This window comes from Colossoma macropomum, unplaced genomic scaffold, assembly GCF_904425465.1.
Source record: "Colossoma macropomum unplaced genomic scaffold, Colossoma_macropomum, whole genome shotgun sequence".
NCBI classification, from domain to species: domain Eukaryota; kingdom Metazoa; phylum Chordata; class Actinopteri; order Characiformes; family Serrasalmidae; genus Colossoma; species Colossoma macropomum.
In genome coordinates, this window is record NW_023494785.1 from 9,729,362 (window position 1) to 9,873,540 (window position 144,179).

Below are 144,179 nucleotides of genomic sequence, written 5' to 3' on the forward strand. Positions count from 1 at the left end.
CTTCAGCGTGTAATAGTTCAAATTTGTGATGCTCTTTGGCTATGACTTATGGGTTTGATCTCAGCTGATACCACTGTGCAAGGCCTGTACCCCCAGGTTGTTCCAGACTTTTTTTGATGTATCTGTTCCATTTTTCTTTCAGCTCAGAGTTTAGATAATAGTGTGTGTGGAAAAACTAGGATACTGTGACAGAATCATTTTCTGGTACCACATTAAATATTTTCAGTACTTTTACAGTAGAAATGCAGCACTTAATAGGCATAAAGGTAAAACGATATTTCACTTTTTCACTACACTGTCAGAAAAAAGACACTATGCAGGTACCTTTTTGTTCATCAGGGTACAAATGATGTAAGTATGCCTTCAAAGATACAACAGTGCTCAGAAGGGTCAACTGTGTACTTTAATTTTTCCCCAGGGTAAATGTATGTATTTGTACCTTTTCATAACCTAATGTTTTAAAACAGAACAAGAAAATAAAAAGCCTGGAGACGAGACAGGGGTGAATGGAGTCAACACAACTTAAACAATATAACTGTAATGGAATCCCTGACTAAAGGTGCTGAAGACCCCAGTGACAAGAGAGGTTCTGCCCTGTGACAGTTTAGTACCTGAGAGAGAGAAAGAGTAAATTTTGTATCCACACCAAAAATACTATTTAGTGCAAATATAGAGAGAAACAAACATGTCAGTGTCAGATGCTGTAATGGCAAAACGCAAGGCTGTTTGGCTCTTGGAGTTTGCATGTTCTCCCTGTGTCTGTGTGGGTTTCCTCTGGGTGCTCCGGTTTCCTGCCACAGTCCAAACATGCAGTCAGGCCAAACGGAGATGCTAAATTGCCCCTAAGTGTGAATGTCTGTGTGTCTGCCCTGTAATGGACCTTCACCTGTCCAGGGTGTTTCCTGCCTTCTGCCCAGGGAGTGCTGGGATAGGCTCCAACAACCCCCGCAACCCAGGAGGATAAGTGGCTTAGATAATGAGTATGTGTGTGTGTGTGTGTGTGTGTGTGTGTGGCCGTTTGAGGTGACATGCTGGTCAGTCTTACCCCAACATTTTTTAAGGGGATCAATTCTAAATTCTTGATCCGACATGACCCACACTGTGGTTGTGTTTCGACTAGTTGTGCACCAGTCCGAATAGCTGTCATAACTCTCATGAAGTTCCTCTAAATAAATTGTTGTTGTAGCATCAATGAGTGTGTTGTGTTACAGGCTGAGGACAAAAACTCCAATAACATTCTTTCAAAATTTAGTCTTATAAAATAACAGTATAACGTACCACGTTGTAATGTACTGTCCCTCCAGAGGGTAGCTGGCGTCCTCTGTTATGTGTTTGTGCCAGTCCTGCACTCAGAGAGACAGGTCTACATCAGTGAGTATAAGTAGCAGACATCAGACTCACTTGTTAATTATAAATGGACATCATATGGAAAGGTTGAAAATAAAGTTGACTTGCTGAATCACTATAAATGGGGAGATGAGAATCAAGTTTATTTGGGCAATTAGTGCAGTTGGGTAGAAGAGGATAAACCTGACTTTAATCAGTGTAGATGGGTGAAATATGTTTTGCCTAAGACTAAAGTTTTTAAAATGTCAGATTTTGCCTCCAACATTTTGGCTCTTTATATTACACTTTATTTAAAGAAACAATTTACACAGGCTAACAACACTCAAAGAATGCTTTGCATGATTAAAATGTCCTTTGCAGTGTGATGTGGTTCTTAAAATTGATGGGGAACATGCAGTAGATGGTTCTGTACAGAATATTTTGAAAAGGGTTCTATATAGCACCAAAAAGAGTTCTTCTATTATTACAATGTCAAGCCTGTAACAATAGAAGAACCCTTTTTGGTGCTATATAGAACCCTTTTCAAAAAGATTCTATATAGAACCATCTATTGCACGTTCCCCATTAATCTGAAGAACACTTTCACAATGCAAACAACCCTTTAACCATGCAAAGTGTTCTTTGAGTGTTCATGGTTCTATATGGAACCTTATTCTTTACTGAAGAACCCATGAAGAATCATAATTTTTAAGTGTTTATATTTAATTGAAAATAGTACAAGGACAACGTGAAGTGTTGAAACTGAAAATTGTTATTACTAAAATTTTTCATTACTCTGTCAGCGTTTGGGAACAGAGGAGACCAATTGCTGTAGTTTTGAAAGTGAAATGTTTCCCATTCTTGCTTAATACAGCATTTCAGCTGCTCAACAGTTCGGGGGTCTCCTTTGTCGTATATTTTATGTCATAATGCAGCAAATGTTTCCAATGTGTGACAGGTCTGGACTGCAGGCAGGCCAGTTTAGCAACCAGACTCTCTTTCTACAGACGTACGCTGTTGTAATACGTGCAGAATGTGGTTTGGCATCGTCTTGCCGAGATAAGCAAGGCCTTTCCTGAAAAAGATGTCTAGCTGTCAGCATGTGTTGCTCTAAAACCTGTATATATCGTTCAGCATTAATGGTGCCTTCACAGATGTGTATGGAGTCAAGAAAGGGTCAAAAAGATTTTGAGCTTGTAAAACGATATTCACAAATGTACAGAGATTTGTAGTTGTGTTTAAGAAACTACATACACATAAAATCCAGATATTCACAAATGTACTTAAATTTGTAGTTGTGTTTGAGCAACTATGTACACATAAATCAAATTCACAAATGCGTAAAAATATTTTGGATATATAGGAAGGATTTTTGAATGTGTAAAAAAGATTGGCATTTCTAAATGAAATGTTGTGAAATGATTTACATTGTGCGAGACCATAAAACCACATGAAAAGTTTGAAGTTCCAAGTGTGACAGTGCAAATCCACAAACACTCCCTTTCTGTTTGTGTGAAGCTCTTTTTTACAAGTATGGATTTTTGACCCTGTTTTGACGGCAAATTGATGGACCAATAGGAAGGCTTGAACTGGTCCAATCAGAAACCAAGTTTGACTTAGCCAATTACAACCCTGACTGTTTGCTGTCACTCAAAAGTTTGGTAAGCTGTTGGTACCCATCTCTAATGGCGCTTCGACAAAGGGCATATGTGGACATACTGTAGCCGATTCTAGCAGTATGTGTACATGTTAGGTAATAGAACAAAGAACTATGGACATTTGACTTTGCAGTCAGTTATGTTAATATAATAATACTGTCATGCGGGGACGGCGGGGAGAGGAAAACTGCAAGTGAGTGGGGGCGGCGCGCGAATGCTGAACACCGCTGACGGACGCGAGTGACGGCAGGAGGAGGACGTCAATGACAAGAGGCACGGAGGCGGAAAGCGACTCCTGAGCTCAGCTGCCCAGGTCGAACAAAAGGCAAATTAAAGTGGCCTCACTGTGGACCGGACTGCAGAGTGAAATGTCCATAGTTCTTTGTTCTATTACCTAACATGTACACACACTGCTAGAATCAGATACCAATACATTTTGTAAATAAATCGTAAATAAATCGTCAAATAATCACCAGTGGGCTGTGAAGCACCCTGTGGTCCACGGGCCTGTAGTACGTGGAAGCAGTAGTTCATAGTGGGCCAGTAACGTCACGTTAAGTAATAAAAACATAAGTTGAAAAAAGATTAACGTTCTAATTAAGAATTGAAGAGTCGAACATTTTCAAATTATAACCAACATATGTACAAATAAATACATTGCATTTCAGCTAAATAAACACCTTCAGTTTGAGACAATGGAGCCACGGGCGCATGATGCAGACTGTTGGCCAGCTAGAGATGGGGAGGTTTCTCAGAGTGCTTTCACACCCACCTATGGTGTGGACGTTTTCTTAAGTTTGCTCCATTATGGCATCTGTGAATACTCCACCCTGGATACTCAGGTCTGCAAACGACAGATGAACTGTGGACCAACAAAACCACAGGTCTCAGTCAGCTTCCAAGTGAATCCTGGCTCAATTAACTGCTGGTGGGAACGCATTTAATGAAATGAAATGATTAATCAATTGAGCTTTCTTTCCTCTTCTTCTAGCACCATGCTGGCGCTGTACTGTCAGCATAATCTGCCTGAGATGCTTATATATCGTTTCTGCAGGACAAGCTGCTGTAAAATAAAATAATAATGAAGATATGCGTTTGATTTTTGGCTCATGTATTTTTGGCCAAGCATCAGCGACCTCAGTTGTTAAACTCAAATTGGTAAACCAATCCTAAAGAAGCATCACGTAAGGTTTATTGTTATGGTTGATTGACCTCAGGCGATACTAATCCAAAAGTAGCAAGAACCCCTGGGGCTACATGAGGGTTCAGTCTCAAAACATTGTGCACCGTTTTGCTACGGTTTCCATATTGAACGACATGTTTCATTGAAATAGTGTGAAACGGTGTGCAACAGGCTTTGAGGTACATTTTCTCTTGTTTGATGGGTGTGTCAGAGGTGTTACCCAATCAGCATTGACATGGATATAAACCCCATCATATTAAAAAGCCTGTGCACTTAGTGGATTCTAATAAAGTCCTCTACAAAGGCAGCTGCTGCAGCTTGGTGTACATCACTACTGAATACATTAGAAGACGTTTGTCTTAAATATTTCATTGTAAAGCTTTTTAATAGAATACACTAGAGGGATGCCAAGATTGGCCTTCTAAGCTGCTATAGTTGCAATACTTGAGTAAAACAACAGAGTATTTAATGCACCACAGTTTCCATTTAAATAAACATTTTACTATGTTTTGTCGGGGCTGAACACAGACCAGGTCTATGGGAAATATATATCACTGAAAGCACACAGCTTTCCAGCTTTCTCTGGTCTTGAGGTGGGTTTGCATAGTTTGTCTATTTAAAGGTTTCTGCATAACGAGGACAAAACAGTAATTAAGCTGACCAAGACACTCAACATTGCCGTGCAAAGTCACACTGTCTGATAATTAGTCAAACTAGCATAGACTACCAAGTATGATAGGCTGACTAGACTTCCCTGTTTTTGGTGGCCTGTCCCTGGAAATGTCTCTGTTTTTAATTGTGAATGAAAAACACACCACAAAGTCCTAAAGGCTGAGTTATGCTGCATTTAAGCCTGCATAATATGTCTAATACTGATACGTGCCACAGGTGAGTATAAAAGGTTTCTTCGTCACCTCTTCCGTCCTCATTCGTGCGACACTGGATGCAGCAAGTATAATCCATCCTCAATAATCAGACACACATTCAGCTCTATCTCCGCATTGTTCACCACCATCGCTGTAATATTTTATCTGACGAGTTTCATCAACGTTAACACAGAAGGTAATAAGGGGGGACGGTAGAGATAAGAGGGGAAGTCGTGGGCTGGAGGTTAGGGAACCAGCCCTGTGACCGGAAGGTTGCTGATTCAATCCCCTCGGCTGACAGTCCATGACTGAAGTGCCCTTGAGCAAGGCACCTAACCCCCAATTGCTCCCCGGGAGACGTGGATAGAGCTGCCCACCGCCCTGGGCAAGTGTGCTCCCGCCCCATAGTGTGTGTGTTCACTAGTGTGCATGTATGTGGGTGTTTCACTGCACAGATGGGTTAAATGTGGAGGTCTAATTCCACAGTGTGCAAACACAGTTGTCTGATGGTTCTCAATTCAATTCAATTCTACAGTGCCTGGGATTTTTAAAATGCTGCTAGCTAGAAAAAAAAAACTCTCAACTCAAAGCACCATTTTCATTTTGGGTGAATGCAACATCACTATGCTAGCTAGTTATAGTAAACTATGCTGCCTGTCACTGCATAAAACAATAGAAACAGACGGTTAAAACAGAAGTTAAAACACTATCAGCGGACAGACTTTCCTATAATGACTTTGACCCCATAAAAAACGCTGAACTAACGTTACAAACCCACCCACTCAGCCCCCGGCTCGACCTGCTAAAGTCTCACTCTAATAAAAATGTAGCTAAAGTTGGCAGCGCTGCTTTTAAAATCAAATCAGACTCAACGGATCAGCGCGAGCCAGATCCAACTGTCATTTACAATTCATATTTTAACCGACGCTCAACTGACCCAGGGGCCAAAATTAACTCCAGCTCATGGTTAATGTGTGGCGACTTATTAAAGATTAGCTGCTAACGTTAGCTAATTAGCTAACCTAGCTAAGTTGTAACTTGTCAGTCAAGGCTCAATACATTAAGTAGTAAATATTCGTCATTTTGTTTTAGTTGCGGGCAGATTGGCGTCAAAGCAAACAAAGTGGTTATTCTGTGATTTAAACGTCTGTGTTAACGGCTAAATGTATTACTGTTACCTACTAGTTTTAGGACTGTGTGTGTGTCCCATCTTGACCCCATAGCTGCTGCTGCTGCTTTTACTAATTTGCTGTGTAGGCGTTGTTGTCATTGTGGATTTAAGACCTGTGGTTTTAAGCAATATGGTATGTGCCGAGTAAAGTGCATGTTATACGGCCCCACAAGGGGCGTAAAGTATCAACGTTAGATGTCTGGCAAAAACACAGGGGTGCTTGGCTTTATATGACAGAGTTATTGTTTTTGCATATCTCCCCAACTTGAATGTAGATCACTGACCTAGGGCTGCTTTTTGTGTGTGTCATATATGCCGTCAACGTTATAGAACAGAAAAAAACAAGCTTTATGGAAACAGTTAAATGTGGAACCTTTTGAATGAGAGGTTATTGAAAACAAAACAAAACAAAAAAAAAACACACACAACAGATAAATAGCGGTTATACAACCTATGAACCTGTGTACCGCCCATACATAGCCAGTTTACGAAAAGAAAGTCATCGTGGAACGAAATGAATCGTTGAAACGGCCGTTCCGTTCACTAAAAGAATGAATCGGTTCGGTAAACTGAATCAGTTCATTAAACTCCCTGTCAGTGCGGTACGCTGGAGCCCCTGTAGCATCTGTAGAGCCGCAAAACCACAGCTTTAGCACCACACTTTCGTCTCCCTGCGCTTCTGTTTAAGAACTAGGCACTTTCAGCACCACAAACTTCCCATAGTTCATGATCACTTGGGCTAAATCTCAAACGGCTCCATGCTCACTTTGTAGGGCACTACGCAAGTCTTCCTGACAACGGCACCCAAACAGTACATAATATGTCTAACAAAGAGCCATTTGAGATTCAGTTACATGCGCACAATTCCCTACAGGATACACACTGCGATGTTTTTGTGTAGAAGTTCAAATTTCATTGATTGTCATTGATTCATAACTCACTCAGTGCACTATGTAGGGACTAAGGAGCCACTTGGGACACAGCCGTAGTGTATAAGCGTTCTTAAAAACGTTACGCACTGCCTTCCCTGCAATAAAACGCAACATACGGCAGCTACTCAGCTTCTTGACCGTTAGCTGCCTGTGGGTGGAGTTACCTTCTATGGGTTCATGGGATATGTAGTTCTCCCGAAGAACGTCCAAAGTCGTATCAGTTGCTTACTTGCACGTTTCACGTTTTTGTGTGTCAGGGCGTGTCTTGCGTGACTCCAACTTAAATTACAGCTACAGTCCGAGTTTGTGGAGAGGAAAGCGTACGAGAAAGTAGCTTTTCATTTCTTTCAGTGCCTCCTTTGGGCGGGACTACGCATCGTGTCAGTGTCAGGATGCTCCCAACCCTCTCCTAAGCAGACACCGTACTGTTGCAACATGTCGGTAGAGACGTGCGGTAAACTCCTCTCGCGTTTCACCAGAATACGACCCTGCCTCCTTCCAGTTACGATCGACTGCTCGTATGCGAGAAGGTCTTTCACGTCCGACCTAAAAGGTAACCCTGTCATGACACCAGTAACGTGCTGTAGGCTGATTTCCCCCAGTGTGCCTGATGATACATGTGCTGAACATTTGCAGAATGCTCTGTTCTGTAATGACTATGTGACCAAAGTGGTTTTTAGTGGAATTAAACTGTGTAGTTGGTCAGCCGTGTTTCTTATTGCATTGGAAGTAGCAGCAGCAGCTCAACACAAAACAGTATCCTGATGCTTTTTGTAGGCTGTATAAATAGTTTATGAGATTGTGTTTGTTAATCATCCACATAGTGTTTTGTCATATAAGGCAGGGCTGCCTGTTTGTGCCGTTTGTGAAGTTAATGAAAGTCCAAAGAGCAAAATAAGGACACTAGTAAACAGAGAGACTGGAATTATTCATTAACAGATGAATATGTATTTCTTTTCACCTCTGTGCATGTTTAGGTAGGCAGCAGATACGACCACTAGATGGCGTCAAAGTCTTAGACCTGACCAGGTAAGCTTGGGGATCAAAATCCAATTAGCAGGCCAATATTAAAACCGACAGGGCACTGGTCACCAACGCTCTTCCTGGAGAGCTCCTTTCCTGCAGAGTTATGTTCCAACCTGCATCTAACGTGCTGCCCGTCCATTCACCCAACACCAATGCGTCTGATCCAACCAATCAAAAATGTGTGAAGAAGTTAGATGGAGCAGGTGTTGAAGATTGTGGCTGGAACTAGATTTCACAGGAAGATAGATCTCCAGGACCTGAGTTGATGACACAGTTATAGGCTGAGGGAGCAGTGTGTATATTGGGATTGGATAGGAAATATTAGAGATGATGATCTGAATACGTTTGGGTCAAATGCAGAGTACTGGCTGGTCCCTTTGCCACGATGATCCTGGGAGATTTGGGTGCTGAGGTGATCAAAGTGGAGCGACCAGGTGAGTTTACGTGAAAGCAGCACGGGACAACGATCAGACCCTCATCAGCACCTCCGTATCTCACTGAGAGTAAAGACATATTTATTTTATTTAAAACTGTATTGTTTAACTGAATACTGTTAAACAAAAGTACATGATATTTATTATCTCTTTGAAAATGTCATTTTCACTTTAATGATAAAGAGAAGAGATGGAAGAATTGGCGGATGGGAGAGTCTCGTCTTTATCTGTAAAAGAGCCTTAGTAGCTATAAAATACTGGTATTCTGATATATGAAGGTGTCATGCATAGATGATCATTGACATACAGTTTAAACTGTATGTGATACTGTTGTTAGCCACTGGAAGGAAGCACTGTGCAAAAAATAGTCATATCATTTTTCATGCTTAAGGATACTGTGATGAATTGGTATGGAGACTGTTAGTGTTTATACTGTAAGAGTGTAAAATTAACTATATAAAATATTGATTAGAAGTTTGAACATAGTAGACTGAGACATTTCAGTGTGACATTCCTCTGAAAGACATTCTGCTAAAAGGTGTCGTCTTTGTGTGTATGGCAGGGCCTGGAGATGACACAAGAGCATGGGGGCCTCCATTTGTGGGTAAAGAGAGTGCTTATTTCCTCAGTGTGAACAGGAATAAAAAGGTAATTGGTCTACAGTTTAATACTATCACGGTTAATGTCATATGAAGTGGGTCTACAGACTCCAGTTAAGTATAATTCTTGATTAAGTCAACAATTCGTAGTTAAGTGTTGTTTAATTATTACTTCGTTGAGTTTGGGAAACGGCTCAGCATGGCTGGAGTAGAGCACTACCCGACACTCCCACGTTAGCAGTACGTAATGTACAGCTGATTGATGGAAAAGAGAGACACTGCTGTGTATTTGTAGAGTAATGTAGGGTAATTTACTCACACCCACTGGCCACTTCATTACTCCATGTCTACACTGTTTGTCCATTTTATCAGCTCCACTCACCATATAGGTGCACTTTGTAGTTCTACAATTACAGACTGTAGTCCGTCTGTTTCTCTGCATACTTTGTTAGTCCTCTTTCACCCTGTTCTTCAATGGTCAGGACTCCCATAGGACCACCACAGAGCAGGGATTATTTGGTTGGTGGATCATTCTCAGCACTACAGTGACATGTGGTGGTATTTTGCGCTGGTGCGAGTGGATTAGACAGTACCTTGCATCACTGCTGGACAGAGAATAGTCTGCCAGCCAAAAATATCCAACCAACAGCATCATGTGGGAAGCGTCATGTGAAGGGCGGGAGGATCACCAGCACAAACTGGGCAGCAACAGATGATCTACTGTCTCTGGCTTTACATCTACAAGGTGGACCATCAAGGTAGGAGTGTCTAATAGAGTGGACAGTGGTCCTGTGGGGCGCCTGACCATTGAAGAACAAGTGTAAAAATGGGATAACAGAGTATGCAGAGAAACAGATGGACTACAGTCTGTAATTGCAGAACTACAAAGTGCACCTATCTGATAAGTGGAGCTGATAAACAGACAAAGTGAGTAGATACAAGGAGGTGTACTTAATGAATTGGCTGGTCTCATTGTTGGCACATTGTGTATGAGGTTTTGGTCCTTTGTAAGTTATTGTATTTATTTTAGCTAGTGATACTCAAAGACACAGACAGCACATACTACTAAAATGTCAACAGCACCAACAGTTTACTGACTCTCACAGCAACCGCAGCTCTATAGCAGCACTGCTGTTCTGAAGGTGTGTTCAGAAAGCAGTGGAAGACTAGTTTCAGCTTGAAAAACCGAGCATTTAAAAACAACCGAATAAACTACAGGATTAACCATGACGACATAGCTTTGATTAGTTAGCCTGCTGAATTATGTGTCCGTGACACAGAATATCCAGCTGGCTTTACTGAAAGTTTTAGGCAGCATGGTAAACATGATGTGAAAGACGCCTTATTCTTAATATATATGTTTTCAAAACTTGACCTGCGTATTTTCAGTCCGTACTCTGTGTGGAAAGGCCTTACCACACAATTCACCCATGTGCAAATGTATTGACGTATCATGTGGCGACCCAGCATAAACATGTCTGTGACCCATAGTGTAAGAAACACTGTACTGCATAATACTTTATGGCGTGCAAAATCTAGCTTAACTGTGATACTGTATATCCACATGGCAGTAAATTTTGCATTTGTCTTTTCGGTTTATATCACCATTGACGCAGTGTTTTTGGCACTGGTTGTGTGGCTCATTGGTTAGCTTACTGTCAAATTCACACCATTTAATAGTCAGCAGTAAAATCGCACTAGGCCTTTTACTTGTGATTTATGATGCATTTCTTCCAGAGCATTGCTGTTAATCTCAAGGATCCAAGTGGAGCCAAACTTGTAACGGAGGTAAATGTTTAACACTGCTAATGTTGATTCAACCAGTATTTATCCTAAAATGTTTTATGTTGCAAAGTTGTTTATGCACGAACGCATACACGCTCTCTCACTTTGTCTTTACTGTCTTTCTGCATCTGTCAGCTTGCCAGATGTTGTGATATTCTGGTGGAGAATTATCTTCCTGGGAAGCTGGAAGAGATGGGATTGGGCTATAAGCATCTGAGTGAAGTAGCCCCTCAACTTATCTACTGTTCCATCACAGGTACCTCAATTTTTTCTGTTGTTTTCTTTTTCAAACAAACAAAAAAAAAACAATACTTTTGTTTCAGCACAGCATATTGGAGGCTTTTTTAATCTGTTGCTGAAGAGCAACTAGTTTTGGCTTCATAGAAATGTGCAATTCGCCACTACTTTTTTAAGAGCCTATTGGCTTACATAAACACAGAAACACTGAGGTGGGGTGTAGATTGGGCATGCTTTTTGGCTTGCACATTTGAAAGAACAAGAGAGTCCAGTAAAAGGGATGATATCCAGCCAATTACTTTAAAGTCTTTATTAGGAAAATGTACAGATTTAGTAAGAATTGTTCTCATTGTTGTTATGAACACATCCATGATGTTCTAATTTTGGTTTTACTGGAAGCCGTCTGTGTTGACGTTCTGAATACATTCTGGGCTTGTGAAGAGTCTGATTTGAGTTTAGTGTCTGCTTTCTTCTACCTGTAAAAGAGGCGAGCCTTTATTTGAAAATTGCTTTGTCACCACACAGATTTGTAGCGGATGGGTTTTGTCACCATAATGACTGCCAGAAGATTGGTTTTATGTATCGGGCACCCATAAATCCAGGGTCAAGTCATGCTTGATAAGCAAAGAGAGATCATGTTTTCTGTGCACGCACCTCAAATCGCACATTCCAAGAGTAGATGCAAAATGGTACTCTTCTGAAATAGCCTGGACCCATAGCACCGCAAAATGATTTTTCCATTCAGAAATCATGTGAAACACATTGGGCCTCATTCACCAACCATTCTTGAAGACATTTCTTCTTAAGAATTGTTGGTGAATGAGACCCCGTGTTATTTTTTCCCTGAGATTTTGATTCATTGCAGAAATTCCTATTAGAGTCATCAAACGCACAATCAATGCAATGAGAAAATGAGTAACTCTTTTGAATGACAGCATTTCACATTTAGTAGCTGCTGTTGAGGTCAGTTTAAGTCTTTGGCGTGTACATGTGGGAGGGAAATTCTAAACACCTTAGTGTAAATGGAGGAAGGTGCCAGAGATCTGCTTATGTAGTCATCATAATTTTTTATTATTATTCCCTGCATGTGAAATATCACATTGCTTTCTTTGCATCAAAGGAGTGCTTTCATATAAATCTGCCAAAAACATCACATTATAATTTCTTATGCAGTGGTTGCTAGCAAGGATAGGCAGGATTTGTGTTGGGATAGGATGAGAAACACGCTTACTCATAAACAGTTCATTGAGAATTAAGTCATCTAGTTGCTGGTCAGTTCACTCTGCTGGTGTGTTTGAATAGGAGAACACTAAAAAAGTAACCAGTGCTGGGGCCGAGTGTGAATGCTTTGAGATGGGTGGTGTTCAGTCCTGCCAGTTTGACAGAGTGACCTAAACACAAAGTCAGTGTTCAGGTGATGGCTAAAAATGGTAGTTACAAATAAGGATGGACTCTGTGGCAAAAATGACATCACTATAGAAACAAGTTGGAGCAGAAAAAAAAATGTCAGCAGAGCAGTAACATATTTAAAAAGGCTATGAATAACACACCAAGTATGCAGTACAGTTCTATATTTGCATACAGTAATGGTATAACGGGCTTGCCACCAATCAGCTATTTGTTAATTGGTAGTTAAGGATTTCACTAAACACTGATTGTTGTTGTTTGCAGGTTGGTAAATGGTCTGAATCTCTCTTTTTTATGATACAAGCAGTAGGGTGTCCTAGAAATACTGATGATATCTGTGACGTGCACAGAAAGGGGCAATACATAAAAAAATTAAGAATTTAATAATTGCAGAAAAACAATATACATAGTGAGTGAGTGTGTGTGTGTGTGTGTGTGTAGACATTTAGTGAACTATCAATGAGAACTATCTTTAAAAACAAATAAGAAGACCATGAGAGAGTTGACACTGGAATCACATTGTGATTGGATCTCCCGTGGTGAGTGGTGCATACAAATAATTATTCTGTTTTATTTCATTTTTTGCCTCTCTTCATGTGAAGGTCACAATTACAGCCAAATTCTCGAGTCCTCCCTCCATAAAAAAGCCTGGAGGTGGAGCCCATGAGACCTCATTAAATTGTGGATGGTGGACAGTTAAATTAAAGTGATTTACAGCGCTCATCTTGCACTGTTTAATTTTTCTCCTTGGGGGAAATTTTTCACTCTTGGCCTTCGTGTGAGACTGAAACCCAGGCGAAATAGTGAGACGAGATCGATGCCTCATCCAGCAATGAACTCAATACCCTAATGAGCCCAATAACCAAGTGCACAGTCTTTTTTAATAGAAAATATGATATTATGCAAGATATTATGTGCATATCTGTCAATGACCACTATCAGTCATTACTCGGTAATCTAAATGGCTTAATAGCTGGTTTTATGAACAAGTGATGACTAGTATAAGTGTAGCCATTAGTGACAGGCTCATCATATTTTTAGTCAATAGCATTGTCAACAGTTTCAAAGAATAGTTTGGAACTAGTTGAATGTTGGCAAGGACTGAAAAGTACATTTACTAAAAGGGGCAAAATCTAAGCTAACTCTGGACTCCAGTTTATAAATGCAAAGTTAGCCCAGGGGAGGCCATAGTGCTGTGTTTGTATTGTTTTTTGCTTGTTTGTTTGGGTGGTTTAGTGCTTTGTAGATTTCCTAGGCTGTTGTTCGCTCTTGAATCAGCACTGTTCATTTGCTCTTTATGTTTTGGGGTTGAATATTTTTAGGTCAGAACTGCTGATTCTGAGAAATATGACAGGTATGTCCCCTATTAGCTATATTTAAGAATATATTGCACTAATGCAGCACAACCACAATGGGGACTGAATTGTAATAAAGACTTTTCTTTCTGTGAGTTGAGGAAAATAAATTCACCAGAATGAATTGAGTTTTGAAAGTGATAGATCTGTTTTCCATTGAAGTAAATGTTGAGGATTGGCTTGGGCAACAGTTTTCAGAATCACAGATAGATGCTTAATAAATTTTGCAGTGGATTTTATAGTTGTTTATATTAAAAAGAGATAGCAAAATTTCATAGTTTGAAAGAATAATTTCCTATATTTAAGGTTAGTCGTGTCACTTAAGTGTGACACAACATTTAAAAACATTTATTAAGAACAGTCTTATTATCAGAATCAAGCTTTATTGGCCAGGTATGCTTACGCATAAAAGGAATTAGGTTTTGGTTACAGGAGCTCACAGTACACAGTATCCGATTTTACAGTAGTAAATAAAATAAGAATAAAAATATAAAATAAGAATAGAATAAAATAAAATGTGCATCCTACCACACACTTGGACCATCACACACACACAGCCATGCCTTTAATGTGCTGAAATTCATAATTTTAGCACATTAAAGATATTACAGTGTGTCTTTGCATTTCTGTAATAGCAAACACGCCCCACCCCCTTCAAATTTTTGCAGTGCCAGATGGATGTGAGTTAAAAGCAAAGTTATATGGTCTTCATAATCAGATCAGTCCATTTCTGTCATTACATTTCTACCAAAATCTGTTTATAAAGGAGTTGTAAAGGCATCATTAAGGCATTTGTGTGTTAAGGCTGCTTTTTCAAACTTTTAAAAGTCAAATTTTTATTTCTGAAGTCGTTCTGCGAGTCTACGTCTTAAACTGACAGTGGAACTGAGGCATAGCCAGGCCCCAGGTAGAGGAAATATGCTCATTAACCTCTCCCTTAAGAAAACATCACTTGCAGTCTCCTGTCTTACTGCTTGAGTTAGTAGCATTTTAATTAGTGGTTTATTTGGAGCCCCGAATCAGGAGTGGAAGAATCCATTCATTCATGGCTGGTTGACGTGTTGCATATACAGCTTTAGTGAAATTGTTAATTCAGTCCTCACTCTCATGTTATTTGTATCAAACAGCTTCCACATCGCAATGTCTTCATATGATTAACTGTCAGCCCTTTGTTGATTGCTTTAGTCCAAAGGGGGCAAGACAGCGATCTGGTTTGGAGTGAACTATTTTTATTCAGGTCCAGTATTGGGTGCTGAATACCCATCTACTGATTGCTTATGTAACCATCCCAAGTCCCTGTGGAGATCTTAAACATGTGACTAGACAGGCAACGTGCGGAACCATCGTTTGGAGTGGAGGCATAATTTGCTTGGTGCACTGGAGACTTGGGTCATGAGCAAAGGGGATTAATCAGACATTGACATCACTGTTTTCAGCTCTCAAACTGCAGTCCTCATTCTGAGTTCTTTCATGGTTGGTGGAAGGCTCAACCAAAGTGTGCCCTGGGGCTTTGAATTAGTGAACCTGTTGTCCTTATGTGGTGGCTTCTTCAAGTACTGCTTTTTCCTGCTGCTCTTGGGGTCAAAGGATTAAGTGTGCCAGTTACTTCACCATCGTGTTCCTCATATCTCATCACATTCTGTACATAAATAATGTGTCTGGTATGAGGCTGAAACAGTTAGTGCTTCCCATGTGAAGACATAGGTACTGGGAAAGCAAAGTAACAGAGATTCAAAGTAGGGATGGTGTGGCAGTGGAGAGGTGGCCCACTGAGCACTCCCTCACATCCAAGTGCAGGTGCTCATCTCTTTGATCAAAGACAGCGGCAGCGAATCAATAGACGAACACTGAGCGCTGGTAAGAGTGGCTCTCTCCAGCATGGTGGGAGAGAGATCCTGGTCCACAGACACAGACCAAAGGGACCTTTTAAGATATCCTATAAGTATGAACATGAGGCACTACAGTCGCAGCTGGACAGACATGGGCAAAGATACTTATTGCTGCTGCGTGGATGAATAGGACTGCCACTGACCAGCCGAGGCTGAAACCCCAGTCTGGAACCTGAGGTGCCTTGTACAGTGGCTGCTGGATTACGAGAGTTCCGCTTCCTTGAGCCCACCCACTATCTCCTGGCCCTTGGTGACTCTGGCTCTCTTTCTCTCCCTCTGTTAAAAGTGGAACATGGCACAGCACATGACTTCTTCCCCTCCTGCCCGGACTTGGTTTCTCTCTCTCCTTTTCCTTCCGAGCCCTCCCAGTGCTCTGTTGGATATGCCGGGTTTGCCAGGATCCTGCCCTTCCTGCCTTGTCTTTGGCCCGCACTTGTTCTGGTGCCCAGTCACTTCACTTATGGTCCCAAACCAGGTTCGTAGGGGTGGGGAGGTCAGCCTGAAGAGGTGGTGCCCGTGACAGAGGGTGAGGACTTCTCCTGGCCAGAATGGCTACAGGAGCTTGACTCCTGGACACCACTAGGTGTTTCAGAAAGTACACCAGGGATGCGACCTGTGTAGAAAGCGCCACAGGGTGCTCTACAGAACACCCCTGAGCCACTTCTTGGGTCAACAGTGCCACTGGGTGCTCCAGAGAGCACACCAGAGCCGTCAACTGGGACGGCAGTGCTGCTGGGTGCTTCGGAGAGCACGCCAGAGTCACTGCCTTGGTCGGCAGTGCCACTATGTCCTCTGGAAAACACAACAGAGGCGCTGTTTGTGTTGAGTGCTCTGGAGAGCACACCAGAGCCGCCACCTTCACCAACAGCGCCACTGGGTGCTCCAGAGAGCACACCAGAGCTGCCACCTCATGCTGTAATGAGCTCTTGTCTGTGTTGACAACGCCGCCAAATACTCCAGAGACCACAACAGAGCTGTCGCCTATATCAACAGGGCCATCTGCCGCTTCGGAGTGGGCCAAGGATCTTCCAGCTGTGGCAATGCCATCAACCAAAAGTGCTACCGATATGTACATAAATGTTCTCAATGCTGCTGTTTTGTTTTCTTTTCTTTCCAGAATGTGCACCATTTAAGTCTTGTATAATTTACTTACACAGTCAAATAATGGTTTTGATCTCGTAGTATTTTTTTAGTTGCCCAAGTGTTCTTGGTCTGCTGTGGATTGGTTAAGAGCTCATTATAGCGTGAGGCACACACCACCAGCTCTGCTGAACACTGAACACACCCCACTAAATGTGTGAAGCTGTGTTGAGCGTGCTGTGTGTGAGACAGAGGGGAGATGCCACAACTGTTGGTTTCCCTCCTCTGGATGTTTGAGGTCTCCATGGCCCATGGGGACTAAAACCCCCTTATTCACAGAAGCAACCATGCCCCTTGTTTTTCATTTTATTATTCAGGCTTAATTTCTTTACAGCAAATTAAAGAGGCTCAAATGGCGTCTGAGAATGCATGTTATTGTCAACACGTGTCTTTCGTTAGGCGGGCCTTCACTCTCAAATACACTGAGGTTTGGGTTAGGATTCCTTTTACGTTGTGTCAGAGTTGCCATAGCAGAACCTGGACCGCTTTTGATGAACACTGGCAAGAATTTCTGTTATTGCTTATGCTTTTTGACACAACTGTAATGTTTTTAGTCTGGTTCTGTTGTAGGCTATAAGGGCTATAAGGTGCTATAAGAACTAAATGGTTTTTATGAAGTAGTAGCATTTTTGTCTTATTGCTGTTAAATGTTGTTAATTTCAGTTACTGTGTAAGTGTTGACTGGGTAGTTAAAGAGCCTGTTAGGCACTGCATCTTATATCTCAGATTTCAGACGTAGTACAGAGTCCGGTGTTATATTGATTAATATTTGTAGTATAATGGTCATGATAGGTGCAGTGGTGGTAGTACTCCAGCTGTGGTATTGCTAGCTGTTATATTGTTTGTGATGGTGAACGGTTAAGATGGATTTGATAAAATATAACAACAAAATGATAGAGCTTAACCCAAGGTATGCAAAATGAGGGATGAACTGATTAGCAGACTAACGGGGAGATTCCACTGATTTTGGCAGTTTTCTACATAATTCAGTTGCTGAGATGTAAACAAACAAGTAAACAGACACGTACCGATACTGATTTCTTTACAGTGGTGGTAATCGGAGCTAGGTCTGTCACAATTATTATATAATTGCCTGTTTGCAATTATTTAAGCTGATCAGTTATTTTCCACAGTTGTTAACTTTCACAATCATATGTTTATGTCACAACAAACAGAATGTAAAATACGTGCATTTTCATCTGTTGAGTTGAGGCAAACGTAAATTACAACAAAACAGAAATTGCATTAATTGTGATGTCAGGTTTCATGAAAACAAAAGGTCTGCCTTCTGGCTTGGTGCTGTAACACCTTTAGAGGGCAGCAGTGAGCTTGAGCTGTGTCTGTCATCACTTGGGAGCATCAGAGTATCTACACCTAGGAAGCAAGATAACTAATCAGCCAATTTAGCCGCTTTAGGCTTGTGCTTATATAGTACTAATAGTTTATTCGTAACCATTTCATGTAATTGGTTTCTGTGAGGTAATTTTTAGAGACATTGAGTGATTCAGATGTCTGGTTCCCATCACCACGTGAACACACACTCTGTATGTTTCTCTACAATGGACCACACTATTGTTGCTACTGACTATGTTTTTCCCTTTAGTTCATCTGTAATATAACTTCATTTAGCATTGCTCAGTAAAACCTTGACCTGAGCTGACTGACACATTAATCCAGGTTTGGTCTTACATACTCTCACATGGCTGTTGTTACCTTTACGTCTAAAGCACATGTGTCAGGCTCCAGTCCTCACAGGACGAAACACTGCAGATTTCAGCACACTGCCTCATTAGACAAACCTGCTTCAGCTGAATAGCAAGGCCTTCATGAACTGAATTCAGAGCATCAGATGAGGGTAAAGGCTAATCTCCACAGTATTTTAGGCCGGAAGGTCCCCAGTTTGACGTGCCTGGTCTAAAGTGTCCCCTGTGTTTCTCAGATTGACCTCTCTGAACACTTTTTGTCAGAACTGCCCAGAAAGAAATCAAAGATTAGGGAAGGATTCCTGGAAGACAAACTGCTTTGCTTGTAGTCTATGAGAGTTTATTTTGCTTTGGCAGCCATGGCTTCGGCCTGAGCATTTGTTCTCAGTGCCTGTACTGTGGGCAGCATGAATAGGAGCAGCTCTTTTTCCTTCTGCTGTGTTTAACTTAACTAGCACAGTTTGGGTGGTATGTTTTCAGTCTTTTCTTCAGTGGAGATGATTGGATTCTGGAGGTGCTCGGATTTCATCTGTTTTAATCATAGTAGTTAATTAGTATCGTTTGAATCTCAATGATTGATTAATAATCATTAATTTATTTTATTAACCCAGGAGTATAGTTTTGATGGCTTATAAAAAGTCATATTTTCATTATATTTTCAAGTTAAGTCACAGAATATTGACAGTGAATCCTAACTGACTTTGTGGCGTTCTACTCTAAAACACGCAGCCTAAAATAATCAGCAACGCTAGACCACGCTTTGTATGTAATTGGAAATTTATAAAACAACACAGGCTCAGATTCTTCGAAAGAGCTAGTTAAATTATACCTAGCAAAATGGTGATGGAAGACAAAGGGGGAGAAAAAATAAACAAAAAGTGACCACACACAATGGTTTAACCAGGGCCACTCAGAATAAACCCATACTCTAGCCAGGGCAATAAATACAGGCCTAGAACCTTTATCTCTAGATCCGATCTTGCAGAACCTACAAGGACTGCTAAAGGAATTCAGCTGGATCAAGATCATTCGACGTATCGCTCTGTGGAGTAGCTGCATTTTAGCTGGCTTAGTTTTCCTCAGTTTATTTCTTATTCTGTGTGCAAGTCCAGGTCAAATACACAGAGGTTGTCCAGGAGGGTTGAAGAGAGATCTATGTGCTCACATGAATGAGAGACTTATGCAAGCAACGTGTGTGTGTGTGTGTGTGTGTGTGTGTGTGTGTGTGTGTGTGTGTGTGTGCGTGTGCCTATTTTTCAGGCTATGGTCAGACAGGACCCCAGTCACACAAGCCTGGCTATGACTCTATAGCATCTGCTGTATCTGGGATGATGCACATCACAGGCCCTGAGGTGAGAGGGGCTAATTGTGTGCCACCCGAATCTATCTAATAGCAATGGACTGAAAAAGTCAAATTTACATGGTCAGCCACATTTGCAGATAACACATGCACTGGAGCTATGAGGCTAATGTGGGTGACAAGTAGTGGAAGCCTATGGCCTAAAATTCACATCATACAAACTCTATGCCTTAATCGTCACTCTTATCTCAAACCGCATCCAGTTGTTTAGTAGTGACAAATACGCTTGATTGTGTGGTGTCTGATGCCGAATGTCATGCTTTTTCCTTTCAAAGTGAACAAAGGTACAAACATAATTCAGGCTTCAAGATGATTGCTACAATTCTTTATAGCTATACATCATACTTTTGTCCATTTTTAGTTGAGTTGGGACCACTTTTATCAGACCACCGGAAGTTTAAGTGGAATTTAGTTATTTGTTGTTTTTTTTTTGTTTTTTTTTTCATTTTGCAAAATAATTTTGAGGTTCTGTTCAGCTATGAACGACAACCATGAGCTCTGATGTGAAAGATTAGATCTGTTGTTTTTAATAACAAGATATCATGATTTTTGATTTGCACAAAAGTCTGATTTGTGAAGCTTGGTCTGTGTTAGCTGTTTGGTCTGTATATGACATTGTCATTAAATGCACAACTGACGCTGTAGGATGGGGATCCAGTTAGGCCTGGTGTTGCTATGACAGATCTGGCTACTGGCCTGTATGCTCAGGGAGCTGTGATGGCAGGCCTTCTGCAGAGACAGAAGACTGGACGAGGCCTTCACATCGACTGCAACCTGCTCTCATCTCAGGTGAGTCTTCACACCTCTGTCATGAGTGACATCAGGAGATTAGCCAATGGATCGTCAAGCCTGAAATAAATAAATTAATTTGATTACTCATTACTTCTGTATTGACTTTGTTCAAGTTCTCCAGAGTAATAAACTAAACTCCATGTATTTGAACTAAATATACTGAACTAAGCTTTAGAGAAACCTGAAATGCAGAGTTATATTTGAAAAATCCCATTCCACCAGCGCCATTACTGCCGTATATGGGTGCTATATGGTATTGGAAGCCTCTGAAAATGTAGAGCATATAAAAGAACTATTCAACTTCGTTAGAGTAAGAGGGAACCCAAGTCCAAGTCTTGGGGTGTTTTTTTTTATTTTTTTGTAAAATTAAGCCTTTACACTGTATGAGGTTTCCATAGTTGGGAAGAATCTTACAAGCTCTGAACATGCATGACCCATTTGTTTGAAACAAAACTTTAAATAAATAAACTCTCCATAACTGAATACACTAAAAATGTATCTGGTTGTGTGTTTTTGTTGTTTATGTAATACAATTGATGCTGTACTTGGTAGAGGTGTGAAGTACAGTAAAATGTAATAAATTTCTACATCATAAAATGTTTTTAGACACATAGAATAAGTCAGAATTTAAAACAAGAAAGAAATGAGAAAAGAATTAAATTATATCTCATCACTATTTAAAAAATGTAGTTTAGATATGGAACAGGTCATTTGGAGCCTGTAAGAGTTATGTGAAGTTATAAATTAAATTTTAAAAATTTAAATGGATAAAATGTCTGGAAAATCTCATTTTAACTGTTAGAGTATTCCACTCCAAGATGATTCTCAGAAACTGTGCTGGTCTGCAAGTCAACATAGCAATGCAGACAAGAATCTCGCCTAGCTAGTAACTAGCGACAAGACAAAGAGAGAGCTTTAAGACGTATATCGATGAAGATGGAGACGTATGGGCAGGTTTACTGATTTGTTTAATCTGCACCAAGAAACTGTCAGACACTAAAAAATCGAGAAGCTAAAGTCAACTTATCTTTCGCCAGCCTCTTGTTCAGACTTGTTCCTGTTCCACCTTAAATGGTGCAGCAGTTGCATTCTGGCGCCTAAGGGACCATTTAAGGTGGACCGGGAAAATTAGAACAAGAAGCTGGCAAATGAGAAGCTGACTTTAGCTTCTTGACTTTTTAGTGTTTGACAGTTTCTTGTTGCAAATTAAACAAATCAGTAAACCAGCTGGAGACTTAAGACTTCGGACTTAAGACTCGTAAAAAGTCGAACGTTGAGAGACATTTTAAAAGAAATTGTTCCACTTTTGTGGAAAAGTTTCCTGCCAGAGATGTGAGAAAAGTGGCTTTCACTGAGCTAAAGCTTAAAGCAGAGCAAAGTAAGTCTGTGTTTTTGTTTATAATTTTTAGTCTATACTAGGACCTTAGGTAGCGCATATTAAGACACATTTTCAGCCAAGATGGGTAAAATGTTACTTTAGTAAAATGGACATAAAATGTTGTGGCTCCCAAAAGTGGTTTAATTTTTGTTGAAAGGACAAAAAGCTCTTCTTAACATTTGGGTTGCCGACCCCTGGGATAGACAAACCAAAAGTGGAAATGCACACCTTGAGGACTTTGTTCTTTCTGTCTGTCTAAGCACCACAAGCAGACAGCTCAGGCGCCAACACTGTAACTGTAACGCCACAGAAATCAATAGAGTGTGAAGCGCCACACAGTTTACATATCCACAGGCAGAAGTGGTCGTCACTTGACAGTATGTTGTTGTGATTTTGGGGAATAGTTTACTTTAAAGCAAGGTTTCATTAGGCGCCATGGCAATGTATGAGTCAGAAGGATGACACTGTTGCTGTTGGTGAATATTTTATGTTCTGCTCGTGCCTTTCACACATTGTAAACAGAGCACATACAGTTCACCTCTGCTGGAGACGAGTCTTCCACTTTGGTTTGAGAAAGTAGAAAATCATTGGCTGAACTACTGGGGTATGTAGCCTTTCTGTGTGCGGCTTACCGCAGCCAATAGGATTCCTTATTCACTGTTTTTTATTATCTCCTCTGTTTTTTGATTGTGAGGTGCTGAAAATGCATTTTTATGCAAGAGTTCATAGATTTAGCCTGAAATTTCAGACTTTTCCCATTAGGTTTTCTTACATTTTCATCAGACTGTCAAAACAAATTAAGTTAATGTTTTGTTTTTTTTTGGTAATATTTTTCAGTTATTGTTTTATACACTTCTTGCAGTGGCTCATGAAATGTTGTTGTAGGACTGCTAGGATTTTTAATAATATTTATACCCCATGTTGTGTCCCTTACTTGTTTAGTGGTGTGAAATGTATTATTATTATTATTATGTGGCCCACCATAATCTTTGTAATTAAATGACACTTGCAATGTCAGATCTGCTACTGGACAACAACCAAATGAACAAAACAGGAAAATGTAAGACAGACTGACGGGCTCAGGAAAAATAAATAAATATATAATCAGATTTCAAAGCTGACCAAGGCTGACCGCAGCATTGTTTGAAAAAGCACTGAGGATGACTGAGTTCTCATGAAATCAGTTGTTAAGACTGAGGTCAGATGATTCCGTCTGAGATCTAATGATGAAGTTTGCATTAAAGGTAGTGGTAAGGTGGAACCTTTAAGGTACTTGATTATTTTCTTTAGAGATCCAGTTTAGGCTAATTTGCAGAATTGATATCTTTTGAAAGGATTTGAACAATTGCAGTGTCCTGAAATGAAGCCGACTGGAATGCCACCATTCCCCAAATCTGCGTGGCTTTGTTTATTGTTTCCATATAGAAATATATTCTGCATCCACTAAACACAGACATTTATGCACACACAGAAGCATACTTCTTCATCTTCAGAACAATAGAAATCCCTTTGCTCCACCAAACATCTGATTGCATTTAAGTTTGAAGAAATGGGCAAAGAAAATGTCAAAGTACTGCAAAAAAAATTACAAATGTTGTTTAATCTCAGTTTGGATAGAGATATCCATAACACACAAAACCTAGGCTTTCTTCTTTCCTTCTAAATACACTGTAATTTTTTCCAGTAATTTAGATTGAACTGAATCCAGTTTTCTAACATAATAAAGACGGTATGGCATTTACTTACACTCAAGCACTTAGAAAAATAATAATAGAAGAATAATAATCTGTTTATTCCCAGGACTCCAGTAACAATAATCTGTTTCTGTTATGCACAATATTTAACTTAACATTTATTGGAGCCTTTTCATTTTTCATGCACTTGAAAATCTTAGTCAAGACTTTTGGGGAATTTGGGGTAGATTTTTGTGTGCAGTGTAATTACGATAAACAAGATGATTAGATAAAGTTTTTCCTGCTTCTTTTAGAGAGCCTTCAAACCTGGATCAGTGCTGTACAGCTCTCCTCTGCAATGTGAAATATGCTTTTATGAAATACACCTTTTATCCAGGAACTGATTTTGGTCTTTGTTATATTGTATTTTATCTGTTGGTTTAGTTTATTTTATCAGTGCTGATAATTTGAGTAGAAAGTAGTTGAGTAGTGATTTGCACACATCTCGCTTTTACTGTTGAACTCATTGTAACTGGGGCCTTAAGAGGTAATATTGTCATATTGTGAGATAATAACGCTAGTCTTAACAAATGTGTAGAGGAATGGTAAATAAGGAAAATCTAATTTAAATAAATAGGGAAAATGACTTTAATTACTAAACGTCTTTCTTTAATATGACCACTCTGCCCATAGCTGTTTATAGTCATTGTTTAATAGGAATATGGAAAGAAAGTGCAAATATTTACTCTTGAACTGAATTTAGCTTGTTTATCAACTCTGAATCCACTCGATAGAAGCTAATTACGTTAGTACATTTGAATAAAATCTGCCTTTTGAAAATGTTGCCGGATACTGAGGATTGTACATCGGTCGTGTCTCTGATGTCAAGCCCCTCTAGATTCTTTAAAAAAAATGAATGTGCTGAAAAGTTTGTGTTTACTGTTTTCCATGTTCTTGTCGCATTACTGACACGATGCCACTGAACCATTGCATAGAATTACCCAGTGAGAGCCCTCGTCCCTTGGATGATACAAGTTCAAATGAAGGATGTGGTTTCAGCAAACAATTCCCATAATGCGATTGTTTGTAGCCCTTCTTTTGTGGTTTGTATGAATCTTTCTTGGACTCTTTTTTCTCCCCTTCCCTTGCTGTTCATGAGTTTTTAATTGTCTGCCCCACTTTTTTTTTTGCTTTGTCTGGATCAGTGTGCTTGATTTTGAAGCTGGGTGCTTTGAGGGTTGGTACCATGGAGAGAAACCTCTTATATCTGTCTGTTTATTCATTCTATTGGGTTTAGAAAAGCTCAAGGGGAAGCGTGGGATGCATCAGTTTAATCTGTGGTCCCGCAGGGCTATGGAATCACGCCTGCTGTGGTAAGACCCCTGAGTAGCCCAGGATAAGTGACTTGTCCCGTATATCCAGCATCCCCCTTTTCCTGCCCCTTGTTCCACATTCCATGCTGCTCCTTGTGACCAGAGTTATCTAACGCTCTTTCCATTTTACGGTGGCCCAGTGCGGTCATCAGCATGACAGATACAGATAACAGATACGAAAATGGAGTGAGATGAGACAGCGTTCATAACTAGAACATCTTTCTTTCATTTAAAAATATTACTGTTTTTTGACAGCTGTGTTTGCTAATACAGTCTGGCGTAATGGATTGATTGGAGAAATCACTGAAAGCAACTATGTGGAAGTTGTTTTCTTGAGAGTTTCTATAATATGATCCTTAAACACTATGGGGAACTATTAGTGAACATGATTGATAATTACTTTTTTGCATTAGAGGCCTGTTTAGTTGTGATAACTGAGATGCTACGATGTTGGGAGGGACTGGTCACATAAGTAGGACAATAATAAAAAAAACAAAACAAAAACGATCCTTGAATTTGAGCAAATTTGTTTATTTTTCTGGTGGATTTGTTCTTTTCCTGGTACAGAAAGCTGCTCAGATAGTTTTGCTCAGATGTAATGCCAAGTGCAAGCCCAGAGCTCAGAGGAGAAGAACAATATCCGTGATTTGCCACTTTAATTCAAAGTTGTGTTTTAACCGGTCCAAAAAACATGTGTGTAGCAGATTCGTTAAACAGTGGTATCATCATGACGCTCTGCAGTTTCAGATAGACGCCTCATAAAATTTAATTCCCTCTAAACTGAACTAGACAGGGTGATTACTGCACAAAAAGAGCTGTGAATGTAATGTGAATGGATGGGCTCCTGACTTTTTGGGAGTCCCCTTGTGAGGTATGGGGTATTATGGACGTCTGGACGGTTGTCTTGATGTAGTCAGAGTGAAAAGGGTGTGAACTGTTTTCACTTTGCCTGGAAAAAGGACACTCTGTATATCCACATAACTGCTCCCATTGGGAGCAACGTTGGATGAAATTAAAAGCAGTTGCGGATCAATTCTAGTCTATTTGAAATGAAAATATAATGAATATGGACGTTGCCTTGCAGCTTAACAGTAACAAAGGTAATGCGATCTGAAAGTAATCTTTTGGTTGGTTCAAACCAAAGTGAAAAATGTGTATTTCATTGCATAACATTTGCATAATTTTTTCTCACTTGAGATTTTTCTTGAAAATATATTTGACATAGACCTTTTAACTGAGATACATTATTTGGCCTTCACAGCCTCCTACTGATACAGGTATTGACTTGTGTTATAAGGAAGCTTTTAAGTATCCAGATCTTTGTCATCACTTCTTATTGGACAATATAATAATAATAACTAACTGTTTCTCACAAAACCAATGAAAATTAAAAAAATAAAAATATAAGCAGCATTCTTTAAGCACAGAGATGGACAGGATGATCAACAAAACTTTGATTGTTAGGTGGCCACTGGAAAAGAGCAGCTGTGATGTGATGAAATGGCTTTAATACAAGGCTCTGAGCCAGACAGGCTAGCTAGTGGAGGTCTGGCTGGCCTTGAGAAAGAGCTGGAGATGGGCCGTGTTACTGGATACTCCATCGTCCCTTGCACTTTGTCAAATCATCACAAACCTGCTTTAATCTGTGCAAGTTTTCCGTTTTGCTTTCAGTATTCGCGTCCACAGCTTTAAAGAGCTTCAGTTCACATTGCAAAATATTATTTCAGCTGCCTAGGCTCTCTCTTGCTCTCGCCTGGGCATCATAAAAATCCTACTGTGCTAAAAAGTACCTTTTTTCTATAACCAGACATTTACAAGTTAGTAAATTAAACATGCCTTCATTTCTCTGTGCTGGAGAGGTCAGCGTGTAGTAATTTCCTGAGTACTGAGGTGCTTGTTGTAAGTTTGGATACAAAAAAGATAGATATTACTCTGGATTCCAAGTGTAGCAGCTTTTAATACCTCAGCTACATGAAACTGCTGTGTCAGCCATGTGAGAGTTCCCTGAAATCACAGAACAGCAGGGTGTAATGAGCCTACTGACGGATGCAGATGTTTAAATCTCTCTCTCTCTCTCTCTCTCTCTCTCTCTCTCTCTTTCTCATTCTCATTCTCAGGTGGCATGCCTCACTCATATAGCTGCAAACTACCTCAATGCAGGAAAAGAAGCCAGAAGATGGGGCACTGCCCATGAAAGTATAGTCCCCTATCAGGTATGAGAAAAATGTGTATGCTTTCTACAGCAGGAGTAGCTGCTCAAAAATGTTATCAATTACAAATTACTAGTTACATCTTTTAAACTGTACTGGGATTAATTTAATTATCACTTCCTAGAAAACATAATCTTGCTACTTGATACAGAGACATCTGTATCCACTATAAAGTACAAGGGAAAACCCAATAGTCCTTTTAATACTTTATTTGGAAATAAAGAGCCAATCACAGTAAACGTTATTCAAATAACATGTTGCCGGCTATGTCTGCCTTTGCTCTGAGCACACAGACACCTTTGCTTTATTAAAATTATGAGTGGCTAAAGCTGTTTGAAAAATAGAAACTAGCCAGTAAAAGCAGCTGCTATAAATAAAATCTTACAAAGTGGTTCCTTAATCAGCACAAGGATCCTTATCCGTCAGTTTCATATTTCCATGATGAGATGCGTCGGCAGATTTGTTGGATTTATGCCAGCGCTGCTCTCATGTTGTGCCGGTCCCATTCACACAGTCGAAGTGTGCAGTCAGCTGTCCCTGGTAGCACATGTGCACGAATTACTTACAAAGACAGGCACAGATATACACAAACTGTATGTTTGAAATGCATCACATGTAAATAAAGATGTTTAGGGAAAACTAATCACATTACTGTAATGCGTTACTTTGTACCAAATTACCCCTCCGCTGGTCTTCAGCTGCTCAGATTAAAGAAAAAGCTGTGTTATCCTTTTTATATTATGTCATCATATCCTAACTAATAAGAATAATACACCAAAAAGTCTCCCAGTCAGACTCTGTAAGCTTATGGTGAAATGTGAGTAAGCTGTCTTTAGAGCTCAGAACTGCGAGGGGAAAAAAAATCTGTGTGGAGCAAAACCACGTTCTAGTTATATTAACCCAAGATGAATGGTGATATGAGGTCAGATTTACAACTGTAAAATCATATGTTTTAGTAGGGCTGACCCAAACAGCATTTTACAACCTTAAAATGATCTTTAAAATACTCTGTTTCTGAAAGAGTACTCAAATACCTATTCTCAAAACAGAGCAGTTTTATGATTAACACCTTTTCACAGTAGCCATAAAATGAAGTTTCCTCTTGTTTTGGAGTTGATCAGTTGAGCTATTCATTTTCCCCCTCCAGTAACATTGATATCTTGATGGAAATATGTATGATTTAGAGAAATATGTTAACAAGCAAGTCAACATTTAGAAAATGTTTTCTTGTGTTTACATGTTATTTATAATGGCAGTTGTACCCAGCTGTTTAATGTGAAGACATTTGCAGTTGTGTTCTCCATTCTGTCTCAGCCTGGCTGTCTTTGTAAAAAGGTGTGAACTGTTTTCACAGCAGGGGGTTCTTGGCCCTCACCTTTCACCCATTATTGCTTGCTAGCGGCTCAACACAGAGTCATAACAATTCACAGTAGTGAGGGTGATAGACAGGCAGAGTAGAGGTCAGTCATTGCCAAGCTACAGAGAACAAAACAGAGGATTGAGGAGCTTTTGGAGCTGAAGGCCCATCTGAACATGAGGAGAACCACCCTACTTGGCTGGGGCAGCCTGTCCTCTTGGAACCAGTACCGAGCTCAGAGGATACATTGTGTAACAAGAAAAAAATGGTTTCCCGTCTCAGTCATTTGTTGAGACGTCTCGGTCACATCTCAGCTACTGCACTGAGTCTTCCTAGTGGCTTGGTCCAAACATGAAACTGAATACATTGCCCTCCAATGTATTGCTATCTCGAGTGCCTGTGAAACAGGGAGTGTGAGGTGATGAGGGCGTGTGGTGAAATGTAAAATTTATAGCTAGAGTCTGACTTGTTTTGATTTCCTTGTCTGTTTTGAAAGAGGTCAGAAAAGATGGATCCCTTTATCTCCTATGTTTGTGCAAAGTCATGAGCGTTGGCTCTTCTGGCAACTCTAGTATTATAGCATTGTGAATTGTGTGGAGTTATTAAGTTAACTCCTTCTCAGATCGATAAGAACCCTAGCATTGACCTGTTGTGGAAATGACTGTGAAAAGATGCACATACCTAATGAATGGCTCTTCTTCAGTCCTTTTGGCTTAGCATTTCAATGACCCTTTTATTTGAAGCTTAATCATTGATCACTCGTAGGAGAATGTCTATGAAAATGTTCTGATGGGGTTCACGTACAGCACAGAGGCTTGCTGAAGAACACATTGATAGTCCCCTGAAGAAAATAGTAGCATTAATCTATCTTCTCTCTGAGATTGACTAGGCCTTTGCTGCTTATGTAAGGCTACAGTGGATTCATACAAGGCCCACATTGCTACTCATGCTCAAAAACGATATTAATTCCATACATCTTCATCCTCTGATGGTTCATACTTACGTATTTATTATACTGCAACTTAATCATCATCCTAGAAGATGTATTACCTGTCTGCTTTCACCTTTCTACAGAAGCCTGGCTTTTACTGTGTGAAATATTTAGCAGCACAGAGTAACGTCCTCAGTAGTCATCATTTCTGTTATGAACCTTCAGACAGATGAAGTTGTTTGCCTGTATTACCTTTCAGCAGTAAAGCTGATGTCATATTCGTTTGACCAGTTTAGCTTTTCTCATCAATCCAGGACTTTTTTTTTTGTGAGAAACATTTTTCAAAAATTAGCCCTTAAAATTGTGCCATCTATTCTGTGTACATTTCTCAGTCATAACCTTTTACATTATGTGTGATTTCACATTAGCACTAAATCAGCATGAATGTGATTCCTCAGTGATTCGTCCAGCAACATGCACTTTATGTGCTTGTTGACTTCTTGCTGGCTGCTTTGGTTGTCCTGCATTGCCTGGAGCGTTAACTTTCGAATAAGCAGAAACCCTCAGGCGGAGCGGGGATGACAGAATTACAGCGAGCTGCATGCGTAAGTCTCTCATCTTGGCTGTTTGAGCTGGCGGAGGCTGGAGCTTTAGCAGCCTTAGCAGGAGCGTATAAAGACAGTGGGTTGCTGCGCCATTTTCTCCAGCTGTTCTCTCCCTTTGTTAAGTTTTGAACAGTGCAGGATCACTAGGTACCATTTATAAACAGAAACTGTTAATAGTTCTTGAAATGTATGTTCCTAACATGAGTCCTTTTTTGTAGTTCATAATAGTGTGGAATAGTGTGTTCTGGGGGTGTTTTCCTCTGTTCAGCACCATTACGCAGTTGATACGCAGCACACGAAATGAAACAAACACCCAGTTAACACCACGGATATGTTGGAGCGACAATTTTGACACACCCGTGAAAATAGAGGTTGTAGTATTTTATCCTAGTGTGAGTTTATTGTTTCATCAATGTCTCTGAAGTGTTAATATAAAGAAATGTAGTCTTTTTTCTCAACTCATGACAACTGAACATTTTAACATCCCTTTTGTTGAGGAAGAAATATAACATCCTAACTGTTGAACCTGGAGATTAGTTTAGCTGTCAGATATGAATGTGGGAACTAAATCGAATAAAATGCTAAACTTTCCCTTTGTTGGACAGCCTAATCTGCCAGGTGGCGATATATAGAGATTTTTTACATTTTTCTTGCTGTACCATTAATCATAGTGCGTTATATGGGAATTGCTGTGTAGTGAGTTTGTTGGGATGTTATTTTTCAGGATGATATTTTGTTTTTCACTATATTGTTTTGCTGTAGCTTGCACATTTTGGATTGCACAGTAAAATGTTTCATGCTGCATTGTTTTTACATTTTTAAACATGCAATAATATATTTTTAACTTTTGCTTCTTACAATATTTTCTTCCAGCTTTAGTCATTATATCTGTATTTATTTCTTAACTTATATCTGTGTTTATTTATCTATATCAAGATTGCAGTTTTTTCAGTTTATTTATGTAAAATTTCTTGCCCGAAGTGCAAAGTTTTTAATTAACATTACACCAATTGCTGTGTTAATGTGCATTTTTTTAACCATTCTTTTCTTTTCACCACCCTTTTATTTAAGCAGATCTGGTTGCATTCAGTGTTAATACCTTAACAGACACTAGAGGTCAGGTCAAGCACTGCATTTGAGTTGGACACTGCATTGTTCTTGCTATATGATCCACTTGTTCTTTTCTGTTTTAAGGGCCCATTTTGCCTTAAGGATTAGGCACTGTTACAGAACTTGTTAAAATGTTGTCCTATTTCTTTAGACTGATTACCTTGTAGGCAACTTTCCACACCATCAGTAACATGCTAGCCCCCAGGCATGATTTGACACTGCTGTAGTATTTTAAGGTCTTGCCATGTGGTCCTGTTTTGTCCACAAGACTCCTTTCTGTCCTGTGTTACACGAGGGTTTTGTCTGCTGTGTTCTAACACGGCAAGGAGGCTCAAAGCCATCACTCATAAGAGTAGCTGCAGTGCTGAGAGCCCATTCATGTTTGCGCCCACTATTGTGTCCCTACAGCCTCTGTTTGGGTGAAAGGGCAGCGGCGGTTTGGGTGATGGCTATAGGCATTGCCTGGGTTCCACCATTAGAGCAGAAGCATGCTGGTTAACCAGGACTTTAATGTAGAGGTCAGACTGCTGCTTCAGGTCCCGTGGCCATGGTCGCTGTGGGACCTCTTACTGGAGTGTACTGGTGGCCTCAAGGAGAGTTCATGCCATTCTAGAACTTTCAGTGACTCGTCAGGGACCTAAAGGCTTATATGCCCTCATCTGTGCTCAACACAAAGCACATGGGAAGACAAAAGACAAAAGGGTTTATGTGAAATCAATGAACAATGAAAAATGATAAATGCATGTGTTTTATAGTATAGTCAGATTAACCAGATGGCCACTGAAGTCTCAGACATCAGAGAGTCATTTTCCCTCTGTTGACAGGGCTGCCAAACATACCACAAATAGGTGTAAACATTTATATTTGTATTTCTTATAGTTCTTACACAACACTTAGCACATAAGAAAATGATCCCAATTTTCAAAAGTTGTATTTATTTCTATTAATGATCTCACCCAATTGGCAGACTTCCTTAAGCCATTTATTTGTAGATTTCTTATGTGGAAGTGCCAATCTTAGATCAGATTGCTCTGTTTATGGTGATCTTAAGCACAAAAAAAAACAGTTTCTGGGTCATACTTTATCCTCAAAGATGCTTTGTGATTATCAGCCCAGACGTAACTTGAGGCTAACCCTGTGCAGTGGTGCTGGGTTCAGTTACTTTAGCGGTGGGGTCTCGTGGTGGGTAAGCGGAAAAGATTCCGTTGTACACTTGCCAGAAAATTTGCTCTCGTGGTTTCCTCTCAGACTCCTTTGAGCTTTTTGACGGAAAAAAAATACAGACCGAAACACGCTATGTTCAGCCATCTCTTCTCCCCTAGTTCCACTCCAGACCACTAAACTGACTGACAGTGGTCCAACTGCACATGTAACCACCAAGATCAGCCCAACATTTTAGAAGTGTGAGAGACTCGGATGTAATGCATCATGGCAATCTCAGACTTCTGGAAGACCTCAGCATTGTGGGAACGTTTTTGCATCAGTAACCTGAAAGGAGGGATGGAATGAAAAGTGTAGGCATTTTAGATACTTTACCATGATTAGGTGTGAGAGATAGTCCATTAAATATCCCCCCCTTTTTTCCATTGGCATTTAGTGAGCACTGCTTGATTCATGGTCCCTCATACAAGCATGGGACATTGTTGCAAAGGTAGGAGTTGGAAAATGTATATTTATACTGATTGTGTAGCAATAAGTAAAATTGAATAAATGTGATTTCTTCAAAAATCATCACTTGATCAAATGTTCTCGTCATAACATTCTTTAAATGTTCTTTAATTATTAATAGGGTTTGTGCTTCCTGACTCTCAAACAGTCCTGTTTGAGACACAACAAACAACACTGTCCTGTTCATCAATTTTGGCAGGAGAGTTGGACACTTAGGACTTAGAATCACATACATGAACTATAATTGTATTACTGATCATCATTTGATGTGCTCCATGGAGCCATGAACAGCTGTTAAAGAGACAATAAAGCATAATCTTACGTATGGCTTTATATTGTTTGTTCATTCACTCATTCACTACTCTAAATTAGGCTCAGTGACCTGTACTTAGATAGAGCTGAGTATCCATATTAAACTCTCTCAACCTTTCCATTGTTCACTGTTCAGCCAGATAACAGCACACGTTTTCCAGCCTGGGCCTACAGCCAGCCTGCTGCCCTCCACTGGCATGTGTCATGTTATAGGTCTTGTAGATGAAATGGAAATGAAAGGGCTACAGAACCCCTATCCCTTTGTCCAGTCTGAGACCATTATTCAGCTGTGTTTACCAGTCAGGGTCAGTTCAAGGCTGGAGCAACATGCCAGTATTTGTTAAAAACTCCAAATTAACTTTGATTAGATTTCATTCAGATAGGAGCTCAACTAGAGTGGGTTAATTGTTCTGCCTGTCAGAGATGCTCTTTGGAAAAAGTAGCAGTGAAGTTCAGGCAGAAATTCTTTTCTGTGCTTCTGGCCAGAATGAAAACAACAGCATGAAGCTCAGCTAAGAGAATTTGGGCAGAACAGATAAACTAATAAGAGGATGTGTGCGTGTGTAGTTTGTTACTTGTCATAAGCTTTCATCAATATTGCCTGCAAATTTAATTATATTATTAGATATAACCATATATATGACAACCAGGTAACATGCCTGCTGTTTTATAATATTTCCATTGGTTGATATGTAGGAATCACTCATGAGATTTATTGTTATGTGTTAGTGATGAGGCTAAATGCATTTATTCTTGATGGCAAAATACATAAATTAATTAATACATACAGTACTCTGAAAAAGTCAAAAACCATCCTTTTATTACATTCTTTTATTTCCCAGACAGAACTGCTGTTAAGTACAAGTTAGGCTTTTTCAGTGTCAAGAAAAAAACAGATAAACATATATTTAACAGAAAATTACATATAAGCCATATCAAAATAATTCATAATGATATTATGAAAGTTTACAGTATTTAATGTGTCCATGCTTTACCTTAATTACAGCTTGTGTTCTTTTTTGGAAGACTTGCCTTCAGTTATTTGAAGAAGTATGCAGGGATATTTTTGAACATCTCAAAAGTTCAGTCTTAGAAGTTGGTTGCATTTTTTGCCTTTCGCTATTCATGGAATCCCAAACACATTCAGGGTTGTCAAGATCTGGTCTCTGGGGTGGCCAGTCTATTGTTTTGAAAACAACAGCTGTGTCTGTGTTAGATTAACAAATGTTCTTATTTTTTTGTCTATTACATTTTTTCAGTAAATCTAATCTAACAGCTACACATCCGTTTAGACTCAATGTTGAGTTGTCTTCTCACAGTGGAAGTGGAAGCTTTAAGTACTGTTTATCCGATGGTGATAGATTCAGTGGTCTACTAGGTCTTGCACAGTTGTTAGGAGCCCTCAAATAACTATTTAAAGTTTTGGAAACACTTGTTTTTTCCTTTGTCTTTCCTTTTGCTTATACAGGTGGATTATCATACATTTAAGCTCCTCAGAAACATCTGCTGAAAAATAAATAACTTGTACTTAATGACTGGTTTGAGTGATAGTTAAATAAATGAAAGGTGGTCTCGGATTTTTGCACAGTGCTGTATAAAAAGCGTAAGTTTCAGGTTTTGTTTTAGGATCCTCTTGATAAAGCGTCTTTGTGGTTTTGCTTTTCTGTGCCTCTTTACACTTTAAAAGAACTCCTGCTTTAAAATATATGTGCAGAGGTTGATGTAAACTCTTTGGATAGTGTGACTTACTCTCAGCAGCCAGCCTCACTGAGCAAGTGCACCCAGCTTTAAAAGGCAGTTGGAAACCATGCTGCACTTTTGCTCCTAGCCGCAGGCTACTTTACATGAACTTGGAGGCGGCCTGGGATGAGAGCGATTGAGGTGTAGTCTTACTCCGCAGGTCAGTCAGGATCCACGCTGTGCCGGGATCTAAGCGCGTGTGAGCGAGTTCAATTGTTGTGGAACACAAGGCTTTCCCTCCCTGCTGCTCCCGGGCATCGGTGCCCGGCTGTGTTGCCTCATGGCCCGTGCTTCATTCCTTCGTTTGAAATCATTTAATCTGATGGGTTACATTTTGTCAAAACACTGTCTCATTAACTGTGGTGTGTGCACTTTGTTCCCCACTCACCCTTTTGTACTGCCTGTGGGGGCGCCGGCATAAACACACACACTCACACAGACAGACATAGAAAGGGACTTTTCCTAAGTGAGGTTAGAGCCATGAATGCAGGCTTTGTTCAAAGATATGCCACTATGGCCAAGAGACAGTTCTTAATGTCTTAATTCACCCATGTAAATAGAAGAGTGAATGTTTATAGATTCACTTTGAGGAGGTGGGGATAGGTTTTTGCTCTTTTAGTATGTTCTGAGCAGGGATTTCTCTTTGAAAAAAATCTGAGCCAAACCAGGAAAATCAAATGACAGGAGGAGTCATTTTCATTGACAGGCTGGGCTCTAAAAGGTCGATATTTTAACATTGTTTGCCTGCTTAGAAAGTTTGCGGTTTTAAGTACCTAAACGAGTTGTAATCCATTTTTACATTTCCAATTTTCTGATTTTATCCTGTAGAAATAAACCTGCTGTTTTTTGTTACTGTGCTTATTTGACTGATATTTCTTGTGAAGTCCCTCAAGGTTCAGTTTTAGGGCCTTTGCTTTTCTCTTTGTACATGCTACCTCTAGGTGATGTCATTAAGAAACATAATAATACAAATTTTCATAGCTATACTGACATCCAGTCATACATTTCCATTCCCTCTCATGATCAAGACTCTGTAGACAGACTAACCAGCTTTTTGTCAGATATTTCTCAGTGGATGTCGCAAATTTTTCCGCAATTAAATAACGAGAAAACAGAAATACTGTTCAATGGTGCAGAAACTCAGAGAAAGCTGCTTTATGAGAAACTTGTTTTTTTCACTTCATATACCAAACCTGGGTGTGATCTTAGACTTTGAGCTCTGTTTTATCCCCCATGTAAACACAGTCACTAAAGTAGCTTATTATCGTTTGAGAAATGTCGCTAAAGTTCGGCCTTTTCTCTCTCAGAGCAATGCAGAGAAACTAGTTCATGCATTTGTTACAAGCAGACTTGATTACTGTAATGCTCTTCTTACTGACTAAACAATCCATCCTCTACAACTAGCACAAAATGCAGCAGCACAGATCCTAACAAAAACAAAAAAGAGAAATCATATCGGTTGTGTTCTGAAAGAACTGCACTGGTTACCTGTATCATTCAGGATAGATTTTAAAGTTCTGCTACTAGTTTTTAAGGCTCTAAATGACCTTAAAGCACCGTTTATATTACAGAGTGTCTGTTTATGTCCCAACACGTGATCTTAGATCTGCAGACACTGACCTTCTGCAAACACCTTCTGTAAAATACAGAAAACACAGAGAGGCCTAGCTCAGTTATTGTGCTTCTAAACTGTGGAACTCAATCCCACCTTTTATTGGAGAGTCAATCTCAGTGCTTGCTGTTAAGAAGCATCCAATCTCTTTAACTTGGAGCTGCCACCTACATGAAAAGTTCTATATCGATAAAATTATTGTTACTATTATATATGTAAGTAATCTCTGTTCTGAGTACCTGCCTTGTTCTAAAAGCAGTCCAGACTGAAATGTGCAGAACTAACCGTTAAGTTTGGACTGAAATCCTCAGGGACATTGATAACAATACTTTAGCCACTGCTTTCAGATTCTTGGATCCTTTGGAAGGCTGCAATGATGCATTTGCTTCTCAAGTGTAAATATTTTCCCCCACTATAGACTTTTTGCAGACTTCAGTCTGACTGGGCAATATTTAAAATAAAACTGGTGTTGGTTGAATAGGCAGTCATATTTTACTGTTTTCGTAGTTTGAACATTAAAAAGCATGAAATCAAAACAGGCTGTGTTTGCAGCTTAATTCAGTTTCCAGTTATAGACTGGACTGAAGAGTGAATAGTACATTTTGATTCAACAGTGTTTACATAGTACATCAAACTGTTTTATTTCATCAAACCAAGGAATTTTGTTTTTCCATGATAAGAATCCTTTGAAATTTGTACTGTAGTTTGTTGTGTATACCACCTCTCTGCCTGTTCATCCAAGCCAGGTAATGGATTACAAGCTCAAGCGTATCTTCGTGCTGCTGCATTCAGCCACATTCAAGGGGAGCCCAAACCTTATAACAGGAGGCAATGGGTTTGATTTAATATACAGTTTTATTTGTTTAAACCTGGAAAATAAACAGCTTGTGCACAGCTGCTCCAAAGCATTTCTATTGGTAATGCTTTTCTATGGAGATTGTACAAGCTGTGTGTGTGCAGTTGAATGCAGTTGTCAACAATTGTTGCACCTTAATGTATATGAATACACTAATTAGAAGAGATGTCTGGATACTTTTGGACATAGTTCCCAGTTCCCTGCCTGTTTAGAAAAATGTGGTTGGTTCATAAAACTATCCAGTGAAATGTGATGACATTTCTTATTGGAAAAATGCTTAAATGAAAAAAAGGTTTTCACAATGTTCTGCTTCTGTATTGTTACAGGGCTTCAAAACAAAAGATGGCTACCTTGTCGTGGCTTCTGGAAATAACCAGCAATTTTTTAAAGTGTGCAAAGTAAGCACGACCCCTTGCGTCTTTCAAATCTTATAATAAAAATATATGCCTGTTTATGCAAGCCTTTGTTTATTTCAAGTCTCAACATTAAATATCTATTTTTCATTATTACTCCTTTACATTTCTGACTACATCCCTCTCTGTTTACTGTGTCCACATCAAGGTTCTGGGCATGAATGACTTGGCAGAAAATCCAAATTACAAAACCAACACGTTACGAGTGCAGCACCGCAAAGAGCTGTTGCATCTTCTATCTGAGAGGTAAGCTGACTCTGTTAGTAATTGCAGAAATGACAACCGCACAGTGGCCCAGAGAATACTGATGACCACAGGCATTCCTCCTGTCGAGTCCGGCCAGGAACATAGTGAAACCCAGAAAGTGGCCAGATGTTCCGCCTCTCTCCTTTCGGAGCACTGGTGATCCTCATTAGGCTGTATCTGTGTTTCCTCTCAGAGGTCAGAGTGTCAGAGCTGGGGAAGTAGGCTGATGTTCCAGACACAGGCATGTCATCAGCTATAAGATTCAGCTCGTGTTGAATAACCTGCAGCGCTGGCCTCTCTGCAGACCGCTACAGCAGAGCAGGCTGCGCACTCAAAGCAGCACAGAGCTGGACAGTAACTAAATGACTAAAAGCCTGGCTTTGCAACCAGGCATCAGGTTTTTTTGATTGCCAAAAATTACTATGTAGTTGCCATTTTTAAAGCCAAAATGGCACACTGGGGTAATTAAGAAATTATGCGGGTGCCATTTAGTCCTTGTAACCATTAAAAAAGTGCTAACCCACCTGAGTGTCTTATGTTTTACAAGGCTTCTTTGCTGACAGTGGCTTAAATGAGTAATGGGGTTGAATTAACAGGGTTGAGTTCTTAGTATTAGCAAATGCACGAAAGGTTATTAACTAACTTCCATGTTGATAGCATGAGGATGTTAAAGGAGACATATTTTACATATATCTTTTTTATTTTACTTTATATTTAATTTAATTTAATTTAATGTAGCTCCCTGTGCTCTTTGAAAGACAACTTTAGACAGCTTTTGAAAGCCAAGCATGCATTACACAGCAATGTTTAATGCAGAAACTCAACTTGCTTTGAAAGAACTTTTTGTTTACATGTTAGCCTTGCTGAAATAATGCCAATTTCCACTACCCTGCTGAGAGGGATTTACCTGTGATGTTAGCCTTAAGCTAACGGTGGTGGTATTTTACAGCAGCTCTCTAGATTAATTGCAGACAGTCTTTACTTTGGATGTTGTAGTTTGGATGTTGACTCCTTCAGTAAAGATTTAAACTCAAAAGCCTGTCTCTGAATATTATTGGAACCTGTTAGCTTATCTAAATGCCCAGCTTACTTTAATAAGGACAAAATATCGTTCTGTTCAGTTCAGCCACAGAGAGCCTGTTAAAATCAACAGAAAGAGTCTGAATCAGTCACTGATTCACTTGTTCATCAGAGACATCCGTGTGTGAAACGACATAGGTGATGGTGAAAGGGAGCTTTTGAGAGCTGAGTGGGCAAGGTTATTTGAGTGAGAAAGGGACAAGCTGTAGAATGCCATGCCTTCTCTTAAAGGAATATACACCAAATTGACAGCAATTTCCCATTTCACAGTTGTTTGTATGGTAGATACAATGACAGTTTTTTTTTATTTGTTTCAATTAATAACTTAAATTCTTAATTTCTATGATTTAGGTACCAGGATTTTTCAAATCAAAGGAATTTTCAAAGTTGCCTCATTAGTCAATATCATGTTAGCACTGAAAATAAAGAAAAAAAAGAGAAAATTGTTTTCTTCTTTCCATGATCTTTCAGGAATTCAGATAATGCATATTGACTTATGTAATGTATTAATTAATGTATTTCCATAACAGGCTTTGCACTTTTCATAACCTATAATGGATGACTCATTAAAAGGAATGTTTCAAGCTTGTGGATGTTAAATGGATTCACACATTAATGCAAAAATTATACAGTTTAAAAAATAATTTAATGGTTACATTTTAAACTAAAGTGTAGTTGTAGTGGGCTGGGATAGGAAAAACAGGGGAACGCAGTGTTAAGTGCTGAGATTTTGTTAATGTTTTGAGTTACTCATCTAAAATGTGCACATTCACCGTTCAGCCATTACATTAAAATAACCTCCTTGTTTCTACGCTCATTGTCCATTTTGTCAGCTCCACTTACTATATAGGTGCACTTTGTAGTTCTACAATTACAGACTGCAGTCCATCTGATTCTCTGCATCCACAGGACAACCACAGAGCAGGTATTATTTGGGTGGTGAATCATTCTCAGCACTGCAGTGACACTGACGTGGTGGTGGTGTGTTGGTGTGTGCTGCGCTGGTACAAGTGGATCAGACACAGTGCTGAATTGGGCTAACAAATTATGGAGAGCAAAGGATGGACTACTATGGTGCTCTTGTATTTGTGAGACATCAGCCACCACTGTTTTTTTCTGAGCCTGTGGTTCTAAATTATGTTTTTCTTTGAATTTCTTTGGTTTTTGTTTTGTCGCTGACGAACATGTATATATGGTTTGCAATATAATTTCCTGTTTTCCCAAATATACCAGAATATTCCTCTTCCCCATTCTAGATCAGAATGATGCATTGACATATATCAGTATATCTTTCAGTGTATATCTTTAAGTGTGTGTGTTGTTGGTTGTGTGGGTGGGTGGGTGAGTGTGGGCGCACAACCATTTGAGCATGTGGCTTGGGTGACTGTGTGTACGATGCCAGCGCTGCAGGGCTGAAATGCACTGGTACTGAATGCGCCAGGGCCACATATGCATCGCATTTTGGGGCATGTTGTTGTGTCTATGCCTTTCTCATTTTCTGTTGTTTTGAAAAGCATGTCATTAGTGGGCTGTCTGTTCTCTGTTCCCCCAGGTTCCTGGAAGAGTCCACTGCTGAGTGGCTTAGACGGTTTGAAGGCACTGGAGTTCCCTGCGGCCCCATCAACACTATCCAGCAGGTGTTCTCTGACCCACAGGTCAGCCTATCCGCTCTCATACTCAAACCCCATAGAGAGTGGCGCTGTCACTCACACTCTGTTCATAACCAAACAGAACAAAGATCCTTACAAAAAAACAATGTCAGTAATTATGTTGTAGTACACTGTACTGTGCAAAATTACAGATAATATTTTTTTATTATTATTCAAACATTCAACATTCAAACAAAGAAAAACACTAATAGGGCTTAATACGTTAAATGCAATTGTATATCTTTGTGTTAGCTTAACCACTCACATCCATTCTTACCAGTGCAACACATACTAACATGCCTCCATCACGTCAGTGCCACTGCAATGCACAGAATGTTCCACCACCCAAATAATACCTGCTTTGTGGTGGTCCTGTGGGGGTGATGAACATTGAAGAACAGGGTAAAAGGGGCTTACAAATGATGCACAGAAACAGATGGACTACAATCTGTAATCATTGAACTACGAAGTGCACCTGTATGGTAAGTGAAGCTAATAAAATGGACAATGAGTGTAGAAACAAGGAGGTGCACTTAATGAAATGGCCAGACAGTGTATTTGTATTTACTTTCCCACACCCAGTTCAGGTAATCAGTACTTTACTAAGTAAAATCAGGTTTGCTGGTGATTGAATTTAGTGAATTAATTAAATGGTTGGGGTAAATCAAAAAGAAAAGCAACCAAACTTGTGTTCTTTTCATCATATAACAACATATCAATTACTTTTCTTGTTACTGTTTAGTATATTGACACTTATTTGTGTTTATTCCAATGTTGCAGAACATTGTACTACCCATACTACCCAGATAAACACTTTTGAAGAATTTTCTGACCTAATATTTTTGCACAGTACTTTATTCACTTTGAACATTTTTGAGTTTCTCACAAATGTAGCGCAGTGATCACTGTAAAATATCAGAGTGAGTGTCACTTTGAACTTTTAATACGTATAATAGCCACAATCTTAACCCTGCGGTCTTTTGGGAAACTGAGCAGACATTAAAAGAGTGTCTACTGCCACTTTCCATTATTGCAGTGGTCAGTGAGGCAGGGGTAGTGGAAGTAAGAGGGGCCAGGTTGATCGTTTTCACTCACATTAGTTGTTAATAGAATCAAAACAATGAAATGTTACTGGGTATACATTGCCCCAGGGGATGTAATTGGGCACCACTGGAATGTGAACCTGTTCACATTAACCAGAGATATAGAGGTTCCTAACACAAAATGATAATTTAATAGAAAACACATGTTGGTAAGGAAAGTGAATTTGCTGGTTTCGTTGCAGTTGTTGTGAGGACTCACTGGCGTGTTGGGACGCACTCCCAAAGCTGAGAGATAAAAATGATGGGGTGGACTCTTCGGCTTATTTTTGTCTTTGTGCCTGTAACAGCTAACTAAAGGTTATCCTATAGCACTTCCACATTCAGCTTCTTTCATTTAGGATGCATACGCACATAACTGCTGCTGCAGGTGTGAATGAATGCTATATTATTACTGGTAAATGGCAAAAGAAAGTATAGTGAAATGTGGAATACACAGAATATTGGAAAAATCGGGCCCAACTGAAATGAAAATTTTGTCACAGATACCAATACCAGTTTTAAGGAGCAAAAGTCCCGATAACCGCTAATATTGATCAATATAACATAATATTCTTACTGACTAATAGTGTTTGTCATTTGTCAGCTGTGAATTATAAAATAAGAATGTGAGTGTGGAGCATTTTTAGTGTCGTTATGGTGTGTTGGTCTTATTTTCAATCAGTTCTCGGCACATTAAGTCCTTTTTGATGTTTACTGTTTAATGAAGATGGTACGTTGTCCTTTCAGTGTGCTAAAGCTTAGGTTTGGGTACATTTTACATGTTTTAACCATGACAGTATTTTGTGTTCAAGTTTATTAGTTCAGCTTGTATTGCTATGAGAAGTGGGAACAACTTGTGATTCCCAGTATGCACTGTAAACAGAAAACAAAAAGAAAAAGTTTTAACTGAAAATTTTCAGTCCTCGTATTTCAACTGAATGTCAGATACAGATTTTTCTTCAGTTAACTTACTATAACAAGTTCAAACACAAAATTCCAGATATTGTCCAGAATGATGAAGCATTGAGATATAGGTCCAGTGGATGGTTCGTCGAGAGAACGCATGCAGACATGACACTATTGATGCAAGTGTTCTTTTTTTATAACTACTTTTTTTATTTTTTATTTTTTTGCCCTTCCTTATCGATTTTTATACACTTCCATTTAGCATCTTGAACACTGCTCATATGTTCTCATATATACTGTAATCCATAGTCTGGTTGTAACACAGTATGTTGTTCCTTGTAACCCAGCTCAAGAATAGCAGTAACCAACTAAATCTTTTTAAAATACACAAAATTAAATCCTCTAGCAGTATTAAATTGAGCTCTCAGTGCACACATTTGGCACGGTTATATCCTCTCACCTGGGTGACTCGGCTATGAGTCTGAATTTTGAATATTTGAATAGTCATGGAAGAAAAAAAAAGTAAATTAGAATTGTGGATAAGCAAATGATCTTCTTGAGTGTCCAGGACAGGGCAAGTGACCTGCGACTTTCTGGATGGGAAGAATTACTTAGTGTCTAGTGATTCTTGTCAAATCGTGCATGTGTGATTCTCACATGTACAGAGGGAACATTCTGCTGTTCCATGAGCAGTACTGCTGTTTATGCTAAATGTGCTTGAAATATCATAGGTATCATAGGTAGGTTGTGAGTTTTTTAAATATTAAATTATTGGTTCTCTGGGGTACCACACGGGGTTATGAGATCATTAGAACGTTAATAAAAAATGTATTTGATTACTGAGGGAATCAGGCCAGATTCAAAAAGTAAGAATTAGCATAGGATCCTGCACTGATGTAACATCAAGCAGGACTACAGTGTTGGTGGATGTGCAAGGTCCAGTAGCTCAAATAGAAAGAAAAATCAATTTCATACTTTAGGGACAGACCTCCTATGACTTAGACCTGGCTATGGCAGTATAACTAGAACCAGATGCTATCCATGCCATGAAATCTCACTGAGATATGCAAACAGTATGTTAAAAACCAAAATGGTGTTTTTGTTTATTTATTTGTTTGTTGTTCTTTACAATTACAAGCAACCTCTGGACTTCCACCTCACTGGACTTACATTATGCCATACACCACAGTCTGTGTCTGTATGGAGTGATGTATCACTAGAAGCACTCCGTGGAATTCTGGCCCTTGCCAATAATGTCTACATCTGGTCATGTCTGTAGGAGTCCGATTCGGTCTTTCACCCCCCACGCCAACACACTCAAGGAAGGAAAGCTCTGTGGAGAGATCAGCAAATCAACACTAGCTGCAAAGACAGGGGGGGAAATTAGCCAGTGGACATGAAGAGTTGACAGTCCAGAGGATGGACCACACCAGTGGCAGACAGAAAACCAGATGGAGAACATGAGTGAGAGGAGATGGGGGGGTTAAGAGGTGAAAAAGAGAGAGTGAGATGGAAAGACAGTGGACGAGAGGAGCAAGGTGAAGACAAACGAGGAAAGCAGACAACTCTATTCAGGGCAGAAATGAAGGTTCAGGTCATGTTTTCCTAGAAAGCAGAGTATTTGTCTGGCTTGATGAACTGACCCACTACATTATCATAATGGACACTTGTCTTTCCCCGTGCACTGACCTGAAAAGGAAACTTACCCAATAAATCTTGAACTGTGGCCATTTTTTCCAGGTACTTCCTCTTCAACTGGATGGTCAGTAAGTTCAGCCTTTTGAAATCTCTACTATACGTCAGCTTTTTAGACAGCCTATAACTCAAGGTGCTTCCTTTCTGTCTCCTTTACATCTTCTCCCTTTAAAGGCAGAGATGATTAAGTATCTTCCTTGAACTTAAGTATTATTCAAGAATTTTTGTGTCACATCAGGTGTTTTGGCTCATTTTAGAACCCCAAACAATACTATAAATTATGTGTGGCAATGTGAACCTGCATGTTCAGATGAGGGCAGCTTCTTTAGATACTTGCGGTATTTCAGTCAGGGACCAGAGTAGAAGGCTGTTTCACTTTTAACAGATGCACACAGAGTGGCCAAATGCCTCTGATAGGATTTCATACCTCGAACATCTACGATATATGAACATTGGGTTTCACTGTATTTTTCTTCAGTGACTCTAGTATGTCTGATACTGTGCACAGGTCATGTCGGCCTTTATTGTCTTCCTACATGAATAACCTGTTTCTGGTAAAAGGGCAGGTGTAGGTAACAGTTATATGAACTATCATCTTTGCAAAGTCAGAAAAACTCTGAACCATCATTATGCTCTCCTAAAGTTTGCTTTTGAGCATCTAGAGCACCAGTGGGGAACTGAGGCCTGGAGTCCAACACCGTCTGATGGTTTTCTTGCTCTAGCACACCAGCTAAACCTGGTAATTAGGAATCAGGTGTGCTTGAGTAGGAACATCACCAAACTGCAAGAATCTGGCCATCCAGGAGTGGGGTCCCAACCCCTGATGTAGACGAAAGTTGCCTGGAATTGAGCACAAGGAATTTCAACACTGGTTTTCTGAACTTCATCTCTTTGAGGCCTGTTTGGACTTGGTCAAATACTTTTAGCTTGATCTGGTGCCCAGTTCAACTAAGTTGCTTATGTGTTTGTAGAAACCCAAAGCCATGTCTTCTTCTTCTTACACACCCCTCACGCTATGATGACCAAAAAGGATTCAGTTTTGAATCTGTGAAATAAACCTTAACATTGCTTCATGAAAGCTGCTCCCAAGAATGATTTCCAGTGACGCTCGCTCATATTGCAATTACATTTTCCTGTGTGTTTGGCATGCGCAGTGTATCACATTGCTTATACATCTCCATAAATCATAGTGGTGACAGCGAGGTTATGTTTTGGTCTGGTGCTGCAGTTGGTGTTTCCTGGCCTCTGAATCGTCGATCAGTGTCTTGACTTCACAAAGCCAGTGGCTGTTCACAAATGAGCAGGTTATCGTCTATCTCTGCGCCAAGCTGCACACCTGGATCCGGTCCTCAGAAATATTAATATTAATGTTGATGTTTCCAATGCACTGTTGCACAGATGTTGGACTTGAATGAAATAGCTAGCAGATGTGAAAATGGATGAATGTTAGGTATTCTCACGGACAAAAAGAAGGTCCATATTCCTTTCCAGAGCTTCCAGTAGTCGATAACTAGATGCCTATTACTGCAATGTGTATGAGAGAGAGAGAGAGAAAGAGAGCTTACACAGGGATCTTTGTTTGCTCAGATTATTCAAGTCAGTTTTATTTCAATGTAGGTCTGTTTACAGCTGACTTTTTACAGCTGACAGTAGCCAAGTTTTCGTCCAGCCATCAAATTAAATTCAAGCTAGGAACTGAAATGTCACAAAAAGTTAGCCAGACAAAATTGCATCCATCACTTTTGTACAAGACCATAAAACTCTCTACATCATACTCATTATTAAAAATATTTCTGAGAAATATAGGCAAAATGTACAAAGAACTTTTAAAGTTAAGCAGCTTCTCATTGTTTAATTTAATGGCTATATTTTACATCATACATATTTAGTTTTATTATTTTTTATCTTTTTATGTATTTTTATTATTAATGTTTCACTTTTTATACTCACCCGATCTGAGTCTTCATTTATTAAATTGGCTTTTATTATTTGATATGTTCTTACACATTACCAATCCCTTGCTCTGTATTAACTCGGCAACATTGTAAATGAGGGGCACCCTCAATGTTCTCCGAGATTAAATAAAGGTTGATTGATTGATTGATTGATTGATATTTTACATCATAAAAGTGTAAAGACACAACTCTCTGACAAACTTGCGTTATTTATTTGGTATATGCATTTATATCTTAATTCTTTTTATTCCGTTTGCCAAAACATGCACAAAAAATGTGGATGGAAACCTAGCTTTTGTCCCAAATCAGCAATCCAGAAATCCAGGGCAGTTCTCTTCAAGAGCAAGCAGAGAGTGAGAGAAGAGTGAGAAGAAACTTTGAGAGAAACCGAGACTCAAAAGGGGAATCCTTTCTGCCCTGGACCTTAAAGGATAATAGAATAATAATACAAATACAGGTATATACTGTCAGCAACATAATTATTGATAAAGATGAGTAATAAAGGTGATAAAAACCTGTCTTTGTGGTTATTTAGCTCAGTCTCCCACTGAAAATATCCGAGTGGTCTCCAGCCCTGTTCCTGGAGAGCTGCCTTCCTGCAGTGTCTAGTTCCAACCACAATCTACCACATCTTCTCCAGATAATTAACTTTTTCTGAAGTCCCTGATTGGTTGGATTGGATGTATTAGTGTTGGAGGGAGGGGCAGCATGTTACATGCAGGTTGGAACTGAACTCTGCAGGAGCATAGCTCTCCAAGACCAGGGTTGGAGACCGCTGATCTAAAGCATATCTAGAGTAAAATCTAACTTTTATTTGAAGTAAGTTTAGCCTAAGACAACAAAAACCTTTATCAAGAAGTAATGTATCATGATGAATGGCACCCCTGTTGATGCTTATGAGCAAAACTAAATCAGGAACTTCAGTAGTCATCTGTGACTTCCTGATAGTAGACTATCATCTAGGGAAGATTAGAAAATACACAAGCTCAAGCTATGTGCTTGAAAATGCCCATGTCCTTGGGGCAATAATTAAGCAGTTTAAAATAAAGTGATCTGTAGCAAGTCTGTCTGGAGGAGGAAGCAAGTGTATTCTGCCCACATGCACAATGAGAAGGATGAGCAGAAAGACAAAAATTTGTGCTGGAGATTTGCAGAAGTCTCCAAAAACTACAATTAGACACCACCTCTATGCCAACAAACTATGTGAAAATGGGTTCTGTGGTTAGATGAGACAAAAATTGAGCCTTTTGGCATAAAAAGAAGGATGGTCATACATAAAAGTTGAGCATGGGGCAAGATCTATGATGTGATCTATGATGGGGCTGTTTCCAAAGGCCATGAGAACCTAATTGGGATACATGGCATCATGAACTCCATGAAGTACCAGTAGATTTTAAATGAAAACTGGTCACCTGTGCCCAAAAACAAAACTAGTGGTTGGATCCTCCAGCAGGACAGTGATAGAAAAGGTACATCCAAGTCCACACCAAAATAGAACAGAATCAGGCTTTTGACATGGCCTTGCCAGCCCCCTGACCTAAACCCCATTGAAAACCTGTGGGTTTAGGTAAAGTGGACAGATCAAGAGTGAGGACCTAGGACCCTGGAGGATCTAGGGAGGTTCTGTACTAAGCAGTACTCTCAGATCTCTTGCTCTCTGTTCTCCAGTCTCATCAAACGTTATAGGAGAAGACTATTTGCTGTTATTTTGGCAAAAGGATGTTTCACAAATTAATAAATGCTGGTGACACAAGTAGTTTTGTTAAATAATATACACATTTTTTGATGAGGGTTTTTGTAGAGTAAATTTAATTCAGTTAAAGGTTAATGTTTATATATATATATATATATATATATATATATATATATATATATATATATATTTTCAAAGTGAAACAGACTTTTTCATTACCTTTTTACTCATGTTTACCAAGGGTGCCAATAACTATGGAGCTGACTGTTATAATATTATAATAATAAAAAAATTAATCCTGTCATTTGGACCCTCAGTAAAAGCAATGGTCCCAGCTGCTTTTATCTTGAATCTTCTATTAATGCCTCAGCTTATCTTTTCCAATTAATCACTTTTTGTTGCTTGATCTCATTTCCATAACACAGTGGCTATTATATGCCTAAACTAACATTTTTCATTTAAAACAGTTTTGCTTACCTTTACATTTGCCTTGGTGCACATGCAGCAAACTGACATGAATAACCTTTTATAAATAACCTGCATGAAAGGGCGTTGCTTTTTGCCAGCAAACATAATTTCTAAGGCAAGCGATTTTCAGCACTTTGAATGATTGCCAAAGGTCTTAAAGCCTGTAAGTTTTCTCCCGTACTCTCGTCTTTAGCCAACAAGAGAGGAGCCTTTAGACATATCCAGCTGCACACAATAACAGATAATTACTGACCTTGGTGGTGTCTCACGGCAGACTTTTCCACCAACCGTTTACAAGCAAAGGGATGTTTCCGGGCCCCGCGGACCTTCAAATGCACCCAAATGAGCCAACAGCCAAGCAGCCGAGTTTAAACAGATGTTGCAGGCACCGCTGACTTCCACAGGTTGCAATACTCTTTTTATTCTCTTTAGTTCAGGCCTGGTTTTGACCCCAGTGATGGCTTCATCTATGTCCAGTAAGGGATTGTTTTTCGGTGCAGTATCTGCATGCCCAACCTTCAGTGAAATTTTCCATCTCTGCCTTTTTATATGCTCATTTTCGTTTGCACAGATTATCTTCTTGTAAAAAAGAAAAAACAGGTCATGCTTGTTGATGTTGATTTTACTACTTGCTCCCTGCTTCTGTTCGCATTGAGTTTAACTGGGCAACATATTATGTTCTTTGTGAATTCTTTTGCTGTTCTTTTGCATTGGACCCTCCTGACATGTGAATGTGTAGTCGTGTCACTGAGTGTGGACGTGACTTATGGTGATATATTGTGAGGGCTAGCTACAGTATTAATTTGTTGGCCAAAGATATTGGGCCCAGATCCATTTTTGTGGTCTTGAGCTCCTGTGAAAACGATAATCCCATTTTTTGGAACTGGATTAGTTCACTTGTCATACGTTTCTTTGGATCCCAGTCTTCAGGACACCAAGCCTCCCCTCTCCACACTACCCTCACACATTTACACTCATTCAGACCCATAGTGACTCTGACAGCTGGAAACTGTGAAAGATCTTGATGGGCTGCCGGGCTTTTCTGTCTGTGTCATCGTCAATAACAGAGAATTATGAGTAGGATTACAGAAGAGAGATGCAGAGGAGAGAAGGGTGACAAATCGATCAGAATCATTGATTGATGGTTGTAATGATGTGCGGCAGGTTTTCTCATCAGTTCTGCGTGGAAATATTCAGTGTTCAGCTGACTCTTCTAATCCCTATCATATTTCTCTTTACACAAACAAAATAAGCTATAGCTAAATGATAATAGAAGAAGGTCGTTCTGGTTCAAGAGCTTTACGGTGGATACATTTCAGAAAAATAACCTGAATGACTTTCCGCCTCTGGGTGTTAGTTTTCCGAGGTTGTGGTTGTTCTTGGACTAAGCGGTACACTTCGGGGAATGTGGCACAAACATAAAGCAACGAGAGGCTACATGTGAGTGTTAGAGAAGGGTCTGGTGTGAATTAGCGTGGAATTCCCAAATAACCGATTTTCCCAAGGACCGAATCCAAAATCTACCTGACCATAATGCTGTTGTATTGAGTTACTTTCTGTGAACTGGCTTATAGATAAGATTTCTCAATACTTAACATGTGGGATTAGGACTGATAAGAATGTGTGAATCTGCTGAAGTCACTTGCGTAAGGTATCATTAATGGGGTTTTGTTATATGCTTTAGTTGTATGTTGTGTCAGATAATTTTTGACTTGACGTATAAAAGCGTTGGAGTCTCATTATTTGAAATATTGCATAAATATCAGTTGTATGTACTTTAAGATCTTAAATCAGTTTTAATCGATGCGCCATCCCTCTCTAACCTTTTAATCCCTCCATTTTCTCTACATTCTCTTTTCTCCATCCATGTGTTCCTCTGGTGAGTCACCATACTGACTGCGTGACAGCAGGCACTTGGGGCTTTTGCTCTGACTGTCTGGGGAAGGAGCTCTTCAGCACTTCCTGGAGAGGAAAAGAGAGGATGAGGGAATGAAAAGAACGAAGAGGAAAATCGTGAAGGGGTGATTTCTCTCGTGAACACTTCAGCAGGACCCGCCCAGTGGTCATAGTCAATTAGCCTGAGCAGCTGCTGGATGGAATCAGCTGATGTAAAAGTGATACATAAGGTTTTGGTTGTCAGGCTCTGCTATGTGGAGCCCGAAAGACCAACGTCTTTTGTAGGCTTGACCCAAACAGCGTATACAGCCTTCGAAAACTTGTTGGTATTTTGGAATGAGTATTCAAATGCTTGTTTTCAAAATCACACTAAAAATAATAATATCTGAGATGTTTTTATTTGTTTTTCTGAAGGAATAGGTATGCTTCCATTTTTTTGCCTAACACACTTCTTACTGCAGTCAAAAGATGAGGCCTTTCCCCCCAGACACGTTTGTTACACGACAGGTGTTTTCTTCACTTTGTGCGAATGTGTGAAGCAAACGTTTTGCAGAAATCCAGTCAAATCATACACTGTCACAGTCTATAGCACCCACTGTAGAAGCTTTGTAGACATTTATCCTGCATTTATTTTACCTTCAACTAAGTATCCATAACATTCATCTTAATTTTCCCTAAACCTTAACACTAACTTTAACTTTAGCCTCGAACTTAAACCTAACTCTCACCCTGGTCCTATTCCTAACCCTGGTACTAATCCTAACCCTAAAACTGTTGAGAATCAACATTGTGTTAACAATTTGAACATCTATAGATGATCTTAGGACAAGGGGCTGGCCAAATAAAGTGGGATCAAAATAATAATTTACTAAAATGATGATCTAATTGGCCTAGCAGTTGCAGAGTAGCTCCTGTGCTGTATTAGTAGTGTAAACCTTTCCAGTGTGTCACATGGAAAGCAGTGTAGTTTGTTGTGTTCAAAAACTGTGGATGCCTGGAATCAATCTATGATGCGTTCAACCAAACCAGCTATGATTCATGCATTTTTAACATTTTCCATGTACTGACAATAACAGTTGTATCTGACATAGTTCCGCCTAGAGTCTTGAAGGCCACTACTAATGTTTAAACAGACACATTCAACATCTCACTGGCACAGGCCGTTGTCCCACTCAGGTCCAGAAAGCTCCACCATAATAGCAATCCCCAAAAAACCTGGGGTGCCCTGCCTGAATGACTATTGGCCCCTAGCCCTCACCGCAGTTGCCATGAAATGCCTGGAGAAACTGGTACTGGGGTACATAAACAAGAACATCCCTGACTCTCTGGACCCTCTACAGTTTCTGGACCCTCTACAGTTTGCGTATCACCCAAATAGGTTAGTGGATAATGCAGTGTCTCATGGACTATCACCCATGTTGCTCCTAGACTGCTGTTTGGCAATAAACACCATCAGGCCAACTAAGCTTGTGACAACACTTAAAGGTTTAGGCCTGCTGAACTTGATATGCAACTAAATTAAAATTTTCTAACAGATAGACCATTGGTAATGAAAGTGGGCAAAAGAACCTCAGCAGTACTAACACTGAGCACTGGTACACCACAGGGCTGTTGTGTAAGTCCCAGACTCTTTTCACTCTATGCTCATGACTGTCAGTCTGCCGACAACAACAGCTACGCTGGGTCTCATTTCAAATAGTGACGAGTCCTCATGCTGGCGTCTTGTGAGCTACCTGAGAGCATATGACCAGGACAGTGACTTCATCATCACTGAGTGTGTTGACATGCACTTAATAATCTGATCATAAAAGGATTTCTGTAGTTATCAGATTTTTCAGGTGGTCATGGTAACAGCATACTCCAATTTCTTAGATCGGAGTAAGGCCTAGAAATCCTATCAAGAAATCTGATAGAGAGCTGGATTTTAACTGAGTAATCAGATTTCTCAGCGTGTGTATCCTCATGTAGATCATATTTTCTTCTAAAGTATTATTTTAAACAGCTGCTTGATGTTTAAAATAATAAAGCTGCAACATGACGATGAGTTTTACATTATGTTAACGTCATGTCCTCTTCTGTGAGTTTTTTTGGCTGGTTGCAAAGCAGAAATCTGATTACTGCCTGACTGCTGTAGACTGGAAGTTTTTCCCATTTCAAGACGTGTCCAAGACAAAATAACTTATCCTGGACGTCTGGAGGAGCACAAGTCCTCTCCACTCAATTCACATTATTGACACAGAAATAGAACAGGTCAAAAATTTAAGCTTTCTGGAACTACAAATGACCAACAAACTTAGCTGGAGAACAAATACCAGCAACCTTGTGAATAAAGCACAACATTTATACTTTTGGTGTCTTAAAAAGAACAGACTCCACAGTAGAGTGCTCACTAGCTTTTACAGAGGAACCATGAAGAGCATTGTGACTTGTGGGGTCACTGTGTTTCATTAACACCACACAAAAAGACTGACAAGCCCTTGAGAGAATAGTTAAGATGGTCCAGAGTATCATCAGAGTAGAACTCTCGACTGTGGAGACACTGGACGCAGAGTGCTCTAGGAACAGAGCCCACGCTATCATCGTTGATCCCTCACATCCGGGTCATAATCTGTTCACCTGGCACAACGCCAAATACGATCTCAGATGTCGCTGACCCTGAGAGCATGATGACACGAAAGAACAGACTTGCTAACAGTTTCTATCCCAGGACAGTTTGCTTGATTTCTAAGGACATGCAAAGAAACTATGTCACAGACTCTAAGCCTCACAGACCAACCACTCACAATCACATACAAAACCATAAACACTCGCTAATACATTATATTCACACGAGCACAAACTGAACCTTGTATGTAGTTTTTCCTCCGTAGACACATAATGTGTAATGAAGTCTTTGTGTAATGTCTGTCCATCCAAGTTCTGTAAATCTTGTCTATCATAAACATATTCGCTCCCTGTTAAAGTGCAATATTTATTTGTATATTCATGGGCTCTGGTGTAATGTCACCACCTACCTCATTCATTTTCTACTAAATTGTTTAATATATAATTACCTATTTATTACATTTACTACATTTCATCATAACCGAGAGACAATACTCTCTTCTGCATCACTGTATTTTATACTGTATTTTGCGCTCTTTATAGTTGTGTACTTTAACGTTTAACTGAGAACTGTATAAGAATTCCACTACACCTGTAGTGTAAATGGCAATAAAGTCATCTTCAAATCTTAAATCTTGAAATCTAAAGGCTTTTCCTGATGAAATGTAGCTTAGGCTAATTTTTTCATGGCTTAAATAAAGACAAAGTTTGAATGCTAAATAGGAAAACAAATACCATTGTAACAATCCAGTAGTGGAGTATTGAAATTATTTGGGCCGGCCCAAGTCATAAACAATTCCTATCTCCTCTGCATAGACTGTAAGACATAATGACATTCCACTCAACTTTTTAGTCAGTTTCAAAAGATTAAACTTTTTTTTTCCAGTGATGCACAACTCCTCCACAATTTTTGATTGTTGTCGTCTGTAGTACATTCAAATCATAAAGGGCTTCATACGTATTAAATGAGATTTTGTCATTTATGTTAGAACAAACTGCGTGGGTTTCCTCCGGGTACTCCGGTTTCCTCCCACAGTCCAAAAACATGCAGTCAGGCTGGTTGGACTTGCTAAATTGCCCCTAGGTGTGATTGTGTATGTCTGTCTGTCTGCCCTGCGATGGACTGGCGACCTGTCCAGGGTGTATCCTGCCTTCCGCCCAATGACAGCTGGGATAGGCTCCAGCACCCCACCGCGACGCAGAAGGATAAGCGGTTTAGATGATGTATGTATGTATGTATGTTAGAACAAAAGAAACACTATATTGTGTAGTTGTGTAGCCCTCCAGGATGGGAGCTGTGCACCCCTGATCTCGTCTCAGCATGCTAAAATTTTTATTTCAGGTTTTGTTTTAAATTATATGAGCACAGTGGGTGTCTACAGTGCTCTGGGAGAGGTACAGTGAACATTAAATGGCTATAAATGTGAGATCACATCATGACCCTGAAGTGCCAACTGATATCACAAACACCAGTGCGGTAGTTAAAGGGTCATTGAAAGTGGGCCCATTGCGGCACACTATTGGCTCTCAGTAACTCTTCCCAGGCCTGTGTGTTTATTTCCTCTCTGAAGGAAACACTCAAACTTGGGAGATGGGTTGAAAGCAACTGCTGATATATTGTGATGGCTACACAATATGGAATAATTTATGCCCCCCTCCTTGGGGGAGGACATTTATGTGTCCAGGTGGCCCCCAAACCTTCCCCGCATCCCATACGGAGGGAATGAGGGTGGAGGAAACGGTGAAACTGTGATCTGGAAGTCGACTTTGTGTGTCTTCGTAGTGCCATAAATGTCAGTGCGTGTCCAGCATGCGCTAACCCCTGAGTGCGGTTTCCTCTCTGACCACAGGACCTTTGGACGTGTCCGTTCTCTTTCTAATGATTTTGAGGGTTCCTGTCTAGTCCGTTATGTGTCCTCCAGCCTTTGCTTCACAACCTCTCACGACCCAACCCCACTCCACCCCCGCCGCCCTTACAGAGTAGATGAAGGCCCTGTTTTAATGATCCTGGGTGCTGGCGCTGACTAGCACAGCTGTACATGGCTGCTTCATGATGAGCTACAGGTGGAGACCTTCAGCAGCCGGTCTCTCTCTCTCTTTCTTTCTCTCTCTCAGTATTTCTGGCAGTGCAAAAGCCCACCCGATCATCCTGTTTCTCATTCAGATACTTTATTAACGAAGAGGGGTTGTGTGGACGTGCTTTTTCAGAAAGGACGGGGGGGAAGAAAGACTTACCTTGTTCTTCTGAAGATACGGGAGTGGAAGGGGGTGATTTATGAATTTCTTTCTTCTTCCCTGTCCCACATGGCACCATAAAGAGCAGAGAAGAGGGGGCTGTCACACTGCTCTGTAGCATCCAGGGACAAGTAGGTGAGTTGTGGGTACAGCACCTTCAGCTTAATGGAAAAACTCAGTGACCCTTCTGCAAAGCATTCATTCGTACAACAGCAAGGTGCTATGATGTAAAAAAGCCTCAGTTTCTCTATTCCTCTGATCATTTCTCACATGAAGACATCTGTAACCATTATAATATCACTGTCAGAACCAGAAACAGGGTGTGAATAATTACAACATTGATTCAGCAAGTTTAAATGTAGCATAAGACAGTGGCTTTGCAAGCTTAATGATAACCAGACTGCATGTCATAAACCTTAAAAAATCGACTATGTTGCCCCAGCAGGGCTTAAGATACCTCATGCTGACAAATTGTAGGTGTTTTTTATGTTGTTGTTTTTATGCCATGAGAAATGAGAAAGGTATCCGAGAAATCCAGCACTTTCATCCCTTCGGGGATTTGTGGTTCTAAGCAGTTCAGAAGTTCAGAAACACTGCTCAGATTGCAATCTATTTTCTCACTACTCTCAGACATTGACTTTTCCCTGTAATCCTTCAGTACCTTTGAAGCCCGTAACTCATGTTGACAGTGACATTGAGTTAAACTTTTTTTTAGAGGGAATGAAGATGGTAGTCTTTTCCCAAAGGAGCTCTGCCTTTGCTGTCATTTGATGCATACTGTGACTCATCCACATCTTATACGGATCTCAGCGTAGCACGCCCATCCACGTTTGCCTCTCTGCCATATGGATGGATGTGCTGAGTGTTTTTGAGCTTGGCTGTTTACAGCCCATGAACACGCAATCCAGTTTGGCTTGGGTGTTCATGGGAGTTGTCCTTGAATGACCTTCAGTCGATGCTGCCCCGCCACTGCATTTTTATTTCTCATGACTGTTTCCCAGGGCACCTGGGAAACATTTGCATCCGTCGACAAACATCTGCTGAAGCCTTTCTCTTTTCATCCTCATAACTTGTCTCTCTCTCTCTCTCTCTCTCTCTCTCTCTCGCTCGCTCTCTCTTTCTGTCTCTCTTGCTCTCTCTGTTTCTCTTGCACTCTCTCTCTCTCTCTCTCTCTCTCTCTCTCTCTTTTCTCTCTCTCTCTCTCTCTTTCTCTCTCTCTTTGTTCTCATGTAGCTTTGCAATTTTCACATCAAAAGAGCCAGAGCTCTTTGTGGGAATGTTTCAGAGATGTCGTGTTTGACCTGTCATCACCATCACATCCCCTTCTGAGTGTCACTTTGGCATTTTGTCTAGAGTTTTTATCTGGTTCATTTAAATGCATCTCATAGTAAGTAGTACTGACACATGTTTGCTCTTGTGAACTGGTGTTGTTATTGGCTATTGTTTGAAGTTCTTTGATACCATTACTAATATCATGACATGACTTTGATATTGATAACAGAACAACACTTTTTTGATACAATCTTTGAGTAAGAGCTTAATATAAATTTAATATTGTACAATAGAACTTACAGTCATACGCAAAAGTTTGGGCACCTTTGGTCAACTTGCACGTTTTGTTGATTTTCTGAGTGATTTTCTACAGAGGATACGTTGCACATATTAATGCACATTTACTGTTTATTTGCTGAATTTAACATATTTGGGGGAAAAAGCAATAAAACATAAAATGTAGACCGTGCAAAAGTTATGGCACATTTTGCATTTTCTGTTTTATGTTTTCTGGTATGTTAAACTCTACAAATAAGATGAATTTTGCACTAAATTTAGCATCTAAATTTAGCATTTACCATCTGTCCTTTTAAATGCTTACAATAAACAAAACATGATTTAAGCCCTAAAGTTTTAATATGGCACTTTTTCATGCATGCACAGATGTTACAGTTGGGAAACCCATAGCGCTAGCTCATTACCTACCCAGTGCTTAACTGTTTCATCCTCATTAGAAGCAAATGTGTTGTGTGTTTGGCCAAGGAAGGGAATGAAGGGAACAAATCTGTCCCTTTGTTTTCAGTATATTTTATGTTATGTGTATTATGTATGCAAAGTATGTAAGCTGTATGTCCAAAAATATCCACACACCCCTTCTAAATAGCAAATTCAGCTACTTTAAGGTGCGCTCATTGCTGACGCAGGTTTTCAATTGCACACTCAGCTTATATCTTTGTAGAAAAGCATTTCCAGTAGAACGGGATGCTCTGGAGCAGCAGCATGTGAGGGTAAGGTCACCATGTGTAATGTCAGTCTTCAGCTAGAGGGGTATTATCATTAATCAGCTCTAGCTGTAATATGGTCTCAAAAGAGGAATCTCATTTTCAAATTTTTGGGGGTATTGGTCCAGTTGGACCATTACAAAAAGTTGCAGGTTAAAAAAAGGTACATTTAAAGCCTGTGAAATCAGCCTTTCCCAACCATAAGCTCCTCAGAGTAGTCGTAGTGTGAGCAGTGGAATGTTTGTGCACATGAGATGTAAACCAATATCTGATTGGATCATTTTGTCTTACAGAAAAGGACACCCATATATATTTCTAGAAAAAAGTATTTAAAAAGCCGTATTTGTGTTGCTTGCTAGGGTAACAAGCCCATCAAAGCTAGCAAAAAAGGAGACAGGCTCTTGAAGTGGATTTACTTCGATTCATCTCACGGGCTGTTGAAATGGATTTACTTCAATTTATCTCTGTGTCAGTTTCCTTAGAGCTATCATGGTGGCATTTCCAGTGTAATTTTTTACCCTTCAGATGTGGGGAGATGCAGTCTCACCTTCTGTCCATAGAGGTCTCCTTTGCACTGGAATCCAGCCTGATTTGAGTTGGAGAGCGCCTGTCGCTTTAGTGCAGATCCTGTTGTGAACTTCAGAGGAAAACTGAAAATATCGATATTATTTTTTTCTTAAAAAAGTACTTTTTTTAAAAATGTACTTTAACTAAAAGGTCAGACCTGTTACAATATGTGAATAGAAAGTGATGAATTTGAAGCCTAATAAAAACTGATTGTGTTGTGCCAGTGTACTAAATAAAGCCAAGCAGCCACAAAACCTCTGGACACCAGTGTTAACACACTGTTGATTTTCAGTGAGGAAGAAAGACCCCCCACGTTTCTGAATCCAGGCAGTGAGGTGAAGCATGTGAGCTTGGCTTGTGGCTCAGCAGTGGCCTGTTGGTCAGTCTCTGGCCAGTTTCTGGACACTACCCTCTGAGAGGCCATTGTTAACCAATTATGTGCAATCAAACTCAATGAGCTTGCACTTATGCAGTTTGACCTGCGGCACAGAGATTTTGAGATTCCAGACACATGAGCCTAGAACGTTATACTACAGTGGAAGAATGAAAATTACTTTGTCATTTTTGGTGGCTGCAACTACCTTAAAGATACTGTTTGTAATGTTTCGTAAGAGTTTGAGCCTTTGAAAGTATCAGCGTGGAAAAGTGAGAGGGATTAATGATCAAAGTATTTTGTATAGAGCCTGTGGTCCACTGACTCCAAAAAGCCTATTTAAGAATTTTGATATTTCATTAGCTATTGCTTCAGGTGTGCTTGGTGTCCACTTCCAGTTCTTGTAAGGCCTCTATGTATCATGAGTTCATTGAATAGTAACTTGTATTTTGAAAAGGATATATTGAACATGAATGCAGTGAAGAATAGAGCTAGGCAGTATAGCAGTATTCACTGTTAACTTTCATACTCATTAAGAATGTGAAGATTTATAAATATGCACATTTATGCAAACTGTAAATGTCCCATTTACTGCTGCTTTCCTCCAACTACCCTGCATGCAGTGCTTTTTACCATAGGTGAATGGGCAAGGGAAAGTTTGGAGATTCAGCAGTCAACAAGTGCTACACCTTGAACTGAACATCAATTACTAAGTGTTGAATGGTGTTAAGTGGAGTAAACATGCTAAGGAGCTGGCTATGATAGTGCTGGCTATGATAGTGCTGGCTTAGGAGGCTGATAACTTAGCCCAGCACAGCAGAGGTTAGATTCTGCCTTTCTGTCACTGCAAAACTACTCACTTGACTTCACTCACTCAGATCCAAAATCGAGCCTTTGTTGTGGTGTTTGAAACCGTTTAGCCTTCTCACCAAACTAACGCTAGCCTTTACTGCTAACAAGGACAGTTTAGTGGAGCAAGAGTAACTTAGCATGTTTGCTTCCTCAGATTTCACTCTTTGTGCTCCAAATGTTTCAGTGGAGCATTTTGCTGAAATCAAACCTGTGCTATATGCTAACCCACCACTACCTGTTGCATGGACAGTACTTTGCAAGTTTAGCCGGAATTCCACCATATTTGACGGTGTATTAGATCAGTGTGGACTCCTTCGCAAGTCTAAATATCACATTCTTTTATCGATTTATTGGACCATGATTGGTTCATACCATGAATCACTTTTTTATGGAAGTACTGTGAAACCCTAAGTTTTCAAATGGAAAAAATGTAAACTTTGGGGTAACACATTTGACACAAATACCAACGTACATCCAAAATAACTTAACAATTTAAAAAACACTTTTTGTTTGCAGGGGCTGTTTAAAGGAAACTGACCAACTGCATGTTTCGTTACGAAGATAGCATACTTAGTGCTGTTCAGCTGGACTGATTGCAGTGTAGTATGTGGAATGTTTTCAAAATGTGGCACTAGTCAGACTTTTTTTTCCTGCTCCAGTTTATCAAACCCCAGAGAAATAAACTATTGTGATGCATATAATGTACAACATGTGTCTTGAAGTAATATGATGTTATATTTTTTGTCATATTGCCCACCCCTAATGAAGAATCCAAAATTGTAGATAATTTTACTACATTCCTCATGAATGATGGAGACTGCCTCTTCAGATGAGTTAATGAGCTAACACAAGAGCTACCCAGTGCAGTTTTTGCTGATGTGTGCACATGTTCGTTTATCGAGGTAACACTGAGAACAGAGAAATGTCTTTTAATAGTTTCTGGACCTATCTAAATAGTTCCCATCAAGCCGAGAAGCCGCTGAATAACCTGGTACTGACAGATTCTGGTACTGATGACTATAATATGTACAAACTTGCTGAACCAGATAAGCTGCTGCATGCTTACATGTGCACATCACAAGTTTATCTACATTCTATTGTTCATTTCTGTTTTTAACTGTTTTGCAGAAAAAATTAACTTTACTTCAGTTGTTAAATATGTTTTTATTACTAGTTATATTAATTTAAATACTTATTTGATATTGGAAATAAACAAAATTGATTTTCATAAGCATCTGATATGGTATACCTGTGACTGTTAAAGCTAGGCCTTGGTCTTAACATGAGGAAAAAATACCTCTCTGATAATTTTCACTCCTGTTAGCATCTCTAGGGGATTCCAGTAGTTTGTTAGTGTCAAGCTAACAGCAATTCACTTTAACCTTTTTTTTTGTCTGTTCTAGATAAAACAGATATTTGAAGCTTATAAAAGACATTCCATGTTTTACTTAAAGTCTGGGACCGATATATTAGCATGTACTTTATTGCAGTTTCACAATGACTCTTTCAGTAGAGTCCTGATATAGAGCTGCCGCTGTTTCCATTTCAGACCCACTGAGTAGGCTGCCGCTCGTATTCACAATCAGTAACATATCTGTGACTTCCAGAAGGCTTAGATTTGTGTTCTTGTCACAAAATTGGTCCCTCCTGTTGGAAATCAAAACATGATTGATTGATTCCTCTGTCACCTCATAATTGTAGTGATGGTTAATCTAACATGTTAGGGCTTTTCTTCAGGGCTTGAAGTCCTAACCAATAGGGGAGCACATTTAGCTGTATATACCTAGATACCACAGAGAAAAGCAGTTCAACTGGCCAATTTTCTGCTGGTCATTTGAAGTATTAAACATTTTGTTTCCATCCTAAATTTAAGAATGAAACAACAGTAGCTGTAACACTTGCAGAGTTTAAATACAAGCATGATTCTATTGAATAACAGTAAACTAAAAATTATAGGCATAGGTTTTTTAGTTCCCAGAAAGTTTAATTCAAAAGCATAAATAAAACGGCAAATTTTACGTAAAAGAACTAACTTTCGGTTTTTGGCTGACTGTGTCCTGAATTGCAGTTTCATAGGTCATAAGTCATTTCTGTACATCACGAACAAAAAGATTTATTGAACACATGGGCTGGTATAAAAGCATAAGCAGAGCTAGATCTAAGTTTAGATGAGTTGAGTCAAAGCCTCATCACAGAGCAGGCATTTCAGAGCTGTCCTGATACATGCATGTCTCACTGCCTCTTCCATGTCCTCAGTTCTAGACTGCTCCACAGTCCCCTGTCCCAAATGTTTGTGGTCTGAGGGATGAATCTTACACGAGCTCCAGGCACTTAAAAGCTGGTCACGTGTTCCGGCAGCCTCTCATGGGAAGAGGGCAGAGACTGTTATGAGAGACTTGGTCCAGTTCCCTTCTCACAGACCCTGTCAATGTCGATGCCCTCTCATTGGGCAGAACATCTGAAATGACATTAAGTGACTAGACAGTGCAGGACAATTCTCTCTGCTTCTTCATATGAGAACACAAGAATTTCATAGAAGTGGGGGAAGAAAGCTTTTTTCTCCTCTGACATTTTCCACAAACTATTGCAAAATTGACGAATTTCCAGTACTGATCTTATCATATAATGTATGAGTAAGTATACAACTGGAAAGACAAATTTGCTGGAACCTGGGAAATCATTCTATGGCAGTAGCACATTTTACCAAGGCTCTAGAGATGTAGAGCACTGAGGCTGAAAACAATGACTTCCCCAAATGACCTATAGACTCCTCTTCTTTTATAGGAAAGGAAAAGAAGGGTCATTTTTCAGTCTGAGAACAGAAGCCTTACTGTCAGACTCTTCCTTGTCAACAGAACCTTACCATGGTGTCTTGTGGATAGTGTTAGCGGTTGAATCCCTGCTCTAGACCATGTGTGTAGAGTTTGCAATAGCGTAGTGGTCAAGAAATGAGTCCAGAGTGGTTCACCCCATGGGTTACCATGTAAACAAAAATGCTCCTTGACAAACGGATTGCAGAGACCAGTTTGTACCAGCAAAGATGAGCAGAGGCAGCTTCAAATGGCTGTTTACTTAAAATGGAGTCCCAGCACGTTCATGCTCTAATTATCAAATTGAGTAATCTAGCTTCATGCTTTGGTGGACACATGCTATTTGTAGGCCTAGTCTTTGCAGTTTGCTTCACCAGACCAGCATCCATTGTGCCAGTAAACCAACTCCGTTCAACAGATTTCTGACTGGCTGGTGCCCCCCCACACTCTGTGGGATGAGTCATTTAAACCTCGGCCCACTCTGGGATTTTGTGAGCTGCGCTTGGCTCTCAGATTACTCATTTGAGCCTTAGCAAAGTTCACATTCAGGAATAGAAATCTTTAATATCTTGAAGGTAAAATAGAATGTGCTTTCCCTATTAACACCACAAGGTCTTGAGTGATGATAGTAAAAGTCTTTTTATGGTGTGCTCTTTAACATCACTAATTAGGATTGAGTTTTTGAAACAGAAATCCCTGCAGACATTGCTTATGCTACCTAAGGGATTCCATTGTCTCCTATAATATACATTGTCTACTCTTGTTTTAAAATACTAACAACACAATATGTTTTAATACATTTTTGTTCATTAATTTATTCATTCGGTGGTACCACTTTTATTTATTCATAATAATTAGTCATAGTATTGTGACCACCTTTCATTTGTGGACTTTCCAAAGCAGCCATTAAGCACTGGTTATGTATTTTTCAGTGCCAGGGGAAAAAAGGTAGAAAATAGAAACAGAAAATTACATTGAAGTCTCAATAACTACATATATTATAACATTTTTCAGTATTTAGTGTGTTCACTCTACCTTTTATTACAGCGTCCATTCTTTTCAGGAGACTCGCTTTGAGTTTTTCGAAGAAATCTGCATGGAAATTTTTCCACACCTTGAAAGTTCAGTCTTAGTTGGTTGCATTTTCTGCCTCTTATAATCCATGTACACATGATGTTGAGGTCTGCGCTCTGGGGTGACCAGTCCATTGTTTTGAGAAAACAAGCAGCTTTGTTCTCTAATTTTGTTTGTTTGCAAATTTATTTCTTTTTCATCTTTTTCTCAGTAGCGTCCTTCCAGAGACATAGTGATGAGTTGTCTCACGGTGGACAGGATGGACAGAAACACCTCTGGATTTTTTTATGTCTGAATGAAGAGCAGAGCTTAATTTGCTCCTATATTTCAATGGTGAAAATTGTAAGTACTAAATCTAATGTTTATCTGGCAGTGACAGTTTTGGTGGTCTGCCAGGTCTTGCACAATGGTTAGGAGTCTCATTTTCTCTGTATTTTTTAATGATTTTTTGGTTCTCCAGTTTTGGGAACTCCCCTTTCAAATGCAAGTGAATTATTTTATATCTAATCTCAGAAAAAATATCTCTTGAAAAATGAATAACTTATATACTCAGTGGGCATTTTGACTGGAAATAAATGAATGGTGGTCTCTGACTGTTGTACAGTGCTGTGTATGCTACCTACAGATCTGAAAATGTAATGTATTTGATTGAACAGTAGAGCTTTTGGTTACTAAAGTATAGTGTCAGATATATATGTGACCCCTGAAGTTGAAACTTAAGAAGGCCTGATTTTGATTCTGCAGTGTATTAATCAAGGAATGCCAGCAAAGGTTCATGTGTGTACTTTGTCTAGCTCCTTTGACATATTCATATTTTCATTTCAGTAAGGTGGCGGCCATACTGTGTCCAGCGTATCATGAGAATAAATGATTCAACAGCTCATATATGGACTTTCAAAGTGTTAGTCTAAGTTCATGCTGGGGGCATCGTAGCCTTTGTGCTGTGCTGCAGATGTGGGTCGTGGTTGCCAGATCCCGCGCTCACAGCTCAGCCGCCCGGGCTCATGGGTCGCTCTCTGATCTTGGAGATTAGTGAAACCTCAGTCGTTTTCCAGTGTATCACCAATTGGACCGAATGTATAAACCCCAGCGTATCACCACACGGTTTCATTTAGAACTGATGTAGTTACGAGCAATTAGCCGTTTCCTATCTGGGCTTCTCTCAAAAGCAGGTCTCCCCCACACACTTCAGAGTCAAAAGAGAGCCAGGCATAGGAATGTTTAAGTAAGCTGGTTGCTTTGCATTTTGATGACATATGATGCGAACGCCGCAGTCTTTCTGCAGCAAGTATGGATTCAAACTTTGCTCCAAGGGGCATGCAGGTAAAAAATTAAATTCTGCATTACACATACTAAAGAGAAACAAAGCCAGTGGAATAAGTCACTCATCATTCTTGAACTTGCATAGGAGCCTAAGTCTAAACTCCACACAACTGTGCAGTTTGGCACCTCAGATAATATTTTTAGTAACGTTTAATAAGTTTTGGTCACACTACACAATTTTCTCTATCACATGACACCAGAATAACATTTCCTGCTCTTACCACTCTGCTTTTCAGGTATCATGCCATTCCTGGAAATCTAAATATCTGTAATAATTCCTTTCATAACAAAACCTCAAGTGTGTTCTTAAACTGCTTATTCAATATCCAGCAGGTTAGAGAGAGGTAGCTCATTCATTCCAGAAAAGTGCTCTTGCATTGAACAGGGGCCAGTCAGTGAAAACTCCAGGAGTGCCTCCCAGCAAGAAGTGGCCTCAAAGAGAGCATTAATCTGTATCTGGGTCAGCCTCCTGTCCTTAGCTCACCTCTATGATCTGCTACACATTCACATTCCCTGTCGTCAATCTCTCAAACAGCCTGCCGACCTTGTCTAAGAGCCAGTGGAGAGAATGTCTTTGTGTGTGCCTGTGTGTGTGTGAGCTCCTTGCTGTAGACTTTAGTGCTGGTATAACTTAATTTGTGCTTCAGAAGATTCTGAGGTTGTAGTTATTTATAGCAATGCATATATTTAGAGTGTAGAATTTGTGGGCATATATGATAACTAATTATTATTGTGGCTAATACTGATATCAGTAACTGATGCTTATTTATGTAGGTTTTTTTCTCTTTTTTTAATGTTGAAACAATTTACACTATAATCAATAGATGAAGTGCAGTAAGTGTAAAACAGATTATTCAGAGCTATTTACAATAAAAGTAAAAAAGGAACATTGAGTGTAATGTTAGGCACAAGGACAACAAGCAGTGGTGTTACTGCCAAGTTGGAGAATAGAACCCTGGGGCTGTGGTGTAGGGTGGTAGAGTATTCAATTACTTGTTAAAATGACTGTATGATTCCAATATCAGACCAAAATGATTGTTTTTTTGTTTTTTTTAATTTTAAAAAAGGCTCACACTATAATCAACAGATAATTTATTTTTCCCACTTATCAGCACATAATGTATCACTCACTAATATACTGTGAACCACTGTTGGTGTCTTAAAGAACCTTTCAAGCATGGCTCCATTTTTGTAAATGAGATATTCGAGTGTGAAGAACCTTTTTAACAATTTAAAGAACCTCCATGTAATGTTGAGATTTTATACCAGTTAACAGGTCTTCTTAGAACTATGCATTTAAGCCAAGAACCATTTCAGGACCATTTCTTCCATGAGTTTACAAGAAAAAGAAGTCACAGTATGATGTAGTCCAAACTGTTGAATGCATGTGAAGTGAGAAATTAAATCTACCCTTTGAAGCAAAACAGCAGACATGAGTTGTTCTGTCCTCTTTTTTGACCACAGAAGGGCGTGAGATGGCTACAGTAGTAAGAAGTGGTCTTTTGTATTGGCCATTGTGTCTGTAGGCACAGTGAGGGTGATTCTAACAGGGATTGATTTTATGTGGCTGTGTTTTCATTTAGCTCAAGACTTCTTTTTGCTGGAAACAGCATGCAGCAACCTGCTGAACTGCAAATTATTATTTCCAAAGGAAACACCTAGAGTGCTGCCTAAGAGAAATCATTAAACAGTGGTCACATTGTGAAGTTAAAAAGCCTGAGATGAGTTAGAGTTATTCATACTGTTGCTAGTGATTTCCCTTTATAAACCTATGAGCTCATCATCTTTGTTGAGGTATTCAGAAAGCAGTATTTAGGCTGAATTATTAATATAGTCTGACATCATCATGATTCAAGCGTTTTGTGTGTGGATGCCTAAAATAAGTGAAGTCTGTAGTCAGTATGATCTCTTCGGTTGAGCCAGATGACACCTTCAGAGTCCACTGATGGGGGGGAAGTGATGTGATACGGAGAGGAGAATGGTGGCTTGTAATTGGCTGTGTGAACGGAACTCTACCCACAGTAATTAGAGGCCGCACTGACTTTCAGCCAACTGATGAGGAGGCGTGTCTTCGCCTGTGGTCTCTCTCATACACACACAAACACACGCTAGGATTTTGAAGACACATGGCGTTGGCCTCTAACCCCTAGACACGCACACAAACACACACGCACCCGCTCGCCCACTCTCAAAAGGCCGGCGTGGGAGTGTGGTTAGAGTGGGGACAGTGGTTGGATGCAAAGATGTCCATGCCTGGAATACCAGCACATTTTCCTGTCAGAATGAAGACTCCAGTGCCTTTGGTGGAATCATGGTTAAAGAAGAGGGGAAACGAAGAAATTACCACACACATTTTGGCTTTAAAGCTGACCTCTAAAGCCACTTAAGTGGATTGAGCTAAAAGACCAGAAGATCCTCTCTACAAGGACTATGTGTCAGTGAATCAATTACCTCCACCCAACTTCCTAGCATTGCTTGTTTTCTGCTCCTAGTTACATTCCACTTCTGTTCCATAACTGTCTGGTTCTGTCTTTTCCCTTCCCATCTTTATCTCACTGTGACTTCTTGCTTTTCCGTCCCAGACTCCCCTTCTTCTTTCTGCCAACCATATGGCTGAATGGAAGCCCACCTGTGTAAACACCAGGTAGATCCTGTCTGTGCTATGGCCTCTTGGACACGACTGCCCATTTTTGTTTTCTTGGGCACGTTGAGTTGAGGAAGTTCAGCTTGACGAAGGAGTTTCCCTCCCCTTACCCCAGGCAATGTGTTTTTGTTTCATTTCATCTTCTCCAAAATTCACTTGCTCCAAGCACTATTGTTGCTTATCTGCTTCATGACTTTTTTGGAGTTTTGGAGAAAGACGATTAGGACTTTTTGATCTTAGTGGTTTTATAAAGGATGTACCATAAATCACTGTTCTTTATTCCCAGTTGTGGTTCTACAGTATCACACAGTTTAGTACTGTTTCCAACACACCTGATTCAAGCCACCATCTCTTCATGAAGGCTAAACGTAAAACCATCAGCTGGCTCTCCAAGACTGGAGTCAAAGCCAGCAGTGGACTTCAAACCAAAAAGACATTCTGAAGCAAAATGATAAAAAAATAGCGTCACTAGACCTGTGCCCGGTGATGGTTAATCTGGTTACCATGGTAACAGCCCACAGTGACAGTAAAAACTCAGTTACTGCCAGTTTAAAAACGTTGTGCATTTCTTGATTTAGTTTGTGCAAATTATATAAATACAACAATATTTCTACATAACTGAACTTTTAATCATTGGGTGGTGTGTTGTCCTACATGAATAGCAAATTTATTGTACCTAACATAAGAGCTAACATAAGACCTAAGAGGTGCTCTAGAAATGCAACTGCACTGGTTAAACATGCTCTGCGCTACAGGCAGATATCATGCCTATAAAAGCCACCTCTATGGTAAAGTGTACATTTTAGGACATTCTCAAACCATAACATCAGGTTTGAGTACATTAAGTGGAAAGAGTGAAACATGTCTCAGCTCTCATTCATCAGGCAAAATAGATCATTTCAAACAGCCCCAGGTGAAATGCCTTCAGAGACAACAGTAAAAAGGGCTAAGCTAAACTCTCAGATGGTGAAGTTTACATGACATTTGCCAATTAATTCTTTCTGACTTGAGTAATTACCATTTTGCAGCCAAATGAAAGATGACAATATACTACATCCACAACTTCTACTGAAATGTGCTTTATTATGCTGTTTTACTTGACAAACATGTAAGGCTCAACCTACATAGTGTCACTGTGTTTTCTTCTGCATCTGCTTCAGGGTAAAGGACCATCGGAAAATTTCATGACGAAACAGTAAAGCACAGAAAGGAATGCCGTCCACCAACCCAGTTTAACTGTTTACCGCAGTTATTTTCCACACAGTACTTGAAGAAGAGGACTCACAGTGGTTTGAGTTTGTATGTGCGCCTGCTGCTAAACAGAACTCCTAATCATCATATTGTTTGTTCTGAGACCTTCACTTGAGTGTTATTGGTCCACATGTCACCTGGTACCTGCATCTCTGCAGAAAATGTGCCTCTAGTGGTGATGGGTACCTGAAAGATGTACACTGCATTCTTTTCAGGATACTTAATGACAGTGTGTTTGGTGGTAGTTCGATTAAGGTGTACTGCATGCTGAAGAGAACACTGGTGTAGAAAGACTTCCTTTCTGTAAGTCATCTAAATTCAGTCTGTACTGCAGTACATCAAGTCCAAGCTGCTCCAACCCCCTGAGGTCTGTCCACGTTCAGTCTTTTATCAAGAATGACATTAATAAATGATGGCCTCTTCTTTTACATCTATCAGCCTTGACTGACAGATAATAATAGACGGTAATAGGTTTAATACCCTCCTCTTACACAGTGGGAATACATTTAAAGCGAATTTGTCTCACTCTCTATAGAAGGAAATGCATGCATCATTGACTACAGTGTCAAATCTCATTTTGTGTATAATGGCACAGATCCATCCACACATGTTTGCTTAACGTGTCAGATTGTAGATGACTGATTTCACAAAGCCTCATATAACCTGCGACTAAAGAGATTAGTTGTTCCAACTTTCTCCTTGGTCTTAACTCAGCAGATGCCTTAAATGATGATGGATCATTAACCATCTGGAGGGCAGCAGTAGTATCAGATGATGTTTTGACAGTCATTATTCAACAGTAGCTTTCACATCCCCCCACACACCTTTTCTTGTCCATTTTGTCTTAGCCTGATGCCTCTACACTGATGTTTCTTCAGGCAGCAATCTCCCGGTCAACCATATGGACCGTGCGCTGCTCCAAAACACACACCTAGTAGTCAGCTTGGACTGCAGTTGCCCCTTTCCTTAGGTCATCCTCTGCTAACCATAATAGTAAAGCTGTGAAGTACTCGATCCCTGTCCCACAAGAGCATGGTCGGACTTCCCGGATGCTTCACACCCATGCACGTCCTGCCGAGGTCACAGCTTGAGTCCCTAAGCTGCTAACACCATTGCTGTTTTTGAAACAAGAATCGGGAGGAATGTGTCTAGTGAATGGGAAATTTTAACCGCAGAGTCAAAGTTCAGCCACGGCTCGAGGACTTAATATACACCTGAACCACACAAGACCTGCAGGTCATCGTAGAAATCTAATGGGAAGTATCACTTGCTGTCATTGGAAAGTGGATATGTTTTGTAGCCTCTCTAAATGTAATACATCAGCCAAAGCTCTTTAGTATGAAGTCTTGCTTGAGAAAGAAAAAAAAAACATCATGTTTTGTGTACAGTGGAAAAAGGATGGAAGATTTCTTCTGTATTTTACATCTAAACCAAGTGTGCATTTCATGTAGCTGTTCCTGCTTGTGGAACATGTCACACTTTTTTAAACAGTGCAGCCATTTTTTCTGTGAAATACCATGTAGGATGCTCTCTATTACAATCAGTCCAAGACTTTATATTGTACTTAAAAGTAAGCCTTGGTGACTTGATGGTGCTGCCTTATACATGTGTTAGAGTATTCCAGTATTGCCCTGTTCGTAATTCATGATCAAACATAAATCAACACATTTGTTTACCAGAGATCCTTTTTTTGGTTTTACACCATGGCAAACAAAAGCATGTTTATTTGCTTACCTCAGCTTCACTGTGTCAGTCAGTCATGAGATGAACTCACATTAAAATTCATACATGTATGTTCTGCTCATGTGTTCCATTATTCATGACAGCTCCCCAGTTTCACCCACCTTCATTATCTTGCGTGGAGAGCCACAGTTTATCCTTCAGCATAGATGAATAGAAGGCCTGGGCCCAGGCCCTTGATGTACAAAAGAGAGAGTTATGCAATGACCCACAGGTGATTGGGCTTGCTCCTCCCTACTAGCCTGCACCACACGCTCCCTGATGAGGCCAGCACCCAGCCCGGGTGGTGTCTAAGCTGGAGGAATGAGCAGAAATCAAAGGAAACTCAATGAGTGCGCCTGCAAGGCTGCAAAGTACTTATCCGCTATCCACTTTCATCTAAGGCAGCGTTTTGAAGACCTTAGTGTGACCTCTGCACAAGAGTGGGCACTGGCCCTTTTTGGAAGAGGAAGTGCTGAGAGAGTAAAAAATACCAGCATTTGGTGTACCCCCTACTTCTTTCCACTTAATGCACATATATTGAACACTGATATTTTGCCTTTGTGCATTTTTCATTCCAATTCTTCTTAAGAGTCTAGAATTACTACTGTTGGTTGTCTGGGTGGCCATGGTATGGGTGAGTTGAACATCTGTGAAGGCATCATTAAACACAGAAGAAGTAAACACATTTTAGACCAGAATATGCTGCCTTCTAGACATCATCTTTTTCAGGGATGTCCATGCTTATTTCAGCGTGACACCAAGCCACGTTCTGCACGTTAATACAGTATGGCTGCATAATCTGAGAGTGAGCGCTAGATTGGCCTGCCTGCAGTCCAGACTCCATTTGAAAGCGTGGAACATTATGAAGCGTAAAATGTGACATCAAAGGCCCCATACGGTTGGACAGCTGAAGGGTTGTATAACAGCAAAATGGCAAAGAAATTCTGCTTTCAGAAGAGATCAGTTGGTGTCTTCGGTCCCCAAACGTGTTATTAAAAAGAAAGGTGATGTAACAGAGGGTAAACATGTTCCTGTCCCAACTGTTTCAAAACATTTTGCAGGCATTACATTTGGGTTAAGCATATATTTACATCAAATATAGTGTTTTTGTACTGTTTCAAACTTCATACAGGTTGAGCAGAATTTAATAATCATCTGTTTTAAATAGCATTCCACATACCCTCCAAACATTTCTGGAATTGAGATTTGTACTTAACAAGAAAAAGAAGCCAGTTTGGCTTTGGTGTGGCATAGAAAAATTAAAGGGTTGGGGTGGAGTATCAACAGTGGAAAGACTGACCACGAGAGAAGAGAGAGCTGGAGGATGAGGTGTCTAAGCCTAAGCCCTAAGAACATGACATTCTCATCATTGTATTGTGTCTTTTTGATTAAATGTTCCCTTTTCCTTCCATCAAAGAAAAGACTAGATGGCCTGGCAACCATAGAGGCAAAAAAATACCCCGTGATTTGGATGCTGGACATGAAACTCACACATCCCATGCTCCTGCAGCTTTTGTGGAAAGCAAGACTGTGAACAGATGCGTTCATGACACATTGTATTCATACGGTTGCAATTAGGTGCAACAGGAGCTTAAGTAGGCCATCTGCAAGAAATATAATAAGACTGGTTTAGACAAGCATTTGTTTCAAATTTAAGCTTGGATTACAGTGTAATCACAGTTGTAAACTATTGTAAATGTGATTCATTTGTGTTCATTAAGGTGACATTTGTGAGGGAAAGAAATTAGGCGGAGTCTTGAGATTAAGTGAAACAGCGTTTTAGCCCATAATTTACTTCGAATGTTCAACTGAAGATGAATTTGTGTCAGCTTAAAACTAAAGGTGTTATTTATGGCCATGTCAGCGTGTAAATTTATTCACCAGGTTCAGCACAGAAATAAATTCATAACATAACCATTTTTTTTAAAAAATGCAAGGCCTTTCCTTTTCCATTTTAACCAGTTAATCACCTCTACATTTTTGCATTTTATGTTTAGCTTGACAGTTATCCAGTGCTTTGAACACCGATATGGAAACACCGCTTTGCTGCGTTGACTCAATGAATAAAAGCTGTGTATAATATGTCTGATCTGGAATGTGAGAGAGCGCATCTGTGTTGCATTAGACTTTCATTACTGTAACTCATAGTTTTAAAACTGCTCTTAAATCGGCTAAGCTCAATACAGTCTAGTGTAATCTATGTTTAACTTCACCCTTCACCAAAACCTGTTATTATTTTATGGACCAATATTTAAAGTCCTGATCAAAATCAGTGAAATGAGTAGGAGCTACTGTGTGTCTGCCAATGGCATGCTGTATACCGCCAATTTTCTCAGTGATCAAACCTCAAGTTACTATCACTTACATCTTATATATATATATATATATATATATATATATATATACATATACATCTCCAAAGGATTATAGACATCTGCTCTTCCAAAGTTTCTTCTGAAATCAAGAGAATTAATAGAAAGTTTGTCCCCCCTTGGCTGCAGTAACAGTCTTTACTCTTCTGGGAAGGCTAGATGTTGGAATATTGTGAGAATTTGATAGTGTGCATGATGACAGGTTGCTGTTTCCTGCTTTGACCTGCCTTTAGGCCACACTCCTCACTTTTGCCTGTACCACGAGGATTAAGATTAATGACGGGATAAAAAGTTCCACTGCATGTTTCATTGTTATACCACTAAATACTCGTTTTGTTCTCCTTCTGTGAAGGTTGAGGTTTTCCCTAGAAGAGACGCCACACATTTCACAAGACATAATCATATGCTAGATTAGTGTAGTTAAATGCTGTCTGCTTTTGTTTGGAAACTATCCATTGTGTTTAATCAAGAGCTGTTAGACACTGTTTGCTTAGGTTCATGTCAAAAATCCACTGGATTAACAAGAATATGCTCATTGTTTTTGAATTGCTGTATGTTACTGCTGAGTATTTTACATTTGAAAGTAAGAAGCAGAATGCCACGATCTGAATCCCCTCAACTTTTTTCTGAATTTCTGACTCAGTTATTCATTTGGGATTAATTTCCAACTCACAGCGTGGATTTCAGCCCTGGCAAGTGAATGGTCAAACAGAGCAGTGCTCCACTGTGTTCTCTCTTTTTACTTCTTGTTCCAGACTTTCCACACCACATCCTTCATGTTAGAATTCATACTTTTGATCTGAAGTTTGTTTTCTAGACCTCTTTCACTCATGAGTCACACGGTCATCTGGGTTCCATTATCCTGTCACATTTACAGTACTTGCAGTGTTGGATGCACATGTACCCTCCCAGATGCCACTGCGTGTTTGTTGGTATTCATGGCTTACTATCTAACAGCTTCCTCAGAAACATTCTGTAGGTTATGTAATGCCACTTAGGATAAGGGTTAAAGATTTAATATGTGCATCATGGAACTGTGTTTGTGTATTCAATGAAATGGCACTGAATCATACAGTCTGAGAAGTACCATGAATTACTGAAATCCTTGGCTGTCTGCTGACAGCAATGGACCTAAAGGCTTCTTGTAATAGTTCCAGCCTCTGTAATATATGTGAGCGTTCTAATGCATTTGACTTGGTCTTGGTGCCCAGGCACTGAATTAACTGCCACAAAAAGCAATAGAAAAAACATATAATAAATTTTGATGCACCAAAAATACCACATGTATGTAGTTTAAATTAAAGCCATCGATCAATGTGGAGGCCTTATTAATGTCCCCAGCCCTCTTCTTCCACCTACAGAGCTACATAGCTTGCCAGCTACTGCGCCTTGGTATGGAAAAGGGAACGGCAGTCAGGACGGAACTTGCTGGATGGAAGGCGGCCTCAAAGGCAGCCATTAAAAAGTGCAAGAAACACAAATAAACATGGCTTTTACTGCACTGTGCACTGAGGCCCAGAGTGCAATCTGGTTTTTAAGCTGTTCGGCAAGACACATATGGCTGTGCTGTTACTGTGCCAGTCGCTCGCTGGCATTCAGGCTTTTATTGCTCTCCAGAACAAGAGGTTAACACACAGTCAGAGGCTCCGGGCTGTAGTTTTGCTATCCACATGTCTCGCTGAAGTTTTATACAGTCTGACTTTGTGGTCATAGTGATTATGCTTGATTGTTCAATGCTGTTCACCAGAAAGTCGGAAGCTGCTGGCACATTTAATATTAGGCTATGATTATGTTTGATTTATTAGGCCCTTCCCTCATTCCTTCTTGCTATATTACTTAATTAAGCCACTGCTTTTGGTGTTTATTTGAGGTTACAGAAGCACTTTAGACACCTTTTGAATTGTTCCCATAAACCGTTTCCAAATGTCTCACAGTATTAATACCTTACTCTAAGCAGACAGACTGTGCTGAGGCCTTGTGTTCAGCAGTTAGTGGAGGGTTCTCCCTTTAATTGAATACTCTTAAGCATGAGGGATCTTTTACTTCTTTCCAGACGTTTATCTCTTCATTAAGAAATGTTTTTGAATCCCACTACTTTGCCCCTTATTTAAGCTTTCTATCTTTTTTTATTTCAGTCTGTCCTTTCAAACGTCTTCTAAAAACAGGCATAAAGTGATGGACACCTGAGGCAATGTCCAAGCCTTTCACCTGGTGCAGGTCAGCATGCTCTCCGTTCTGACGCAAATTGACGAATAATTTGTAAAGGTAGAGATATCACTCACCCAGTCCTTACATCCAGAAGAAGAAAGTAAGAAAGAAGCAAAGCGTCATAGCCTTTTCCTACGTGAAGTGATTGCTGTATGGACATGGTGTTGATCTGCCTTTGGGAGCATTTTCCACCATTTATCTTCAACCCAGACACACAGTTCTGTCTGTTGCATGAATAATTTCTGTCTTTAATCAATGTCCGAGGCTGCTTCTGTGCAAACTCTTTCGCTACGTTGCCAGTTTTTTTCATATCTGTTTTAATGACAAGTGATGATCAGTGTGTCAGTGATTTTTTTTCTGCAAGATTTATAGCCACAATTCTGTTCAGTAATTACCAAACGCACAAAGCATTTCTAATAAATGCACTGCTCTTGAGACACAGTGACCTTGTCTGACTTGTCAAACATTACCCTCATGTTGTTTATGAACAGACATACAGAGAACGGTCAGAAGTGTGTAAGTGTTGTAGCATATGGTCGATAAAGCCTTGTTGAAAGCCTGAGAGGTTTGGCATGGTTTGTGTGTTGGTTAGACGGCCTCTGAGGGTCAGTCTGAGGCTCGATCCCTCTTCAGCATGGAGCTTTGGAGACCCCTCTGTTTTTCTTTCCTGAAAAACATTGAGCCAGTGGATCTTTCACTAGGGTCTCTCCTGTTGCGGAAGACACATTGTTACGTCTGACCTGCTCTCTCCTGTTTGCTATCTGGGTCTGTCCTCTCTCACCCCATATTTCTCCATCATCTTTATGTTCATTTCTTTCTCTCGCTCATGTCTGACAACGTCTGAATTCCTGTTTTTTTTTGTTTTTTTTTCCCCAAAAGCCCTCAGTCCTCTCTCTCAAGCTCTATTACACAGCCAGTAGAGATCATTCATTTAAAAAATCATTTTAAGTCTAGGCCTGGGGTCAGTCTGGGCAAAACCAACCCCAAGTTCTACCCACTTTCTTACTCCTGTTCATATTATGAGTGTTTGTTTGTTTGTTTGATTTTCTTGCTAGTGTTTTGTAGTTGTTGTTATTATGTATGTTTCTTCTGTAAAATAACCAGTTTGAGAAAAATGTGATGTACAGGACTGCGCAAAAGTCAAAGATGATTTTTATTTAATTATTTTCAGTCAAAAACACAATTATGGACAGAAAAGTCCACAGGTGTTTCTGTCCATCCTTCCACATTGAGAAGACAACTGAATGATAGAAGTCCAAAAAGATGTGTAGCTGTCAAGAAGCTGTTATTGAAAAATGTAAAAAAAAGACAAAAAAGAAGAAATTTAGCAACTCAAATAAAGAAGCTGCTGGTGTTCTCAGAACAGTGGACTGACCACCCAAGAGTCCAAACCTCACCATCACTGAATGAGGTTGGGATTTCTTGGATAGTGAGAAGCATGAAATGCAACCTGTTTCAAAAAGGCCATTACACACCAAACGTGGCAAGTATGAACAAAAAAATGTGAAATATTCCGATGCGATTTTTCCGCATTAAAACCATACACACCAGATGTGACACTTTTTTTGGCTAAGCTTTGTCACCCTGAAATAAAACAAGATAGAACATCTATCAAAAAGCCCTTTGCTTTTCACCCAACGGGCCAACTGTGGCATTGTGCAGGATGCTTTCCATTTTGGAAGTGCAAAAGGAGAACATGAGGTTTCTCCCCCTCGTTCAGCAGCTTAAACATTATAAACTCTTTATTACGCAACTCGGATCTCCATAACTCAGTTTGGAGATGCATCCATCCACACAAGACGATGCACAAAGCAACTGGGCTGAATGACATCCTTTGCTCCTCACAGAATGGGCCAACTTTGACACTGAGCAGGCTTCTCTCAATTTTGTAAAAGGAAAGTAGCGTAAAGAACCTCACTGCTTCATTCGTAAGCTGAAACTTTCAGTTTGAGCCCTGTTTGAGATACTTATGGAGATTCAGATACTTTTGATTTTTGAGAAAAAGTTCTAGTTGCGGGTGCACAGCCAGTTTATCACCTTGGTTGTCACAATGTCAACACTTTACTGTCCTCTGAATAAAGTGCCCCAAAAAATTACTTTTAGCATGTAAAGGCCTTGGGACTGAACATTGAAAGTGTGGAAAAATATCTCTGCAAATTTTTGTGTATAACTGAAAAAAAGTCTCCTGAAAAGAATGGAAACTGTAATAAAGGCAAACTTTAGCTGTAAAAGGAGAAGCAGTAAATAAATTTAGTGGTTAATTGTTCTGTGTGGTTTTGTTTTTCTGCTGCAGAATAATGAAAAACCAAGTGGCTGTTTTGACTGGAAATTAAATGAAGGGTGGTCTCTGACTTTTGCACAGTACTGCAAATTAAACATATTATTATTGTTATTATTATTGTTGTTGTTGTTGTTGTGGTCATTATTATTAGTAGTAGTTGTTATTGTAATTAAAGAATAAGAAATACCAGATATCTATGCTGTACATTGTTTACTGGAGAAAATAGATGGCCAGTGGGCAGTCGCCCAAGGCTTTCTGGCCTGGAGCCCAATGGACTGGTCAAGCATAATTATTCTAGTAGTCCAAAGATTCATGCATTTCAAAACTTCATGTAAGTTGTCTCTGTAACTCTTGTTTATCTCCACTTGACCCTGTGACTTTGATAAACGTAAATGAAAGGGAAAGCAAAAGATAGGAGTGCTGTTGTAGCCTGGTCAAGAACAGCGTTGCCCATTCCCCATGAGTCCACTCATCTGGATAGCTTCTAGCGATGCTCTGTATGTGTCACACAACCATACAGCCTCTCCTTTACACACTGAAGTGACAAGCTCTCTGTGCCATGTTCCTGGAACTATGTTTTACTTAAGTCAGGATAAACATAGAGTCACAGTGTGGATGAGGGGGAGAGAGAGAGAGAGGATGAGAGAGAGAGGATGGGTCTGCATGTCTCGTTACATAACTGTCTGGCTTCAAACCACTGACATGTGCATGTATAGTGCTGATGGCACTAATGCTTTCTGACAGACTAGATAGAGAAGACTTGGAATCTTTCGGGAGCAGTAAAGGGCCTTTGAAGGGCAAAAAAGGGGAAAAAAATGTTCTTTAACTAAAACCTTTCTTAAGTTGATCTGATTGGATCTTATTTCTCCTGGTCCTCATCCACGTGTGTTTATGAATTGTCAGAACAATTTAACACGCTTAGAAGTCTGTGTTTATTACAGTTGTTTTGCTGTACTTTTTTGTACTGTATTTTTTACATAGCTACATAATGAATTACATTCTCAATTGATATACATTCTACATGGGGAGATTGGAGTCTGCGCTCCTAGGATGGATTTTTGTTGTCAAGAAATGAAAAAGAAACTTTTTTTTCTCTCTCTACAAAACAAGACTATGCAAAACACTAACTTAAATCAGTTGCATTATCTAATGCATTCTCTGCTACTTAGAAAAACAAATTTGATATTTTTTGACAAAATTTCTCTGCTGACCAACAAATGAAAAGTAATGTAAAACTGTTGCAACTTTTAGGGCTTAAAGGGTGACTATACTGCAGTGTTTGTTCTTGTGAGCCAGGTTAATGGTGCAAGTGCTCCAATGGAAGATAGTGTTCCTCACTTCCATTGCTGGAGATCTTTGAACAGTTTAGTAATTTCCCTTTTCCTCCATACTTGAAGCTGAGGCTCATGAAGTTCTTGATAATTAGCTGTTGATGTTGTAATAAATTTTCCTTCCTCCAAGATTGGGAGGGAAATCTAGTCTAGGAGGAAAAAACATGTAATGTCTTGCTCTTCAGATTTGACGTGGCAAGGAAATGTATTGCTTGCGTCAGCTAAACTTCTATAAAAAGCTCGTTTCACAAGGTCAGAGTGACTTGAAGAAGCACAAGTGCTTTTTAAGGACTTATGATACAGAATGTTACCCATCATTAGCTCTGGTGTTGAAAAAAGCTGTCGTCATTATGTCATTTTGACCCTGTTTTCTTTGGCTAGAATCAGAGCAGGACTTAAGATAGAGAGGTTATGTGGCATTCATGAAAAGGTGTTTTATACTCACTGCATACTACAGCAGCATCAAGGCGAAAATATTGAATGAGTAGTCTAATATTTCTTTCATTCATTTCCATTAACTCTTTACTCATTTGTTTCATCTGTCCTCAGGTTGCTCATAATGGTCTTATTTTGGAGATGGACCACCTGACATCAGGAAGGATCGCGGTGCCAGGTTTGTGAATACTATATAATTGTTAACGGAATCCTATATGCCAGCTCATTTTGACTGGTTTAAACCCAGTTCTTTTTATCCCCCTTTGGTCAGTTAAAGTAAATAACTGGGAGTACACTGTGTTCTGTTGGTCATTTAGCTTTTGAATGCTGAAATTCCTTCAACCTCTTTAGAAGTCGTTCTTCTAACTCCCTATATAACCTCCCAGTCACCCATGAACTTCTTGCTTCAAAGGGTTGTTGTCATCCTTTGTTTTGTTCCATCGAATGTGTGATGTATTACCTCTTTCTGTCTTTCATGTCCAGAACAATAGAATATTATTTTATTTTTCTGTGAAAGTGAACCAGTTTCCCTATTAGCAAGGAAGTCAACCCCAGGATTTCTTGATTTTGGCAGTCCCAGTGAGACAGTTATGTGAGCATACCCTTTTCATTCCAAACATTCACATATGCAAAAGAAGCATTTATTGGTCTGTGGTTTTTCTACCATCTATGTCTCTAACAACTGTCCTCTGACTTTACAAAGAATGCTGACTGTAAAGGGAATATTTTTCTGAGACATACTGTGCAGAAAATGTACTTCTTGAGTTCGTATTGACAGCGGTTGATGATGGTTATAGATGCAACATGTTTAGCAGATGGATAAATTGTCCATTTCTTTGGCTTATGGTCTGGGTTGGAAGGTGTAGGCCGGCAAGTGAATTTGACCCAGCGGCACAAATGGATATCATAGCAGGCAGGAAACAAAGGAAAGATATACTACGTCCTACTTCTTTGGGCTGGAGATATACACTCTTAAAAAAGGGTTCTTGAGTAAAGATTTTGCACAATTGAAGGATTCTTTGCATTGTGAAAGGGTTCTTTAGATTGAAGGAGAATGTGCTGTAGATGGGTCTATATAGTATCTTTTTGAAAAGGGTTCCATATAGCACCAAAAAGAGTTATGATATTGTTATGATACAAGCTTGTAACAATAACAGAACCCTTTTTGGTGCTATATAGAACCCTTTTCAAGAAGGTTCTGTGTATAACCATCTACAGCAGTTCTCAATCTTTTCTACCCCAAGGCCCACCTGTGTATAACTACAAAGCGTAGCAGCCCACAGGAAAACTAAAACTTTTTTAAATACAACATTTTTCTTCAATGCTGACACTGAAAACTTGAAAATTAGGACCTAAAAAAGATCAGATCAGCCACTTTGGTTGTCACTAGGTTTGCAAAATATGCAGGTATGTTCAAAAACAATAAACACTTTAAAAAATATAAAAAGTAACATGATTGTGTGATGTTAAAAAGGGGAAGAAGAATAAAAAGAATATAAATGTACAAGGTAGATGTGGACTGTGATTTGGAGCTGCAGTCCATCATGTTTTAACTGAAAATACTCCACTGGCTGCCCAAAAGAGTAATTGTTTGGTCTCAAGATATCTCTAGTTTTGAGAGTTTTTGTGGTTCCTTTGAAACCACACACCATTTACTGGTCTTTTGGATTAGCGTTGTCACAATCAACAATCATGATAAATCTTACTTGATATCTGCTTCATGATGCAAAGAGCCCTTTAATCATGCAAAGAGTTCTTTAAATGTTAATAATTCTATATAGAACTATTTTTTTTTACTTAAAAAACCCTTAAAGAACCATCTTTTTAAGTATTGTACTGTTCCTGAACTTGTTCATGCCCTGAAAGTCATCCAGTTTCAACCATTTCCTGAGGAATCACTTTGTTGAGTGTTCCAGCGTAAGGCTTTCATGCTTTGTCTCTTCAGACAGGTGGCTTTACGAACAGCACAGATTGAGTGGAAGTTTTGTACCCTGCAAACACACAAACATGGACTACTTACGGAGATGCCATTGGCTGAACTGTGCTAATGGTCTGTGTGACTAAACAGCAAACATTGACAGGAAAAAGCTCTAATTGTTTGCCATGGTTAGTGGCTTCATTCCTTAAAAAACGCTTTTCCTTGCTTCCAGAGCTCCATGGAAGCATTTAGTTCTGTAGTTGGGCTTCATTCCTAAGCAGTACTCCCTCGCTTTCTCTGACTCTTTGCCCTTTTTCTATACCAAAATAGCCTTTAGAGTTGTTTAATGAAGAGTGGTCCAACGAATTCCAAATGCTTCCAGAACTGTGAGGCAAATGCATTGTGCGTCAACAAGTCTCTAGAGTGATATCCTGAACAATCAATCAGGCTCTTTGATGGCTCTGATTCTGCTGTTTACCATTTCGTAAGTTTGCACATTGTTGTTGCTATCCAGGCTGGATCCAGAGTGATTGTGAAGAATGGCCCACAAAGCAGGGGGCAAAAACCACAACAAACACCTTTTTCCATCCCAGAGGCGCTGACCCATCAACTCACCAACATATACATCACACTCCAGTACCTACCCAGAGCCTCTAATCTTCCAAAGCTATTTGTATAGGAGCAAACAGCCAATCAGGCCTCCTTTCCCCTTCATTGCGGCCTAAGTGCAGCAGAAGTTCAGGCCTGTTGCACATGTGGGCAGTGTGTTGTTTTTCAAGCATACTACAGAAAGGACCCAAAAAAGCATGCCTCTCTTCACTTGAAAGCTTGCCCAAAGTAATTGGTTTGCTGTTTTTTTTTTTCTTGTCAGTTTTTGTCTCATGAGCAAGACAGTCTGAATTGCATTCATTCTTTCTCAGCAAAAAACGTGCACTCCCAAAGAACACTTTCATTGTCTTTTTTAGAAGGCAGAACCAAGTAATGGAATCCCAACAAAAGCAACAAAAGAGCAAAATTGGCCATTAGCTGCCTGAGAGAATGCACTTGTTAACATTATGTAATGAGTGTCAGGGTGCAGACTCTGTGGATTAATAAGAGAAAAAACTGTTCGTCCAGGACAATCTGACAGCTAAATATCAGATTACGTAATCATTTGGACTGTTGTACCCATTTTCCAAAAGCGGAATCACTAATTACATTAGAATGGACATAATAATAGAGCCAGATAAACTATTGCTAGAGGATCTCCAATATAGAAAGAAACACTGAGGATACCTGTTAAGCACAGTGCAGATTTCTTTCTTTTTTTCTGTCTGCGGTAGGGAAATGCCATGAAAAAAACGCCCTCGGAAGATGTTTTTGTGCCATTGATTGCGAGAAGCTTCCTCATTAGTGAGCATGCAGAACAGTTTATTGTGAGGCATTTCCCAAAATAAACCCCTTTATTTTAACTAAAGGGCCTTGGCAGAGCCACCTTGTTAGCTGGGTTTGCGGCTCCCTATGAAGTCTACTGCAGCTAAGGTGAGGGTGCCATGACCACACCGGGTTTATTGTTTGGTGTTTGTGCGCTGTTATGTTTTTACAACAGTTTCGTGACGCAGTTTAACAGTGGGTTTGATTTTCACCGGTGGCTTTCCTCAAATTTCCTTTATACCCTGAATGTTCTTGATGGTTTGTTTTTGTTTGTTACTATTTTCTTGCTAAATTTACCAAAACAGATGCTAATTAATTGCCTGTAGTTCTCAACATTTGGACATCTTGCAAAATGGGCAGGGATGGAGCAGGACTGGTTTTCAGACTAGACAAGCTCACCTCAACTTGTAACTGTATTTTCTCCGCTAACATCTGGCCCTGTCTCATCAGCATCACTGACTCTCTTCCACAAGTGCGCTAACAAACGAGCAACAATACAAACAGAAAATAAAGAATAAAAAAAAAACTATTGGATGCATGAAGTAGACCTATGTTACTGGCATACAAAAAGGCAGCAGAGTGGGTTATATACATGCCTGGGATACTTGGAGCATAACTGAAAACACACACACACACACACACACAAGCACACAAAGACATGATATTGCTTTTTTCAATAAATAAGTAAACAATCTATTCATTTTTCTGAAGTAGATGACTTATTACTAATTGCTTAATGATCAGAGAAATATTTTTAGATGACCACTGTTTTCAAATCAAGTTGACTTCTTTTCTCTAAAATCTGGTCATTTTCATCTCAACATTCATTCTGCATTGCCTACTCTTACTTATTTGCTATAGTAAGTTACCTAAGCTGCCTAGCTAGTGATCAAATTAAAACTGAACAGAGATTTTTTTTTTTACGTGAAATGTGACAATCAATACAGTTATTGCTGAACTCATTTGTATTATACATATTTCACACTGACCGCGACCCAGAAGTATAAGCGGTTTAGATGATGTATGTATGTATGTATATATTTCACACTGACCGCGACCCAGAAGGATAAGCGGTTTAGATGATGTATGTATGTATGTATGTGTATATTTCACACTGCCCAGCTACTCAGAATATATTTCACTGAGCATCTCACTGCATTCTCCTCAAGTGTATTTGTATTCTTGCCAGTGCATTTTTAGGTTTACATGTTACCAGCTACTTTTAAATGACAATGAAACTAGTCTACAATTACATGTTAAAACCTAATCTGGTGGTATTGTTCAGGGCTGTGTAAATGGTGTTTGAGGGAAAGCTTTAATGGGGCCTGAAATCTTTGTATGCACTCAATTATGCAAACTCCAACCTGACCGACAGCGCCAAGTTTGAGTCTGAACTTGACCCAAGGCTGTCAGAATTTCATCTACACTAGAGTAGGCCAAGTAAAACTTCACATTTCTGATAATTGGACCTGCTAAGTTAGTGCAGCAACAAAGACAGCCATTGATAAACCAGTTTCACATATGAATAGCCTAATTATCAACTATTCAAAAGTAAGTTTAAATTCGACCTTAATACATTTTTTAAATAGTCAGTGCCTTCAAACATCACGAAAGTTTTGTTTCGGGGAAAAGAAAAATTACATGTGTTATTTTTCATGCTGGCACTCCAGCATCCCAAATGAAAAATTGTTAAGGTAATGAAACTAGTGAGGAGGAATAACATAGGAATAGGAAATAAAGATAAATGCAGGCTAAAATCCAACAATGGTAGGGGAGACGGGCTGTGAGGCTGTATCTAAACCCGATCAAACCCAACATGAATAGTTTCATCAGATTTTGACAATATTTCAAGCATTAGTTTGAGGTAGTATTAAATGTACCACAGTTAACTTTTACATACAATTACAATGTATGTGATGTGCTAATAAAAAATAAAGCAGTGGTTAGTGAATTTTGTTTGACCTGTATTACATTTAAAACAGTACAGAAACATTATATTTGATGTTTTACCTCATAATCCATATTCGCTTTTTTTGTTTGTTTGTTCGACCCCAGAAAAGTCGTTTCAGGGTGTTGACATGGCTTCCGCTGTGCATGGTACAGTCTTAACTCGCATTTGTGGATGCAGTGATGAACAGTGGTTATTAACAATAGTTTGTTGAAGTGTTCCCAAGCCTGTGTGGTGATCCATCACAGAAACATGCTGGTTTTCAATGCAGTGCCGTCTGAGGGATGAAAGGTTGCGGGCATTCACTTGTAGTTTTCAGCCTTGCCCTTTACGCACAGAGACGTCTCTGGATTTCCTGAATCTTTTGATCTTTACCTAAAATCCGTGCAGTTGCTCTTTAAAGAACGTTCTTAATCTGTTGGATTACTGTTGAGCGCTCGATCCATACTTGTTCATAAAATACTAGGCCTTTCGTCCAATAGATGCTCCATTTATACGCAAATAAAACTGCTTCACCTGTTTGAGACATTTATTGAACATTTCACAGCATTGCTAGTTTTTTAATTTGTTCAGTCTCAACTTTTTTACAGGCTTCAATTTAAGAATACAAAAAGCAGTAAAGCTGAGAAGGTAAAGCATTAAATATCTTGTTTATTTTCATTTAAATGAAGATCAAAGTGGGTTTTTATTTGCATTTCTGCCCTATCTGAGAGTGCGCCATCACTCATCAACTTTTTTGATCTCAGGTTTGTATTTTTTTATTTATAGGAGTCAATTTAGTTGTGTATCGCAATATTAAAGATAGAAGGTAAACATAATTTACTATGATTTAGCAGAAAATGAGCTTTAGGGAAAGGTGCTGTCATCTATAACCAAGATGCATCAGATACAAAGTACTTCCATTTAATTATAAGTCATAGAAAGAGCAGCCAACTCCTTTTTGACAGCAGCACTATCTCAGAGGTGGACTGAGGGAACCATTCCTATGGGAAATTTCACTAGGTAGGGGGAGGGTCGTGAGGTGGCGAGAAAGGCTGTGGGCGGAGGACAGCACAGCTAACGTCAGACAGCCAGAAGCCGTTGGCGTTCTCCCCTGTCGCACATCAGGATGTCATGTGAATTGACAGGTGATTTTTTTTTTCATTCAGAAACATACAGGAAAGAAGCCGGGCTTGTCAGCGCGGTTCATATTCTCATCAGGTATTCAGCATTTGAAGTGTCACCACTGTGCCGGTTTCGCTCACTGTACGTCACATGGGTCTGCCTGTGATAAAACAAGTGGGTAGTTGAAAATAGAGTAGGTGTGCACTGAGAGAAGAGATTTAACGAAACCTGATTGTCTTTTTTTAAGCGATCTACTTTCTCACTTACGTAACTTTAGTCCTCATAAGGATTGTAAACAAGCTGAGTAACACAACTTATTTATAAATCTATGGAGTCAGTGAGGCACATCTTCAAAGAGGAATACAATTGCTGTGGAAGATTATTACTTGTGTTGAAATATAAGAAGAGGCTAACTGTAGACTAGGAGAGAACTATGAGAAATTGAGCTGAAGTCCTGGACCTTCTGCTTGAGCTAGAAGGCCCGTTACCCCTTTGATGAACAAAAACAGCACTGAGAGAACAGGAAGGAGTTGGGATGCAAAAAACATCATCACGGTTAAAGAAAGGTAGGGATGGAAATTTGTGGGATGAGATTGGAATGATGAGGAGCCTCAGGCACGGACCCCCTATCAAACCAGTTATATCATAACTCCATTAATCTGTTGTCTTCATGATCAAATCATGTGTACACTACAGGATGAAGTACAAATTTCAACTTCGTTAAAATCTCAAAATTTCCCATGATAATAAATGCAAGAAGTGTCTGTCATGTGACTTTGCCAAAATGGAGCCTGAACAGCTTGCTGTTGTGGTACCTGCATTCATTTATTAATGACCTACCCAACTCTCTTCTCTTTCCCAACCCACTTGTGATCATTTTCAGGCATCAAATTAAACCAGCATTCATGCTTTAGCCAGAGCTGTACTAGTTTCCTTCCATTTTCCAGATCTTTACAGAAAGCAAGTGGCCTTTAGCATCATTGTCACAGTGCTTATTATGGTTACTCCCACCTTGAATTTCCTCTTGCATTCTCACTGTCTGTTGCCTACTGTTGTACTTCTTACTTGCTGTATGTGAGCATACATGACAAGATTCATCACCAGTAATTTCAAACATGCTGGACAGTATGAAGTGCCTGCAACAGCTTGCAAACTGGGAAAACCTCATATCTGAACTGCTTACACTTAATAATTGGTCATGACGTGCAAGAGCAGCGATTTGTTGTTGAGGGAGTGATTGTCGCAGCTCCACAAGATTTATCTGAGTCTGAGACTTAAGAACTGTTTGAGCAGGATTACTTTTCCATGTGGAGGTGGGATAATGCCAGTTTACCACAGGATGTACCTTGAAAACTTATTTATGATCACTTTCACATGGGATAAAAAATCTCTGGTAAACACTGGTAAAAATTATATTGCCTTACCTCTTGTAAAGCAAATCCTGTCCGATGGTTGAATTAAGAGACTGAATAAGCTTTCTGAAGATCAGGGGAAGCATCATAAAGTGAGATGTGATACAAGTAGGTGTATAACCTACACTGTTAAAAATAAAGGTTCTGTGCTGGTACATTTTTCATTCATCAAGGTACAGTCAATGTAAATGTCCCCTCAAAGGTACGACAGTGGTTTTAAGGTCCAGTTGTGTACCTTAAATAAGTTTTTCCAGGTGAAAAGTACGGATTTGTACCTTTTCATAATCTAATGTTTTGAAACAGAACAATAAAATAAAAGCCTGGAGATGAGACGGGGTGTGTGGAGTCAGATTATGGTACAGTTATGTTCCCTGACTAAAGGTACTGAGATGTACCCTTAAGGGTACCACCCCAGTGACAAGAGGGGGACTGGCCCAGTGATGGTTTTCTGAGAGTGTAATTCAGATGTCAGATTTGTCCAAGAAGAGAAGAGGTCAGGGATGTTCCTGTCATGTAATCTTTACATTTGCCATAGATTGTCTGCATAGTGAGAAATTTGTGCCTGAGCCTAATTGAGCTTCAGGATTCGTTAAACATGTTTGATGACTGTATGAGAGGCTGGGTAAATTATTACCATTAAATGAAATATGTGAGACTGTTAATTGAAAAGGATTAGTATGTTTAAATGCTAATAGGAGAAGATGCAGTTACAACATGTGTTACAGTTACCAGTAGGAAGGGTGGTTGTCCATGCACTGATGATTTTGCTGTCAGCCCTCTCGATCACAACTATAATGACTTGTAATGAGCACCAACAATCAGTATACTCTCAGAAATAAAGGTACTAAACTGTCACATCACTGGGTGATATTCTCAGATCCTCTGTTATCCACAAAGGGCCAGTGTGGGTGCAAGTTTTCATTCAAGCAAAGCAAGATCTCACATGATGAGTTGTTTGAAGACCAGAACCAGCCAATTAAAGAAGTAGAATCAGGAGAAATGAAAACCTGCAGCCACGCTGGCTGTTGCGGATAAGATTGGACACCCTTGCTTTAGGGTATGTGTTTAGTACCTTTAGTTAGGGAACATAATTGTACCATGCTCCATTGCAATTTTAAGTTGCATTGACTCCATGTACTCTGTCTTAACTACAGGCTTATTTATTTTTTCTGGTACCACTTTGAAATAAGACTTTATAAAGGCTTTATGAATGGTTTAAAAACAGTTTCTTAATAGTTATTTGTTAGGTCATAAACACTTCATTAATCACCAATAGGCATTTATAACCTATTAACAAAAAAGGCAAAAGTGAGCTGTTATATCTGATGAGTATGAATATGTTGTGAAGCTGACAGGTTTAATGCTAGCTAATGAAGACAAAGTAAGTTCAGAGGTTTAGCTGTATGAAGGAAAGTGGGTTCACTATTAGGCAGACAAAAGGTCACTGTTGCCCTTTTTATTTATGTGTTGCAAATGCTTATTAATGATTTTAAGCTCCTTTAAGACCTAATTAATAACCATTAATAAACTTATTTTAAGCCATTCATGAACCTTTATAAGGGTAGTCTTATTTTAAAGTGGTGCAATTTTTCTTTTTTGAAAACATGAAAGGTACCTTTCAACTGGTTAAAGTAAATGTAGTGTACCTTGAAAACTTATTTAAGGTACAGAATTAGCCATTGTTAGCTGATTAACCATTGTTTTGGGGTACATTTACGTTGTTTGTGACTTAGTGAAGAAAAATGTACCAGGACACTACCCTTTTTCTGACAGTGTCGGTAAGAAATCAGTGTATTTCGAAGAGTACCTTGCAGACAGTATGGCTGCAGGTTATGGCTGCTGTGAGTGCTACAATAAGGAATGTATGTTTCAAGACAGAATACCGAAGCTTTCCATTCATGTAGCTCATTGCTGCTGCCCGAAAGGCAAACACCACCTCTTGCTGTTGTGATAAGGCTAAAAGGTAATGGATATGCCTCTTTCCTTGAGGAAGACTTATGAATGAACCCCTCAAACACAGAGACTCTGAGTTCACATCTTAATGAAGAGAATCTCTTGGTATCTCCAGAGGTCAGGTAACATAGGCCGCCCATCCTGAAAAGCTCCTGCTATGCAGCCGCTCCAGTGCTGTAGGGAGCACTCTCGAATCAAATGCCTGTGAATCTCTTTCCCTCCATTTTGATTCTCCCTCCGGCTATTTTCATTTTAGGAGAATTTAGGTCATCCCACATCTACTTCTCACAGGAAATCTATTAGTCATGATACGGGGTCTCAGACATACGATGATGCGGTGTTGTCTAGCTTTTAATTTGTGATTCTTCAGTTACTTTTTGTTTTTCTTCAATGCTCTGGGTATTTCATGGTTAAACTGACAATTGTACGTTGAATGATTTGGCAGGGATCGTTTCAGATTAAGTCATTCAAGACGTAAAACATCCTTTTTTTTCCCTTTGTGCTATACTGAGGGCTACAGAATTCTGTTTTGACTTTCAATGGAGCGTTTTTCTTCATGAGGTTTTGGACAGTTAAAGGGGTGTTAGTGTTAGTTTGGACTTTACTCTTGTGGAAATGTTTGATTTCCCTTATTCCTCATTTGGCACATGGTTCTGGAGCCATTATACACAAAACATGGACTTGAATGAATGGAGTTCTGTTTCAACCTTTATAAAAGAGCATCAGAAGTGACTCACCGTTTCCAGATCATGAATGAATTCATCTGGTTCTAATTTTTACATCCTCGCCACCTACACAAATACTTTACTTTGGAACCTGGTGCAAAAAAATAACACACTGTAGCTTTAATCTTGTAATACAAAATTAAACTGATGTGCCGAACAGTACCGTTTAATTGACTTTTTGAAAGCCCCCGATCTTTTCTTCTCTCTCTTTTTCTCTCTCTCTCTCTTTCTCTCTTCCCCTGTTATGCCTCAGTGCCGCCTTTGATCCATTTCCGCACTTGTCTTTCTCGTACTCTTCATCTCTTGCTCACTCGCGCCCATTAAAGATGCAGTGAGCAGTTAAAAAGAGACAGGGTGGCTGATTAAAGAGACTGAGAGGGGCGACTTGTTGCGTGGGCTCAAAGCACCTCTGATGAAGATGTTCACCCTGGACTGACGGCTCTAGTCATCGCTGGAGGCTGTGGGGAGATCGCGGTGAAGCCTCACACACGCTCCCCTCCCCTTCTCCTGTCCCTCTGCTGTTTGATCCCGGGAAGCGAGCCAGTGGAGAGAGGAAAAAGACATCCAGTGTACAATATCTTAAAATGCTGTTATAGTTGAAAGTATACTAAAGGTATAGTGGAGAATCTTGCATTTAGTCCTTCAAATGTATACAAAACATTCGTTTTTTGAATAATAAAGGACTTTTTTAGAAAGGCAAATTGGAGTGCATTAGAGAATTATTGGCTCAGGCTAAGTCGAAAAAAAGATCTTTTAACACCTAGTAAAACAATTATATAACAATCATATCATTATTTTAAAACAGGCAATGACTGCAAAGCATACATGTGAAAAATGTGATCCACAATGCAATAATTAAAAATGTAAAACAACCAAGGATGAAATGAACTTGGAACAAATTGCAACAGTCATTTTTCACTGATCATGGTAGAGGCAAAGCATTTCTTAGCTGAAAACTTACAGCCAGCAAATTTCCAAAACTATGACAAGGCACCACCTCCTTGCCAACCACCTATTTGGAAGGTTTGGCCGAAGAAAAGCTTTTCTTTGATTAAACCTCAAAAGTAAGTGCCCGGAATTTGCGCAACTTAACATTGGGACTTTGATTGCAGTTGGGTTCCATGATAAGATGAGACCAAAATAGAGCTTTTTGGCCACAAACAGTGAAGGTGGGTTTGGCGCAAAAAGAAATATGGTCATGCAGAAAATACCCTAATCCCTACGGTGAAGTATTTTGATGGTTATGTGCGGTTGTGGGGCTGTTTTGTTTCCAAAAGCCATGGTTTGCTGAGACACATGATATCATGGACTCTCTGAACTTCCAGGGCATTGTAGAGCAACATCTATTCGCCTTTGTCATGAGTTTAAAACTGGGTCGGTGTTGGATCTTCCAATTGGACAATAATCCAAAACATTCCTCCAGATACAAGCAAAATAACTCACTGAGAGCAGAATCAAGCTTTTGCAATAGCCATCCCAGCCTCCTGACCTAAGCCCAACTCAAACCCTGTGGACTGAGTGCGAGATTCACCTGAGGATCAGGACTGAGAGGGGTGTGGTGATACTCTACATCCAGTATTAACATACTTCTGACCTATGAGTAAGTCTTTTGCGGCTTTTTTTGGACACATTTTGTCCACATGATGTGTGGAAAACACAGTGTACCTGGAATAAAGCAAAATGCCCTTCTCTTCTTGATTCATAAGCATTTGAGGGAGGCCATGCAAAACATGGGAGCATTGAGCAAAAATAAAGAGAGATGAACTCATACAGCTGACTACATATTTCGCCAAAGTTTTTACTGAAGTTTGAGAAGCTTGTAGTGGCCAATTTTGCATGGATTCCTCTCCGCCTTTTAAAACGAGGCTCAAATTTCTGTTGGGGTCTTCAAAACATGTTGCTGAGAGAATTCTGTCAACAACAGCAGCAGAAGTAGTGACTAGACAAAGGCACGGGCCTTGAACACGTGCTGAAAGTATATTTACCTACAGAATAACATTATTTCATCTCCCCAGATCAAATGTACAGGTGTGAGAAGATGCAGCACAAAATAAGCACACAAAGTATCTCAATGTTGTTTCTCCAGTTCTGTTTTCTTAGAGTAAAATGTTTTGGTGGAAAGGAACTTCTTTTAGTAATGTTGCTTCTTTCTCTTCATCATTGAATTTTCATTTTCTGTTTGCTCTCAACCTTGTTGATGTCTCCATTATTTTACTGCTCTTTGTAAATTCTTTTCCCCGTGAAGGCACAGTTTGCATGATAAGCCGCAGTCATAGCACATCGAGACACATTTTGCACTGTGCACTCATACATACATCTGGCCTTCCTTGCTGGTATGTTAGCACAGGTACTAACTACATATCTTTTTCAGAAAAAAAGAACAATTTATTTTTTGTAGTCATCACAATATTAGCTAATTTTATTCAATGGAAATCATATAAAATAATATGGTAATGCTATTTTGAGTGGTCCTTTGTAGATGGTTAATAAACTCTTAACAGAGTATCAGTAACACCTCAACAGCATAGCAGTGAAGTAGCAGTAGTGAAGCATCTGAACACAGGTAGATATCTTGAAGATGTACTGTTGATACATTACTTACATTAACTAGATGTATTGTGGATATGTTACATGAAGTGGACTTCATATATGGTATGGTACACATAACCAAAACCTAACCTTACCCAAATCCTAATCCTCACCTTAATCTCAACCCAAAATCTAATCCAGTTTACCTCCACTTACAGAATGGTGTCAGCAGCATATCTATAACAGCTTGCTGATGATGTTGAAATGGACTGTGTTATATCTGTTGTATGTTCAGTGACCTCTCAGCTTACAACTACAGAGATGAACTTGGACACTGCACATAAAGTGAAAAACAACTGAATTCAGCAGATTCTAAAACAAATTTTATTTATGTAGTTAATTAAAAGTCTATTGCTAAATACTCTACTTAATCTACTGCTTGTATATCATTGATGTGTTGTTGTTGTTACTGAGAATCTGTTTAGTGTTTATTTCCTCTAAAAAGGACCGCTCAAAATAAAGTGTGACCAATAATATACTTTTATAATTATTTTTAAATAAAATAAATAATAGCTTTTAATGAACTGTGAAGTAAATTTTCTCCAGCATGTCACCCTCTTCATATTCCCGGGTGCTAGTACTTATTGAAGGCACAGTAAATTTCTCTTTACTTTAGAAATCTCTGTTTCCTTGATTTGGATGAAAAGATTCTGATCCCTCATCCACACTGATTTTGCCTTTTTCATGTCTTCCTCTGAATGCTTTTGCCTTCCTGGCCTTGTCAGAACACTTCAATTTCTTTCTCTTAGTCTCTTTTAATGCCAACGATGCAGAACCGGAGATGAGCCTCGCAGTTAGCTGTGTACTTCTTCACACCAGCCAACAAATAAAATGGTGGGAGGGATTGTTTCCTAGAAATCTTTTCCTGGAAATAGTTTCTTCATAGCTTTCTGTAAAATCCGTGTGCGTTTTTGCTGGTCTTCAGCTTTGAGAATGGCCCGCCGAAGCCCAAAACCTCCAAGTATGAATTCTTCTGATGGAAACTTTCTCTCTCTCTCACTTCAGAAGCCTCATAAAGCCAGATTTTGTTAGAGGCATGGTTTGTCCTGGGTCAACCTCTACTTTATGCTGTGTTGAATGTTGTCCATATTGATGCCTGAGCCAAGCACCACCCAGGGGTTCCAGTTTGAGAGCCGTCAGGATTTGCCATCAGGATTTTGTCAAGATTTGGTTGGCAGTCAGAGGATGGGACAAGTGTGTGAAAGCTGTGCACTGTGTATTAGGCAATGGAAATGATGGTAACCTCCACCAGATCAAGTCATTACTGATACTTACCCACACTACCGGAAAGAATCCAGCATTGGTGTTCCTCATGCCACAGGGAATTGCTATGGAAACACCGGAAAACTACACTCATGGCGTTTCCACTCAGGAAAGGGTTGAATGTGCTTCCTGGTTGGATGCTAATATTTACATGCAATCAGAGGCCCACAGATCACTGGTTTCCATATCGCTCATAAAATGTCAAGGGCTGTTTAGCCCAGCTAATGAACGTCCATTTTAGAATATCAGAGTGGTTGATCATTATACACTTCCAAGAGGAGACACAGCATGACCTCTTCAAGTTCTGATTCAAGGTATGACAGCTAGGACAACTTTTCCTTCAAAAAATGTGTTTGCCATGACTATGGTTTGGTTGTCCTGCCCTTTGTCCCCCCTATATGCCAATATAAAGGACCTCTGTAGCTTTAGGTTTGGCCTTACGGTGTAGAAGAGAGCACCAAATAACAGTGGACGAATCTAGCACTGAGTTGGTGGAGAGGACAGAGAGGGCTTTGTTACGGAAGAAGGAAAGGAAACCCTTGAACCATGCCTGCGGAGGAGAGAGGAGTGTCTCCCTCCCTCGCCAGGCTATGGGCTGAGGAGAAGCAGATGTTAGCGCTGGAGACAATGAAGAGCCCGTGGCGCTGTGAGCAGAAGCAGAGGACCGAGGAGCAGGGGAAGAGTGAGGGAGGGAGAAAATGGAGGATGTGGTTAAGGCATCGCTCCTAACTGCTGAGGCTGCGAAACCGCACACACGCACACAATCATGTTCGAGTTCTGCGGCTCCCTCCCTTTTCTGTCTTATACTTTAATGGCTGTCTCGTCCTCATCTGCATCACCCAGCTGCCTCTGGTTTTGTTGAAGCCATCTTCACTCCCCTTTTTTCTCAGTAGTTTGTTTTTTTGGTACCACTTTCGATACCTTTATAAAGGGTTTATGAATGGTTTAAAATAAGTTAATTAACAGTTATTATTTAGGTCATTCAAAATTAATAAGCAGTTATAACACATGAACAAAAAGGTGAGCTGTTATATCTGATGAGTATGAATATGTGAAGAAGCTGATAGTTTAATGCTGACTGATGGGGAAGACAAAGGAAAATCAGTTCAAGATCAAAATCTGAGGTTTAATGGTATAAATGAATGTGGGTTCACTATTAGACAAACATCAGACCACTGTTGAGTTTATAAATGGTTATTAATTACATCATAAACCACCTTATAATTATCAATAAGCAGTTATAACACTTAAAAGGGCTACTGATTGCCTAATAGTGAACCCACATTCATTTATACTGTTAAAGTTCAGATTTTGATGCCTACTGATCTTAATCCATCAGTCAGCATTAAACTGACAGCTTCATCACGCATTCATATACATCAGATGTATGAGCTCACCTTTTTATTAATGTTATAACTGCTTATAAATGATTTATAAAGTGTTTATGATCTAGGTATGAACCATTAATAAACACATTTTAAACCATTCATGAACGCTTTATAAGGGTAGTCTTATTCTAAAGTGGTACCTTTTTTTATATATTAAACTTGTACCCTAATTTTTAGTGTAGCATTTCACCATTTCACTAGTATTTATTCATAGTCCTAGTTGGTCATGGTCATAGTTTATTGTATGGGCTCTCTGTGTGTATTACTGAGCATCTGCTTGGCCCTGAAATATTATCAAATGTCTTATGTTACCCATGTTAGAATAAATCACTGTCATGGCCTACGTCTTATCCATGGTACGGCTGTTTTACTGGTATTTTAGTATGAGATTACTAACGGTACTGATGGAACTACAAATTTCCTGTGCATAATTCCAGATTCCAGCTGGTTGCTCTGTAGAGCAGGGCTGGATTTCAAACCAAGATATTAACCTTATGTGGGGCTTTAGGCCTATAGAACCTGACTCTACTTCAGTACGCTTAGCCCTTATTAAACATCTTGATTTATTTGCACATTCCCTTGCCTGACTGAGAATGTTTGAATCAACGCTACCAGTAATTTCATCTTCCTGGCATCCACCCCCATTTAGCAATGAATGGCAGCGTCTTATGCCAGGCCAAAACGTATGTTTCCCTGCATCACATGAGAAGCACAATCAATCAAAAGGAACATCAGGAAACAGTTATAAATGGCATGACCGCTTCAGAGACAGAGAGATGTGGCTCCTTCTCTTTGGATGCTTCTTTAACCCAAGTTTTCCTCTAGTTCCTGTCTGTTCCTTGTCTCACTTCATGTGTTTGAAACAGTACTTTCCAGTGGGCCATTAATAACAAGCGACAGGCCTCAGCTCTGGTCAACATAGTCCATCAATATTTTGAAAATCTTGTGTCTTTATGTAGAAAAGCATTAAATATGGAGATCAAACATATGTTTAGGGTGCCATTACGAGGCTGTGGCAGTTCACAGGGAGTATGACCTCTAGGTGCATAGGAGAAGATATGCTCAAAGCACTGAGACAGGAACTGCTCAGTTCTGCATATTGAAACAGTACGTGGGTGGGTGCCCACCTTTTATTGCTTGAACTGATTTTTGAATGTCAGACGTCCCTTTGCTTTTTGCATCTGTCTTTGCTATTTTGTAGTCAGAGCTGTGGAAGAGGATTGGTAATTCATTTCAGCAAAAGTAATTGGACTTTGAAAAGACGGGACTGAAATACATGTAGATATGCTAATGCCGCTAATGATCACAGTAACTTTTTTCAAGGAAGTGAGTCATACAGTGTAACTACCTAACTGTCATCTGTTTTTATCATCGGCTTTATAGTTGGCATTTTTCTTTATTATAAAATTTGAGCACAATTTCATTACAGTAAAATAATGATCCAAACTGATGGCTTTGTAAATGATCTTTAATGAATAGCACTCATAAAATAGCAGGTCAGAAACCCATGTGTCAGTACTTATAAATTAAATTGTATAACATTAGATAGTGTGTATAGTATAGTGTGTTATGCTTCTTTAGTTGCTGTATTTTGTATTTAGTTACTTTTTTTAGTAATATGATATGAGCTTTTTTCTTCAGAACAGCTTCTCTCTTCAAATGGTATACACATCTCAAACTATTTCTTGTTGGGTATTAGATAATTCTAATAATTGCTGTGTGTTTTTCCTCGTCTTTGTACATCTCTGCTGATTTTAACTCAGTTATGTCATCTTTGTCTGGTGAACATGCCTGTGGTGAGCAGACACATGGTTTATGGTGTTTGTTGGACAAGTAGTTGTGAGTGTAAATGAGTGAGATGGATGGATGGATGGATGGATGGATGGATGGATGGAGAGATAATAGATACTGTAATGATCCCGAAGGAAATCCAGCAGCCCGTGAATACAAAAATCCTATCTACAGGCATATATACAAATAGAAATATACAAAAATCTGCAATAAGATCTATAACCTGAGATGAAAAAGGCAGTGCAATAATGACTGTACAAGGAGGCGCAGGTAACGGCAAATAATGACAATACTGAATAAATATGTGCATATATTGGTACTAAAATAAAGTGTCAAGGTGTGGAGTGTCCAGATTTGCAAGATGCGCAATAAGGTGTGCAGAAAGTGCAATATGTGCAGTAAGGTGTCCTTATGTACAGATTGATAAAATAAACCTATGATTTAGCATGAACCTTAATGGTTAAATCATTGAAATCTGGCTTTTAAGTGATGTGCATTAGCTAGCTATGCTACATTAGTTACCATAGTTAGAAGAGCAGGTTTTGTTCCACATTAGACAAGCACTTCTGTACAGCCGTAAGTACGATGGATAGTTTTGTTCTCATGCTCCTCATCTGGCTCTTTCAACAACAGTCTCTGCAGCACAGTGACAGCAGGAATCACATCGCTCACCCGTGGAGTTTATGTCTTATTGAAGTTTTTGATTGGCTGATTGAGCCAAGCAGTATTTTTCTCTGGTCACACTATAGGTTTGAACAGGTTTGAACATCATGTATGGACAAAGCCTATGATTTATATGCTTATGCTGGGTGAAACATTCAGTCCGACTCCCAGGCCATGTGAAATGCAGCTCTAAAGACAGCTTTGTCTATGAACAAATTCCAAAATAACACACTGCACGCCAGGTACTGAGCGAATACCCTGAGAAACTGAGCTACAGCAGTTCGGATAACCACACTGTGCACTGAAATATGCATGGTAGGACAATACAGTCTCTACAGCCTGTTTTACAAAGACACTTTAAAAAAAATCAATGTATTCATGTTTATACCTCCTAATTCTGTTCAGTCAAACATCTGGCATACAGTCAGCATGTACGGACGTTGGTTGTAAGAGTCAACTCTTTGCCTTTGTTTAGCTAGTCTATGTGTCCACCTGCATTAAGGACACATGTAGCTAAAATCATACTGGTGGAAATATGCCAAGGCAGAATGTTTAAAGTGATCGACGACTTTGTCTCTGACCTCCACAGTGTCAGTAACACTTTGCAGTGCGAGCAGATTCTCATTCACTGCCAGCTTGAGTTGTTGGTTTATTAGCATGACAGCATATTCTCGGCTTACATCACATGGTATTAGGTGGTATCGCATGTTGGTGTCAGCCCATTTTTATGAGGTTGTGTACGAGTAAATGAGGACAGTATCAGGCCAATACTACCCATTAACAGTATCGATATCGATGCACCCCTAGTATCTACCAAATCTTCACAGTATCTGCCAATTTTCACAGTAGTATCTACTCAGTTTTTCACAGGCCAACCCAAAAATGTGGTCATTCCATTTTCATTTCAAAACCAGTATTGAAAAACAGGAAAATGGGTCAGTTCTCGTTTTTAATTCTGTTATTGTAAGTGGCAAAATCAAGAAATAGCTTTGCTTTACAGTTCCACAAATATAAAAAATAATAAAATTAATAAAACAAAAAAGCAGAAGTAAAATAAAGGGTCGTATTTTATTTATTCAAACTGAAAAATTTCCTAGCACTTCAACTGAAAATAAACAAGTAGAGTGCACGTATGGTTGCAGAAGCTCAGAAATCAGGCAGTCACGGTTAAAAAAATGATGAAGACAGGAAAGATTGGGCACGAGCATTAAGAAGAAAGGCCTAGTCCTGACATTTTGGGAGACTATATGACATTTTTATAGGTGTTTGTATATTTGATGTATGTTGTCTAAGGTGTTTATTTTGTTTCAAGTGATAAGAAATTGCTTTGATAAATGTCAGCTTATAAATAAATATAAATAAAAATGTTGCATAGTTTTTAATAAAATATTTAAAGTACTTTTCTCCAGGTGTCTATAATACTTTCATACAGGTGTCTAAAGTATCATTTTTAAGGACATTGCAGCAGGTCATTTTAACACTGTCTTTTGTTATGAGTGAGTTTAGCTAATAGTTTTGGCTGAAACAGTTTATTCTAAACATTTTTAGGTTTTTTTTTAAGTATTCTGTTTGTGAATCCTTTTATGATTCTTCTCTTTTAGTCACTGCTCCTCATTCTTGACTTCTCCCAGCTGATGCTAGATCTGTCCTGAGTTTACAATGAATGTATTAATTTAAAGGGGAACCCCACCGATTTTGCGAAATTACTTAATCATTCAATGGTTTAGATGTAAACAAAATCATTCAAAGTGGTTCGGTGTGAAATGCGCCTTTCTAGAGAAATTTACAGAGTCAGAATTGTTCACCATTGTAGTTCCAGGAACCAGACGTCTGAAGGATTTAATGGCTCTAAAAGCCACATCCCATTAAGTTATTACACAAAATAGTTATAAATGCATTGCTTGATACCTGAGACATTGTTTTGTGATAGCCTTGTTATAAATTTTTGGCCTATTTTTAATATAAACTATTACTCCAGGATTACTTATGTGATTCCACTCAAAACCACATTCTCAACTGAGATCAATGCGCGTGAGCTAACATGCTTTTGTAGTTACTAGCCTCTCGGGCATGCGCATTCACTGAACAGATAACAACACCAAGCTACACTGGAACTACGGAAAGCGAAAAGGTTCCAAAAATGTTTGTACGCCAGCTGTGTTTACCCAATCGGCAACAAACGGAACAAAAGGTATTTATCAGTATGATTGTTTATTGTGTACTCAAATTGAAAGTAATATTTATCATGGAATCTCAATTATGCCGTGTTATCTTGGCTGAGTTGATATTAGGGATTGAGTCAAAGGGAACATGAATTTTAAGGAGGAATTGAATTGGATACGACACCCGCCGACGCCGAAGCAGAAGAACCCAGGGCAAATGGAAATTCACGGTGTCAACAACAAACTACTTGCTACTCTGTTCACCAGATTATGGGGTAGGACAGCAAGGTGTAACTGTGATCTATCGCAGCTCCTCTGATGAATAACGTTACTCACATAAGCTCTGAGCTTTACTGACACCGTGTGATGCAACGCAGGCAAACCAAACAACACAGAAAGCATGCAGAGCGGAGAGGTACATGCAGGGCGTTGTAAGGAAAAAATATTACACAGAAAACATATTTTTTCGAATTCAACACTATTTTACCATTATCAATGTGACATGTGAATGTAAGTTCACTGGTCATTTTGGATAGCAGATAAAATGGTGATATTTGTAGTGTAGATATATGGATGTCTGGTTCCTAGAACTACAGTTGAACGATTTCGACTCGGTAAATTTCTCTTGAAAGGCCCATTTCACACCAAACCATCCTGAATGATTTTGTTTACATCTAAACAGTTGAATGATTCAGTAAATTTGTCCCCTTTAAGGAAGGGAACACGCTGACGTAGTGGACGAAGACTGAGAAACACTGTTTTAGAGGGCTATTTATTCAATACATATCTAATATCTTCTTTGGTTGTTCCAACATTTCCTTCACTGCCGTATGTTGTATCTTAGCTAAAATAACAAAGCTCTCTTTAAAGTGACCTCTCCAGTTGCTGATTTACAGAGACTAGCTGACCAATTATTAATCTACTTGTATAACTACTATTATGGGTTGACCTTTGCAGGAACATTTTTATCAATTTGGTGATTATTTGTTCACACAGGTCCAGCTGTCCGGTTCAACAGTTTTGAATTTGACAAGCCCACTCCACCCCCTGTGATTGGTCAGCACACAGTTGAAGTTCTGAGGGACATCCTGGGATACAGCGATGAAGTCATCAACAATCTTCTGGCTTCAGGGACTGTCTTTCAAAATGCAGTGCACTAACGTAGCCAAGACATGGCAGAGTCCAGTCCCAAAATATGACCAAGGGGCCTCCTCTCACCTGATAAACCTTTTAAAATACACACACACTAACATGGCACTTTGAGAGAAATACTGTGCTGCCTCCCACATCCAGTGGTAATGTTTTTGTAATTAATCTGTTGAATATCCCTCCGAGACTAAGCCGCAAATGTAACAGTAACGACATAATGACGCATGCGGGTTAGGCTCAAGGGTCGTAGGCTGCCAGTTGGCAGGTCCCGTGAAGGGCTGTCTGGATTTCCGACCCTCTGTCACATCACCTCAGATAATTCTCACTCTTTGATTGATCAGTAATGCACACAGACTTACCGCCAGATAAGGTTTCAGATCTTTCAAGTCTTTAGGCCCAGTAATGGGAATAAGGAAAAGCCATTTCTGAGCTCTTCAGACAGCCCCTTAAACTTTCAAGTTCAGTTTCCATCACCGTATTGGCTCACATCTTTATTGGATGCAGATACTAGTGGGGAAATACCCTACAGAAGACCATCACTAATCATGTGCTTTCTGTTAGCATCAGAACTATTCCATTTCTTACTTAATCTACACTGTCAGTTGCGCAGAAAACATGTTCTTTCATAATTCTGCAGTATTGCCAGTGGCCTCAAATACTTTCAAAAGGGATTTTAATTCACATGTTTCAAAACAAATATCAAACTTCCAACTGATAAACTGATGCCTGAGATAGAAATATTACTAAACTAAGGTCTTCAAGTACATCTCAGACACACCCAGACCAACTAAACATAGTACGTATAATAAGGTCTGTTGATTTTGCTGTGATTGCTGGCCCAAGAGGATAAGATTGCAATTTTGTGGGTCCATCGTACAACTTGAACACCAGCAGTAAGAATGTTATGGTAAGAAAGAATTTATGTAAGAAGTGTCAGCAAAATAAAATCACACTGTCTTAACTTTGCTCTCTTGGTGCAACCAGATGTTTATGAGCGTTGCTTGACTCCACCTCACTATGAATCGATGAATATGTACAGGTGCAAGGTCCAAGGTCACAGCTCAGTCTGATCTGAGAGTTTCCGAGTCTGCAGTAGCCCACAGTGGAGTTCTTCAGCCCCTCAGTGGAATACGCGTTGTTTCGGATGTCGGTAATTGCCAGATTTTTCATGTCTGATTTCCTCCCGTCTGCTCTGCACATATGACTTGATGTCAAACACAGACTAGGTCATGGCAGGACAGCGTCACGAGCTTGACCGCAACAGAGGATACGCAACTGCTTTTGATTGTTTATTAGTGGAAAAAAGTCTATCAGGTTCATTCAGCCCACGCCTGTCATCTGATTTTATTACACACTCAGCGTGATTGGTTGTAGCAGGTTGTTTTTATAGAGAGAATAGTCTTGTTCGGATTTAAAGCCGAATGCTTTGAGGGTCTGAGTCTTGCTTTGGACACTCCGTGAGAAGCAGTCCCGCTCAGTTCCGAGTTAAAGGGAGTTTTCCTGAATGAGTCATCTGTTTATATGGTTCCAGTTCATTTCACTGGAGACATTTTTAAATAAGTCTCCTGGATGAAGCAAAGCTCAAATCATAATCTGCTGTCAGACATGTTTTTCTAGCCTTAAGGTCCTTTACATTTGTTAAATTGGGCAGTTAAAGCGTGCAGGTGTTAAGTCTGTGACCTGTTGCTGCCCCAGAAATATATTGTGATTCAGATTTAAGATGCTGGCACACATTGCAGGATCTAATTTACTAAATGTGACAAAATGATGAAAAAAGATGAAATATTCTATCAAGCCTTTATAACAGTATAGAAAGTGCTTTTGGAAAAACAAAGCAAGGCATATGGACCTATACCATCTTGAGACATCTTGAGAGATTTAGCATTAGTAACGTGGGTAAACTTACCAAGAGACAGCACACACCAGCGCCTGATGGTTTTGTTTCTGTGCCTGTTTCAGTGGAGCCAATGATGCAGACGACTTTCTGGGTCTGCGTCTGCCTTCAGCTGCTCTCTCATGAGAGCGCTGGCAAAAAAACACTTCGAAATAAACAAATCAATCTGACAGTGAAGTATGTGTCCTGCCAGCTGGTTTTACATGCAAGTTTATTACTCCCATGGAAGTAGTTAGGAGGTGTGAGTGACTTTGATAACTGCTCCTAATCAGCTGCTCGGGAGACACTTGTTTATGTTTACAGGTCCTCGCTTGCTTGTTTTCTGCGAGGGTCTTCAGGATGCACGGATATGGAGTCCTGGGAGAGCACTGGGAAGTGCTTTCCTGTTTTCACTTTGGGTTCCGCTGACACGTTCGGAGAAGGAAACGGGTTATCCAGCCCGGCCAGCTGCACTTGACATTAGCCCCCTCCCTGCGTCCCACGCTGCATCTCTCCGGCTCCAGCCAATGGGAGGTGACCCGTACCACCGTCACTTCCAGTTGCACGTGTGTACGCCGTTGCCGTGGCAACTGAGAGTTTCCGGAGGAACGACGGATGAAGCGAGGAGATGAAATAAGCAGAGCTGGAGTGAACCCCTCAGTTTCTGAGAGGGAGAGAGAGAGAGTGAAGCAGGCTAGAGGCAGAGGTGGGATGGGAAAGCCATCTGCGTGGCTGCTGGAGGGGCTGTGTTAGTCTTTGGGTTTTCCTCCTCAGCGTGCTGTACACAGGGAGAGATGAGAGCTTTCCAGTTAACGCTCAGACTCCAAGCCTGTACTAACTGGGCCTAGGAGGCCTAAAGAACCCTCTGTGAACAGTGAACTTTTATTGTGCATCTCTAACGCACAGGGATCATAGCTCCTATAAAGCACTTCCTCTAGTTGAGGGTGGCAGCAGTCATCATCTACAGTACTGTGCAAATGTCATAGAACACCCTTTCTTTTATTCAATTTCTACTCAAAACAGCCATTAAGTAAAAGTTATTTCTTTGTGGGCAACTTGCTTTCAGTTTTTGTCCACAGAGATATTTTTCCACACTTCCACTTCTTAGAAGTTGGTTGCATTTTCTGATTCCTACAATCCAAGTACTCCCAAGCACATTCAGTGATATTGAGGTCTGGGTTCTGGAGTGGTCAGTCCATTGCTCCAAGAACACCAGCGGCTTCTTTGTTTGATTTGTGATTTTTTTTATTTGTTTTTTCCAAAAGTTGGGATAGGCTCCAGCACCCCCGCAACCCAGAAGAATAAGTGGTTTAGAAAGTGTATGTGTGTATTTGTTTTTTCCCTTTTTTCAGTAACAGATTCTTGCATTTACACATCCTTTCAGACCCATAGCATTGAGTTGTCTTCTCACTGGAAGGATGGACACCAATGGATTTTTCAGATCTGAAGCAAGAGTGCAGCTTAATTTCCTCCTCAAGCTTTAAGAACTGTTTTGTGCCAGTTTTTGCGGTCTTGCTCAGTTGTTTTTTTCTCTATATATTTAAATTCTTTTTTGACCTTCAGTTTTGGAAACTCACTGACCGACATAACGTTCCAGTGAAACTCATGTTTCAAGCTCTGAACATCCTACAGCAACCTCTTTAACCCAAACCTAAACTTGCGTCTACCTGAATTGTAGTTTACTGCACCATGTCAGCTGAATATTCCAAAGTATCACAGAATCTTTGTTTGACATTTTCTGGCAGCTGTATACAGTTGCATAAATTTAGGTTATGTAAAAGGTCCAGCACTTACTCAGCTGGGGGAGTTTTGCCATTTGGACCGACTCGTACCACAAACCACATGGCCACTATACAGTGTTTATCATGACAAATGGAAAAGTCAAGGCAGAGGTTGTGCCCTCGTTTTCTCAAATCAGTAACATCCCGACTTTCTGTAGGGCGAGTTAAATGGCCAAGTGCAGCAAGCTCCCTAAGTAAGGTAAATAACAACGTGGCCTAAAGCTGATTTATCCCGAATCTGTGGTTGTCATTCAAGTCCTGAATCGCTCCATGCGCAGGTGTTCCTGGTCTAGAGTGACAGATGCTACGGTGAAAAGAAGTGCAGTTTCAAAGAGTTTGAGCCACTTATGAGTGCTCACTTCTTGTGGGCTTGGGCCTGAGAGGTTATAACCCAAGTGTCCAAGAAGGAGATTCAGCTGTATGTGAGTGTGTAATTTAAGAGGAGCGTGTAGGAGTGCTGAGAGGAAATGGTTACAGCCCTGACGGCACCAAAGCCTGATGACAATCTCACACGCACGGCAGAAGCCACCCGAAAACCACTGGGGTGTCTTCTCCAGTGAGCAAAGACAGGTGTGAACTGTCTGCATGGAGATCTGCACAAAAAATGTGTGTTGGCCTCTCGCTGCAGTGACCTGGATGTGTTTGATATTGAAAGGGCTCTAGCAAGTGTAACTTCATGTCAACTGATGGGTGAGGTGCGCTAATCATTACAGACAGATCCACAGCTGTTGCAGAGTACTGTTTTGGATCTGCCTCAAACAGTGAAGAGGATCATCGCTTCTGTCTACAATTTAGATGTCAAAAGAGCGTGTTTGGATTGATTTACTCCACTGAACAGCAAGATTTAATACAGTGCAGAAAGGAAGCACTAAATGAAATATTTGTTTTTAAAAGCCTATTTTCATTATCATTTGGGAAAAATTAGAGCATTATGATGTTACAAGAAAAAATCAATCTCATCTATAATAAATGCGCATTTTGAGATTTAGTTGTTCTTTTTCTGTCAGGATTTGAACTTTGATGGCTCTTTGAAATGTCTTATTGAGAAGTTCTGACACTTGGATGTTACTGGTCCATTGTAAGGGATTAACTGTGCTCTACAGTGATGTCAAATGCAGAGGTGAAGCCAGAGGGGTGGGTGGTGTGAAATCTGAATGGCCACCCTGGGAGACACCCCACATTTTGGCTTATGTAACTGGCTGATTAGAATACATAATGTTGTAGACACTTTTCACACCAGCAGTCTGAAGCAAAAAGTAAATTTTGCACAACTTCTGTATGTCCTCCATATGTCAGTTTGTAGCTAGCCCTCTGTCTTTTACGTGCATTAATTTCCACAAATCTGAATGTAGGTAGATGAGAGTAATTCTCCTAGTTCATCATTCTGAGTTCTCCTGCTATTATCACCCTAATAAAGCAAAGTCTTTGCCACAGTGTCACAGCATTCCTTTTTTGGGTACTAAGCTGAAAATGTGATCAGAGTGAGAGCATAGGTAGTTAGCCGTTGTCTGACTAATGAAGGTTGGCTGCCCTGTCGCTCTGTTGATTGCTTATGTCTGCAAATATCCAGAAGGAGGAGCTCTTGCTGGTCTTACTTGTCAGTAAAACGAAACAGAAACAATTTAACACCACACTTGAGTTTTCAACACCAAAACCACCCCAAAGTAACATTTTATATATATCTATAATTAAAGCCTTCCGTGATGAGCTTTGATGCTAAAAGACAAGCTAGCTGCACACTGTTCCTCTGGCACTAAATTGCTCGTCTCTGCCACACACTGCTATGTCACACACTCGTGTCAATGATCAGATCTGTGCTGGACTGAATATAGTACATCTTTACATTTGAAAATAGATTCAGAATTTTATTTTAGCCAAAAATAATCACATCATGTAAAAACTGAATGCTACAAAGACAGTGTTAGCCTGCATATCAATTACATCCTAAAGTTAAAAAAGGCCTGTGTTGAGTTAACAGTTTTTCAATGTCAATATTATCTTTTTTTTTGGGGGGTTTATAAACTTTGGACCCCTTAAGGTTGCCTTGGCCACCCAATGGCCACCCCATTTATACCATCCTAGAATCACCATTGGTTGAATGTTGGCAGTCTTGAACTTGACACAGTCACAGAGCTGCTGGAGATTTGTTTGTGATGGTGTAGCCAGGGGTTAAATTCAAGAGGTGGTGGGTTCAAACAATTTGGGGGGCTGAGGTTGCTAGGATGTGAGAAAGCCTTTATGAATACCTCTCGACTTATGTTGTGATTATTTTGTAGAAGCCAATCTAGGGGACCCCATGCTCTGCACATTTTTGTGTTTTCCCTAGTCTAAAACGCCTGAACCAACACATGAAGACCTTGTTCAATTAGGTGCTGTAAATGAGCACAACATGTACAAAGTACAGGCTTTCCAGGACTGGGATTGGTGGATTGGGAGCTCCTGGCCTACACAGCAATCATCACTCATTATGGTTTATTAACTTCAACAAACTACAAATATAAACAGCTTTATTCCAACAATTTTACAGTGATGTTGTGTTGTTTTTGGGGGCTTTTGTATATTTCATATATTTGAGACAACTTATGTAACTCAAATATGGATGGAATTAAAATATAGTATATACTATATATACTAGTTGTATAGATCTTATCATAATGATATTATATATGATATTATAATGGCATTAATTAAGTTGGGTTGGCAGTTTTACAAGGGGCCATTTTTGTCATTTAGTTTGAAAAGTTTGATTTAGTTTAGTTTAGACATCCCTTTGTATTTCCTCTGAAATCAAGCCCTGGATTTAGGTTAAGATGAGCTCAAGTGCTGTTGCAATTAGTCATTTCCCCTCTTCTCATTGTTGTTGCCAGCTATGGTGACAAATCTAGATAATCCAATGATGCACAAACAAGCCTAATCTTACATCTTCCAAGAAATGTTTTGTTGTAATTGCTGTTGTTTTGCAGCTTGTGGGCACAAATGCTCATTTAGTTAGAATGCAGCATTACCTGGTTGTCATCTTTCTGATGAATGGCACTTTCATGATCTGATTGTTTCACCAGCATTGACCTTGCTTAGATCCAGCTATTTACTGGGACAGTGTTGTGCAAAACCGCAAAACCCAACCTGCTCATGAAACTCTGCAAGCTGGGACTTATACCTCTATCCGTTCCTGCTAGCCAAGTCCTTCCTCTATTTTTCATTGCTTTCAATGGTGTTGTGACCTTGTTGTGGCGTTTTTCCCTGTTATCATGTAATGAAACAGGCATGTTGTTTTGTGCTTCTTTGTTTTCATGGTGTCCTGGAGTTCCTGTATGCGTCCTCCCATGCACTGGTCATTCGGAACCAAGAGAAATGCCGCAAGTGTGTCCTTTCATTAAAAGGTCCCCCTCTCACCCGAGCCTCTGCGGCCGAGCTTTGTTCCTCCTTTGTCTGGAGGGGAGGTCATTATTTGGTTAAACAGGAAAAAGAAGTTGACTTTAGAACTCCGAGGGCTCCCTTGGGTGCAGAACGTCTGAGTAACAGGTTCTTAACTCAGCAGACAGTAGACATAGGTCAAAAAAGAGAGAGAGAGGTAGAGACAGAGAGAAAAACAGAGAGACAGAGAGATGGTAAGAGATATATCAGTGTTTTCCTTTAGTCATTGTTTACTCTGAAACAGCCACTCCAGCTGTACACGTTGAAGATAACTTGCTCTTACTGAAAATTTCAGAATGTTTTTGATTTTTTGATTTTCAGTATTACGTTTTTAATTAAGCAAAAAATGTTTATAAAGCGTTTATTAATGTAAATCCTGTTTACTCGTACATTGGGTGTATTTTGCTTCAACACTCAGCTCCATGATCATAAAGAGTCTTCCTTGGAAGAGCAACGTTTGCGAAAACAATGATTTGGCACTTATCTTTTGCAAACTGTTGTTAAAAGCACAGATCATCCCAAAGTAGCCCCTTTCTACATACTACCCCTAGTGGCTGTTCTGCCAGTGGAATGAAAATCTACTCATATTTGTGATTGATGTATTCCAGTAAAATGTTTTTCCCCATAACTCTGACTCTAACTCATGACTCTGTGTTGAGCTGCTAGCAAGCAATGATGAGTGAAATGAGAGGGCTGAGAACCCTCTGCTGTAAAAATAATTCACTCCTCTCCACAGTGAAAGCCGTGCCAAGAGAAAATGGAGAGCACAACTGCAGCTTTCTTGACATGAAAAAATCATGTACAATTACTGGAATAAAAAATAGCTTCTGAACACAATAAAAACACTTTTGTAAATGTCGCTTGCTCACGTACAAAGACGAAAATACAGTTTGCTTCCAGTTTTGTAAACCATTTTCATCAAAACATATCGCTGCTGTTGGAAGAAAAACTTGTATCTTCATTTTTGTTGTTTTCCAGTTTTGGACATAATTTGAGAATAATTTGTGGCCCTTTACATTGTGTGTAAATTTCATGATGAATGGACCAAAAGAAATGGCCCAAAATTACTTGGCAAAAAGTCTGGTTCCATTAACTTACATTAAAAGTAAAGTATTTTTTTCCTTTTCCTGTAAGGATATCATTTTGGTTTTCTTCCGACAACAGTGATATATTCCATCTATGTTACTAAAGATGACATACAAGAAATGTGTAGTTCAACAGAGGGACATTGAAAACTGACAGAAATTGCATTTTAAAGCTGCTGTGCAAAGAGGTTAATAAAATATGTGAGGCTTACTTTATTTTTAAGATAACTCACAAGTATTTGTGTTTAGCTCAGACCTGTTTAGTATAAAATATGTTCATTTAAACCAACAAAGAAATGTTTGCATTAACCCAAACTTGATTTGTAGTGTGATTTGTGCTTTTAATATGGACTTTGTCGGCACGTTAGGGTGCTGAGATGGAGACCGGCAGATGATCTTCTGAAGGCAGAAGGTTTGACACAGAGTCTGTAAACGCTCAGCCTGACAGTTGAGCCAGTGAGCGATCTCTGTTTACTGGATGATTTCTGTTTCCAGTCTAACGGCCTGTAGTTGACGTATTTAGACAAGAAGTCATTGTACTGGATACCCTTTTGTGTTAGTTTGACTGACAGCCCTTTGAAAGGACTAAAGGCCAGTTTTTCTGTTGAAACATTATCAGTTACATTCATTGTTATTTCTAAGCCCATTTGTTACATGCTGACAAAGCTCTTAAATATTAGGAATTCCACAGATCTGACATTTGGACATGAAAGTCTGGAAATGCATGCCATCTGTCTCAGTGTCAATCTCAGCAACATAACATGTGCAGACACAAAGTGCAGCCCTTCTGGCGTGTGCAGCCCTTCCTTGTGATATCATGAACATCTGGTCACCGGTCCCAAATATACATACATAAAAGAGCCAGCTCCTCCAAAACACACTCATTGTGCCTTTTCCCCAGCTGTCCTTGATCATCCAATGCCACAATGCAGTCACAGAAACTGGATCTGAACGAATCAATGTTATTTCACAATAGAATTGTGCACAGGTGTTCCCGTAGGCCCTCAAACTGCTGTTAAATTGCTACTATTCATTAAAACAAAGAATTTGTTTCTGAGACACAGGTGAAGTTTGCTTATGATTAACCTCTTCTGACCAACACCTCTCAGGCCTCATTGTGGTCAGCGTAATCTAGATGATGCAGACCATTTCAAAGCATCTGTAGCGAGCTCAAGAGTAGCCTCAGGCAAGCACTAAGCTTCTTTTGTGTATAAACGGATCCCATTACATAATTGTGATATAGGCAGGATTTACAGAGTGCTTTTCATGATATGCAGCGACACGTGCATGGCAGCCTGTGGGATGTAAAACAGATGCGTCTCATTTCTAGAGTAGGAGAGAGGAAGAGGGTCTCTCTCTTTCAGCCATGCCCATGAATGGACAACAGTACCCTCCAGGATAATGACCACTCTTGATTAAGATAAGCAGCAAATAAATAAGTAAATACATAAATAGAAATAAGCCTGATCTTACAATGGGAATGAAAGAAAATTAACCTTTTGGTTTGGTAGGTTATTACTATTCCAAAAAAAGGAAAAAAAACATACATATGTTATAATTATTGGCCTAATTGCATTACATTCAGTACTTTCCCTTTGCCAGGAAAACAGCACAGAGTCTTCTCTTATAATGCTTTGTCAGATGGAAGAACACATCATACCACACATAATCTCTCCAGATCCTCCTTGGACCTCACTTTGTTCTCACCACATTTTTAAATGGGTTTGGGCTGAAAGAATAGAATGGCCTCTACAAAAGCTTGATTCTGTGGTAAGTGAACTATTTCAGTGTAGATTTGGATCATTTGGTCCTGCTGAATGATCCAACCATGACCCAGCCTCAGCTTCGTAGCAGAAGCAACTGTGATGCAGTGTATTCTAACAAGATTCCCAGAGCATTTGGAAAAAAAAACATCCCCACAGTATCACAAATCCACCACCATACTACTACAAGACCTTCACTCTTTGTATGCCAACTGCGCCTCCAGTGTTCATTACCAAAAACTATTCTTTGTCTCATCTGACAATAGAACCTGCCCTATGATGGACTGGCGATCTGTCCAGGGTGTTTCCTGCCTTCCACCCAATGACTGCTGGGATAGGCTCCAGCTCCCCCATGACCCAGAAGGATAAGCAGCTTAGCAAATGTGTATGTGTGACATTAGAACCCATTTCCATAGTTCAAGCGATGTGTAGTGAGCTCCAGGTGCTTATGTTTGTGGACTGACTACAGCAGACAGACAGTCTTCTGTTGTGCTTTTCAGATAGTTTGTTGATATGGAGATGGTGTCTTATTGCAGTTTTGGAGACTTGGTGACTCCAGGATGCAACCAACGTTTACAACCGTCCAACTCCAATCCTTGGAGAAAGTTTTGTCTTCCTTCCAGTGCATGGGGTCAAGATACACTTGCTTCCTCTTCCAAGCAGATTCATCACAACTCCAGCTGTTTGAACTTTTGGTAGCACTCTCTATGAATTCCATGTCTATGAGCATCCATAATGCATTCATAAGGCATTATAAACGTGGCTATACATTTTTCATTAAAATGAATTACACTTTATAGCCATGTTTATTACACATCATTAATTATTAACATAATATATTATACGTAGTGTTAATATCATGTTAAATTGTCAGGGCCAAAGAAGTCAGTCAGTAAAGTGAAACAAGTACATTTATTTATGTCATGGCATTTCCATTGTTGTTTTTCACACCACAGGTGTTGTTAAAGCTGCACTTTTGGGGTTTAAGTCCTGAATATTCAGATGTCAGCCCCCAACAAGTTGTCCAGCTCAGAGTTATTACTACAATAGACTTTTTTAACCAGCATCCTCATTTTACCCAATTATCACAGCCCCCAAGAACCCATCACGCCCATTACCTGAACCCCACTGACATCACAGTAAGTATGAAGGTACTGTTGAGCGAATGTATGGAGAGTGAGAGGCATGTTAGCAGAATGCTATCATTGTAATTTGTTTCCTCACTGGGTCTAACATTAACCACTAGAAACATTTACTTTGTAATGTCGCTACACTGCACTACAGCAATTCAAATTTCTGCTAGCATTCTATTGGATATGCAGTGTTAAGTTAGCAACAAGCAAACAGTGGTGCTCATTGACTTTCCCATGTTGGGGAAAATACTACTGATGGCACCACTAGTTTAAAATCTGACATTTGACGCTTGTAATGTGTTTTACTTTGTATGTTGCAGTGTTTCAGCAAATCCTTAAGTAAATACTTCAACTCAAAGCCTCACTTTTAATATTGGAGGAGTCTTTAGTACCGTATACCTCACTTTACTTACAGCTGACAAATACAACGGTAACACTTTCTATGAATGTCGTATTTGTAAGCATCTATAAACACATTTATAACATGTTATAATATATTCATAAGGCATTATAAACGTGGTTATAAATATTTATAAAAGAATTACACTTTATAGTGTTAATAACATGTTATAATGTCAGTGCCAAAGAAGTCAGTCCCAGCTTAGAGAGCGTAAAGTAAAAACAAATACCAAGCTAACGGTGGTGTACATTACCTTTCCCACATTGGGTAAAACACTGATGGCAGCCCTAGTTTAAAATCTGACATTTGAAGCCTGTAATGTGCTTTATTATGTATGTTTTACTGGTTCAGTAAATCCTTCAGTAACACTTCAACTCAAAGCCTCACTCTTAACACTGGAGGAGGCTTTAGTACAGTATGCTTCACTTTACTTAGAGTGGACAAATACATATAATGCATTTTTATAAATATTTATAGCTATGTTTATAATGTCTTATGAATGCACTATAATGTTATGAATGTGTTTATAGATGCTTACAAAGGTGACATTCATAGAAAGTGTTACCAATACAACTTACAAGCTCTTATAACATGTTATTAACACTACTTATAATGCATGATGTTAACAATTTGTAATGCATACTAAGCATGGCTATAATGTGTAATGTTTTTTTGTAAATATTTATAGCCATGTCTATGATGCCTTATGAATGCATTATAACATAGTTCTTATAGACATGGTATTCATAGAAAGTGTTAAAAATTGAGTATTTTCAGGTGCTAAGTGATTTTTATACCCATTGTCTTATTTGTAAGCATCAACATCTTTCTTTTCATTTGTGTATTTTTTTTGATCTTTGTTGTGTTGAAGGATGGCCAAAGGGATTTGCCCGCATATTTAAATCCCAGTACAAAAGAAGACCTGGATGACCATGTTAAAATGCACTCAAAACTGAGAACTGTAGCCACTGCTACTTCTGTTGGAAACTACTCACCTACTCGCCTGCTGAAGTGGTGCCACAGTAGTCTTGAGAGTGAGATTTTCCGGTTCAAAGACTAGGAAAACCCCCTTCTTAAAGCCAAATATTACATCTGTATTTATGAAGCTCTAGATGAGTAGTACGTCATTGGATTTCTTTATCAATATGTTTTGGGGGATTGTGAACTCTCAATGGTTGTATGTCATATTTGTGTAATGCATGCTGGGTGTTGTGGTGGGAGAACATTTCTCAAGCCAGACTTTTGCTGAGAGTCTGGTGCTTTTCAGTGCATAACATGGCCAAGAACCACCCACCTTGTCAGGAAAAGGCCATTTGACTGACATGCAAAACAGCCAGTCACAATGTGGCATTTTGGAGTGCCATGGAGGAGGAGACGATATGTGAATATTCCACAGATATATCTTGCTTTGAAAGGCTCATTTTTCATCCACAATGTGCAAGCAGCTGTTTGCTGTTGCTGACTAGAATTTAGCACCAGAAAATTTTGTTTTGTCTAAATAATAAATAACAATGCATGCAAGTGCATACACACAGTTGTGTGGATAGCCAATCAGAATACAACCAACAAAGTCCAGCTTGGTATGCAAAACATATAAAACTGAGACAACTAGACGAAAACACAAAATACTGAAGAGGTGCTACAGACTGCATAACACAACAAATGTATTTATTGCTAACTTTAGGCCCCTTAAGAGCTCCTAAAACATCAGATATGCTTACAAAGGCAAATATGAATTTCGAGGGTTCCCAGTAACGGAAGAAAAATGTTTACCTCATTCATTTGCTGATGTTTTACCTCACTTTTTTGTGTAAAATCCGATACAGAGCAAAGACATTTTTTCACATCCTTTATCTTTGCCAGAGGTACCAATATTTCTAACAGAAACTGCTCTTCTACTGCATCTTAATCTGCCTAGTGTTTCATGCACTTCAATACATACTGTATATTTTGTTTTATAAGTGTACAAGCACAGCATTTCTGGTGCCCACCTAATGTTTAAGCCTCAGGCATTGCTATGCTGCTGAAAATGGTTCATCCATTCTCATTACTCTGTTTTCAGTTATTCTTTATCTCTCTGTTGCTGTCCATCCCTCTGTTTTTTCTCATTCAGTTTCATCTAGATGTATTTCAATCTTTTGCTATCAAGTTGATGCTATTGTCATGCTGAACTGAGTCAAGGTATACAGAGTGGGCTCAAATGGAAGATATCGGCCAATGAACCCCACATCTCCAGTCCGTTCCCCCCACAACAACAATCTTTGCAGCATCTCTGAAGGTGGTTCCATAAAAATTCCTCCACCGTGTTCTGTAAACATTTTAAATTCCCTAATGTCTCTACTAATGGAGGAGATATCCCCTGCTTACATTAGTGTAAAAGTGCTGTAGCTTTGGAGGATGATTAACTGCCCTGTGGTGTTTTAGAATGATAAAGGATGGAAAAAACGGTTTGGAAAAATAGACTGTTGTGTAGCTGCAGTCTGGGTCTCACCAGACCTCACACTGCAATGATGACTCTTGAGTCTCTCTCCCACCCATGTGTGTGTGAGCGAGTCAGAGAATGTATGTGCATGTGTCTGTGAGTGTGTGTGAGGCTGTCTGTTTCGCTCCCTCTGAAGTCCCGCCATTGGGTGTGTTCTGTTTACTGGGAGATGAGGGAAATGAGGGGTGGGCCGGGACGGGGAACAGTTCTTTCGGACAGCAGAGGAGCGGCTGCAGTCTAAACACCCAGCCCAGCTGCTGCAGGGGCGCTGCATAGGCCAGAACGCGCACTGTTACATCATGCAGAGGTCTGTGCTGCTGCCTTCCCACGTTCTGACCCTCCTCACTCACTCCCGCTGTATGTGCACACAGCAGCAGGCTAAACATTTGCTCGCCTGGGTCGTGAACTCACCAGTGTTCGGCGGGACGCTGTCACGGGGTCTCCGTCTGACGTGCTCTGAGTGTACCGTCAGACCTATCCGTGCTTACTGAAGTCAATATTGCGGTGCTGAAGCCATTCCCAGGTGGATAATGATGGATGCTGTCATTTATCAAGTATTTCCATCAGCCTTCAGTGTACAACACTAGGGAGAAAGTGTAGCAACGTCACCGAAGCTAATGAGTTGTACTTTCTCCGGCGAAAAATGCAGAACGCAAAAGTTCCAATAGGGTCATGTGTATGTGTTTTGCGCTCTCATGTGTGTTTCCGATCAGAGGCAGAAGCCAGATTAGGACAGAGACCGGATACCCCCTGAGTGCTGTAACAGGAGGAAGGGCAGCGAGGGCCGACGGCCTGAGCGTTTCTGTCAGCCGACGACACTTCCTATGAGGATTTTTATTGCTTCTGCTTCCACGGGGGGAACTCAGGCTCTGGGACCTGAAGTGATTTTACCCCTGCATTCCTGATGTGTCGTGGCGTAGCCGTGATTACAAACTGTTCCTTTTCCAGCTGCAGCAGTGGCTTCCTGTATTTCCCCATGGTTCCTTCGTCTGCTCTGTATGTTTGCATAATGTACTTATAGTCATTGTTTCACAAGCAGCCAGTGAAACTGAGAAGGATATTTACTGATGAATATGATACCCCATGTGAAGGCAACTGTGGTTCCTGCATAAAGCATTTGTAGCCACCCACTGCTGTCCATTTAGAGCATGCTGGTGCCTGGTCCTTAACATTTATTATACATAGATTTTCTTTCATTTATTACCACTGTGACACGCCTGGTAATTCTTTCAAGGTCTTTTTGTCTGCTATCTTGAACCCGGCCACTGGCCGTAAAGCAGTCCCTCTTTTTTGTCTGAAAAGCAGAATAACATCCGCCACTTGAGGAAAATCCTATTCCTCATTACAGTGACTCTGAATGACACTGTTTCCCTTGGGTGGATGGATATATCTTTCTCCTGTGTGGTCTCTGAGCCCAGCCAGGATGGATAATGCTTGCCTCCAATGGGCCACTTGTCTCTCAGCCTGTCAGCAGAGCCGACTGAGGCTTCCAAACCTGTCCGAGGCAAGCGGTGCTCCCTGTCAAACAGGAGGATGCACCTCCTGATGAATTGGGTACACAGTGAAAAGGGATTTAGATTTGTTTAATTATTTTTGGAATGAAGTGGACGTAGTGTATATTCAGCATTATGCTCAGTGTCCCGGGAAATGAATACGGGATGGAGTTAGCCAGGCTGATATTCGAACATTCAGGGGGCACTTTTTTGTTTACTTGTATATATGAATACTTTGCCATATTGCTTTCGAAGTGTTTGGCTGCTGTTCAGCTTTAAATTCCTCTGTCGGACACTATGAAAACAGAGAATTCTTTATCATTTAAATGAATGATCCATCATGCATGGAGGAACTTTCACAACTTATTGTGCAAATAACGTAGATGGTCACCCTGTTTGTCTGCTGAAGGCAACCTAAGAAGACTTGACTGTTATAATGTTATTAAAAAAAACAAAAACGGAAAGTTCTAAAGCAAAGATGCACCTGGCTATGTCTTAATCCAAGGCAACGGAAAACACTGTCTTTTTGATATAAGTGAACATCCATGTTTTTCCAACGCCATGGCTGCTTTTGTTGCACCCACCTCCATACATCATTTTTGTGGCTCGTTCACGTGGAGGAGACATTCGCTCGCACCGTGATGGATTGCTGCACTTTCCATGAATGAAACTCCCCTTTGCCCCTAGGCAGAAACAAAAGCTGACCAAACCTGCTCTGCGCACAGGGTTATTTTCAGGCATCGTTCACATTCACTTCCAGAGGACCCTGTGGATGGGCCTGAATTCGTGGAAAATGGCAAAGGCCCCTTATATGGTTGTGTTCCCTGGGCCCCCTTTTGCTGCTGTCAGGTTGAGGGGTTAATTAAAACACTGCCTTATTTGCATGCATGAGTTTGAGGAGCGCATGCATATGTAGGCGATGTTATGAATGAAAAGCATTTAGCTGAGAACTCGCTGGCCCCTCCGAGCGTGGCTCATTATGTGCTACCTCCCGGTGACCTTTCAGCCCATCCGCGACCCGCTATTGTATGGTGAGTGCATCCCACACACACTCACGCGCACACACACACATACAGTCACACACTCATCTTTTATCCCTAGTGTCAGGAGGTAATTTGTGGCTGGAGCGCATTCTGCACGGCTCCTCTTTTGTAGCGGAAGCAACAGTCCTATGGCGGTGAGTCACGGTGCTACGGCCAGGCCTATCGGACCCGCTAATTAGCTAATTAACTGGAGAGCAGCTCTCGTGGAAGAGCTGTCACCCCCGGCATGCTGATGACAGAGGAGAGGGAGGAGAGCGGCATGCACCGAGGCTTTTCGTCAGCGTGCAGATGTAGGGAAAGAGAGGAGCTACAGAGCGAGGTGAACGAGTGCATCGGCAGCACGGTATACGTTGATGGTGGCACATACACGCAAACGTGCCCACAGGAGAGGTGTGCAAGAGAATGTGTTGCACGCATACATACGCACATGAGAAGCCACGAGGCAGCAGGGGGAGATATTGAAGACAGAGCAAAGAGAGATGGAGATAGAGATAAAAAGAAAACCTTGATGTGACTGAAGGTGAACTTAACATCACAAAGGAACAGAGATGAAAAAATAAAAAGAGACTGTCATCGATCCACGCTCACCGCGGTGAGGGGGTGGGCTGAGGGGGTCTCTGAGTCATAATGCGCTGGCTTTCATACACTTTTGACCCCTCAAACTGAGATAGACCTCTCATGAGGTGCGAAGAGAACAAACATGTTTAATCTTTTCTCTTAGCACTTGTTAGTAGTGTTCTAATGTCAGGGGACAACAAGAAATTGGACAAATTGAGAGTCTTCAATAAAACTGACATCCTATTTGTAAGCAATGATTGGAAGTCTGTGAACCCTTGACACCAGATGTGGGTACCTTACCTGCTGATTATTTGTCAGGCATGTAATGCCTGGCTTTTGCTTGTTTCAGACTCTCAGCCTAGTCTTTAATGAGTGAAATACATGCTCAGTGGAGTTTGTGGTGACAGTGGCTTCCCAGTTTCTTTATTTTAACATATTTTAGGTCATTGTTCTGCTACAAGCTGTAGCACTGTCCATTGTGTTTCGAGGCGTTTGGTTGGATCTGAGCAGTTAAGATGCGCTATGTGCTTCAGAACTTACTACTACTTATAAATCCTACTGCTCATAAATCATGAACAAAAACAAATTAACTAGTTCCATTGGTAGCATACATGCTGAAGGCATAGTGCTACCACCACTATGTTTCACAGATGGCGTGATACACTTTGAATCATGAGCAGTTCTTTTTTTCTCAACAGTTTCCATATTTTATCTCTCTAGTACGGGTTAATTGTCACCTCATCTGTCTATAAGACATTGCCCCAAAACTAAACAGTTTTTTTTTTATATACTGGTTTGCAAACAGTAGCCTATTCTTAAGTCTTACCAGTCTTTTGCATCTTGTAGTAAATCTTGCTTGTTTCTCTTCATAGTAGCCTTTTGCACATCTACAGTTACAATTATTGACACCCTTTGAAAAATGAGGAAAAATAATATGGAAAAAGAAAAAGATTTTTCACAAATGCATGCGAGTTACAATAATGGCACAGTGTCGTTTGTATTATAAAATAAAACCAACTTTTGATCTAAAAGTCTTCTTTAACCTCTCTGTTAGGAAAATAACAACCAGACACTTTAAGATTTACATTTTATCCATAAAGGATTTATTTCAAGGCAGCAATTTTGAACTGTTTCTACTGGCTACTTTCTAGGTTTTTCAAATAGCATTAGCTGTTTATTTATTTTAGTCATTATAACTGGCTGTTTCTTCTTAAATGGCAGATATTTTAAATTATGTTTACGGTGATTGTTTACTGAAAAGGACTATTGGGATAGACCTTGTATAGTGCAGAGTAGTGTATGGGTAAAGGAATGAGTAGTGAGATAGAAGAAAATAATGTAGAATGTAAAAGTATAAAATAATGAGATTACTTTTTCCAGGAAGTAATAAGGAACGTAATCCCATTACATTCTGTGAGAAATAATTAGTAACACCCCAGCACTGTATTTAATGGAACAGATGATTGATTTTTGTGTATGCTGGACAGACAGACAAGCAATGGAAGCCAATATGACCATCCAGGTGTCATTATATTCAGTTCTAAAGCAAATTATTTCCAGTAATCACACATCCTTGTGGAGCTCAAGGCATCTTCTACTGAGACTAGCTCAGAAATTATGATTACATTATCATTCTTCCATACACTCACACCCACAGACAGGAACACGCACACATTCTCACAAACAGCTGGATACTCTGAATATCTCTTCCATGTCACTCAGCACTCACAGTGAGCGTTTTATGGATGTGTATCTTCATTGTCTCAAGTCCTAAGAGATGAAGACTGAGATCAATCAAAACCAATGGTTGTAAACACCTGGCTGTCCACCAGGAGCCAAGTGAGGGTGAACTGTCTGCTGTGTTTTCTGTTCTGTTTTTACATTTATTCTAGAAAATAGGAAAAAATCCCCTTGATTACATGCTGATTGCATAGCACAAAACGTTTTTGTTAAAGGGGAATTTTGAGCAAATGTCGATGCAAATCATGCCACATTATACACCCTCTTATTAACCATTAAAAGGTATTTGCCATGTTTGGCCATAAAAGTGCAAAGGATAGCATACAATTTTTGATCACATGGGAAAAATCTGGTGAATTAGTTCTGTAATGGAGAATGTATATCTTTTTTAAACAATATATAAATCAATAGCTAAATATGTTTTCCGAAGATAATCTCTGAACCTCCACTTTCTGACAAAACTTTGGACCTCAGCAATGAAAACCAAGAGATTTGTTTCTTAAATAGGATGCGTCTCAACATTTCTGCTTAGAGAATGAGAAACAATCAGTGAACACCTCAGCATGGATCAAATCATTTCACTTAAAGGAAAAGGTAAATGAAACATCATAAGAAGCCTCATAAGTAGGGATACAAGGTATAAATGCTTTGTGAGTCACATAGCATTGCATACAAACTGCAGCATGCAACTGGTCACTAGAACCAGTGGTGGCCATAGCTCCAAAAGTGGCGTCATAATAACAACATTTATTGTGAAAAACAAATAAATAAATAATGGTGCGAAGAGCATAAAAAGGGGGGCTGCTCTACTCCTTGATTGAAAAAAAAAAATCATTGGGCCGTTATAAATATTACCAACTGACTATTAGAAACTCAGTTTCAGCACTACATATAGTGTAGACCATAGCTATAATGTAACACCACACCACATTATTATTATTATTATTATTATTATTATTATTATTATTATTATTATTATTAATTTATTTATTTATTTAATTATTTATTTTTTATATGCAATTCCATCATTTTGGCCCTGCATGATTCAGCAGGTTAACTGCGAGCTGGCATCTGTGAAGAATATTAAATCCTAGCTTAGCAAAGTAGCAGTAAGAAATATTGCAACTGACGTTTAGTAAATTTCACATACTTTGGGGACATGAACTGTGATCACATGCATAAATTTTGACTTGTGTATTGTGGTAAAATGTTACAAGATTAGTGAGCTCTGCAGTTCCAAACACAAAGTTGTGCAAGCTTCACTTTTTGGAAATTGACCCAACTCCCCAGCTGAAATGGAGATTTTATTTGGTTCCGGCATTCGGCCAGACATTTGACTGTCTGGCTGTTTGTGTCTATAGGTCAGTTAGAGAGCAGGATGTTTTTTTGTTGTTGTTGGTTTTTTTTTTTTCTAAGTGAGTGGCATGAACTCATTTGTGAATGACACAAAGTGGTCGGGCATTGCCTCAGTGATGGTTCAAAAACCACGCCATGTTGGTTTTTGGTCAGTGGTCCCAGCAGCAACGTAGTCATTCTAGTGACATCCGTCATGAACATGCCTACAAAATGAACACCACAAAAGCATAGACATATTCTTATTGTTGGCTTAAAGTGCCTAAAAGTGGATGCTTTACTAGATAAGTCCAAAAACATGCAGTGGTTGTTATGAATGGTTGAGTTAAATATGAGCGTTGAAGGTTGGGGTGTAAAGTGTATACACATTGTACTAACCTGCATAAATCTGGGCATGAGGAAGAGATGCAATAATAGGTTGGAAGAATAATGGCAAACATATACCAACTGAGATGTTCTTGCTCAAACAGTCATCACTTTCAAACAACACTGTTTTTAAAAATGACTTAAATTCTATTCAACTTACACTATCATAGTCACAATATACAAGACATATGGACTGATGAGTTGCTGTCACTGGCTTAAATGGATCTCCCGATTACCCAGACAAGGCATATTAAACACAGCGAAGACATCAGTGAAAACATCAATATGCATGTGCATCACATGATTAAAAGTTGTAATTTGAGCCTACACAAAACTTTATCAACTGATCTTTCACACAGGCACATGTTATTTTAATTCCACCTCATCAACACTTTCATTGACTTTCATACTTTTGCAGCATCATCCCACCAACTGCAGTAAATATCGAATGACTACATGGAGTGGAGGTGGGGAATTTGTCTCATAGGTCTGCATCATGCATTACAATGATAAAGCTGTTCACATAGAATGCCGTCAGGGACTGTTTTGACTCTGGCTCCACCCACTCATTATTAAACCCACCTGTCACCCATTTCCAAGACTGATTAATATATAGCATAGGTGTTTGTTGCAATGAGTGGGTGAAGCCATGGTGGAGCCAGAACTAGAGCAGCGCTATCCCAAACTGGAGAGTCAAAGAGCTGTCTTCCCTTACCATGACATATGTGCTTGTGTATCCTCGCTCTGGAAGCGTCCTCTCTCCTCACTCTCTCCGAGTGCATTTTAGGAACTGATACGTCCTTAGAAATGGTGGACGATTTCTGAACGTCGGAACGAGGAATCAGGGAGTCATCAACTAATGAGATCCACTCTATGAACAACTTCCAATCCCATCTAATCGTAGCCCCCTCTAGTGGCGCACTCAGAGAACTGAAATGCTTGGAAAGAATATCAAATAGTACCATGCTCTTGCAACACATACATATGTTTTTTTTTAAATAACATCAACACAAAATTCAACAATATTTTTACATGCGTCACTCTGGCATTGAATAGTCAAACTTATAGTTCATGCCTCTAATGTGTCTGGTAACCTTTGAGGCCCAAACGTTCCAGATGACACTCTGTATTAAATTCATCTCCACCCAAACCGCAGTGCCTTAGTGATAATATAGGAAAGTCAAAGTTTTTTTCTTAGTAGAGCCAGTGATGTGAACGGGTTGGCCTCATGCTGATCCTCTTCCTTTGCACATTGACATTGGATCAGCACCTCGACATCAAAAAGGTCACATTGAGCTTGGAGGGTCAAAGCTGAATGCTGTCGTGCTATACGGAGCTATACACCATTCCCAGCACATGGGCAGGTGCATAACGTGACTCATCCCAAGTGCTCGAAAGAGCATTTTATAAAAGCCTCTTCCTGCTTCTTATTCTGAAAGATGCCTTTTGTATATAAAACAATTATCTCCCAAATATGCACACAATTGCTTTCCATCCCTTTAAGCAGAGGAGATTAAGGGTCAAATGACACAGTAGATGAATGGCATAAAGAACACTCATGAGATCCAACAACTCTTCCTGGGTCATAAGGTGATAGGCTGACTTGCTATTTTTACAGGTTTTTTGCGTCAGCGGGCATCGTGCGTCTACACTTTACTTGTCATCCCTCCCGAATGCTCAAACAGACACAGCCATAATCATAGGTGACTTATAACTTGATTTCATTGTCCACTTCCTCCCAAATTCCTTCGCCTTTGTTGTGTTCCTGTGCGTCATAACCGGTGGGCTTTTATCCTTGACAGGGCACACCTTTTGAAGGTTACTTTTTTAATGTGAATTGCCATCGGTTCACTCTCTCTCTCTCTCTTTCCCATGCCATTTGAGAAAAAAAGACTGAAAGAACAGACTGTAATCCTCTAATGAAACTGACATCACCTAGTGCTTGTTCTTCCTGTCACATCTGCTTTTGGCTTACAATTCCAAATAGTCTTAGGAGACTCCGGTCTATGGATCTGCCTCCTCTACTATATGTTCTGGCTGTCTGTGTGTGCTTCTTTTAAGAGGGAATGGGGCCCAAAATGACTCAGGTCTGGAGATCCATCACTCAAGGTCTGCTGAAAAGGTTTGGAGACCCAACAGGGCCATATCACACACACACACACACACACACACACACACACACACACACACACACACACAGACACATCATCATCATCATCTAAACCGCTTATCCTTCTGGGTCGTGGTGGGGTGCCAGAGCCTATCCCAGCTATCATCGGGCGGAAGGCAGGAAACACCCTGGACAGGTCACCAGTCCATCGCCGGGCAGGGCCATATTACAATAAACCAAATTTTCCAGCATGTTTGAAATTTTTTTTTTAAGTTTTAAAACATGCTGTTAACTCCTGCCCAAACAGTCCATATGCTACTACTACTACTACTACTACTACTAATAATAATAATAATAATATTAATAATAATAACACACACACATTATCTTAGCAGCTTACCATCCTGGGTCGCAGAGGGGTGATGGAGCCTATCCCAGCAGTCATTGGATATTGATAATTCACACCAATTATATACACAATAAATCTACTATCTAGCAACAATATGCAAGTATGGTTTAATATGGTGATGCACAATGGTAGATGTAAGTACCCTCACAGCTGTGTTGTACACAAGTTGCAGTTAATTTATAGTGTGGGATGGGAGACCAATAAGGAGAGCATTCCAAATTCAAAACACAAAGAGACAGGTGCACATACAAGGTGCTCGATATCTACAAATGTAAGATATGACCAAATATGGTCATAAAATTGTGTTCCTCAATGAAATAATGCAGACTGTCTAATTTTGCTAACATGTGAGTCAAACGAAATGTGTTTGTATCCAAGATAACACCAACATTTTTAATCTGTACAATTGGAGCAACCTTAGAATTGTCAACAGACAGGGTAACATGGCAAGCCAAATCAACAACAGGTTTGAGACCAATCAGAATTACTTCTGTTTCACAGTGAAGTTTAAGGAAACTACTTTGCATCCTTGATTTAATATCCTGCAAACAATTGTCAAGTCGATTTAAAATAGATGGAATACTAGGCTGTTACAGGCATACAAATGGTCGCTCAAGCCATGCTGATGAACAATGTAACCAAGAGGGAGCATAACAAATAATAAACATGGTCCAAATATTGACCCCTGTGGAACACCGTATGAAAACTAAGCTGCAAAAACAACCCCTATTGAATTTATCATGGCTGTTACGACACAATAATGGATGCATTTACATATGACCACTCATTCAGACCTTTGCAGCTTAGCCCCAGTTGTTCACATAGAATTGAAAAGGGTTGTAGTTACTACAGACAGTCTGTAGCTGTGTTATTGGAATTTAACACATAGACAGAAAGCAATTAACATGTGAATCAGTGTTTTTCTTCCACACTGTGTTTCGGCCCCCGTCATAATATTTCTTCCTTATGCCTTGTGCTGGCATTTTGTGTGTGTTTTCCCTGTTTTGTGTGCATTATGTACAGATCAGTGATTGGCCACATGGGGCACCCTCCTGTATATAAGAGGTTGCCAAGCCTCTATCTGGGAGACATTCAGAGCTCTCTGCCATCTGATATGACTCTGATATGACTTTTCCAGACCAGGCTAACACTCTTCACTCTGCTTTTGTTCTTCACTTCCTTTGTCACACTTCATAAAAGCTTCGTTAGATTCTGTGAAACTCTCTGTGAACACATGGGTACGGAAGGAGCGCTGTGTGTTTTGGTTACTCTTTTCTCCTGTGTTAATGTAGGGAGTAAGGGTAGCTTCTTGTATTTTGTTTCTGTAATTTCAGGCTTATTTGGTTTTAAAAATCTTAAGTTGTTTTGTTTGTTATTTTGGGCACATGCTCATCCCTAAAGCCATCCTCCCATCCTCTTATCATAATAACCATGAGATCATTTCTAGTTAAATGGTGTCCGGTGTTTGGTCTGGCGACAGGTCTGGGAAGTGAGCCTACTCTCATTTTCTGTTACGGCCTGACCCTAGACTTGTAAGAACTGTGCCGTATTTCCAAGTGAAACACAATAGCAGGGAGGGTCTCTGCTAAGTATTTTCAGTTGATGATAGATGAGGTGGTGCGACGTAATATTATTATTTAATATCATTTTTCCCCGCCCACTGGTGCACGGTGACATAGCCAAAAATCGGAGGATTTTAGAGGCGGATAACAGTTATTACACTTTGAACCAAGATTATGGCAAAACGAGAATCTTAAATGGTATGATGAACTGTGTTTAATCCAGGAATATAAATTTACAAGATAGAAAGTCTATTTTGAGTTTTTTTTTAGTTATAAAATACATCAGTCTTAAAGGCAAAGTAACAAAAACAACCTGTTTAGTTTTAAGGGGGTAACCAGTCTTATCTATATAGGGTGGAAGTGGCTGCAGATCTTCTTTCCAGTCAAGCAGAAGCACACCTGCTTCCACTTGTTTCAGTTGGTCTCAGTCTTCAAGTAATTGCCATCATTTCGTAGTCTAATAACAGCCAATTCTCACTCAAATGATCTCAAATTTTAACAAAATGTGTAAAAGCTAACCAAGTTTAATTTTTAATGTTTTTGTTCAGGTTGAAGAATGGCGTTCACCAGAAATGTAAAGGCATTTTGTGTGTTAGAATATCCTCGAACACAGTCAAACAAGAGTGTCCAGCGTGCATTTTTGAGAAAATTCAATAAAAATGCACCAACTGGAAACCAGATTTGGACACGGCACAAAAAATTCAAAGATGAAGGCTGTCTGTGCAGGGCAGAAGGATCTGGATGACCACCAGTATCGGAAGATATTACATTTGTGAAGCTTTGTGAAATCGGTTACAAAATCTACATCCCTCTGAACTTCTTGTTTGAAGTTTGATAAATAAATCTTGTATTGTTCAACATGAAGCCTATTTAATTTCGTTTGCCCAGGACATCTAGTTACTCAGATATTCACATCTCAAATGATATCAGTGTTTTTTGTGACACCCTGTACAACACCTGCTTCTGTGTGGTTGGAATGAAAACCTGTGGTCACATCAGCCCTTTTTGGACAAGACTGTTGACCCCATTTCTAAGTGATAAAGACGAAATGATGGGAAATTATCATGCTAAAATTATTGTAGGACAGTCACCTCTCAAAGAGATGGTTCTTTGTACGTGCCTGCTGACCTCAACACTACTGGCTATCTGTGAGGCTTCTGCAGTGTCTGCTGCTTTAGAGTTAGCATTTCTCTACTTCCTTCTACAGAGGGGATGGAAACTCTTTGTGCTTTGTGCTGCAGGGTCCAGTATTAATACTTACAATATTAAGCATAACTCTCTGGGAAACAGCAACACTGTGTCATTCCAAGTATTTAGACATGAGCAGTGCTAGGAATCAATAAAACATGATATGTTATGATGACAGTGCCACACTCTTGGATCGCTCCATGTAGTATTTCTTGTGAGTGGGCTTGTGAGCCAGCAACTCTTGCTTTAGCCAGAGGCATCCTTCAAGAGTGTTTGACATCTGCACTAGCAAAACATCCCCCCAGTGTCATCAAGTAATTACTATTGAGTTAAGTATACAGAGTGTTTGTTCTCTCAGGGGCTCCTATTGAATGAATAATTGGTTCACAGATCTAGTTAAATGTATCTCCACATAAACACATATGTAAACCTATTGGGAGTGATAAACTGCAATGTGCTCTGTCTTGATACGCTAAAGGCCTACGCTCAAACAAGTTTGAGTGGTGAAAGCTAAGTTGGCCGAGGCGGTTTTCTCGTACATTTGTGAATGCAGCACTAAATATTACAAAGTAACCCTCCGTCCCTCAGGTGAACCCATTTTGCCTGTAATTTAATGCAACGTAAAAGATCATTCCCTTTTTTCTCTCTGAAGAGGCAAAGCCTCTCAGAAAGGTTCTAAGTGTTAGCATGAGTTAGCATGGTTTGAGGGCCTGTGGAGCTTTCTAATGTAAGTGAGTCAAATGTTAGCCTGTGTTTAAGTGCTTTTATGTGTTAGTATTAGGTTCATATCTGAAGTGAGTTAGCGCAGAGCTGTGGAAAGTGAGGTCAAAGTGGAAGGAGAATGTTTGAATGTTTCAGAGTTGATGAGCCCAAAATAGAATCATTACTCAAGGTGTTTAGAGTCATAGACTGTAGTCTCTTCTCTCTCTCTCTCTCTCTCTCTCTCTCTCTCTCTCTCTCTCTCTCTCTCTCTCTCTCTCTCTCTCTCTCTGTCTCCATCTCTCTCTCTCTCTTTCTTTCTTTCCAGTTTCCAGAGAAGCGGTTTGGAAACAGAATGGGTGTGCTCGTTGACATCCTCGCCTGTTTAAGGTATACAACACATTGGTATCCAGGCACATCCAGGTGAAACCAAACGCAGAAGCTAAGAAGCATTGCTTAGTTGTGGAAACCCCCCTGTGGAATGAAACGGTCCACCTATAGTTTTTGTTTTGGACGGACATGCTCATGTTATCATGAAAAAAACATGAATGAAAGCAATGCTGTGTCTTTCGGCCACTTTGCTTTCCCTTCCAAAAGCATTTTGATGACAAAACAGTGGTCTGCCATGGAAAACTGCTGCCTGAGAACATCAGCACAATACCGAATCACTGCAAAACAAATAAAATAAATTAATGGGGTATATCAGAATGTTCTCGTGCTGTTGTGCAGCAGAACAGGTTGCGTTGCCAACACAAGTGACTCCAAAATTACTTCAAAGACCTATACTTGTCTATGTCTTCTTGTGAATATTCCAACCGCACTAATTTCTTCCATGCTCTGCTTCAAATGAGCCAACATAATATATAATCTTTGTCATTTACCGAATCTTACAGAGCGACGCCACTCTGAAGGCCAGCAGAGACAAAATTCCATGCAGACATTGTTTCCCTTGTCTAAATCTGCTCTGCATATGACACCACAGGATCTTTTTTTTCTCCCGAAAATTGGAAATCCATTCTTGTTGACTTTAGTCTATTGGGTTGGGAATGCAGGGTTTCAGGAAGTCATTTAGTGCTAACAGACCCTTAGGTCTCAAGTTCGTGAGCCTCTGTGAAGTCGCCCCTCATCTCAGCGGTCGGGTCAGTCGTGAGTGGGCCAAACTTGGATCCCACTCAGCAAAGTCTAGACGTTTTAAAGGCCGGGGATTAAGCACACAAGCAAGTGGCCACAAACAGGAGGAAACCACCCTCGGCCTATCATGTGATTCACATGCACCTCTGGCCCTTTAAAAGAGACTGCAGGAAAGTAAAGACCAGGGTAAGCAGCATCCACCCTATCCTCCTGTTAACCATGAACTACTCAAAGCCGCCAAATTGGACTCACTGAGGTTGTCACTACACCCATGGCTAATTCCTGTCTAGTCAGTGTAAGTGAACGAGTTTGCACATTTCAATTATTTTGAAAAGATGGTCATAACACAAAGATTAATTTAAAATTTGATGATCAGATGATAACCAAAGGATTCTCCTTGCACAGCTCATCTGTCTGTATTGCATCAGCATATGCAGGAAACAGATTTTTCAGCATCTGCTCTCATAAATTAACATAGAATTTAACTGCTTTTCACAGTACTCATAAACGGAATTTAACCCTTTTCCACAGTAGTCATAAAATAGAATTTAACCCCTTTCCACAGTAGTCAGTATGTCTGTGTAGAAAGAGTCTAAGAGGTTAATTAGGGGTTCCCGGACCCCCCAGGACCTGTTGTATTTCTCACCTTGGACAACTTGGATAACTGGCTCTTCAGGGATACCAGCTGTCAGGCTGTGTGGTTAAAGACTCAAACCTTCTGCCTTCAGAAGTTCAACCCTAACATGTGCTGGCTAAGTCCATGTTAAAGGCACAAATCAGATTGCTCATCAAAAGTTTGCATTAATACAAACATTTCTTTGTTGGTTTAAATGAACATGTTTTTACTAACCAGGTTTATTTTGAGCTAAACACAAATACTTGTGAGTTATCTCACAAAAAATGTTAACCTCACACATTATATTAACCCCTTTTCAAAGTAGCTATAAAATGTCATTTCTGCCTGTTTACAAAACTGGAAGTGAACTGGATTTCCATCTTTCTAGGTTAGCAAGCAAGTCAACATCTGTAAGTGTTTTGTTGTGTTTAAATGCTGTTTTTTATTGTGGCAGTTGTGCACAATATTTTGATGTCAAGGAAGCTGCAGTTGTGCTGTCTGTTTTGTCTCGGCACGGATGTCATTGTGGAGAGGTGTGAATAGTGTTTTACACCAAGGGGTTCTCAGCCATCTCAGCCATTTCAGTCCTCGTTGCTCACTAACAGCTCAATACAGAGACATAACATTTCACACACAGAGAGCCAACAGTGTTCTAGTTACTCTGATAACAGAGTTACAAGGATAAATGTTTTATTTGATTATATTAATCCAAATAATTATAAAATATCAGAGTCAATTTCCATTATGTCAGCAGAATAACTAGTAGGGGCCCTGCAGAAAGGTATACCGAAAAGTACATGATAATGGTGTCATGTGTGCATTAACAGCACACATTGTGACAGTCTGCTTCAAATTAGCTTCAAACTGAAAGTCAGCTTCAAATTGGCACTTTTTGATTTTGGTCATAAAATGGATTTTAAATGTACAGATGTTTGCATGTTTATGAGGATGGGCCTATATTTTTGTTTTATTTTATTTGAGTTCCACTTATAATGTTTGTATGTGTTTTATGAACTAAAAACAGCCGCAATTCATTCACATGATCATTTTTCAACCTGTCTTCATTCTTTAGAATTAAACTGTTTTTGGTACTGTGCCTTTAAGACCAATATATGTAAATGACCTCTGTTCTGTTAGCTGCGCTGTATTCAAAAAGCAGTCTGGGCTGAAACACTCCTTATAACTTCAGTGTGAACAGGCAGGGCTAAACTGCTATAGGCTAAAAAGTTATTTCCTTTAATATCACAAAAACAGTGGAAATAGTCTGTTTTGCTGGTTTTCTTATATGGACTGTATGGACTGAGGAGTGACTGGTACATTTCAAACCTTTAACCGTGTTTAAATACAGCAGCAATCTCTTTATCTCAAAAAGTGATGAAATGATGTTTCCATATGTTGATATGGCTTTTTCATGATTGTAAATAAGTGATAACTCCATTTTAAACATTATAATCTGCTTTATAAGCTATCACAAGGCAGTCAACTGGCACAGCGCTGTCTCAGAAATCGCTCTCCAAATGTCTTTCTCAGAGCGTATTTTACAGTGAGGTAACAAAGGTTAGGGATTGGAGGGGCTGGGCGTTTGTTTTTGGCCAGACTTCTCTGTCTCAATGTGGCCCTTATTAAAGGGATCTCTGTAAACAACAGGCGCATTGTTCTGTCTTGGAGTGGTGTAATCTTGTAAACAGCAAACTCCCACTGCTGAACTCTACTGGATGGAATCAATGGCCTGAGGGCTTTAAGTCCTTTATCAAATAACTTGAGAGGCTGGTGGAGGTGCCAGACCTCGCATTGTCAGTCACGTCAGTCACACAGAGAGGGAGAGAGAGAGAGAGAGAGAGAGAGAGAGAGAGAGAGAGAGAGAGAGAGAGAGAGAGAGAGAGAGAGAGGGGCAAAACTGCAGGTGTTGGTTAAAGGTTGAAGCCATGCATGTCCATTAGTTTGCCCAATTAGCACTGCGAGTTTATTATATTGCTATTCTCTATTATGTCTTAATGCTGCGTTTACATGTTGGGGATAGACAGACAACAGCAAACTGGATGTTCTGTTGTTCTCAATGAAGCCGTGACGGAAAATACCGTCACCGCAAACAGCAACATTTCACTGACCACACCGGTAAGCGGAACATTACATCAAGAGTTTCAGTTCTCCCAACTTTTGCCATCAACAGCAGCGGTGAAATAAACCGCATGTTGATTTTTTTTATAGACGCAAAACATCTTGTTCTTGAAATCCAAAGCCAGCATTATACCACAAAAAATAAGAGTACAGAGCGTCCTCCTGCCTGTTTCCACCTTAAATAAACAATCTACACTGCTACAGTCTGCATGGCCTTTTCAACACCATAATGTTAATGCAGCATTAATTAGTCAAGCCTTAATTCAGTTATGCCTCACCTTTACTTTCAATCAAAATGAGGATAGTATATATATATATATATATATATATATATATATATTGTTGATGGAGCAGAAACCACTTCAGTGCAATTTCTTTGAGAAATTCATTGGAAGGAAGTTCTTTTTGGATCCACATAAACAGTTTTCTTTCATTAAATGTAATTTTGTGCAGCACAATTCATTTATGTTGACAAATTACAGTTAATTTTTTTGAATGCAGTTCAGTACAAAGTTAGTTCAGTTATTCTTGTTACATACATAGTTCCAGTTTTTTTTTCTACATCATTTGAGCACAGCTGCAGCCCTTTACATTATGTGAAAATTTCATGATGAATGGATATAACAGAGATGCTCCAAAATTACTTGGAATAATTTTTTTTTATATATTAACTAACATTGAAAGTTAAAAATATGTTTTCCTTGTGCTGCAAAGTGGTTAAAATGTTAGGTCCATTAGTCTGAATTTGGAAGACGAACACTGAATATGTGCAACAAATTGTAACTGCATAGAACAATTTGAGCTAAATTTCTATGAAGGGAGGTTGTGTAGTGTAATTTGAGGGTTTTGACTGGTCAATTCATCTGGGACAAAGTGTATGTAATTCCCCTAAATTTCCCTGAACATTCATCTCTATTGTGTTGTCAACACTGAGGAACAGATCGTTGACCACACACCACAGTGTGAGGAGTTTCACCTCGTCTCGTCATTGTTGGGGATTGGGACCAGACCGAGATCAAGAAGAACTTTGTTATCGTCCCATTCATAAAGCTGTACAAAGTGGAACAAGGCAGAGTTTTTTTTCCAGAAAATTTGGCACCATGTAAGAGTTTACTGGGCCACACAATACAAAGGATCGAGACTTACACTAGACATAGCGCAGTTAACCCTTAGAAGTGGCAGCCATCACTGATAATAATGAACAAATTCTGTTGAATGTTCAGATTTTAAACTTTCAATCCCTACCACATCTGATTGTGTGAGGAGGAGATATTGTATTATGGTTTGAATTTGATGAAAAGATATTGTTGTGTGTTGCATTGCTCATCAAAATTTTGTATTACACAAACATTTCTTTGTTGGTTTAAATGAACATGTTTTTACTGACCAGGTTTATTTTGAGCTAAACACAAATACATGTGAGTCCCACAAAACATTTAAACCTCACACGTTATATTAACCCCTTTTCAAAGTAGCTATAAAATGCCATTTCTGCCTGTTTATGATGTCTCTCTTTTGAACTACACATGGATTACAAAACTGGAAGTGAGCTGGATTTCTAGGTTAGCAAGCAAGTCAACATCTGTAAGTGTTTTATTGTGTTTAAATGCTGTTTTTTTTATTGTTGTGCACAATATTTTGATGTCAAGGAAGCTGCAGTTATGCTGTCTGTTTTATCTTAGCACAGATGTCACTGTGGAGAGGTGTGAATAGTGTTTTACACCAAGGGGTTCTCAGCCATCTCAGCCCTCATTGCTCACTAACAGCTCAACACAGAGACCCAACATTTCACACACAGAGAGTGTTTTTTTTCCAGAAACTTTGTGCAGTTAACCCTTAGAAGTGGCAGCCCTCACTGATAATAATGAACAAATTCTGTTGAATGTTCAGATTTTAAACTTTCAATCCCTACCACATCTGTTTGTGTGAGGAGGAGATATTGTATTATGGTTTGAATTTGATGAAAAGATATTGTTGTGTGTACGATCTTGTTTTGTGGAAAGAAATACATCCTTTACATTTTTGCCACTTTTTTGCCATTTTATAACATCACAACAAACAGGAAAACATCATACCCAAAGCTGTTGTTACTGAATGTAAATACAGTTCATTGTGTAATTCACTGTGTAATTTATACGTTGTTTGGGGGTGTTTGTAAATCAGATACTTGATATCGCAATATTTTTGAGAAGATTGAGAAACCCATTTCTTAAAATGAAGCCACAAGAGAGGAGGTACATGATCTGAACAGTGTGGCAGACTGCATGATCAATTAAGTCTGTCAAAACTCCATGCTATGTGGTCGGATTAGTAAGTCTGTCTAGCTAAGTCTTTCTTTATTATTGTCAATTCATTGAATTCAAGTATTAAACTCACAATATGAGCACAAAATCCTGATGAGCTTTAGAAGAAACTGCAGAAGAGTGACAGCCTAATCGCTTGGTTAGCTGTTTTAGTGAAGGAAATAGAAGAAGTTCTCTCCTAGGAGAACTTAAAAGAAGTTCTCTCCATCATTTCTATTTCTATCAAACAGAATAATGCAAATGTTACAAATGAAGAATTGCCAACTGAGTGCTTTTCTGCCATTGAAGCTAGCATCACCACCACTGCTATGAGTTAGCCAGCCACAATTTAAAAAACAACCTGAGAAAAGTTTGAATTAGTATTTTTATTAAGTTGATGTTAGAACAACAATGAGTTTTATAAAGATAAGTTTGATTAACAATGTTTAATGAGTTTATTCCAAATTGCTCTGCCAATGAGTTGAGTCAATATGCTATTTTAGTGATAATGTCATATTTTTATATGAGATTATATTAAATAAATTAAATGAAGGAAGGAATAGGACATAATAGGCAAAATAGGATACCACAGCATGCTAGGTATAATAAACATTCAGCTATCTGCCTTTTTGCAAAATTCTGAAGGCTATCCTTTAAACAGTGTATCATATTCAAGCCGTTGTGCAAGACTACTAATGCTACATTTGCCTGAAGTGATTAAACTATTAGTCATTGTGGATAAAGGCATCTTATAAATGCCATGAATGTAAATATAAAAAAGCACAGTTGGTACACCTCAAACTGTTTTGACTAGTTATGTCTTAGTACAGGAAACATTCTTATGTTAGCTCACTAAATGTTTCTTTTTGTGCAGACAACAGAATGACCTTTCCAAGGTCACATAAAATCTTCCATCAGCAGCCATTGCTTTAGTCACTGAGACAGTGTATCAGATTCTGGTGAGCTCTGTGTGAGTGTAAGCTCATCCCTACACACCTTGGCAGGTGTCTCACTCCAGTGAACAGGCAGAGGCACGCCAACTGGTGAGCGAGCTGTCATCTCCTCCATGTTTGTTTTGGAAATTCCACCATGACAACATAAGTAAGTGTTCTCCAGACAAATCCAGTCATTCCCAAACTATGGGGCTTCCCTGGGAATGAATCACATGGGTCTAATCTTAGACATGTTACCATATTAGGTGTCTCCACTTAAAAATCCTGATGTCCTAATCATAACAAATAGTACAGTAGGTGTGGGCGCTGGCTCAAACCTGAAGGATGGTTGGTTGGGCAATCTCGCTGGGAATGGATTTTTTTTTTTTAGACACAAGGTGGCGTTATCTTAGAGTCTTTAAACTGGGCTGTCAGGCTGTTGGAGACAGGGAAGTGACTGTGTGTGTGAGCTGGTTTAATCCATTGTTTACAGTTTTCCAGGTGTGTGAGAACAGGATTATTTGACAGTGTAGTATATGATAGTTTTATCTACATTGTTATTTAGCGGCGGCGGTTAGAGATTAACAGCTCCGCCAAAGTCCGTCCAAATAATGTGATTTTTTTTTCATCTTCTGTTTACGTCTTCTTTTTTCCTTTTCATGCAAACTTTCAACCAGTCAAACGACAGTGTGACAAAACACACAAGTTCTCCTACCAGGGCTATATTAGAGGCATTCACTGTTGGGAATGTTTGTTTATATTTGTGAGGCCTGTATTTATCTTGTCACTGCAAGATTTCAGTCAAAGCAAACAACATTTGTTTTGACGTTTGGTCCCACATTAAAGTACACTGCCAATCAATGCTTTTTCTCACATATCATTTGTAATGGCTGGCCTCTATTCGGCAGGTCTGAGGAACAACAGCGGCCGACCACATCACGTCAGATTAGTGCAGGGGCCGCTTGTTTTTCCTTTTCTGGAAATTTGGGATTTTTTTTTTCTTTTCCTTTCTCCCAGACAGTAGCAGGGTGGAGTAAAAACTCATATCCAGTGGGCGAGTGAGTCACTCACTCGCACACATACACACAGACTCGCGTGACGTATCGAAGCTGTCGTGCGCTCATCCCCGCCGTGATGGGTCAGGGCAGCTCCTAGGTCAATGTGGCTGCACACCCACCCCGTCCCGTGCGCTGACACACACCTCAGGCCGACACACACCCGTCTATCATGCCAAATATAGACATGAGCGTGTGGCTCAGACAAATGGGCGATTAACTTGCAGCCCTCAGTGCTGTCAGAATATTTGTCCCCAGGGGGCTACTTTCGGCTCCCCTGGAAGAACTCACGCTGACAGGCAGCCTGACAGTGAGCTGATACACTCACCCGACATGTTAATCACAATCCACACTGACGGCCCACTGAGCTCACCGACAGAGAGACAAGAATGTTGACAAGAAAGTTATGTCAGATTGATTCATAGAGGTTAACTGTGTAATTATTTAGTGCAGTATCTATGGCTCCTTGTATGAGAGGCACAAGCTGTTTATTCAAACCCTTCAATCAATCAATCATCTGAATTCTTTATTTAATCTCAGAGTACAGTGAGAGTACCCTCATTTACAATGCAGCTGAGTAAAAAGGTAGGGACTGAAAAGGGTAAATAAACATTTGTGATAATTACATAAAATATAAATATGATCAAGAGAAAATCAAACTCTAAGGGGCTTGTATATGTGCCCACATTTCAATGCAACACCATTATAACTACATAACTTATATTAAAAAAACTTCAAATTAATACAGATTAATAATCCTGCAGTTCAACAGGTTGGAAGTGTGGAAACATGCTTAGCTTTCTATTTATCACTCAAATACGGAAGTCTAGAGAGGCCATAAGCTGTTGTTATAATTTTATGGATTGTTTTCTTGAGACAATAAGTTAATTATAATAAGTTAACAAAAGTTGTTATCTTGAGATCACAAGATAATTAACTTTTTGTCCTAAGATAACAACTTTATCTTCAGATCACCAGATAATTAACTTGTTATCTTAAGATAACAACTTTGTCTTAAGATCACAAGATAACTAACTCATTATCTCAAGGTAACTACTTTGTTATCTTGAGATAACACAATAATTGTAATAATAACTACCTCATGGCCTCTCCAGACCTTCATAGTTAGAAGTTTAAAGTTATTTCTTTTCCCTGTATTTGTTATATTTATATGCAATAACATACTTACATACATGTTTAATTACAAAGTGATTAATTAATGAACTACATTCACATTTGAATTACATTCTGTATCAGCAACAACTTTCTAGGTTTTTACAAAAATATGGTAACAAACGTAAAAGATTTTCTTTTTCTCTCTGTGAAACACAACTGTGTACTACTTTAATTAAGTTAAATGTCTTTACATTAAATTAAAATGGCAATAAAATATCTTCTGCTCTGCTTATGAACACAAACGTGGTATGGATTCAAAGTTTAGTGTCTACATATTCCACAGAATTTTTGTACCCCCATTGTAGTTGGTGTGCTTGCATGTCCAAGTTGGTCATAGTAAAATGGATCAGCATGTGGAACTGGAGCTTTCTGTGTGTTACTGTGTTTCCAATCACTATACAAAACAAGCTCCATACTGTATTTATTGTTGGATGCCCTATCATTTTATTCCACATGAGTGTGCAAACCTGTTCATAGCTCAGTTCAGATCAGTAAGCACTTGTAATTATTTTATTCATTCAGAGTGAGCATAAAACACTTTGTTAGATAAATTCATTACATATCAAATAAATGTAACAACTGCATTGACATGTCATGTCATTAAAGTAGAAGAGGAGATTTAACAATGGTAGAATGAAGTGGCGTAGAATGGTATATTAATGCTTTTTTTGGTGGAGGGAAAATATATAAAAATATAGAAGTATGTAATATATGAATATATATTAAAGCTTTAGTATAAGTGGTGGCTCAAAGCAGCTAATCGTGGGACAAAGAATACTTCAGGAGTCTCTGAACGTTCAGTGTTGTGGTCATGAATCCTCAGCATGTCTATCCATCAGTTTACATCATGGGTTCGTGTGCCTGGATTGCGAAATTCATCTGTTCTTTTCAAGTGGCTCTTTTGATGCCATCAAGACTGTCTGCAGCTCCGGTATTAATCTTAAGTTGAAAAAACTCAACTTGGTAGGAGATCACAGATGCCTTTGTTGTAAATACAATCGTCTGCCAGTTACTTTGAGCTGCACAGCCCATAAGCAGACGACCAGGTTTTGATTGGGTACCTCAGTGGTTTTAATTAGGTTGTGTAACAGGACTTAATTTAATTTAATGTAATCTTATCTAAAACCGCCAGAAAACCAACATTTCAATAAAAAATGTATGACTGCAGCACTACTGTTATTCAAACTGTTATTAATGATGACAACTGATTGTAACTGACAAAATCACCCTTTGTAAATGCTAATCTAATATTTGCAGGCAGCTGTTTGACAACTTTTTTTCATTTTGCCGTCAGTAGGTTAGTTTTTTGGCTCAGCCAGTTCGAGAGAGGCCTCATGTTGCTTCTAGTCTTTCTTTTCGTGATTTGAATTTAGGTGTAGACTGATTTTAGTGTTGTAATATTGGTCATTTGTAGTTTTGGTGTGGTGATTTGAAGGCCTCATTTGTTTGCTGGTTTTGGCAGCCTCCACTCTCCCCTCACAATATTCTATATGAAGTCAACACTGGAGTCTTCTTTTTAAGGATTGTTTATTTTGTTAGATTGCGTTAGAATGTTACTACAATAACAACAGCAGGAAAACTTGACAGATTTTTGTTAACCCAGTGCCAAGTTGTGATTTTTCCTGCTCTTCCCAGTTGATCACATGATTTATCATTGAACGTGAACAAACAAAGCTGAACAATTTTCATAGATTTTTTGAACAATAAAACACATGAATAGGAATATAAGTCTCACATCAGTCATGTTTTGTCATTGATGTGGTTAAACAAATGAAAAATAAGTGTTTACCAATTCGAACTGTGCTCTAAATGAGCTTCCCTGCTTGCTCTGAAAAAAATCACAGTGCATCCAATCAATCCCACATAAAAGGAACAAGGAACAACACAGAAAGCTCAGATTCTACACGCTAATAAACCTTTTCACGCAGGCCAATGTTTGCGTGCACACACTATAACTCCTCTGGCAGCAGATTTAAATGAGTTTAAGGGGCCATCACAAAATTTTAATGAATGGATCGCTGGCAGGATTCCCAGTTCAATATGGTTAGTCTTTTACTATTTGCTTATTGATTTATTTGTGTATTTATTCTTTTATTTGAAATCCTAAAAAGCCAGGTTTAAGAGCTTTAGTTCTAGGCATGCCAACATTTTACCACAGTGATACACAGTAATACACAATGTGTGTGTGTGTGTGTGTGTGTGGGTGGGGGGGTTTCCATCTTCTGCCACTGGGAAATTGATACACTTCTCATTGCTGGAACATATTTAACATTCCTAAGATTTTTCAAGTATCCCTATGAACATGCATGTCCCAGCTTGTGAGAGGCCTTAAATACATGTTCTGTGTACCTGAACAAGCTTACAGACCCTTTAATTATCTGCCAAATTACCTGCTCCTCACGTAGATGTTTGTTTGTGAGAGAGAAAGAGAGAGCGAGAGAGAAAGAAAGAGAGAGAGAGAGAGAGAGAGAGAGAGATGATAAAAATGCCCTAAGCAATTGCTTGTCATAGAGTAATTATGTTGAGCTCCGTGTCTGTAAGCTACAGGCAGTTTCTGTCATATTAACTGCTTTACCTTGCACTGAAAGTAGACGTGCACTAAACTTACTTGAAGTTTATATCTTTTCCACATACAGTACTGTGTCAAAGTCAGAGAGTACCCCTCATTTATTTAATTTCCAGACAAAATGGCCATTAAGTGCACATTATTCATTTTTAAAAAGCAGAAAACATATATTTAACAGAAAATTATACAGAGGCCTCAACAACAAAGTATAATACCAGTGTTTTCAGTATTTATTGTGTCCACTTTTACCTTTATTACAGCTTCTATTCTTTTCAGGAGACTTGCTTTGAGTTTTTCAAAGAAATCTGCAGGGATGTTTTTCCACATCTACAAAGTTCTTAGAAGTTGGTTATATTTTCTGCTTCTCACATTCCAGGTAATCCCAAACACATTCAGTCATGTTGAGGTCTAAACTCTGGACTGGACAGTCTGTTGTCCTAAGAACACCAGCAGCTTCTTTGTTTTATCTGCAAACTTTTTTGTCTATTTCCTTTTTTCAGTAAGAGCTTTTTGACAGCTTCACTTCTTTTCAGACCCATAGTGTTGGGTTGTCTTCTCACAATGGAAGGTTCAATAGTTTTTTTTAACATTTTTTTATAAATTGTTTTCTTTAAGTTTCTCCTTATGCAAATGGATTATCTTATATCTAATCATTTCAGAAAGATCTCCTGAAAAAAAAACTTGTATGAGAGGCACACAACTTGGCAATTTTAAATGAAATATAACAAATTAAAGGGTCATCTCTATTTTTTTCCTCAGTACTGTAGAACAACATATTACATCTACATAATTGATTCCAAAAGTGAGTAAACTGAAAGACAAACATGTGAATGTAATATAATGTACACATTTGAATCAAGTAAATCAAGTGAATCACATTATGAAGCCCTCAGGTCAATTCCAGTTTCCAGTTAATGAGAGTTTGTGTAAATGACTCAGTGGGAGCTGCACTTGACATGGAAAAAAAAAGCAGTGGACTCATTCAGAGTAAGAGGGATCATTCAGAAGTTCCTTATTCACCAATATCTAACACTCAATCTCTTTCCACACATTTATTCTGCCTCATTCTCTTTCATTTTTAACCCACTCTCAGAGTGCTGGTCTAACCATGAGAGATGCTCTGTGGAGGTCTTGCATCACAACGATGATTATCATCAGTCATTCTGTTTGTATGAACTCATCTTCCCCTCGTGTGTCAAAGCTGCTGTTGTCTCCTGAGAGAGTCAGGCCCACCAGGAACCAGACTGCCCACGTCATTTAGTCTCAAGCCTGACTGCCGCTGATGCAAATGATTCATGGGAATGCATACTTGTATCCAAAGCAATTTGCCAACCACATCTGGTCTGCAGAATCTTCTCTACAGGGCTATTAATCGGTACCAGGTAATGACCCACACACGTAGAGGAGGTTTCATTCAGTGTGCTAAACAACAAGTCTGATGTTCCTACACTGTGATTAAAAGTCAGGATAACTTGAAAGGTTGTCAGCCTTCTGCACAGCTTTTTTTTTTTAAGTATCAACTTTGTCAAAAGTTCTCCTAACTTAGTAAGTTAATGTTGACTTGGTAGGAAAATACTGTAATCAGTATTTACAGCACTTGTAACTAATGACTAATGACATTTTAAATGCAGTATGACACTTTATTTCTACAGTGACAAGAGTATATTAGTGAGAGAAAGCTAACATGCTCCTACAATAATACTCACAGTCGGGCCTCAAGTTAAAATACATACTAAAAAATTCACTGAAACTGCAATATACATAGTAAAAATGTGTTACATGCATGTTTTACAAGCTCCAAAAGTCAGTGTTTAAACTTGAGCTGTATAGTATCTCAATGTGGGAAAGTGAATGTACACCACCGTTAGCTTGCTGAAATTAGCATTAATGTAGCAGTGATTATCAGACACTTGCAAAGAAAATGGATACTTAAATTGTGCTATAATGAGAGATCTGACAAAAAAAGACATGTTCATGAACTCTCTTCAATATCCCATGCTCTATTTTATTTTGTTGGTACAGGTGTTAGGAAAGCCAGCATGATATTAGTTAGTTAGCTAGGCTAATGTTAACTAACTTTATCAGTAGTTAAGTATACACTTGTTGCATTTACACATTATTAATTCATCTCAGCTTTTTAAATGATAGAAAACTGACAAGCAAAATTAAATTACAGTGAACATGTTGATACTTTGCTGCTTCAGAAAAGTACTTTTTATGTCTAATTTTGTAGTAAAGCTAGTGATACTGCATGTTTTCATATTTTATGACAGTATTGTTAGAATAATATTGCAGTAGCCATACAATAACATGTTTGATACGGTATGATCTGCCTGTACTGTAAATGTTTTCCCTGAATTCAACACAGGATGTTGTATAAAGCTGTAAAATATATTTAAAATATCTTTCTGGCTTAAACAGTATATTATTGTAGAAATTGAAAAAATTCTTTTTAGTATGGGTACAAAAACACACTTTAAGTTGAGCTTGCTCAGAAAGAAAAAACACTGACTGTGGTTGCCTCCTTATAAGCGAAAATTGGTTAAAATTGGTTATTGCCAGTTCCCACCCACAGTTTATGACCCCTCATCACACAGTGTCCCGAGCCTGGGAGGCTCATTCCTTTTGGACTTTTGACTGTGGAGAGCAGAATCATCACCGGGTTTGAACTCATGATCTTTTGTCTCTTGATGATCAGGCAGTTAGACAGTCTGGCCACTGTGAGGCTGGGAAATTATAGAAAGAAACAATAAGAAGATTTCAGAATGTTTAGTAACACAATTACACAAACATATTTAACTTTCCAGCTGCCTAATCAGGAGATCAAATCCCAGCAACACCACAGTCCTCCCTGGTCAAAAGTCTGACGGCAGGGATTCATACAGGAATGCAGTTATACGATGCATGTCATGGTATGAGGTTATCTCCTCAACAGTGCAGTCATCATCCGACGTATAGCGATGCCCTATAGTGGTACAAAACCGAACAAAGACTAGATGTACACATTAACAAGAAAGGAGATTAATATAAATCCAGCAGTCAGTGCAAAATTTTCACTTGTGACAAGCGCAACATTTACCACATGAATTAAAATCGACCAGCTGAGATGTAACAACAAAAATTAGGGAAAACAGCAGCAAAATTAAACCTTAACTATCCAGCGTCTTAAACATGAAGCATAATGCCATGGCGGGCATGAAGTGTGTTTATGGACTATTTGTATCTTACCTCCGATGATGACTTATATGTGGAAGTACAAAATGATACAGCAACAAAATTGCTACATTTTTATTTCATTTTATTTATTTGCATCCTCTACTCTATACAGGTCTCCCAGGCACATCTTTTGAATATCTGGAGATTGAAATTCAAAATACATTCACAAGAAAAGCTGGCCTGCTGCTAAAAACACCTGAAATCTTGGTCGAGGTAATGGCGGATAGTGGAACAGTTGCTAAGCATTGATTGCAGAAGAAAATGAAACAGGATTCACGAATAAAGTGGTGACTATTGAGATTTTGGCTGTAAAATCTTCCCAAGGTTAAAATTAGACTTTTAAATCACGGTGCTGCTAGTAAAGTTCCCGCAATGAGTCAAAGCAGCGAGTTAGATTTTATCATAATTGGTCCCAGGGGCCCTCTAGTGGCTCAAGCCCCTGGGCGCGCACCCATAAAATCCATGAAATTATCCAGGGTCGACCTGGAAATGCTGCAACATCCAGATTCCAACCAGATAAGTGTCTGTGATGATTTAGTTTACCAGTTGAATTCTTTTGTTTAGTTTAACAAGTGAAAACATCAATGGAGTGTAATTTGTGCATGCTTCTGGAGAGAAGCGGCAAAAAATCTCCCCTGTCTGTGTGCATGGCCGCATATGCAGCAACAAAGCATGGCCAGTAAAGCAGAACGTTTATGTGACATATTTGTTTTTTCAGACACATTTTGAGTTTTCAGAGAAAAACGTCAAAAGAGTGTATTTTGCATATGAACGTCACACCCTGTTGACCTGGAATTTCATGGCAAGTATGAATATGCACATCCAACTAAAAGCCATTTAAGGACTGCATGTGTGAATGATGTAAAGCCCAAACATTACCAGTACAATATTCTGGCAACATCCTGGGTTCTATTTGTGAAAAGGGCTGTAATACACCCATCAGCCCTAACATCAAAACCACCTCCTTCTTTCTACGCTTAGTGTCCATTTTATCAGCTCCACTTACCATATTAGGTGCACTTTGTAGTTCTACAATTACAGACTGTAGTCCATCTGTTTCTCTGCATACTTTGTTAGCCCCCTTTTACCCTGTTCTTTCATTGTCAGGACGCTCACAAGATCACCACAGAGCAGGTACTATTTGGGTGGTGGATCATTCTCAGCACTGCAGTAACATTGATGTGGTGGTGGTGTTTTAGTGTGTGTTGCGCTGGTCTGAGTGGATCAGACACAACAGTGATCTGGAATTTTTAAACACCTCAGTGTCACTGCTGGACTGAGAATCGTCCACCAACCAAAAATATTTAGCCAAAAGCATCCTGTTGATGCTAACGGACTAGAGGATGACAGCAGATGAATAGCAGATAACTATCGTCTCTGACTTTACATCTACAAGGTGGACCAACAAGTTAGGAGTGTCTAATAGAGTGGACAGTGAGTGGACACAGTGTTTAAAAACTCCAGCAGCACTGCTGTGTCTGATCCACTCAGACCAGCGCAACACACACTAACACACCACCCAGATAATACTTGCTCTGTGGTGGTCCTCTGGGGGCCCTGACCACTGAAGAACAGGGTAAAAGGGGGCTAACAAAGTATGCAGAGAAACAGATGGACTACAGTCTGTAATTGTAGAGCTACAAAGTGCATCTATATAGTAAGTGGAGCTGATAAAATGGACAATGAGTGTAGAAACAATGTCATGGCTAATTGGTGTATGTGGAAGAGAATTAGCAATGACTCAATTAGTTGGAGGAACTAAGTAAATTTCTCACATATATACTTCTCATATATATTTATATTATATATATATATATATATTTATATATATATATATATAAACAATTTTAGCTTACAAGGTGACATTCACTGTTTTTTTATTCAATTTCAACTTTTTTGGCAACCTAAGATGCAGCACTAAAAATGTGATTTTTAAAGGAGAACTTTTGAATAAATTAAGCAGGAAAAAAAAACCCAAACAAATAAACAAACACCAAAAAAAGCTGTGCACAAGGTTGTCTTAAAATTTCA

General features: G+C 39.5%; 1 protein-coding gene across 2 annotated transcripts; it reads left to right on the forward strand.

Annotated features, from left to right (window-relative positions):
• Positions 1-7,344: 7,344 nt before the first annotated feature.
• On the forward strand, positions 7,345-101,570 carry sugct (succinyl-CoA:glutarate-CoA transferase). 2 transcript variants are annotated; one of them, XM_036582491.1, is made up of 14 exons: positions 7,345-7,689; positions 8,114-8,165; positions 8,523-8,596; positions 9,159-9,244; positions 10,933-10,983; positions 11,116-11,236; positions 19,972-20,063; positions 20,717-20,860; positions 27,405-27,500; positions 38,015-38,086; positions 38,250-38,347; positions 40,980-41,082; positions 79,241-79,304; positions 100,452-101,570. In XM_036582491.1, the coding sequence occupies exons 1-14, from the start codon at positions 7,572-7,574 to the stop codon at positions 100,613-100,615; spliced, it is 1,335 nt and encodes a 444-aa protein (XP_036438384.1). In that variant the 5' UTR covers positions 7,345-7,571; the 3' UTR covers positions 100,616-101,570. The 2 variants fall into 2 exon arrangements, with proteins under 2 accessions (XP_036438384.1, XP_036438393.1); XM_036582500.1 differs by lacking the exons at positions 79,241-79,304; positions 100,452-101,570 and adding an exon at positions 44,344-46,601 and having other exon boundaries at positions 7,348-7,689.
• The last annotated feature ends 42,609 nt before the right edge of the window (positions 101,571-144,179 follow it).

What these genes read in the sequence shown, in the direction of transcription:
- sugct (XM_036582491.1), top strand. Translation starts at nt 7,572, where the DNA reads ATGTCGGTAGAGACGTGCGGTAAACTCCTCTCGCGTTTCACCAGAATA. An exon ending in TTTCACGTCCGACCTAAAAG is followed by an intron (nt 7,690 to 8,113) that starts GTAACCCTGTCA and finishes GTGCATGTTTAG; the next exon opens with GTAGGCAGCAGATACGACCA. An exon ending in AATTTTTTAAAGTGTGCAAA is followed by an intron (nt 38,087 to 38,249) that starts GTAAGCACGACC and finishes GTCCACATCAAG; the next exon opens with GTTCTGGGCATGAATGACTT.